The sequence below is a fragment of the Arvicola amphibius genome, chromosome 3 (genome assembly GCF_903992535.2).
Source record: "Arvicola amphibius chromosome 3, mArvAmp1.2, whole genome shotgun sequence".
Classification (NCBI taxonomy): Eukaryota; Metazoa; Chordata; class Mammalia; order Rodentia; family Cricetidae; genus Arvicola; species Arvicola amphibius.
Genome location: NC_052049.1, coordinates 35,948,815 through 36,092,993, shown reverse-complemented (window position 1 = coordinate 36,092,993; position 144,179 = coordinate 35,948,815). Strand labels below are relative to the sequence as shown.

At 40.2% G+C, this 144,179-nt stretch overlaps 2 protein-coding genes across 2 annotated transcripts; both read right to left on the bottom strand.

Annotated features, from left to right (window-relative positions):
• Positions 1–1,013: 1,013 nt before the first annotated feature.
• Positions 1,014–38,636, bottom strand: Il31ra (interleukin 31 receptor A). Its single transcript, XM_038323864.1, has 14 exons — positions 38,573–38,636; positions 31,191–31,308; positions 30,310–30,473; positions 24,447–24,589; positions 22,870–23,023; positions 20,473–20,552; positions 17,879–18,095; positions 11,607–11,792; positions 10,006–10,107; positions 8,484–8,630; positions 6,987–7,127; positions 4,226–4,319; positions 2,682–2,763; positions 1,014–1,481 (listed from the first exon to the last, which is right to left on the bottom strand). Exons 1-14 carry the CDS (start codon positions 38,625–38,627, stop codon positions 1,014–1,016), a joined length of 2,151 nt encoding a protein of 716 aa, XP_038179792.1. The 5' UTR covers positions 38,628–38,636.
• Positions 38,637–70,698: 32,062 nt separating this feature from the next.
• On the bottom strand, positions 70,699–124,350 carry Ddx4 (DEAD-box helicase 4). The gene is made up of 22 exons (XM_038323119.1): positions 124,286–124,350; positions 123,418–123,504; positions 117,753–117,810; positions 114,358–114,429; positions 112,869–112,946; positions 106,256–106,306; positions 103,616–103,675; positions 98,093–98,194; positions 96,887–96,967; positions 96,349–96,393; positions 93,519–93,566; positions 93,379–93,426; positions 93,066–93,208; positions 92,136–92,288; positions 88,506–88,660; positions 83,192–83,321; positions 81,339–81,505; positions 76,917–77,062; positions 72,898–72,997; positions 71,756–72,026; positions 71,537–71,650; positions 70,699–70,942 (listed from the first exon to the last, which is right to left on the bottom strand). Exons 2-22 carry the CDS (start codon positions 123,487–123,489, stop codon positions 70,856–70,858), a joined length of 2,181 nt encoding a protein of 726 aa, XP_038179047.1. The 5' UTR covers positions 123,490–123,504; positions 124,286–124,350; the 3' UTR covers positions 70,699–70,855.
• Between the last annotated feature and the right edge of the window lie 19,829 nt (positions 124,351–144,179).

Here is a 144,179-nt window from a genome sequence, read left to right as displayed (position 1 = left end):
CAGGTTCCCAGGGACCCGGCCCTCCACTGTGCACAGCTGCTAAGCAAATAAATCCCCCCCCCCCACTCCCTCTGGTCAGGAGCTCTGTGCTTGGCTATAGCAAAGGGGCAGAGGTCTCAGGACACAGCAGTAAAGTTGCTGAGCACTGTGTGCTCCCAGGACCGATTGTATGTGGCTGGGAGAGACCTTTTCCGGTCTGCTCAGTAAGCATTCCTGGGCTCCAAGCCAGCGTGAGGGGCAGCGTGAGGTAGTAGAAGTACTACCAGATATAGCTCAAGCCAGAAGAGCAGTGCGAACTGAGAAATGGCCAACAGCGCAGGCATACCCACTACCTAGCCCACGGTCCAGGCCAGTGTCTTTCTGGAGTGTCTCCCATTTCCTGATTTACCAGCAGTCAGTGTGTAATAAACTTGAGGTGAATGGGATGTGGAGAGCACTTGCCTAACATAAACAAGCCCCTGCTGGGTTCAACCCCGAGTGTTGCAAAAATAAAAAACTAAATATAAATTGGTGATGAAGAGTCCCAAGAAGGGCATTGAGGAAGACCCTTGACATGGAGCAAGGGCTGAGGAGCCTGACAAACCATTAGGAGGCCACTCCACTTCCTGGGCTCTGCACCAAAAAGAGAAATCTTGTTCAGGGACAGGGTGAGGAAGGGTAGAGATCAGGTTCCCACAGGAATCAAGTACCAACCAAACAACTGTCCTGGAGTCCTAAGGGCAGCCTCAGTAATGGCCCGGGTAACTTGGTTCTTTAGGTTCCGAAACTGGGTCCTTCTCTCGAAGTCATCCTCTCAAAGGGGCTGGGCGAGAGTACTCGAAAGAAAGTGACTTGCTTTTCCTTGTAAAGCACTTCCTTCTTCCTAGAACAAGTTGACATCTGTGTCACCATGTTCCAAGAAACTTAGCAGCAAAATGAACGGGGTGGGGCCAAAGAAGGCTTCTGGACGTCTCGGTGTCTTTGCTAGGGAAGGGACCCACTGCAGTCTGCGAGGGCTCACTCCACAGCGGCGCTTAGATTTTTCTCTTGCTGTGCTCTGGGATATTTTCATGCACAAGAAACTCCCTGGTGGTCACTGAATTTTTCAGATATGGATTTGGAGGTCGCTCCTCACGGAGAGGCTCTGGTTCTGGACTCTGACCGGAAGACAGAAGTTGCTCATTGAATTCTGTGTATGTCACTTCTGTCATTCCCAAACACTGGTTATGCGTGTCTCCAGGAATAACCTCAGTTGCAGGGGGCTCCTTAAAGCTTTCCCCCGGGGGACAGTCAGGCCTAAATGGAGAGGTCACATACTCATTCGCCTCTCCTCCCAGAATGCTCTCCTGACCTTTTCTAGTTTCCTCTGCGGAAAGGACTTCCAGAAAGTTTTCAAAGTTTACCACCAACTTGTCAATGAGGTCAGCGGGGACAGAGCATGGTTTTAGGATCCTGTCTTCTGTGTTCCCAGGGTTGTCAGACTCCTTAGGACTGGATTTCCTCTACAAAAAGAAAGGGGGACAGACACCCCGGGAGTCATGTGAGGAGTACAAATGGCAGAGCTGAATCATTGGATTTGGGACAGATTCCCTGCCCCAAGTACAGCCCCCCCCCCCACATCTCTCACTGGTCCAGATGGTGACCAGCCGCTTCCTCAGGAGCTTGTCAGCAGTCCGTTCCTGAGGAGCAGCACCCCAGGGCCCACACTCCCTCTAGAGAGTTCAAGTCTATCTTCCACAACATATTTGCAAAGCTCCAGGAGAGATGGGAACCCTTAGGGGAAAACCATAAAGACAGGCACCACAAGGAAATCTAAGGTCACCTCACAACAGGGCAGTGCTCTGCCATCTTTGTCTCCTGCTGGCCCGTGCCTGGCAGGCAGTTGAGAATTAACCAGTGCATGCTGCAGAGGCCTGACCTGCACACTCTGCAAAGTACATTTCATTAACTTAATAAACAGGAGAACAAAGAGGTCAACATGTAACACAAGAAAAGGAGGGAACAGAAATAGTTCATTACAAAAAATGCCCCTTTAAAAAAATAAATTCTAAGTTGAAAAAAAAGACTAACATTTTAAATTCTTGCATCAAGGAAAACCTATGAAAGGACATTCAATAATAAGGATTTAAGAGCTATAATTCACTGGGCTGATTTACTCTTAAGGGAGAAATCATAACTTAGACATTTTTCAAGTTTCCTATTTAAAAACATACTTAAAAGGAGGATTTCTACTTGGAAAAATATATCAGGAAACTCTACTGCCAATTAAATAATATTTGACTCTAACTCCATTGGAAAGATGCTCTTGGGTTACCACTTTCCCCTGCATCCTGTGTCTCTGAATGGCCTCCAGATTAATTTGCTCTTGGATTGCTTTTAAAATGACCACAGAGTTGACAGTCAGGCCCTCTTGCTCCCCATCACAGGGCCAAGTCTGTTAAACAGCACCTTCTCCGTGACATCCTTTAGGATGTTGGGAACACCTCAGGCCCTGGCGATGCTCTTTCCTCTAGCCCCGATGGCAGGGTGAAAGTCATGGTGGGAAGGCTGATTCCAGCTGCCCTTTCAGCTGTTTCCTGGGTCTTTCAAACTTCAGTTCTTTCTCTATGAACCTTGAGGAAAGCCTCTCCTATGCCCATCCACCCCCTCCATCTCCCCCAGCCAGCCTATGTAGTTTCTAGACAAAACCCAGCAATATGTACCTTGAAATCATCTCCGATCCATGTGGCTAAACTACTTTCAGCAGGGTTGGGAACATCAGGACAACACAGACGAGTCAACCAACTATTAAAAGATGAGATTTGAGAAGAGGAGGTAAGCTCAAGGCATGGTCCATGTGTAGTGTGTGGTTGAGCTAAGGGCAAGGCTTTCTAAAGGCAACTGTGTGTCTCCCTGTTCAAGAAGAGTATTGGTATTTGAATTAGAATGTCCCCCACAGGCTCATATGTTTGAAAACCTGGACCCCAGTTGGCAGAACTGTTTGACTTTGTAAGAGGAAGTGTGTCACTGGGGGCAGGCTTTGAGGTTTCAGAAGCCCACCCATCTCTGTCTCATATGGCTGTGTCTCGAGATGTGAGCACTCAGATCCTGCTCCAGAGCCCATTCAGCCTCCTGCCACGCTCCCTACTATAACCATCATGGACTCTAACCCTCTGAAACTGGAAGTCTCAAATAAAAAGTTTATAAGCTGCCTTGATACAGTGTCTTATCTTAGCAATAGGAAATGGAAGACAGAAAGTAACTGCATAGCTCCCTATTCAATAAGTGTAAGCTTCCACGCTCTAGCCTGACAGGAAATATGAAGTTGTCTATGGGATACCACAAAAGGAGACGTAAGCTTCCTCCATGTAATTATGTCCTTACCTTCCTTTCTCCATCACCCCTGCATCCCTACCCCTGTCCTGATGATGAAAACTGAATTACAGCCACTCTTGGGAAATATATTCTTGGGAGCAGTTAATATACTAACCACCCACGCTTCTACATAGTGGTCCCTAAAGGATGTTCCCAACTTCAACACCAGCATCACCAACTAATCAAAATCCAGATTCCTACTCTTATCCCAGAACTCTGAGTCAGACGCCCTTGGGGCAAGGACCTGATTTTGACATGTGCCAAGATTAGAGATGGTTACTCAAGAGTGTGGTGTGCAAAAACCTGTGCTGTGACTTGGCTGCACCATACTGTTGGCAATTGACGTTGACGTGTGCTTAATCACAAATGAATCACAGCTGCTGGGCAGAGAAAGCTCAAGGGCCAAGGTAGAGTGCTCTACCAAGGAGAAACTGGGGCAGCATAAGGCTCACTGCAGGGAGTAAGACAAGATGCTAAAGACAAGCATTTCCCCCACACTGGCAAGAGCAGGTAGAACAAACGTGCCTCTGCACCACACAGATCTGTGTTCCCACCCAGCTGGCTAACGCCCTGATCCCAGGGGTCAGTCTCCTCTCCACGCTAGCCTCAGGTGATAGACACTGACGGAAAGTGCCTATGGGGCAGCTGGTAATCCTTGGCCTCAGAGAAATCTAGACTTGGTGTACAGACCTGTACAAATACGTCTTCTTGTTTGTTGGAGTTCTGATGAGTCCAAGGGTGTGGCCTTTAATCATTTCCACAAAGATGAACCAAAGGAATGAATGAATGCCACCCCCTCAAGAGGGAACGCCCTCTGATACCAGGGCCACGGCGCCTTCCACTGCTTTCTGCTGCTCATTTTAAAGATAATCACTTTCAATTAGAAACTCACTTTGGCTTTTTGAGACCAGACGTCACCGTGAAGATGCTAAGGAAAACAAGGCCTCCTCCAATCAGAGATGTCAGGAGGATAATTTCAAAGACACCTTTGCAACAAAGAGAACAAAATACCATTGTCAATATAGTTCCCCGATTCATTGACAAAAATCAAATAACTTTTTCTTTTAGCCTCAGCAACATCTCTCATTAATTTTCTTCTACTTGAATTCAATTTCTTTCTATTAAAATCATTGGAATTTTGGTTTCCCATCTAGCTGTCTTTCCTCCATGTGGATATGATAGATATTGATATTTTTCTTTCGTATTAGTATATATCACTTATACAGAATAATGGGCTTTGTTATGACATCTTCAAACATTACACATTATATACTGATAGATGTGTTCACCAGGGTCATCTTCCAACTTCATTCATTCTGTCAGTACTTGCTGAGCATAACTATTGACCAGACATTATTCTGAGAAATAAAACAAATAAGAAAGCAAGAAATACCAGATCCTTACTCACTGGTTCTTAGATGCTGGGGTAGAAACACACACAGTAAAACACTGACACTTAATCTACCTATTGATTTGCCTGGACTGAGGGATGCCTACAGAACAGTAAAAGCGTGCTTCCGTGTCTCTGAGGGTGTGTTCAGAGGACTGACCCTGGAGAGCAGCTTAGGAGAAGACCCACCATGAGAGCAGCTTAGGAGAAGACCCACCATGAATGTCAACAGTACCAACATTCAGGGGCCCAGATAGGATAAAAGTGGAGAAAGAGAAAGCCAGTCAGCAAGCGCAAGTTCCCTTCTTCCTGAGCGTGAATGTTGATTGCTAGGGGCATTACCCATGGATCTCAGACTTCAGCGTAGCCAGTGTTTGGACATGGACTCATACTAGCAACTCTCCAGAGAGCTCCCAAGCCTCCAGCTTTAGACAGGGACTGTATCGTTAACTCAACTCTCATTCTAAAGATTCTAACTTCTAAGACTGAGCGGCTACCAGGGTCTCTGTTTTGGTAGCATGCAGATGGCCACTGTTGGAAAGCCTAGACTCTGGTTATATAAGCCATATCAGTTTTGTTCTGGAGAATCTAAAACAGAATAACCATGTAGAGTAACTAGGGTAAGGTGGAGGGAGGTTAACAACTTAATTTTGCATTTATGTATGTATCATTTATTTAATTTTTTACCTAGGGTCTCTCTCATTGTGTAGCCCAAACTGGCCTGAACTCACCATGTAGACTGATCTGGCCTTATACTTCCCGTCTTCCTGCCTCTACCTCTTGCGTGCCGAGGCTGGCTTACAGCACCATGGTTAGGTACATTGATGAGAAAGAGCTGCCCTGCACTACTACAGAGAAAAGCACTCCAGAAGATGCACAAGCCTTGGAGAAGGAGCAAGTGATAGAAACAGAGGCAGGGAGTGAAGTGAGGCGGGGGGGTGGGCAGTGACCGGTGGGCTTTCCACAGGGAATCTAGAACTTGAAACCGTGACTGCTGTGTCCGAGTGGCTGAGAGATAGTTAAGAACACTAGCTGCTCTTGCAGAACACCCAGGTCCAGCTCTCAACTCCCACATGGCTGCCCACAACTGCCTGTAACTCCACTTCCGGGTGATGCGAACCCTCTTCTGTATGTGGTCCACATAAGTTCACTCAGCCACACACATTTTCAAAAGAAAAATAAAAAAGGTGGGGTGAACGGAAGTTGAGTGGTCTGTAATCTAATCTACAAACCAAAGAGGGAAATCCTAGGCTCCGACGCAGGATCTTGTTTTCAGTTTGATCCTGAGAGAAAAATACCACGAGCTGCCCCAACTTGTATCCAGTGCTCTGAAAAAACAGCATGATTTTTTTAAAAGAATTTTTCAAAGGCAGCATCAAAGAGAATTCCAAGATGACATTGCTAGTCCACGGAGGAGAGCATGCTTTCTGTGTAAAGGCAGATGCTCTGCTCCTAGTTCCCAGAGGCACAGTCTGTTTTATTCTTTTGGAGTATGAATCACAAAAGGATTTTGAGATGCACAAGAAGACTTTTTTTTTTTTTTGGCTTATACTAGTTATTGCAAAACCTAACAGTGTCACGTGTGTTTTGTTTGTCCAGTTTTCTGAAACAGGGTCCTCCTGTGTAGCCCTGGCCATCCTGGAACACGCTCTGTAGACCAGGCTTTTCCCTTCTTTTCCCTTCATCTAGTCCACACCCACTGCCTTCCTACTACATATCTCCCTTAGCCACCATATGAAACGCTACATTTTACATTATTTGCTAATCTATCAAGCTCTTCTTGCTCTCCGTGTTTTCAATGTAAAAGCTGGTAAGCTGAACACACGCACACATCTTTTTGCTCAAAAACCCCACAGATGGTGACACTGAGTCTCTTCCTGTTCACGGGTGACCTCTGATTGCCCAGTTTTTTCTTTTGAGGTTCTGCTGCACAACCCCTGACATTTAGAAACTAGCGAGCATGAGGTGGGATGACAGCCTGCCGTGGAACTACGCATGGCTGAGGCTGAAGTTGATTGCTCCCCCAAAGACTATTGGGGGCTGCCTATCCGGAAGGAGGAGCAAAGTGAGCAGTCTGTCTTACTCAGCCCTCAGTGCGCCTGCTCCTCTGCAGCTCCTTGGTGTTCATCTTTCAGGAGGTAGCTGACCCGGAGAGAGCACAAGGCTTCACACTCTGCTACATTCTGCTGGCTTCCCAGCTCTTGACAAACGGCATCTCCCACCCAATGGAAACTCCACAAGGAGGCCTGAAGCTGGTACTCACTGATTGACGAGGTCCTGAAGTTTATTGTTTTCCCGTTGGTCCCCCCAGCTCCAGTGTTGGCCACAACCCATACGGTATAAGAGGTCCTTCGTGTCAAAGACTCCAGGTCATACTGCAGGACTTGTGAGTTAACTGTTTTGGCTGAAGGGAGAAACAGAAGCTGAACAGTTCAGCAAGCCAAACTGAAAGTATGCATTAGTGCTCACCCTCAGAGCCCTGGCCTGCAATTCTAGCCAGCCCTCTCTCAACTTTTGCTTAATTCAAGTCCATCGAGATGGATCAAAGACCTAAATATAAGAGCTAAAAGTATAAAACTCTTCAAAAGCCAAAATAAATAAGTCACAACTTTGAATTGTGAATGGTTTTTAAAACTATGCTACCCAAAGCATGAGCAACTATATAAAACAATAGTAATCTGAACTTCATTAAAATTAAAATGCCTTTGTCCATCAAAAGACAAATAACTATCTACAAAATTAAAAAAAAATATTTGTAAGTTATATATTTGATAAGGAGCTTGTACCCACAATATAAAGAACTCACAACTCAAAACCACAATGACAACCCAGTGCTAAAATGGGTGAAGAAGTTAAGAGGATTATTATTATTTCTCTGAAGAAGATGGACAAGTGGCCAGTGACTACACAGAGGGCTGCTCCATATCCTTAGAGGCTAGAGAAAAATAGTTTCTAAATGAGATACACGCTGTAAGATTTATTTATCTTATTTTGCAGTGAACTCAGAGCCTTGTGCATGCTAGGTAAGTGCTTGGACTCTGAGCTGCCCCCTCAGCCCCGATTACGTCTTTGAAATAATCTGAGCAGGCAATCAATAGACAGTCTGGGAGTTTCCAGAGGCTGTGGGGGGAGAGGAATGGGGAGCCACTGATTAAAGAATTCAGAGCTCTCATATAGAGAGGAAACAGGGAAAGGCGATGGCTACACAATACGATAAATGTTCTTAAGATCTAAAAATGTTTAGTGTTAATTTTTACATTATGTATACCCTACCATAACAAAATCAAATTTATCCTAAATGAGAATCCAAACATAGCCCAGAGCTTACGGTGCCAGGAGATACCGTGGACTTAAAATGAAGCATGCAGGGTAGTGATCAGTAGAGCTCTTCAGCCAGGCAGTGCCACCAGACAAAGTCTATCCCCACACATGAACCCACTCCTTAGGCTGGGCAGATCCCGCTAGGAATAATGGTCATCAAAGTCTGAGGGAGTGGGTCAAACCATTCCATGACTGAGCAGGAGAAATCACTTCAGCGCCCCGTATTCTTCTTTAGGACGCTTGCTTACATTCTCCTTTAAACTCTTTCAACTATTTCATGAGGTGGTGCTCTTGACTCTACATTCAGAGAGGTACAAAGAGGCTAGGTATTTGTGTAAGGCTACAGATCATAGCCCTGGAAGTCACCCCTGTGTCAGGTCTAGTCACATCATCTGGGGAGGGGGGGCTGATTGAGTTTGCTCAACTTGAGCACACTTACAGAATTCTTTTTCACCTTCAGCTTGGCAAACTATGGTGTAGTTATTGATGAATCCCATTCTTCTACTCTTGGGAATCTCTTCCCACAGGACTGTGGCTGTCTTCAGACCAATGTTCTCCACCCTGGTCCTAGGACCTTCTGATGGAGCTTTAGAGGATAGGGAGATAAAAAAAAAAAAAAAAAAAAAAAAAAAAAAAAAAAAAAAAAAAAAAAAAAAAAAAAAAAACGAAGGTTGAATCCCACCCAGGAAGATCCGCCCCTACCCTAGAGTTGCTACCATCGTTCAAGTAAGACCTATAATGCTTGGGGAGGAATAAGGCAGCTGAAAGGGGGGGACCAATGCATCAACTTGTTTATACAGGTTGTTTTGTTTTCAGTCAGGCCTATTATGTAAGACAACAAGGAATTTCAAAGCCCCAAGAAAATGTGCTTTCTTATGGGTCCCCCATTCCAATGATCCAATGATCACCCAGCTTTCATTTCTTCTTTCTTTTTTTAAAAAGGATTTATTTATTTATTATGTATACAACATTCTGCCTCTATGTATGCCCTCATGCCAGAGGAGGGCACCAGATCTCATTACAGATGGTTGTAAGCCACCATGTAGTTGCTGGGAATTGAACTCAGGACCTCTGGAAGAGCAGCCAGTGTTCTTAACCACTGAGCCATCTCTCCAGAACCCCAGCTTTCATTTCTATATGTAAAGCATAGCTATGATCAGCTGAAGGCTAACCTCCCTGGCCAAACTGTATACACCAGGAGACAGTTTCCAGCGTTGAAGCTAGAAGATGCTAACTTTCAAAAAGATGAAATACAGTCCGAGTAATGTGCAGGAAAGCCCATGCTCATTGCTTCTTAAAAGTCATCCAGGAGGCTGCAAGACAGAAGCCCAGCTGCTAAAGCGTTTGCCATGCAAACCTGAGGTCCATGTAAAAAGCTGTTCATGGTGACCTAGCTTGTAATATCGGAGCTGAAGAGATAGAGACAGTCAGATCTCTGGGCGCTGCTGGCAAGCCAGCCTAGACTAATGGGGAAGCCCCGGGTCCCAGGGAGACAGTTTCAAAAAATCAAGAAGGTGGATGGCTCCTGAGGAATGACAAACGAGATTTGACATCTGGCCTCCACACATGTGCACCAAAACACACACGGCCAGCATGCACACACTCACAGAGAATCACTTTCAACGAGTCTCTGATGAACTTGATGGGCTTCCTGGATTGATCTTAATTAACGTTAACTTTGGTTCCAGTGCTAGTTACTGCTGTGTTTTGCCGTCAGGCAAGGAGTTTAGCCTCTGTGAACCTCGATTTCCCCTTTGCAAAGTGGGAAGTGACCGGGTCTGTTGAACTCTTCATTTATATCTGCCCTCCTTTGAAATCTAGTGACTCTGTAACTGGGGCTCAGGTGTGTCAAATACACACATTTGAAAGGGAAGATTAAGCTGCGGTAGAATTGGACCTGATGACAACCCAGCATCTGAATTCACAAAAGTGGACCCCTGCCAAGGACGAGCTACACATACCTCCTTCTTTGGCGTAAGCTTGGATGGTATACGGCTGGCCCACTGCTTGTCCCAGCACTGGATACACTGATATATTATAGCACAAGAAAGGCTTTAATTTATCTTGAGGTAAGAGGGGGAGGGAGAGAGAGAGAAAAAAACCTGCATAAGTACAGAATACTGCATATGGCAGAATAGAGGAAAGGAAGGACCTACATTCTACAGAAGACATTCTGTTTCTAGGTAAGAAGGTCTCTACCATCTCTTCTTGTTCTAAAATGGTCTAACTCCCAAAAGTAAACTGAAGACAGTTATAATTAAAATTTACAGCCCCATCATGAACAAGGAGAGAAGCCAGTCCTTCCTCCTCCATTGCTGATTGTAGCATATGATTCGGGCACATGCTAAATAAAATTTAACCCTTCTGACAACAGTATATACAAAAATACCCTAAATTCTAGCTCCTCTACCTGCCTTTATATGTTCCTTTATATGGCTTTTTGCTTGTTTTTGGAGACAAAGTCTCGTGATATAGCCCAGGATAGTCTTAAACTCAAGATCCTCCATTCTACCCAGCCTCCTCCAGAGGGCTGGGGCTATAAATACATGCCACCATGCCTGGCTAGCACATCCTTAATATAGATGCCATGAAGTACCTGGAAACAGCCAGAGTCCTGAGACATCCCAGGCAAAGCAAACTTAAGTCTCACATGGGGAATGGACTTTCTTAAAATAAAGTCTGTTTACTCTGTCTGTTGCTGAGGAAGGGGCCTAACTCTTAAATGGGCCACTGAGACAGAAAGGAGCTTCTGAGGTGGGACAAATGGTGCCCAAAGTCTGGTGTCACCCCAGGATAACTGGGACTCTCCTCAGGTAAAGGTGAAGATTGTGGGTTTTTGGGGGCATGGCAGGTGCACTACATTGTTGAGCTCACAGCGGCTGTGGGCACTGTGCACGTGTACAAACCAGTCAACATTCCAGCATGAAGTGGGCAGGAGCGCATGGGCCCCACCCCAGCTGAGGCACGATTATGGACAGTTGATGACGGATAGTGGGGGGAGAGTCGGGTCTCTTTAAGCGTGTGTACCCCACTCTGCAGTAGGTCAACCACTATCCAGTGGATAGCCACACACCTATGCCTATATGGGCAACACTAATTAGATTCAGTGGGTCATTAAAATATAAAAGGAAAAAAGGGAGGAACAGAAAGTTGGGAGGGGTAGGGGGAAGATGGGGAGTGGCTCTGGGAGAAGTCAGAGGGAGGAGTTAGCATAGATATGGGCAAAATGCATTGCGTGTTCACATGAAATTATCACACTCAAAATATTATTTTAAAAAGCCTTCCTTTTCTCTGTTAGATTATGAGTAGCACTGACAGGGTGTCTAGTAAACACCATTATTCCCCGTGTCTCCATTGACATGTATGGAGAAGGCTGTGTTTACCTCCCACCTGGGGACAGGCTTCCTGTGCCAGCTTCACCCGGGACATGCTGAGAACCATGACAATTACTAAACTTCTCCAGTGCTGTCCCTCACGTTACAGCTTTAAAGAGAATTCGAAAATTGATTTCAATGAAACCGAATCCCACATCAAGGGAGCCTGCAGGTTCTGTGCCAGCTACCTTGTTCGATGGTCCAGTTTGTGACGTGAGACACTGACTCCCAGGAAAGGTCAGAGAACTCCGACTGCGCAGTCTCTGGGAGCCACTCCACCATCCAAGAGTCCACCTTGGGCATGGAGCTCTCCCACTCCACCACCAGCAGAGGCTCAGCAAGGCGGGCCTGCATGTCTCTGATGCACTGGATGGCTGAAGAGAGAGGAAAGGACAAATTCCCAGCTGCCACACTCGGCCCAAATGTACCAGCCCCGCCGGCAACCCTCACTGCCAGACGGTAAGATCTCCACTGTATCATCTCTTGCCACTTTATTCTCATCCGTTTCCCCTTTCTTTACCCAATATCTCCGATGGTGAAATGACTTCTTAATCTGCTCTTACCACCCCTCAAACTAACTGCTTTCCAGAAACAGACCTCACTAGTGAGCTAGAACCCGAAAGGACGTATGTCCCATGCCTTCTCTGCCAGTCAAAACCTCTCCCAGCAGGAGTGCGAACCTAGTCTCATCTCTAAAAGCTCTGGACTTGAGATTCCAATTGCTACTCCTGGACATAAGCGAGGCATTTTGTCTACTTGAAACGGTGGCTCTGAGAAAAGTAAAGCTTGAAGATGTGAAGATGAGGCAGGGGCAGAGCCTGGGAGAGAAGCGCAGAGCCCGGACATCATTGCCCCTCTTCCGCAGGACTCCTGACTCTTCTCCCCTGCCTCCTCTTGCCTCCCCCTGCCTCTCCCTACTTCCCCTGCCTACCCCTTCCTCCCACTGCGCACATCTCTTATGAGTCGATGAATATCCTCTGAAACGATATCCCTAGTGCTACAGAAAACAACCTATGTGAAGATGGGACCACCGTAGATGTGGTGTGGATGGGGAGCCCTGCGTTCAACATAACTGATGTCCTTATGAGAAAGGGATAATTAGGGAGGGCAAGGCCAGGAAGATGGCTCAGTCAGTAAAGTGCTTAAGACACAAGCACAAGGAACTGAATTTGATCTCCAACACCCACATAAAACACTGAGTTCAGTAGACTGGGGAGACAGAGACAGGAGAATACCTGAAACTACTGGGTTAGCTGGTCTACCTAAGCTGGTGACCTCCGGGATCAGAGATTGAACCGTGTCTCTTTACTGCTCGGATGACCTAGCAGTAAAGAGAACTTGTTCTTGCAGAAGGCTAGAACTGGCTTCCCAGCACTCATATTGGATGTTCACAAGTGCTGTCAGCTCAGGGGGATCCAATGCCTATGACCTCCCGGGGCACCTACACTCACATGCACACACCCACATACAGACACACACATATACACATGATTAAAAATAATACATCTAGGAGGAGGTGGTAGTGCATGACTTTAACCCCAGCACTTCGGAGCTAGAGGCATGAAGATCTTCTTCGAGGCCAGTTTGCCTACATAACAAGTTTCAATATAGCTAGGGTGACACAGAGAGACCCTGTCTCCAAACACACACACACACACACAGGGGATCTTAAAAAATAAAGTGGAGAGATTGGGACTGGAGAGATGGCTCAGTGGTTAAGAACAGTGGCTATTCTTCCAGAGGACCTGGGTTCAGTTCCCGGAAGCTCACAACTGTACTCAGGTTCCAATGGATCTGATTCCCTCACAATGACATGCAAGTCAAACACCAATGCATATAAATTTTTTTTTTAAAAAATTAGAAAACAAAAAATAAGGTAGAGAGCAATTAAAAAGGCAACTGATGTCTGCCTCTGGCCTCCACACATGTATACAAATTAACATGCACAGAAAAACATTCAAGAGAAAAGGAAAGGAAAAGAAAGGAAAGGAAAGGAAGGAAGGAAGGAAGGAAGGAAAGAAAGAAGGAAGGAAGAAAAGAAGGGAGGGAGGGAGGGAGGGAGGGAGGGAGGAAGGAAGGGAGGAAGGAAGGAAAAGAAAGAGGAGGAAGAGAGATAGGAGCTATTGGAGCTGCCCCGAGCCAGAGCCTAGGGCCACAAGAAGCATGGAAGGATTAAGGAGGGTCCTCATCTAGGGACTCTGTGGGGGAGCCTCGTCCAGTCCACAACTTGCTTTTTATACCTCTAGCCTCTGGAACTAATGTGTTCCTGTTGTTTTAAGCTGCCCAGTTGGCAGTAGGACAAGGTGGTACCTTGGCTTAATTAGCCTCCTCCCTGCCTGCCTATGTCTTCCACTTCCTCCTCTGGTCTCCTGGAGGCACTTTCAGAACAAATGCCTTGGCAAGAAATCCTGCCCTGAAGATGAGTGAGCTCGGCTTCCAAACCTCACACTCTTCCTGCGCACCAATCCTGGAGCTCAGAAAGAGCAGGAGAGCTAGGTCTACCGTGCCAGGTATGAGGCTAGGAGAAGATCATGAGGAAGTTGGAAAGGAGCCCAGAAACTATGAGTCAGTTATGCAAGAGGGGAGGCCTGGCCTCATTAAGGAGCACTAAGAGACAAGTTTCTAAATCATCCTACAGAATAAAGACTAATGGCTGGCTCCTTCCGTTCCTCATCAAGAGGAACCCGCTCCCTATATAAAACATTCTCAAGAGGAAGAAGAAAACAAGATTAGCCCTGAAAGCAGGGAAGAGGTTGGACTGCGAGCATCATTGGTATCTTATGACAGATCATCCCGGATCTACTAAATACCATTCTCAGGACCACTTCCCCTTTGCCAGCTGAGACTCATCACCAACTCTCCATGATGCTGTCCCCACAGTCCTGCAGGCTAACTCACCACAAGTGGCTTTTCTTTTCCACATCCTGTACCAGACCACTGCTGCCCATGACCAAAGACACATACAATTCAAGAAGTTCAAGTAGAGGGACCCTGAAGGGTTATCCCTGCCAAACCTTTATTCTAAAGATGAGAATATGGGGCCCACATAACCATCTTGGCTTGTACAGCATCTGTGACCAGAATCCCAAAGTCACCTTATGAACACGAATTTCAGCAGTTTAGTTCATGGAGACAGGCTGGAATCACCCTGGGGAAATCGTGCACTAACTGCAAAGCTGTCCCAGATCTTTTCATCATGTGGAAGACAGATCTAAGAGCATCTGCATCATGGGTCAGTTCATGGCTGAGATAGCCCTGTACCATCTTATCACAACACCTGACACCGCTTAATACACAACATGCACTGATCATATTAATGCAATGATAGCTAAGCATCGAAAATATTATTACCTAACTCTTCCCAGATGATTCATTTTATTAAACAAAATTTTGTAGCGTCTTAGTTTTCTGTGATAAATTATGATAAACATTGAAAGAGCAGCCAGAGGTATAATGGAAGTTATCTATTCCTGTGTCTCCATTAACATGCACGAATGCCTTTGACACACATGGGTACTGCACCAAATATCCGCTGTTGTCAGTGGTCACTGATACTGAAAAGGGATGACTTATGCTTTCCTAGTTGTCTATGACAACATTCTGCAAACTTCCTCTGTAAGAGCCAGGCAGTAAGTAGTTCATTGTTCACAGCTACATAACACAGCCACCTATTACACAACGGTTGTACAAAGAGGCCACAGAGCACATGCAAAGATGCATATGGCAATATTTCAAAAACTTCATTTGCGGAAAATAAAAATGTGCCAAGCCAGATTACCAATACTTTGTCTAGGATCATTATAGGTAATAGTTTCAATGCAAAAATTAAAAAAAAAAAGCCCGCAGTGAATTTAGCATAACTTTAGCTAAAGTGCATTTTATAGTATTTTTAAGTTGACAACCCATATCTAACAGAAATGTAATTAACCAGAACTTTATTAAGAACGACGGTAGTGGGTAGGGATATCACCCAGTAGCTCAGTGCTAGACAGCTTCGCTGTATTTTGCCCACAGAGATGGGTTTAATCCCCAGCACTGGAGAGGGAGGAAATGGCACAGAGACACAGAGACAAGAGAGAACGACGACAATGAGACCAGAGATGAACTCAACTGGTAGAGTGCTTGAGACCCTGGTTCAATCCTCGGCACAGCAGGTACCTGGCTTGGTAGTACACTTGGGAAGAAGGAACATGGGAGTGTCACAAACTCAAGATCATCCGCTGCTTCGTGAGTCTGAGGAAAACCCAGTTACATGAGACCCTGTCTCAAAACGAAGATGGTAGTGATCAGCACAGGACACCATTTCCAGAGAGGATCTCACTCCCTCCTCACAACAGTTTGTGACATGGTTGTATTATGAAAATGTTCCAGGTCACACCCAACAGATAGCTTTCCCAATGGTAATGGTGCCTTGTGGAATAGCAAAGAGTTGAAGCCAGGGCTGCTGGACTCCAAGGACCATGCGTCCATTCCCTGTTCTCTATTGCTTCCCGTGACAGAGCCACGGTGGGAACCACCAGTACCTCCATTTAACAAAGAATACACATTCCAATTACATATCATTTGTTGAAAATACCACTAGACTCCCAGACACTGGAACAAAGATGTTAAGGACCAGCTGGGCATGGTGGTGCAGATCTTTAATCCCAGAACTCAGCAGGCAGAGGCTGAGGGATCTCTGAGTTCGAGGCCAGCCTGGTCTACAGAGGAAGTTCCCGGACAGCCAGTGCTGTTACACAGAGAAACCCTGTCTCCATACTATTAAACATTGACTCAAAACACAAAATTATGAGTTTCCCAGAATTATGAAATGAAGGCAGAAGAGGGTAAGGTTTAAGAAGAGAAGGGGGAGGGCAGGCAGAGAAGTCTAGAGCTAGTTGTACAAATGTCTGAGCCAGGCTGGGCTAAGCAAACAGAGGTAAAAATTAGAAAGAACAGTTCTTAGATGTCTATGCCAGCTGCTATGTTATTTGGTGTGTCAGAAATGATATTTTTTAAAAAAACAAACAAACAAACAAAACCTGGCAAATGAACAGACAAAACCCTGCCCTCCGGGTCCACTCTCAAGAGTAGTGGGGCAACACAAATTGGACTCATGGAGGGAGGGAGAAACAGAAGAAGAAAACTCTAATTTGGGAGGGGGAGGTGAGGAGGCTGGGGGAAGAGGGTGGATCTAGGAGGAGGTAGGAGAAGGAGATGAATGTGGTCAAAATACATATAGGACATTCTCAGGAATTAATAAAAATATTATTTTAAAAAATTACTGCCCTCATGGGGTATGTATTCTCTTGAAAGAGAAAATGTTGGGAGGGAGGGAGAAGGGGAGGGAAGAAGAGAGGGAGGGACAGAGAGAGAGAGAGAGAGAGAGAGAGAGAGAGAGAGAGAGATTGTACTTAGAAACCTGAAGAGGAGGGAAAGTTTGAAGTACAAATGCCAAAGTAAGGAGGTTGAGGAGAAAGCTCAGTAGGTGTTTTCTGTACAAGCATGAGGGGCTGGGTTTGGGTCCCAAGTACCCACTTAAAACCAAGCATGGCAGAACTGTCTGCAGTCGCAGCATGGGAAGAAGTCAGGAGGGAGTTTACTGTTAGGTCGTTAGTCACTAGGTGAGTTCTGTGTTCAGTGCTCCAAACAGTAGCGGGGAAAGTGGAGGAAGGTATCGACCTCTGGCCTCCACAGTGGTGTGCGCTCGTTCACTCACGCTTGCTCGTACACATGTACACACACCCATGCAAACGTCCAATACAGGGCTCACTCCTTCACACGCAATCCACCAAGGCTTTTTATTCCAAGGCATAGAAAATAAGGCTTTGCTGCTTTGCCTAGGTTTGGTAAAATGCTCAGAACTACTTCAGCAACAGTGTAACTGCCAGACGTGGTGGCTAGTGTCAGCAATACCGTCCTTCATGAGGCTGAAGCAGAATGGTCTGTAAGTTAGAGGCCAACTACGGAGTGAGATCTTGTCTCAAAAGAATTTAATGAACAACTTACTGGCAAGTTTATATATGCATATAAGCAGTTTTCCTAGCTGGGCCATAAAATAGAAGGGGAAAGAGAAAAAAACGGGACAGAGCCATCTGGGAAGAAGAGGGTTCAGGAGAGCACACAGCCATTGAGGACATAGGTCTCAAATACGACTGTTTTTTTTTTTTTTTTTTTCCTGTGGCTCAACCCATCACCCAGCCACTTGGACCAGAACCAACAAAAGTAGCGTGCAGAGCTTCTAGGCGCTGACTGTGCTGTGTGGTTCAGTCTCTAAATATGTAGCCCAGGCTTTGCTCTGAAGGAACTGTATTTTGGGGTGGAAGGTCTTATTGGTTATCAGCAGGTTCTATTCCCCCGCAACAGCCTAAAGAGCCTTTGTCCCCCCAACCCTTCATTTTGATTCAGGAGGAACAACTATCCCGAGGACACGGACTGCTCTTTCTTCAACCAGGTGGACACTCGAGGGAGGGGTACTTACTCTCCTCATGAGCAGCTGGGATCCTCAGGACAGCCTCTTGAGACTTCCCAAGAAAATTAAAAGAAGTCACAGACACATAGTGTGTCTGGCCCGTCAGAAGCAGTTCATACTGCTGGCTAGTAACATTATTTATCTCTGTGAGGTTAGTGCTGTTTTCTGCAAAGTACTGTATGTTGTAGCCAAGTGTTCTCTCCAGGATGGGTGCTCCTTTTGCCTTCTGTATCCAAAGAAAAGAAAGGAGATTGTCGAAATCAGAAAGAGAAAGGCATGGGGACAGTGATAAATGGAGCAATGTCATGTTAGCCATCAGATGCTAAGTTGTAACATTTGCCCTGTGGTGATGTTAACCTTTCAAGTGCCAGAAGAAATGATTTACCAAATGGAAGGTGCATATCAACTCTCAACATGAGTCTAGTTTCATGGGTCCAAACTGGGACTAGCAAGCCACGTTTACTTCCTTCTATGTCCTTCATCCTGTCATGCGCAGGCAGAGGTATAAAAGCTAAAAAGTCAAGGCTTTCTCTTCTGGGCCAAAATCAAGTTCAGAAGTCATAAAAGTGGGTGAGTATCTGTGCCTTTATCTTTTACTCCCACAACTCCCCGCTCTAAAGAGGGAAGACAGCTGTCCTGGACCAGACATCCAGCAAGGTAATCCAGCCAAAATACTCAGAGCTTCCCTGCCAGTCCCCTTAGCAGGAAGCCCAAAGTGCAAGCCCATACACGGTGACTCAGATTCCTTATCTGTAGTCTTAAACTTGGAGCCACTGACCAGAATTTTTGACTGCGAGTAAACATATGGAATATTTCCCAGGAATTATAGGGATTCCAAGTTTTCCGGTATTCGTTACTGACTGCAAGCATCATGGAGCAGAATGAGAGGACCTGCGGTCAGACAGAGTTTTAATTCACTTTGACCCAGCATCATCATAGTCCAGGAATTCCCTTTCATTGACCACAGCAATGAAAGACCAGCTAATCTTTAATGACAAGGGTTCCTATCTCCCAAGACAATGCCTTGTCTTTCTTTCCCCTTTAGCCTTTGCCGATATGGTGCTCATATCTTATAAAATTTGCTGGGTTTTATTTTCTGTTTATTTTCAGTGCTAGAAATCCCACTCGCAGCTTTACCCACGCTAGCCAAACACCCCACCACTGAGCCCATCTTAGTCACTACTTAAATGTGTCCAGGTCAGCGATTTCCAGAACAATCCTAGACTCTCACCACCTTTACCACTATCAGACTTTCGAGTCTTTTAGTGAATGCTTTGCTAAGTAAGTTGAATTCTTAGTAAACCCTCTCCTACTGAGGCATAGAGAAGACAGTCCTCTAGGAAGGAGGAGGAGGCGGGTGGGAAAGCCTGGTCACTTACTTCCCAGGCTGGCCTCTTGCCTCCTACCTAACACAGTATAGGTAAGACCTCGCAAGGTTCATCCTTCACTTTCCTGCCCAAAGACAGAGGGTGAACAGAGCCATCTCTTTCCACACCTGGCCTCATCGGAGGTTCATATCAATGACTTTCCAACTTTGGCTGTGCTCTCCTATGCCCCTGCCTCTGCCACCTACGGGTGCCCCAAGGACATAGACAAAAGCAGGGTCAAGCCTGCAGCAACTGGTTTTGGATGTCACTCAGCCAGCTAGGGTGATGTCTCTATTTAAAAAGCTCTAAACTGCCAAAGCTTCAGCAAATGGGTCATTTCCTAGTGGCCCTGGAGACACATTGGATCGAGCTCTAACGGATTTTCCCACTTCACCATCTCTTGTTCCCTTCAACCTCTCCTTTCTTTCCTTTCTGCTTCCTGCAGCTTGTCTTCTACGTGCCCCTTTCTCTCCTGTTTATCTCTGTTCTCCTTTCTGTCCCTTCCCTCCTCTTTTCTTCTTAGTTCCTCCCTCCCCGTCTTCCCTGTATCATCACCACCTTCTTCTTCCCCTCAGGTCCAGGTTTGCATCCTAGAAAGGATCTTGTGACCGCTCTTCTGCCTTTGCACACCACACCACTTTAGTACTTAAAGAAACACACGTATCAAATATGTTGGCAATACTAGATGACCTGACGCCCCAGTGACCTGACCCCTGTTGATGCCCTTTTTGGGTGTAAGGATGAGGTTGCAAAATCTTGCACTATATTCTAGCGGATGGCAGCCCCGGGGTAGCTTCCTCAGGAAGACCACCGTGCATCCTGTAGTTGCACTTTGTAATCGCCCCAATTATAATGATTTAGATCGAAGAAAATATTCCATGTCTGTGATGTGTACTTGGGTTCTCTACCGGGTAGCTGATGGGGAGCTTCTGACCTGCACAGCTGTGAGCTCTGAGGCAGCACAAGGACCTACAGGACAGGATGTTAGGGTAAATACATCGAGAATCACAGGGTTTTAAGGGGAGGGGACCAAAGGTTTTTTGTTTGGTTTTCAGGTTTTTTGAGATAGTGTTTCTCTTTGTAGCCCCGACTACCCTGGAACTCGTTTTGTGCACCAGGCTGGCCTTGAACTCGCAGAGATCCACCTGCGTCCGCCTCCTGAGTGCTGGGGTTTAAGGTGTGCGCCACCACCAAAGGCTTTTAACCAGGGAGTTAAGCACAGCGAAGGAAGATCACCTTCCACAGCAGCACCACCTTCCTCACTCCATCCACGCCGGCCGGGCCCACAACTCTCCACAGGTCCAGGATGTGCGGAACTGGAAAGAACAAGAGGGACTGAGTAACTGACAGCGCGGGGTTGTAGCAGCGGATATCCCCCGGACCATCGGGCACCCTGCCCTTGGCAAGGAGGGGACAAACAAGGCAGAGAGGAGGGAGTCAGCCTTGTAACGCCCAACAAGGTCTTCATTCTGGGCTGAGGGGCTGGAATCAACCACATCTCCAAATAAATCTGCTCTTGGTCTGATAACTTAATAATAATATGAAGGAGGAGAAGTAAAATATGCTCCACTGGGATTCACCTGGTCCCCTAAAGCTGGGTGGAAACGCACTTTGTCCTCTGAAATTTGACACCCGTGTACATTAATACACTAGCCCTTCCATCTGCCATCAAACACATACTAGTAGACCTACCAATGACCATCAGTGACAGTGGCTAACTTCTAGCAAGTACCACTGAGTAAGTGTCTTATCTGGATGAGCACATGTAATCCCTACAGCCCATCACTGTGGGGATTTGACATTACCATCCTCATAGAGAAATGACAGAATTGCCAAATTATACAAGCTTTTAAGTAACACAGCCAGGATTTAAATCCTGGATATGCACCATATGAATAGATATTTAACTAGAACTTTTCAGATCAACACATAGGTAGTCCTAATAATCAATAGGTTGAAAGACAAAGGTAGCACCTCAGAACTTTTGGCTTAGAACTTTTCAAATAATTATAAGGTTTGAGGAGACACGAATTAGACAACTAGAATTCCATTATGAAATAGGGAATAGATGATTTATGAATTGGAAAACAAGAACTTAGGAACTTCTGGAGTTTAGGTCACACAAGCATCTAGCCCTCTCAGATCCTGAAAAAGAATGAAGAAAAACAAAAGCTGAAAAAATGCTCCACTCGGAGCCAAAGTTCCCTGGGGGTGGTTTGTAAGTGTTGATCTGGTTTAGTCAGCAAATGACACCCAGCTGAACTAATAAGCAGGAGAAATAATAACTTGTCATGCTGACCGCAGAGCAAGTTGCGGACACGACATGAGGACATACCGGACCGAGAAGCAGGCTAGGCTTTTTAAAATAGAATTGTTAGAATGAGCCATGGTAGCACCAAAATGATGGTGACAGCAAGGAGATTTGGACAAGCCACAACCACACTCCAGGTGCTATTTCATCACTGAACTGCCTGGTGAAGGCTGTAGCTGGGGAGGAGGACAGTTTGGGCAATGAATGTGAGGTTCATTCTGATGTTTTCACAGGAAGAGCGCAGCTCAGCCCTGACTACTCAGCACACCTGGCTGTTTCTTAGCATGCATTTTATGTGATGTTTTATAACCATAGTTATGACAAATGCATACAATTTTAATCAAAAAATTGACCTCTTTAATATAGCCATCAATATGTGCTAAACCTGGTCCTAACACTCAAGTATGTGGTTTTGAATTTTCTATGCTCTCTTTCCCACATTTCCAGAGCATGGCATGTAAGAACTGAATCTCAGATGAGACGGGCACAGTTCCCCATGCCTGAAGCTACATCCATGAAGAGGTTACAGACTAAGCCTGAACCCCTCCCATGAGGAATGCAAACTCAGAAGGTATCATGTGGGTTCCAGAATCCAACCAAAACGCTGACTATGGAAAATATGTGATAGTTCCAAGCTGGTCTCACGGAAATTTAAGCAGGCTCAGGAAGAAAAACAAACCCTGGGTCACGAGTACAGAAGTTGTTCCAGAGGCCAGTGTGTGAAATGACTCTTTCTCTTGCTGTCATTAAAAATATGACCCATTTTCTTGTATTATCACTACAGTCATATACTTAGTGACTATTTTAAAGGTTTAAGATGTATAGCTTCAACTTATCATAAGATGTCTTCAGAGGAAATCATATCACTTCTACTGTGTAAGACTCTCCTAAGAGGGGTTGGAGAGATGACTCAGTGGTTAAGAACACTGGCTGCTTCCAGAGGTCTTGAGTTCAATTCCCAGCAACTACATGGTGGTTCACAATCATCTAGAGTGGGATCTGATGTCCTCTTCTGGCATAAAGGTAAGCATGCATATACATAAAACGAGCAAATAAATATTTTTTTAAAAAAATCTCCTAAAGAGTATGACAGATAAGATCCTATTTCTCTGGGAACATAGGTTGCTATAGTAACTAAGTCATCTGAGGAGCACAGCTCACTCCCAGGGGCTCAGCGGATACTATTAGTGCTTATGAAGAGGGGGCCCGCAGATACGCTAGGACTTGCTTTTCTCAAGATGAATCCCAAGCATGGCATGTGTCAAAACCCAGCAAGACTAGAGCCAGGATAAGCAGACGAAGAATAGTAGAGAGTGGCTTGCCTTCCTCCATAGTCACTCCAGTTTTTTCTTGGCTCCAGTTGCTCCAAAATCTTGATTCATTGGTCCTGAATCGTAGAGCTATGACATATTCCGTGAAAACCTGAAGCCCCGTGAGGTTGTAGACCTTGTTATGATCCTCGAAACTGACCTCTTTCTGAAAGACAGAATGGATGCTAAGCAGAAGCAGAGACAGCGTGGACTATTTTACTGTGTCTCGCCTCAGCCTCTGTGCTCTCTTACCGGGATAATGTGTACCTATGTAAGTGTGGCTCATGCCCGAATCACTGTCATGCTCTCGATTTCCCTTTTGGAAGTTCATGGGACAGAGAGTTAGTGTCCGCTGCCCTTGGAGATATAATACTGAGCTTCACGACCTGGGGCCACCCAGTCTTTAGCTTCAACTCTGAGGTGACTCTGACACCAGAAATTCAGCCTCACAGAACTTGGGGAGGGGAAGGAAGACTTAAGTGACATCAGGATTAACCTATATATTATAGTCAAGTGACCTTGGACAGCCTTAATGTGTATAATCAGCAAAGGGCAGGCTCCTTAACTTTCAGATGCTTTCTCTTTAGCCAAGTCTTCTATTTCTGACCATCGCTCTCTGGCTGGCCATTCAAGCTGCTAACAATTATGGCAGCCTGGATGTATAAGCTCCACTCTCTTGGGAATCCTATCCCAGAAGCTGTATTGACTTCAGGCTCCATAGAAGAAATTACATGTGCTTTTACTAAGACACATAAATTTGCTATGATGTGAACTGTCTAGTTCATACAGTCCCCTAAACAACACACTGCCAGGCCTATCTATATAGGCTCTAGGGAAGGGTTGTAGGCCTGGCTTAGAGAGGCAGATGGAAGCAGTAGCCAATATTATCTCTTTGAACACAGGGCAGATAACATTTAACCAATTTACTTCTCTAAAAGAATTCCGGGTCCTAGGATATAATAGACACAGTACATATGAGAAAAGGCCCATGACAGCTGCCTAGACATGTTAAAAACATGGGCTGAATGCCATGTGACTAGATATAATCACAGAGGTCTGGAAAATAAATGACAAGCAAAGAGAGAAGAGTCACTGTCCCTGAAGGTCTGCTGGCTTGCCACTGGGCTCTGAATCAGTCACCACTTTCATGAATGATAAAGTTATAGAAGTTATCAGATCTGAAGGTCTTAAACATCAGAAAGCAAAATGTTAATGGTAAGTTTGGGGAGCAGAATAAAGATTCTAAATAGGCTAAAAGGATGGATGAGACTTCCATGATTTTTTCCATGAAGAAATCCAATGGTAATTTAAAAACACTTGAATTCTGGTATATTATAAAAGCAAATTTCTAATTATTTAGGGTGTTACTGTGCTCAGAATACAAAGTGCATATGGTAGAATATACTTTCAAGCTAAAATTACAAATGGAAGATGGAGAAGTAGAATAGTACAATAGTCACTATGATTTTTTTCCTGCTTTCCATGTAAAAAGTGAAAAAAAAAAAAAAACCACAATTCCAGGTGAGCAAAGCTGCCAGTGAAGTCATTCCTTGGGTCTCTAGCAGAAATACCGTAATGGCGGAACTTACCCAGTGGGTGCTGTTCACAACCCTGAACCGAATGGTGCACCTTAGAGGATAGATAGGAATCTTCTCACGGGGTTTCCACTGTATCTGGAACATCTGACGCGAAATTGGATTCACACTTAAAATTATAGGTGGTTCAGTTTTCACTAAAAATAAATAAATAAATAAAACCCTCATAATTACAGACAGACAGAAGATACTAACAACATCCACCCAGAGTTGAGTGCACAGACACCCCAGAGAGCCAATGACAGTCCATAATCTGTGGCTTGCTATATGCAGATCCACCAGCAGGGCAGTGGAAAGAGAATGCCACTCTCCCAAAGCCCTGTACTGAAGGAAAGAGCATGCCCAGCCAGAAGAGGATTGCTCCCATGAGTCCTTCGCAAATAAGTCCTTTACTCAACACCAGGCAAAATGATGGCAAAACAAAAGAATATATTCAGTGATGACAATGATGCAGTCATAGGCAAACTACGGCTCATGGAATAACCTTCAACCGAATTATTTATGAAAAGTTGGCAGAAGCATCTAGCAGGCCTGTGTCCTTGGCCCCATGATGGAGAATGGCCACCAGAAAATGCCACTCATTTTCCTTGCACACTGCCAACATCATGGGCCCAAATTTCCATTCTTGATATCATGTATTTCAGTCAAGCATGGTGGCTCACATTTATAGTCCCAGAACGTGAAAGGTTGATACAGACCAAAGCCCTGACTTAAAGAAATAAGAACAATTTTCTTGAAACATCTGGAAGTAGGGGGACATAACAACAGACATGGAGGAAACCCAGAGAATCATCAGGTTATACTTTGAAAATCTGTGCTCCACAAAATTGGAAAACTTAAAGGAAATGGATAATTTTCTGGATAAATATCACCAAAATTAAATAAAGACCAAATAAGCAAATTAAATAAACTTATATAACTGCTAAAGAAATAGAAACAGCCATCGAAAGTCTCCCAACCAAAAGAAGCCTAGGACCAGAGGGCTTCAGCACAGAATTCTACAAGATTTTCAAAGAAGAACTAATATCAATACCCCTCAAATTGTTCCACACAATAGAAACAGAAGGAACAATGCCAAACTCTTTTTATGAGGCTACAATTACTCTGATACCCAAACCATAGAAAGATATTACTAAGACAGAGAATTACAGACCAATCTCACTCATGAGCATTGATGCAAAAATACTCAATAAAATACTGCCAAACTAAATCCAAGAACATATTAGAAAAAGCATCCACCATGACCAAGTTGGCTTCATCCCAGAGATACAGGGATGGTTCAACATATGAAAATCTGTCAATGTAATCCACCATATAAACAAACTGAAAAATAAAAAAACCCACATAATCGTCTCATTAGATGCTGAAAAAGCTTTCAACAAAATGCAACATCCCTTCATGATAAAGGTGTTGGAGAGAGCAGAAATGCAAGGAACATATCTAAACATAATAATGGCAACATGTAGCAAGCCAACAGCCAACATCAAACTAAATGGAGAGAAACTCAAAGCAATCTCACTGAAATCAGGAACAAGACAAAGTTGTTCACTCTCTCCATATCTATTCAATATAGTTCTTGAAGTCCTGGCTAAAGCAATAAAGACAACAAAAAGAGGCCAAGGGGATATGACTCACAAAAGAAGTCAAACTCTCACTATTTGCTGATGATATAATAGTTTACATAAGTGACCACAAAAATTCTACCAAGGAACTACTACAACTCATAAACACCTTCAGTAATGTAGCAGGATACAAGATTAACTCAAAAAATCAGTAGCTCTCCTGTACACAGATGATAAATGGTCTGAGAATGAAATCAGAGAGACATCACCCTTCACAATAGCCACAAATAGCATAAAAATGACTCAGAGTAACTCTAACCAAACAAGTGTATGATAAGAACTTTAAATCTTTGAAGAAAGAAATTGAAGAAGACACCAAAAAGTGGAAAGAGCTCCCATGTTCTTGGATAGGTAGAGTTAACATAATAAAAATGGCAATCTTACCAAAAGCAATCTACAGATTCAATGCAATGCCCAGCAAAATCCCAGCAAAATTCTTCAGACCTCAAAAGAAAAATACTCAACTTCATATGGAAAAGCAAAAAACCCAGGATAGCCAAGACAATCCTGTACAATAAAGGATCTTTAAATACTTCCCTGACTTCAAACTCTACTACAGAGTTACAGTACTGAAAACAGCCTGGTATTGGCATAAAAGAAGATAGGAGGACCAACAGAACCAAATCGAAGACTCAGATATCATTCCACACACCTACGAACATCTGATTTTTGAGAAAGAAGCAAAGCATATAAAATAGAAAAAAGAAAGCATATTGAACAAATGGTACTGACATAACTGGATATCAACATGTAGAAGAATGAAAATAGATCCATATCTATTGTCATACACAAAACTCAAGTCCAAATATATCAATGACCTCAACATAAAGCCACACTGAACCTATTGAAGAGAAAGTGGGAAGTATACTTGAATGCATTAACACAAGAGACCACTTCCTAAATATAACCATAGTAGCACAGACACTGAGAGAAACTATTAATAAACAGGACCTCCTGAAACTGAAAAGCTTCTGTAAAGCAAAGGACATGGTCAACAAGACAAAATGGCAGCCTACAGAATGGGAAAAGATCTTCACCAACCCCATATCAAACAAAGGGCTGATCTCCAAAATACACAAAGAACTTAAGAAATTGGTCATCAAAAGAATAATCCAATAAAAAAGGGGTACAGACCTAAACAGAGAACTCTCAATGGATGAATCTAAAATGGCTGAAAGACAGTTAAGAAAATGCTCAACATTCTTAGCCATCAGAGAAATGCAAATCAAAACAACTCTGAGATTCCATATTACACCTGTAAGAATGGCCAAGATCAAAAACACTGATGACAGCTTATGCTGGAGAGGATGTGGGGTAAAGGGAACACTCCTGCATTGCTGGTGGGAGTGCAAACTGGTACAACCTTTTTGGAAATCAGTATGGTGATTTTTTGATTTCTCAGAAAATTAGGAAACAACCTTCCTCAGGACCCAATAATTCCACTTTTGGGCATATACCCAAAGTATGCTCAATCATACCACAAGGACATGTGCTCAACTATGTTCATAGCAGCATTGTTTGTCATAGCCAGAACCTGGAAACATCCTAAATGCCCCTCAACTGAAAAATAGATAAGGAAAATGTGTTACATTTACACAATGGAATACTACACAGCAGAAAAAAAATGCCATCTTAAACTTTGTAGGCAAATGGATGGATCTAGAAAACATCATATTGAGTGAGGTAACCTAGACCCAGAAAGACAAATATAATATGTACTCACTCATAAGTGGCTTTTAGATATGAAGAAAAAAAAGCAACCTACAATTCACAATTCCAGAGAACCTAGACAACAATGAGAACCCTAAGAGAGATATACATAGATCTAATCTACATGGGAAGTAGAAAAAGACAAGATCTCCTGAGTAAATTGGGAGAGTGGGGATCATGGAAAAAGGTAGAAGGGGAGTGGGGAGGAAGGGAGAGGAGTGGAGAAAAATATATAGCTCAACAGAAACAATTTTAAAAAAAAACCCTAAAGTTAAAAAAATGTTTAGTTTCTAAAAAGAATGTCACACTGTTAATCTTTAGGTTCCTGTATTAGAAGTCTGGTTCTCACCTGTGGCTACTGGAAGGTCATGGCACTTTTAAGGGGTGGAGCCTAGTAGGCATTGGCGGGGGCATTTTACTTTTACTAGGCATTTACTTTTGAAGAGGACAATGGAGCCATGATGACTTTCTCTCTCTTCTGTTTTGTTCTCCAGCCAGGAAGTAAAGGGCTTTGCAGCAATGGGGCTGACTGGCCTAGACTGAACCCTCTAAAATAAGTCTTTTCTCTTTAATAAACAGTCTAGATATGTGTTATAGCAACAAAAAGCTGACCAACACTGTTAGCACTATGTTTAAAAACTACCCCAGGAGGCTAGAGACATGGCTCAGAGTGTGCACTGCTACCACAGAGGACCCAAGTTCAGTTCCCAGCACCCATGTCAGGTAGCTCACAATCACCTTCAGCCTCAGCTCCAGGAGGTTCGACTCCTTTGGCCCATGTGTGTGCATACACCCACACCCACATGCAAAATTAAAATTAAATAAAAAGATACCTTTTAAAAAGAGAGCTCAATGGGCCAGGCATGGTAGTACATGCTTATAACCCTAGCACCTGAGAGGCCAAGGATATGAGAATCAAATTTCATCGTAGCTTTATAATGTGAGGCCAACCTGTCCCAAAACACTAAAATCAAATAAACAAAATTACTTGGAATGGAACAACTGGGCAAAATGTAGTCATTTAAAAACCTTAGAAGAAAACACAGCAAAAAATTAATTAAAGTTGGTGATGATTTCTTTCTTAGAGGCAATATCTGAAGCACAAGCAATAAAAGAGAAACCGGGGCACTGAGTTCATCCAACTTATTTTGCTATCTAAAAAGACACTATCAAAAAATTTAAAAGATCAAAAAAATGTTAAAGATCATCCAAACAAATGGAGACAATATTTGTTAATCACCTGTTCCAAATAGAAAGAAACCTTAAAACACAAAGAGCTGGGAAGGGATCAGTGCGGTAGGAGTGGGACAAGAAAACTCATGGGAGGAATATTATCAAAATATGTTTTATATGTGTGTGGAAAGGCCATGATGAAGCCATTGCTGGTAATTAGTATAGCCAATGAAATACTTTTCAAAGAAAGTAAAAATGAGCAAAAATTTTTAAATGAGACAGTCACTGAAGATGCCACAGTGTGAATCAGGACCACAGTGGGGTACAAATCACACTGACCAACCAGGATGACTGTAAAGAAACAGGAACCTTCATACACAGTCAATGAGAATGGCAAACCCTCAAGAAGTTGAACTGAGTTGCCATGGGACACAGCAATTGCAGGAGGTATAGAGCTAAGATCATTTAAGACATTTTCAAGCAAACATTTATACTGATGTTCACAGAAGCCCTATTCATACTAACCAAAAAATAGGAACAACCTAAATGTACACCAGCTGACAGTGGATCAACATAAGACGACACACCCATTTCATGGAATGCAAGTCAGCCATTAAAATGGAGCAGAGTCCTAACAAATGGCAGACCTTGAAGTCATTATAGAAGCCAGATAAAAAGGTTACATATTACACAATTCTATTTATATGAAATGGTTCTAGTAGGTAAATCTATAGGGATAAAAAAAAACATGCTTGAAGTTGCTAGAGGTTGGAGGAAAAGGCAAATAAATGATTAGGAACTTGCTACTCTTAAGTATGAAGTTTTTTGATTACATTGAACTCAATCCTATTATTGAATTAGTGCTAATATTTAAAGAATTTTATGCACATAATAAATCCACTGAATTGTATACTTTAACACCTTGAATCTATAGTATATTAATTATATTTAAATAAAGCAGTTGCTTTAAATTTATGGTAAAAAAATTTTTTAAAGTTCAAAAGACAACAATTGGAGACAGTTTTTTAAAAACAAGAGCTCCTCTTTTCCTTCGTGAGCAACGATGACATGCTGGGTGGGGGGACTGTTTATTTCTCTGAGAGCCATTCATGTCTCATACTGCAAAAGAGATCAATGGTCAGCCAGAACCCTCCTGTTTATCACTCTTTTTCCTCATTTAATTAATTCCTTCCATCTTCTCCTTCCCTCTCCTCCCCTTCTTTCTTTCAATAGGCATCTTTTCTAGGCCCACAGAACATACCTATTACTCCCTCAAACTCTGAGTCTATTTTGAGGAGGAAGTGGGGGAGTAATTATTCGGTGTAACGACACTGATGTCATCAGCCACTCACCTATGTGGTCGAGGTTCCAGCTCGTGATGTCAGATTTCGCGTTCCCATCTCTGTTTTGAGCTTCTACTTCAACAGTGCAGATATCTGGGGATATTATATACGTAGTGGAAAAAGAACACGAAGCATTTGTGACCTGCTTGGTGAAACTCTTTTTCCCAAAGGAGCTTTGAAAGAAAAGGAAATTCACCATGAGTTCAGTACAGACTGCTGAAAACAAAATCACACTTACAAGCTCTAAGTAGTATTTGTTAGTTCTGCACTGCGTTTCTCAGAAGTGTCTGGACCAGGGTTTGCATCTCTCTGCCAAGGGTCCCTGCATCCTGCCTGCCTGAGACGCCGTGAGTTACACAGACCTGGAGACAAGCAGACTCTCTATATGACTGTGTATTCTTACCATCAGAAACAACAAACAGATTGTTGGAAGTCCAGATTACAATCAACTCCATAGACTATGTGATAATGCATTCCTACTTTAAGAAATAAAAAACAGATTGTTCAAATTCCAGACTAGAATCAGAATTTTAAAGCTATAGCGATAGCTGCCACACACAGGTTGTCACTGAGAACATCTTCCTTCTAAGTGACTTGACTCCTGGGTGAACCTCTGCCTCCTGCCGAGAGCGCGCACGCACACACACACATACACACACACACACACACACACACACACACACACACGCACGCAGTCTCTACCTCCTGCTGAGAGCAAACACACACACACACAGTCTCTGCCTTCTGCTGAGAGCAAACACACACACACAGTCTCTGCCTTCTGCTGAGAGCACACACACACACAGTCTCTGCCTCCTGCTGAGAGCACACACACACACATACACAGTCTCTGCCTTTTGCTGAGAGCACACACAGTCCCCCACACTTACTAAGTCAGCCTCACGGTATAATTGGTGTCACCAATTTCTTCCTCTGGACTCCAAGTGCAATTCATATTTTTGTCAAAGTAGAAAATGCAGGAAATGTTCTCGGGCTTAGCTGGCAGAACTAGGGAAAAGTGAGAAAAACATAGTGTCAGTGCACAGAAACCATTGCTGGCACATCATAGTTTAATCAACACTGTTCAAGTGGCATTTGCTAGGTGCAGTCTCCTAATCAGACTCAGGAAATGTTTGTCATTTCAGTTATTCCCTTTGAAGAACTGATTTCTACTAAAAAAAAAAAAAAACAAACTTTTACATTCATTCCTAATAAAAAATACTTAGAAGCAAAACCTACTGTAAGTGAATATTACCTGTAGGTGAACTACTAAGCCAGGCATCAAATTAACTCCTCTGAATAAGTGATTATGATATGGACTTAAGAAAAACTCAAAAATGCTGATTTATGCTATACCTTTATGCACCAACCATTTTTCCCTAAAGAAAACACATCTTAGAGCTGATGTTCCTATTGTACAGAAAAAGCATGCAATGTTTAATTCAGAACGGGGGTCTAGAGCCATAAGGCACCCTAAGTAGTAGAATTTACATATTCATAAACAGTATTGAAAATAAATTACAGTGTCAGAACATAGTCCAAGAATGGAGTTGTGTGAGAAGAATTCTGAGTGCTTATGAGAAAACACCAAGAAAACAAGACAAGAGTCTTATGACCTCAGTTTCTTCAAGACATGGAATTGTTCTCTCATGGAAGTGTGTTTTCATGCTCCTCCCAAGTGTAGCAGACAGGAGTGGGTTTATTTCAAATTATTCATGACAACTGGCTATTGCTATTTGTTTATATGCTGCTATGGAAAAACATGTTTTGCCATGTGTGGCTGGTCCTTGTGATTGTACACTTTACTCTGGTGACTCTTCTCAGCCCTCAGAGTATAAACCGTGAAGCTCTGAATAAAGTTGGCTATTGCACAAGACTTTAGTCCACCTTATTATGGGTTCCATTCTCCCAGGTCACACCACCTCCAGATCGATGACATTGCATCTTAATTTTTCACTAACCTATGTGACATTTGAAATTTATTTTCATCATGAATGTAGTCAATAAACTGAAATAGAATCATTACCTTAGACTTATTATTTTTAAAATCATGAACTTTTATATTTTATTTCAGTTGTAGATAGCATTAAATATAAAATACCAGTGTCACAATTTCTCAGTTAAGGTAGTGATTAGACTTGATTATTGTTGGGCATAAATTAATTAGATCTTATTAATAACATTTAAAATAAGTGTCATAAATTCACTTTTTTGAAAATTTGAGTTTTTTTCTTTTCTTTGGTTTTTGTTTGTTTTGTTTTGGTTTTGGTTTCTCAAGACAGGTTTTCTCTGTAGCTTTGGGACCTGTACTGGAACTAGCTCTTATAGACCAGGCTGGCCTCGAACTCACAGAGATCCGTCTGCTTGACTCCTGAGTGCTGGGAGTGTGCCACGACCGCCTGATAAAAATTTGATTTCTAACATGTGAATTCTTTTGTAACCTTATATCGTGTTGGTTTTTGTTTTTGCATCTATACATATTATTTTGAGAAGGTGGTTCATCAGCTATTCCAGGTGACCATGGATTTCTTACACATACACAAATGCAAGAGCTGAGGGCAATTTTATACTAAGGGCAATGTTCAGCTGATAAGTTCCGACTAACATCTCTTGAGTGTTTGACAAGATAATAATCTTTAAAGAGAAGGTATATTGAGAGAGGAAACCAGCTTAAGGTACGATCACATATTAAATCAAAGCTTTAATGCTTCCTAGAACGGAAGCCCCATCTGACAAGAATGAGGAAAAGCTGGGTTGGGAAGATGGCTCAGTGGGTAAGCGTGTCTTTTACGGAAGCATGAGAACCTAGCACAGTTCCCTAGCAGCTACATAAGAAGCTGGGCACGGCTGCTCATGAGCCTTGAACCAACACTGTGGAGGAAGGAGACGGGAGGATTGCTGGACCTTGCTGGCTGCCAGCCTAGCTTTAGGGTCTCACCATAAGAGACCTGAAGGGAATAAAGCAGAGAATGGAAAAAGCAGGACACCCAGTATCCTCTTCTGGCCTTGATATGGGCACAAGCACCTGCATGAGGATGCATGTGCATGCGCGCGCACACACACACACACACACACACACACACAAATGCACACATGCACGCACACTCATAGAGAGAAGGAAGGAGAGAGGAGGAAGAGGCATTGGTGGTAGCAGTAACTTCTCCCTCCAGCAAGGATCAAATAAAGAGGAGGAGAATAGAACAAATGGAGGGCACTGCAAGACAGATATGCAAATGAGCCCGATTAGCCATCATGGACTGGTACCCTGTTTTACAGGGCTCAGCATGAAAAGGTGAGGAAGTCTAGAAGAAGCTAGATTTCACCAAATCCAGCAGGGAATCTACGTAATAAGTGGCAGTGGGGAGGCCTAGAGCAACTCTAGGTGAGCCTATAGGTGAGCATTCTTGAGCTTTAGGTTTGGGATGGGCTGAGGGTAGACCTGTAAGACTAAAGAAGGCCTAGGATTAGCATGAAGAGTTTCTATACCCAGAAGGACTTCCAGACCAAACAACTTGGTCATGAACTTTAAGGGTAGATACAAACTTGATGCCCCAGTACTCAGGTAAAGCCAGCTGCCCCATAATGAATAACAGAAAAGAGATTGAGCCATACCTGATGGTCCAGAAAAGATCAGTGGAGAAAAAGGACCCATCCCTACCAACACTGGTGTGATTTGGGATTTCAGTCTGTATACTATGAATGTTTTATTACCATTGGATAATAAAGAGGGTGCTTTGACCTATGGCAGGGCAGAATAGAGCTAGGCAGGAAATCCAAGCAGAGATAGAGGAGGAAAGACGGAGGAGTCAGGGAGATACCATGTAGCTGCCAAAGGAGAAAGATGCCAGAACATTACTGGTAAGCAACAACCTTGTGGCGACACAGATTAACAGAAATGGGTTAATTTAAGATGTAAGAGCTATCTAGAAATATACCTGAGCCATTGGCCAAACAGTGTTGTAATTAATATAGTTTTTGTGTGATTATTCACATCTGGGTGGCTGGAAAACAAAGTGCAGTCTTTGCACGTGCTGGTATTACACAAATCCTGCACTAATGCCCAGACACCATCAGAAGGGAGAACAAGAGAACTGCAGGAATTTTAGAAGTGGAAGTGTTTACCCCAGAAAGACTGAAAGAGTTAACCAAAAGACACCTGAAACCAAAAGAAAGTGACCTGAGTTAAGAAGTTTAAGGGTGTTTTCCTCTCTCTCTCTCTCTCTCTCTCTCTCTCTCTCTCTCTCTCTCTCCTTTTTCTTTCTTTCTTCTTAAGATTTATTTATTTATTATGTAAATGGTGTTCTGCCTGCACAACAGAAGAGGGCGCCAGATCTCATTATAAATGGTTGGGAATTACCATGTGGTTGCTGGGAATTGAACTCAGGACCTCTAGAAGAGCAACCAGTGCTCTTAACCTCTGAGCCATCCCTCCAGCCTGATTTAAGGGGTTTCTAACCCCTCCTCTATTTTTGCATTCTTGCCTGACTTCTCTTTCAGTGCACAGGGGACTTTTTTGTTTGATTTAGCTTAATCATAGAAAATAAGGTGTGCCTACCCCTCTGCAATACCTGAACAATGCAAGCTGTATTTTAACTCTGCCAGTGGCATCGCCTTTTCCTAGGAAGGCAACGGTAAAGGGCTCTGTGATGAGTGACATTCATCATTTTTGTTTATATTTTAGAATTTATGATTTTTTAAAGGGATCTAGGTACAAATGTTTATATAAAATTTATACATTTGTTCTATAATACGTGCATTGTCCACATGCACAAAGGAGCCCCTGAAGAGTAACAAGTAAGAATGAGGGAGACCTGGATTCCTCCATATTGGGCTTCATCCAAATCCTTCCCATAATCTCTATCTATGCACCACCCCCCACTCATCAGTTCAGTAAGAATTTCTATCTTCACAGCTCAGATAAAAAAAGGATGACAGAGATGGTGACCTGCAAGTTTAGATGCATAACATGACTAAAATGAACTGGACTAGAACCGAGTAATAGTGCATGTTACATGGAGATTAGAAGGTGCGCACAACCAACACACTCCACAAAGGACCCACACCAACTTCAAATAGTCCCTGGCACGTCTCTGGGACAGCAAGCCGGATATTAACACCCTGGATACTCCACAAATGTCACAGGAAACATAGAGAATCTCACAGAAGATGAACAAAGAGTCAGCCAAAAGACTCCCAAGAGAAGTCTGACTGACTCACTCCCTGTCTCCATGATGCAAAGAGAACAGCAGTACACGTATATATGTGCATGTGTGTTTGCATGTGGTATGTCCAGTGTGTAATGTGTGTGGTTTATGGGTGTGTGGTAAAGTACAGTATTTACATAGGCTGTATGTGTGGCATTTGTGTATTGTGGCGTGTTTTATGCTATGCTCAGGTGTCTAATAACGGGTATATCTTGTCTCTAATCTACAGAGATGTCTTGGGAGATGGCTCAGTCAATAACATATCTGCCATGGCTCATAAGCATGAGGACCTAAGTGTGGGTCCCCAGAACCCACAGAAGAGGGCTAGGAATGGTGGAGTGCCTGTAACTCCAGCTGCAGTGTGGTTGGATAGATAGAAACAGGCAGACCCTGAAGCTCACCGGCCAGCCAATCACGGTAATCAATGAGCTCCGGTCGATGAAAGAACTTGCCTCAAAAACTAGAAAAGAAACCTGACATCAACCTTGGGCCTCCACACACAGGTACATGTACACACATGCTTATTAACAAGTCCATACACCACACACACAAGTATGTGATAAAATCACAGCTAGTAAGTTACTAACATACAGACTGACGTATGAGACCAATGAGACATCTGTGGACTGGGAGAGAGCTCAGTCAGGAAAATGTGCCCTTCAAGTATGAAGATCTGAGTTTTTTTTGTTGTTGTTTCTTTCTTTTTACACACAAAGAGTATTTAATGTTTCTTATATTTTTCTTCTATTAAGCATTCCAACATTAACATTGTTGAAATGTATTTACAAAACAGCACACACCAGCAGTACATCCTCTACCCTCAGCCTTGTACTCAGGAGGCTATACACATAAGGATCGTGAGTCTCAAATGTATCCCTGGCTAATTAGTGACATCCACACCAGGCTGAATAAAAAACAATATCTCAAGGAATTTGTGAAATTATAAAAACCAAAACCAGGAACAATATCTCACAGACATAGCAAGTTTTTGTGTGTGTGTGTGTGTGGTGTTTTTGTTTTGTTTTGGCTATTATGAATAAAGTTGCTATGACTATAGCCAGCCTAAAACTGAGTTTTTTACATCTGCTTTTGAAAAGCCTGGTGACACATACTTGTCGCCCCGGTACTGGGACAGTGTAGGCAGGGTGATCTCAGGTTTCACAGGCAGGTCAAGCCTGGCCTATGTGGTGACCTCCAAGCCAATAAGAGAACTGGTCTTAAAAAAAATTCAAAAGTGTTCAGTGCTTGGTAATAAAGATATCTCTGGCCTCCAGACTCACAGGCACACCACATAAACATACACACACACACACACACACACACACACACACACACACACACACGAAATAATAAAGGCAAAGAAAGCCAAATACTACACATTCTCACCATGTGTACTCAAAGTTGACCTCGTAGAAGAAGACACTAGATGTGTGGGTGGTTCTTCCTTCCTTCCTTTCTTTTTCAAGACAGGGTTTTTTTTTTGTAACAGCTCTGGCTGTCCTGAACTCCATAGACCAGGTTGACCTCAAACTCACAGAGGTCTGCCTGCCTCTGCCTCCCAAGTGTTGAGATTAAAGGTGTGCATCACCACCGTCCACTGCAGCAAGCATTCTTAACTGCTGAGCATACTCTTAGCAAACCAAGAGCCTCTGGATCTAATGTTTTCGATCTTGTTGTTGGATATGTGAATTTTATCTCATTAAAGCCAGTTTTCAAAGACAAAGAAGCAGTTTTGTCTAACTTGTATTAAAATCCATAAGCAGAAGGAATCACATATTTAGTTTCCAGAATAAAAATGTCACCAGATGTTAGGAGAAAAGAAAATGGCTCCAAATAGGCTTTCCATTCAACCAGGCCTGATTGCATGGGGCTGTGTAGTACAAGGCCACTTGTTTGTTTCTGGCTGCTCAGCCCTGAAATAGTCACACAGAAACTATATTATTTGCAGTACTGTTTGGCCAATACTTTAAGCATATTTCTGGCTAACTCCTACATCTTAAACTAGCACATCTCCATTAATCTGTGTATCGCCACGTTACTGTGGCTTACCCAGTAAAGATCTACCCCCAGCATCTGTCTCCAGTGGGGCTACATGGCTTCTCCTCAACTCTGCTTTCTTTCTCCCAGCATTCAGTTTGGTTTTCCCTGCTTAGCTCTCCTCTACCCTATTACAGGCCCCAAACAGCTTCTTTATTAACCAGTGGTATTCACAGCATACAGAGGGGAATCCCACATCAGGGCTGCCTTTGTTCAGAGCTTGCCATAAAAGAGAAACAAAGACATTTGATATGGATATCACAGAAGAAACCTAAGGAAGAGTAAAAGTATCATTCTCTCTTCTTGAACACACAGGAGGACTTTACCTCCTTGGCCCTTTAAGATTAGGAGTGGTCATGGGGCAATACCTTGACCATTTGACATGCAAGAAACATACAATTGCTAGTAAATGGCACTTCCCTTGCCTTTTAATATCCAGACCTGAGTGATTCTTTCTATCTTAATTTTATAAAAGTAAGTTGTGATAAAATGAATCGCCTCTTAGGTTAGCATGGTCTAGGTGTGATCAAACTTTGGACATCGGCACGAGAAACTCATCTATAAGTTTCACTCTTGAGCACCATGAAACTGAGTTACAAACAAAAATTGCAAAAGCTATCTCATAAAGTAAGCTTGCAATTTTATGCCGGACTATATTTATAGCTATCCCTTAGGTTGCCCAGCCCTCTGATATTGCGGCAAGATGTTGTGATCAATAAATGTGTTGGGTCTCATTCATAGCTAACCTGGAATGTATGTAACATGTGGATTACATGTCTAAATGATCTTGATCTTAAGGGCATCTCTTCATTTAAGAACATGACAAATCATCTGTCCAAATTTAATGTAAGAATATGCACTTTCTGTTGTCAGCACACATATGCAAGCTTCCATGCGCACGCACACACACACTCAAAAATCTCGCAGATTCTATGTTATTCATCTGTGGATGTTCAGAATCTCTTTGTTCTGAAGTTAAAATTTCTCTTCCAAAAACATATGAACTGCATGGCCCATGAAAGCTGACCTACCTGCCAGGCTGAATTTGCAAAGTAGAAGGAACATCCACAGTACCAAGGTCCACATTTTTCCAGAATTCACACCCAGAGGCTGGCCAGAGCTCAAAAATCTCATCAGTCAAGTGAGAGGTTGCTTCTCTCTATTCCAGTGACAGATTCTAGGTGTTTGGGCAGGAAGGAGAGTTTTATTTCCATATCACCTTATCCCATCCATCCTCCATCCCATCCCCCATCCCATCCCATCGGCTGTCTGTCACAACACAGATCTTGTCATAATTATTACATCAACCCCAGTCCCCATTTTAAAGATGTGTACTGGTAACAGGTTTTCCTTTGGTCCACAATGCACACTACTCTGCAAGACCCAAAGCAAATGACTTCTGAGACCAGGACTCAGGCAGACAGAAGGCACCATGAATCTGTACAGATTAAGGCCACTTCTAGTCTTTGCCTCAGTTACTGAGCTCTGGACCAAATAAAATAACCGAGAGCTTCCCAGAAACTCTACTGTATTTCTTGTCTCCCAACTGTGTGTGCTGGCCTTTCCCCTTGTAAGATTATGAAGTGTACTTTGGTTTTGTACCTGGTTTTTGGCATAGAACTCCTTCCCCAAGGCAGACTATAGAAACTAAAATTTCTCTTTCCTGAGATGAATCATAGAAACAGAAATTCTAATTTCCCTTTTCTTCCCTTTCTCTTTCATAATAACCTGGTAAGCCTGCTCCTCTGGATTCAGTGAGTCGTTCAGACAGATTAGCTGAATTCAAGGAGGAAGTCATAGCAACAATGATTTATCGTCAGTTGGTCCAAAAGCACGAGTAAAACCGCCCAAGGCTTGGAAGTAGGAACTGCATTTCCGGGGAGTTGGTGTCTCCAACCTGGGGGGTCTGATGCTATCTATCTCCGGGAAGATGGTATCAGAACTGAATCAGATTAGAGGACATTTCTCTGGCATCGGGTGCCTCAGAATCAATTGTTTGCTATGTGAAAAGTCCCCACCCATCTGCTACTAGAACTTTCTGTGATGACTGTGGTGCAGAGCAGAAGAAATCAAGACATTCTGTTTTGCCTACCACATCCTTATTCCTGGCAATTTAACCACTTCCCTGGACTTACATAAAGGCCAATCTATGCTAGGACGCCGTCCCTAAACAGCCTGAACCTTCCTTTGAGCCTCTCCCACTGAGCTAGCTGCATGGATGGTTCTCAGCAACAGACTTTCTGACTTACCCACATTTGTGAGATCAAAGCCTGCTCAATGCAGCGCATGGTATATGGTAGACATTCAGTACTCCTTATGTAGTTGATAGTAAGGAATAAAATAAATCCCAGCTCAGGGCCAGGAAAATCTAAGGATGAAGCCAATATGAAAGTAGAGCTCATCCCAGGGAGAAATGAGAGATGCTACATTTTCCTGTGACAGATGATGGGACGTTGTCGTGGGGACGGTGCTAAACAAAACAAACAAGCAGACTTCCAGAGAAAGCTACAGGGATCAAAGTCTCTTATGCACACAACAACCTAAATGCCTACTAAGTGAAAATACTTAGCCAATCAGAGTGAGAGCTTAGACCTCAGGAGGCCGAGGCCCAGATTCAATTGTGAGTTCCACACCATGGCACTCGCCTTAGCAAGTTTGAGGACAGCTTAAGATACAAATAAGCTCCATTCATAAAACTGAGAAGACAGTAGGAAGAAAATAAAACTGTCATCAATGAAAGGGTGGACTGCTGGCTGGCTGTCGAGCAGCCGCAGCTAATGCCTAACGCTATTCCCGAGAATTTCCTCACTCAGGATGTAGCTGCTTGGATATAAATGAGTATAGGACACCAAGCAAACATTTTATTTCCCAATGAAGAACAGATACGTTTTGAAAAATTTTATCATGCGGACTAGCAAGATGGCTTGGTGGGTCAAGACATCTGGGCCCAGCATGGCTATCCAAGTTCAATCCCCAGACTTCGCATAGTAGAAGAGAATTAAACCCTGCAAGCTCTCTTCTCACCTCCAAAGGTACACGCTGATATGCACACACACAAATGTAATAAAAAATTTTATCAAGATAAAAATAAAAAAATTAAAAAGAAACAAAAATTTGTCATTGTACAATAACATCCTTCTGTTTCTCATTATTGAAATTTATGTTAATCTATTTCTAGTTTTAGGAGAAAACATGACTTTTAGTCTTCATTCCTAGTTTATTTACATGCTCAAAAATATTATTGGAAAGGGAGGGAGTTCCCAATGTGGAAATTCCATAAAAACAGATGTTATCAGCTTAATAATTGAATCAATGTGTAATTATCTATATAATAAAGCTAAACTGTTACCAATAAGTTATTTTTCATTTTTAAATCTTTGACTGTTTAATGCTAAATACAATGTAACATATGATGTTTTTTAATTAATGTCAACCATTACTTCATCCCTTTATCATGAGAACACTTACCTGTTATTTCTGAGAGTTTAGAAAGAAGCTTTAAACAGCTCACGGCGCTATGACAGCCAGGGGCAAAGCTGGAGAACTCGCATCTGAAGAAAGTGTGACTTTCTAGAAACTAAAGAAGCGCTGGCAGTTGAATTTCTTGGATTCCTTCAGCGTTGCACACAGGGAGAAGAGCCCAGCTCTTTCTTCCAACAGCTGGGTCGTGGCTTCTTCACAAGGGACAAAGACAGAGAGGACAGCCAGAGTAGTTACTTTTACAAGCTACCAATGCCAGAGTGAGCTGCTCTTACTGAGGGCTGTCATGCTATAATTCCTCTGGGGAATTTGAGCACAAAGCAGATAAAGGCTTGGGTTTCCTTCTAGAGTTGGAGAACGACTGTGATCTTAAATATTCCATGCCGATCATAATTATACAGGGGAGACACAGAGTAACTAAGCCAACCAGCATAGCCCTCATTCTAATGTGCGTTTGTCACAGGGACTTTTCTGCTTGTCTTTTTTTTACCGTAAAGCACCACAATAGAAAGAATTGCCTGTTGGCTCTAACCATTGATAGATGAGTGGACTCTCCCACTAGTTCAGAAACAGGCTTAGGGACTTCAGTCAGTAAAATCTGTGTAGTATGGGTGGTAGGTTCCTGTACAATTGAAGAACTTCAGTCAAGGACCTGTATATCATCTGTGAAAAGGAGAAATGGAGAATCTTCATAGTTGGATTGCAGGTGAGACAACCCACATAAGAAAGTTACAGATCACCATGCTTTTTTTAAAAAAATATTTATTTATTTATCATGTATACAATATTCAATATTCTGTCTGTGTGTATATCTGCAGGCCAGAAGAGGGCACATTACAGATGGTTGTGAGCCACCATGTGGTTGCTGGGAATTGAACTCAGGACCTTTGGAAGGGCAGGCAATGCTCTTAACCACTGAGCCATCTCTCCAGCCCCTCACCATGCTTTTTTAAGTCAACTAAGAGCATACTGAGTCCTCTAGGCAGCTGACCAAGTTCAGACTAAATGTCTAGGAAAAGCATGTGTTATTCTATTAGGAACCAGCCTCCATCTGAATCCCCCTACTGTCCTGAGCATCATTCGGGTCCTAGTCCTGCAGTGAATAGAACAAATCCCTACGAAAGCGGCCCCATGTCCTCTACCAATAGACTCTGTCCTTCTGCTTATCACAAACCCTTCTTCTAGGCCCTAGCCCTGGACCCTCTTTCTCAGCTGATAGAATTCTTATTGTAAAGGTCACCAGGTCACAAGTTTAAGTGTGGAAGAAAAGTAAAGCACGAGGCCAGTCTCTGCAAGACCCCAACCCATTGCTGGCAGAGATGGCACTGTCTCCTTTCAGCCTTCGCGCTCTCTGGATCATCCCTGCTGCCCACCCCGACTCCCAGGCAGTGAGGCTTCATTGATGATTTAAAAGACAGAAGGGACTCACTGCGTAAGAGTACTTGCTGCACAAGCACAAGCGCCTCATTCAAATCCCCAGAACCCATGGAAAAAATACACCTAGTCACACCCATGCCTGTAACCCCAGCTCTGTCCTAGACGGATGATTACTAAGGTTTGGGGCTGTCAGCCCAACTTCAGGTTAAATAAGAAACCATTTCTCAAGGGAATGAGGCAGCCAGCATTAGAAAGGGATGCCAAGGTCCCAAGGTCCTCCTCTGGACTTCACATGCACTTGTGGGCAGGAACATTTGTATGTGTACACACACACACATACCCACACACACACGCATTCTGCTGTGCTCCCACGGAGAACTGCAACCACTTCCTTCCCGATCCTGGGTCGATTCTGCTTCGTCAGCCTTCACTTTGAAATGGAGCACTATGCAATGGGTAACTGCTCTTCAAAGACAAACCCCTTCCTAGGAACTGGCCTGCTCAGAGGAAATGCATTTGAACAGAGAAGTTGGTAAAGCCCCAGAATTCCTGAACAGTACAACAAATATGCCACCCTGGACTCTTAGTGGCCTCGGTGACGCCACTTCTCCATCTTACACTTACCAATTACGACACCAATGGCAGCTGCCATCAGGGATGAGGAAACTACCCAAGCACTTACTGCTGGCCACAAGCAGTGGCCAGGATGGAGAGGGGAAGTGGGAGTCTCCCGCCTCTGAGAATGTTGTCTCTACCTCTTACATCTTACCACATGCTACAGGGCATTACAGCGTGAAAGAGCGAGAGAGGTGGCTGTCCCACTCCCTAGCAATCCTTCACACCACACGACACCCTTGCCATTTCAGTTCTCTCTCAAGGTGGGCTCTTAGATGTTCAACTTTGTCTGATTCAATTTTTTACTTCCTTTCATCCAGTCAGTCATTCATAATCCTTTCAACTATTTGTCAACAACCGTTCTGGGCCGGGCACAGTGGAGTAAAGTTGTCAACCAAGTCTTATTTGTCTGAGAAATTCTGAGGGGCTGAGTGAGGCAGGGCAGCTTGCTTGACAGTGTCGGCACCTCCAGTGTTAAGTCTAAGGTACTGGACCTTATGGCCACTCCCAGTAGTTTTCCCAGTCTTTACAAACACCAAGCTGCCCTGCCAGGAGGGTACTGAGGCACAGTACTGAGTACAGTACCTCGGAGTCCCCCACAGGATCTGCTGTATAGTTTTTCTCCTTTTGTTGAAATAGAAGGGTCCTCACTTCTCATTCTCTTGTTGCTGTGCTGTATGCGGGTTAATGTGTGAGCATGTATGTAGAGGTCAGAGCTCAACAGGCGTCTCCACCTTTTAAAGAATGTGTAAGTTTGAGTATTTTGCCTAAATGTGTGTCTATACATCACATACGTGCCTGCTGCTGGCAGAGGCCGCAAGTGGCATCAGGTGCCCTGGAGTTACATTCAGCTGTGAGTGGCCTTGTGGGTGCTGGGAACTGGAACCAAGCACATGCCCTCTGGAAGAGGAGCCGAGGCTCAGCCATCTCACTCTGATCTAGCACTCAGTGGTTCAACTATCCTGGCTGGGCACAGTCCCAGAGACCCTCCTGTCTGCGGGATTACAGGCTGTGTACGGTTGTGTGCAGCTCTTATGTAGGTTCCAGGGGATTGAACGCCACTCCTTATGCCTGTGGGGCAAGCAGTTTACCACCTGAGCCCTCTCTAGCCCCTCATTCTCTCAAATGCTGATTTGGATCCTAAAATAACAATGATCTCAGCTTTATACAGCACTTACACAAGTATTTTTACATTAAATTATGTAAAAATGTATTTTATTTATTATATTTTATAAGTTATGTAAGATTGCTATTTTTTCATAGGTCAAACTCAGCCAAATATTAGCAATTTAAACGTAAGAAGTAATGGTCCCCTTACTTTTATATGAGGGCATTAAATGCTTTCCCAGGATGAAATTAAGAGATGTCAGATATCTGCCTTCAGTCCTAAAGTCAGTAAGCCCATTTGGGAAGTGAGCTGTTCCAAGGGAGAATGCTCGAAATGGCCGGCAACCAGACTGCCAAGACCACAACCACATAAGCACCCACTAGGTGTTAATTACATTTTATCAATTGTACCCTCATCCACAAATTCCTGTAGACCTGGCGCTGTCTCCACTTCATAGACAAGCAAATTGGACATCAGAGAGTCTGTAAACATTTCATTAATGTTTACAGAAGAAAAAATACAGTTTGTGAAGGACAAACATAAATCCAAGCTCTTCAGTATAGCTCTCAACTAAACTATGATAGTGCTCAGTGTTTTATTCTCCCGTCTCTCCTGCTCCAAAACTCTACTAGCCACAAGGCTCTTACTATATATGAATTTGCTCGGTTAAAATGGTGATCCAATACACCTAGCTGTAATTTTCGTTAGTCTGCAGTTTAATTCTGTTTTTGATTTTTAATTTTTTTTACATTTTTAACTAATTTTTTAAAGTTTCATTTTACATTCTGACCACAGTTCTTCCTCCCACCCTGCCTCCCATCCTCCTTTTCGTTAAGGAAACTTTCCTAGCCTCTCATTCTCGACCCCCATGACTACTCACCACAGCTTTTGAGAACATGACTATAAAAGAGTCTACCAACTACTAACAGCTGTCTCAGGAGTGACCCCAACAGCTGTCTCAGGAGTGACCCATGAATGGGCTCTGACCCATCATTTTAACCGAGCAAATTCATATATAGTAGGAAGAAGGGAGTCCGATTATCAACAGCTGAGTCCTCACACTCACCTTCATGATTAGGTGGTACCCCATCTTGTCCGGCTGGTTCCAAGGATCCTTGTGGAAGTCAATGTAATGAACAACCCAGGACCTAGAGGGTGATGGGCACTTTATCCTCAGGGAGATGTGTGCTTCCTGTTTCTCTGAGGGCTCCCCTTTTGCTTTTAAATCCAGCCCAGCCCAGGGTGGCACTTACCCACTTGAGCTGGGAAATGGCTTGCATTACTGTAACTGCACAGTTAAATGAGTAATTGTAGGCTTCTGTTAGACCACTCAACTTAAAAGGAAGTATCCTCTAAGACACCATAAACAACTCAAGGAAATTACTCAAATTTCAAGTTTATATTCGGGAAGTCTCCACAAATGTGGCAGTGGATATGAAACGTTTTGCTTGTTCTCCACTTGAAGAAAGCAATATACAACCATGACATGTGTCAACCGGGAAGGAGCTAGAAGGAAGAGATGATGGTAGATAACTCGGAAGACAGGTTTATAATTCTTGCCTCTGTCCAAACTGAGCTGCGTATCTATATTTGAACCGAGCAGAAACCCGACTTAGTTACCAACATTAATGCTGAATACTAACAGTATATGAATCCCTTGCTATGTGCTGGGATCAGTACTAAGAGCTTTGGTCTTCTAAACTGATCGTCACAATAATCCTGTGAGATTAACAGAAATCCTACTGCACAGGGGAAGAAATTCAAATTAGTTGATAAACTGAACAAAATGTGGAGTCATGTTGCTTACTTCTCTGTCAAGTTGACACAAGCTGCAATGATCTAAGCAGAGGGAACCTCAGTTGAGAAAATGCCTCTGTAAGATCTGCCTGTAGGTAAGACTGCTGGGCATTTTCTTAATTAGCGATTGACAGGAGAAGGCCCAGCCTATTGTGAGTGGTGCCATCCCTGGGCTGGTGGTCCCAGATTCAGTAAGAAAGCAGGCTGACCGAGCCATGTGGAGGAGCAAGCCAGTAAGCAGCACAGTTTGATGGCCTCTGCATCAGCTCCTGCCTCCAGGTTCCTGACCTGCTTGAGTTCCTGCCCTGACCTCCTTCAATGGACTATGATTCAAGGTATGTAAAACAAATAAAACGTTTCTTCTACAGATTGCTTCTGGTCACGGTGTTCAACCACAGCAGTAGAAAAGTAACTAAGATAGGAGCCAAGAACTAAAAACCAAGGCCACCCAGTGTTGTTTCCTAGACACCAAGATCACGTTAGATGATTTGGGGGATCCCTTTGAGTGCCACAATTCTGCAGTCTTTTGTATATGGCTGATAAAGTCAACATGGAGAAATAAAAACCAGAGAAGAGGTTGTGCCGTAACAGGGAAGAAACACAGCCTATGTTTTAAGATAAGGTACACAGCAGAAAAAAAAATTAATGACATCTTGAAATTTGCAGGCAAATGGATGGAGCTAGAAAACATCATACTGAGTGAGGTAACCCAGACCCCAGAAAGACAATTATCACATGTACTCACTCATAAGTGGTTTTTAGACATAAAGCAAAAAAAAAAAAAAAAAAAAAAACAGCCTACAAATCACAATCCCAGAGAACCTAAACAACAATGAGGACCCTAAGAGAGACATGCATGGATCTAATCTACATGCGAAGTAGAAAAAGACAAGATCTCCTGAGTAAATTGGGAGCATGGGATAGGGCTGAAGGCAGAAAGATCATAAGAGCCGCAAGACCAGGAAGTTTGTACTGAGAATGTGTCTCCTCGAAACTACAGGGAAGCTACTCCCATGATACATTAACATTATGGTTGATGAAATAAGGCCTGAAAAAAATGATAATATCAATGGACATATTAACAGGGAAGGAGAAAATTCCACAGGACCTGCCCCCAGACCAAGAACTATAGGCAACTAATGACTGCTGAGAGAGAGAGAGAGAGAGAGAGAGAGAGAGAGAGAGAGGTCTCTCCCAGGGATGAGTACCCTCATTGGTTATCCAGTACAAAGTAGTCAGGCCTGCAGTTATATACATACACGCCACACTAAACAAACTCAGCAGGCTGTGTTTATGTATTTCTATTACATGTAACAATAGTAATCAAAATGAAGCCATCGATTTGCCAGAGAGTGGGGGGTGTAGGAGGAGTTGTAGAGAAGGGAGATGAGAGGGGTTGGCAGAAGGACAGGGGCGGAGAAACGATGCATTTTTATTTTAATTAAATTTTTAAATATTTTTTTCAAAAAAGTGGGAAGTGAATAATGATAAATGAGTTGTTAAATGAGAATGCTGAGGCCTAAAAGTATCTAAAGGATGTCGATAGGAAATAAGCATAATTATGCTATAGCATCCCACATGGTGGCTTGGTAGCGGTGGAGTACGCCTTTAATCCCTGCACTCAGAGAGGCAGTGAGTTTGAGGCCAGCCTGGTCTACAGAGACAGCTGACCTGAGCTAGAGGTAGGTCACAGACTCTGGACTGGCACCTGGGGAACCTGCATAGGACTGAACAAGGGCCTCTGAATGTGGCTTGATGTGTTTCGGGGAAAGGAGCCTGGCAGTGGGACCAGAACTTTTCCTGAGTGCATGAACTGGCTTTTGCTGTAGGAATTCCTACCACCAGTAGCCTTTAAGTTACCTGCCCACTTGGGCGTGTCCTCTTATACTATATATGCTGATTTATATATGCCGAATCCAGCTGCAGGATTCAGTTGCTGTTCCCCATTCTAGCAGAGGATTGTGATCTGTGAGTCTACCCCTAAATAAATAACCCTCTATTATACTCAATTCTGAGCTATTGAGGGATTTCTTTTAAGCGTCCTTCTTCAGGCTATATAGAGCTCATTCCCTGTGGCTGGATACTTTGCCCAGCCTGACTGTGGGGGGAAGCTTGATCCTGCCTCAACTTGATATTCCTCTGAGGAGGAATGTGGGGAGATGGGGAAGTAGGAGAAAGAAGGGGGGAGAGGTTGGAATGTAAAATAAATTTTTTTAAAAAAAATACAATTATAAAAAAAGAAATTACCACACCCCCCCCCAAAAAAAAACAAAAAGGGGGAGGAAGTCAAAGACTAACAGCTAAATGACAAATTGATGGATTGACAGACAGTTTCCTATGAAATGGTCTTTGAGTTGTAGCCCCTGAGGTTGCTCCACTCATAAACCACACCCTGAAGAGCAGGGCGATGAGCAGATCATAGTTTGTCAGTGGAAAGCATAGGCGCAAGCACTGGATGTACCAGGAATTCCACTTCTGTACACTTACTGAAGATGAACAGCGGGGGGGGGGGGGGGGGGGGGGGCGGGTTCTGGAGACACACCTCGAGGGTGGTTATCGCGGCAGTGTTTACAAAACCCAAACAGGTGCTGAAGACACAACTCAGAAATTCAGAATCCTGGCAGCTCTTCCCGAGGACCTGGATTTGGCTCCCAGCATCCTCTTCAGGGGGCTCACAACTGCCTGTAATTCTACTTCCAGGGCATCCAGTACCTGTGTGCACAGTGCAGCAGACACACAGGCGTATGCACTCATGTACACACACACACACACACACACACACACACACACACAAGATGATAAACCTATTTTAAAAACCACCTGTTGTTTTTTAAAAACTAACTCGTAAACTAATATGTAATTTTAAAATTTATAATTTTTTTTTAAAAAAATAGAGCTCCTTGAACTTCCCTGATTTGACCTGTAACCTGGAATTCTGAGATAAAACAGGTCTTTTCACCTCAAGGCTGTTGTTTGTATGTGTATTTTATCAGAGCAATGGAAATAAAACTAACACAGCAAGAAAACTGTCACCAGAGTAAAGAGACTGCCTTTAAAAGTGTGGTGGGGGGGGGCAGGAAGCATCAACAACTACATATAAGATAGGGGACTCATATCTAAGATATATAAAGAACTTCTTAATTAAACACCAAAAGACCCCAAACCATCTAAACAACAAACGGGCTAATGAGGAATTCTCCAAAGAAGAAATGCCAACGGTCAATAAATACTGGGAAAAGTTTGTAACATCTGTAGTCAGCAGGGAATGCAAAACTAGCGTCACAGTTTGTGTCGCTCCACTCAGAACATCAAGAAAACAAACGACAAATCTTGACAAGGATGTGGGGAAGAAGAACCCTCAGCTCACTGCTGCCTGAAATACAGATTTGTACAGCTACTGTAAAAATAAGTATGGCAGTTCTTCAAGAAACGAAAACTAGAGTCACCATAGGACGCGCGATACCCAAAGTCAGCCTATCACAAAGCTAAGTGCACGTTCAGGTTTCTGGTTACATTGTTCACAACAGCCAGGAAAAGGAACTAGACCAGATCTACATCAGCAAATATGAGTGGATAAAGACAGTATGGAACACAGTCATAAAGTAATTTTATGTGGTCTTAAAGAAAAATTAGATCATTCTAGCAACTGCCAGAATATGGATGGAAATCATTATGTTAAAATAAACCAGGCTCAGAAAGACAAATGCCGTGTAGTTTTGTTCATACTCAGATGTTAGTTGAAAGTGTGTATATGTGTTTCTTTGTGTGTGTGTGTGTGTGTGTGTGTGTGTGTGTGTGTGAGCACGCACGCCTGTGTGTACAGTTCACAAAACTAGAAAGGCGGTCAGGAGAGGAAATCTTAAGGGGGATGGCAAATAGAGGGGGTAATGTAATAGGAAAGCAGAAAGAGGGACCAACTAGAGGAAAAAGGGAACCACTGAGAGGGAAGAGGAGCCTGGAGAAGGGTGGTGGTGAGAGCAAGCAAATGAGAACAAGGTCTAAAGACACGTATGTATGAAGATACTATGACAAAACCCAAACTCTGTTAAATAATTAAAAAAAAACAATCAGCCAGATCCTGGACATTCTTCTCTAGGGTCTAATCTCTGGAGCTGCCCCCACACTGCAGGCTTGGAGCAGCATGTATATCCTGCATACCAACCCAGTCTCTTCTGTCTATCAGACTTCAAGCCACCTAAGCCATTCCCATCTTCTAGGCCCAACCTGCCCATACAACCTCTCTTCCGCCCCAACCTACTATGTCCACATCAGATACAGAACAAAAGAAGTCCATAGGCCCAGAGATCATTATAAAAATACAAACAATATGAAAAACTAAACCAATCTGTCCTCTCTATAATCTACCAGTCCTGTGGAAGTGTTTGCAAATGAGAATTACCAGGTGAACCCCAAGATACAGAATTTAATCATAAACTTCATCCAAGAATACAAATAATTTAAAGAAGACACAAGAAACAGCTTAATGAAACAAGGAGAAATAATTTAAGTAGAATAAGCACCCAAGTGATACACAAGAAAACACAAAAGATAGGCTGATGGGCATGATGAAGAGAATCCAGGACTTTCTAATAAAATTCAATAAGGAAATAGAACACTGAAAAGGACTTACACCAAAATGAAAATGGAATTGAAAAGCCCAATAACTCAACTAGAAAACTCAAAGAAAACCCTTACAAGTAGCATGTATCGAGCAAAAGACAGAATACCAGGACTCAAAGACAGAGTACAAAGACCAAATAAACTAGAAAATCATACATTTTAAAAACACAAGAAAGGAACATTCAGGAAATGTGGGACTCTATGAAAAGGCCAAACTTTCTAATTATAGGCATAGATGAGAGAGAAGAATTCCAAGATCTTAAACAAAATCATAGAAAACTTCCCCAAACTAAGGAAACACGTACAGAAGCGAGATGCGCACAAAGCACTAAATAGGCGAGACCAGAAAAGAAAATCTCCACAGCATATCAGAGTTAAAACACTGAGTATATAAAACAAAGAAAGCGCATTGAAAGCTGCAAGAGAAAAAACACAAGTCTCATATAAAAGAAAATCCATCAGAATAACAGCTGATCTTTCAGTGGAAACTTTGAAAGCCAGAAGAGCCTGGAGCAATGTGTTCTAAATCCTGAAAGACCATGAAGACCAGCCTAGACTAACACATCCAGCAAAACTATTTGTCATAATTGAAGGAGAAAGAAAAATATCCATTATATAAACAGCCTTAAATAAGAATTACATACAACAAATCAAACCTAAAGAGTATACAGGAAGCAAAATTTTGGACTGAAGAGAGGAAGGATCACAGCCAAAAGACTGAATGCATAAACAATACCACCCCAAATCAGCAATATGATTACCACAATTAACACACAAATATTTCAACAATAACTTTAATATCTACAGCCTCAATTTTAACTCTAAAGATAGGCATTGCATTATAGTAAAAGGAGAGACAAAAGTACTCCAATCAAATGGGGTCAGAAAGCAAGCAGGCATACCTATCTGAATACATGACAAAATAAACAAAAACTCATCAGAAGAAATAAGAGGGATACTTCATTCTAAACAAGGGAACAGTTAACTAAGAAGAGATTACTCTCTTAAATACACATGCACCAAACTCTGGTACAACCAATTTCATTTAAAATGTACTACTGGATTTAAAGAAACAGATTAATACCAACATATTATTAGTAGGAATTTTAATACCTCACCTTCACCAATATAAAGGCTATTGGGACAAAAAAATAAGCATCAGAATTCATTGATATCATATATAAAATGTACTTAACAGATATCTACAGATATTCTCCCCAAAGACTACTCAGCAACACACTGAAGCATCTCTAAACAACACCACATCCTGGGATACAAAACAAATCATTACAAATTCAAAAGGATTAAAATAACTGTGCATCCTTTCTGACTGCAATGCAACAAAACTTAAAAATCAATAGCAAAATAAATCTCTAGTAAATACACAAACTTATGGAAACTAAGCAGCTCATTACTGAATGGATCCAAAAATCAAGAAATAAAAATTTCCTAGAACAGCATGAAAATGAAAACACACTACAACAAAACTTCTAGGACACACCAAACACAGTTCTCTAAGAAAAACTGATAGTCCTAAGTGACTACATTAAAAAAAATCAGAAAGCACAAATTAATGACTTAATGATATGACCCAAAATTTTACAAAAGCAAGAACAAATCAAATCCAAAGAAATCAGGAAATAATAAAAATAAGAGCATGAATTAATGAAATAGAAATAATACAAAGAATCAGCAGATCAAAGAGCCTGGTTCTTTGACAAGATGAGTAGCACCAACAGATCCCAACAACCAAAAAGAAAAGGAGCCAAATCAACAGAATCAGAAATGGACAAGAAAACACTACACAGATACCAAAGAAAAGGGAATAATTTTAAAACCTGTACTCCATTAAGTTGAAAAACCTAAACTAAATAGGTAAATTTCGAGATTCAAACCATCAAAACCAAAAAGAAGTCAACAGCCTAAATAGTAATAAAAAGGCTTCTAGCTACAAATGGTCCAGGCTCTGATGGATCAGCAGAATTCTACTTTCTATTTCAAAGAAGACCTACAGTAAACACCTTTTAAACTATTAAAAAAAAAACTAACTTAACAAAATTTAAAAGAACAAAGGAACACTCCAAACCTCCTATGAGGACGGTATCGTTCTACTACCAACACCAGGTGAAGACAGGACAAAAAGAAAACCATAGGCCAATATCACCCATTAACATAGACTCAAATATGCTCAATTTAATACTTGCAAACAGAATACTGGCCTACATCAACAACATTATCCTCTATTACCAAGTTAGCCTTATCCTTAAATGTAGGGTTGGTTCAACATACACAGGTCAATAAATGTAATAAACCACATAAATGGACTTAAGAAAAAAGCAATCACATAATCATTTCAACAGAAGCAAAAATTAAAAAGCCAGTGACAAAATTCAACATGACTTCATGATAAAAAAAAATCCTAGAGAATCTAGGGCTAGAGAGAATATACTTCAACATAATAAAAGCTATTAGTGAGAAACTGACAGCTACCATCATCTTAATTGAGAACAGCCTGAAGCAGTTCTACTGAAATCAGCAACGAGACAAGAGTTTCCCCTATTCTCACTTCTTTTCAATATTGTGCATGAAATACTAGCCGGAATAATAAGGCAAGGGAAGGAAAAGAGATCATAGACACTCCCATTCGCAATACCCTCAAAGAAAATAAAATTCCCGGGAATAAATCCAGCCAAGGCAGGGAAGAACTGCCACAATAAAAACTCTAAACCTCCGAAGAGAGAAATGAAGATATCAGACAATAGAAAGACATCCCATGCTAATGAATTGGCAGAATATTGTGAAAATAACCATTTTACTAAAAGCCATTTACAGATTTAATGCAATTCCAATCAAAATCACCATCCCATCCCAGAAATTTTAAAAAAGTCCTAAAATTCACACAGAATCACAAAAGACCCCACATAGCAAAAACAATACTGATAAAAAAGAACAATGCTGGAGAAATTGCCACTCCAGATCTTAAGATATATTACGAAGTCAGAGTAATAAAAATATGGTATTAGCACAAAACAGATATGCAGACCAATGGAACAAAATCGAAGACCCAAACATGAGGACTCATAACTTCAGCCATTTAATATTCGACAAAGATGGTAAAATCCAACACACTGGTGAAAAGAAAGCATCCTCAGCCAATTGTGCTGGGAAAAGTGGATACCTACAGGAAGAGAAAACATCAGACTTGTAGTTCTCACTTTGCACAAAACCAAATGGACCAAAGCCCTAGGTGCGACACTGCTGGGACAAATGTAGGCAGTGTCCTGCCTGACGTAGGTGCAGGAGAGGACTTTCTGAACAGGCTTTGCTTTGCCCAAGAAGTAAGGCCAACGATTAACAAGTAGGACTTGATAAAACTGAAAAGGCTTCTGCCCAGCTAAAGAACAATTGGGTGAAAAGGAAGTCTACAGAATGGGAGATTGTCTTTCCCAGCGAGACATGTCAGGATTCATATACATAATGTATAAAGAATGCCTCACTGCTTAGGAGGCAGAGAAAGACAGATCTCTGAATTCAAGCCAGTCTGGTCTACAGTGAGAGGCTTCTAGGACAACAGAAAAATCTTGTCTCAAAATACAAAAATAAAACAAAACAAAACAATAAACTAAAATAATAAATAAATAATGCCCAAAGAGTCAAAAAATGACCCATTTAACTGGGTCCCTCAGTTAAGATATCTCCTTCCCTATTCCCATATCTGTCCTTCCTCCATCTCAATCATCCCACTCCCCCAAGCTCTCCCCTTCCCTCTACTCCCCTACACCCATGCTCCCAACTTTTGCCTGGCAATCTTGTCCGCTTCCAATTTCCAGGAGGATCTATATATGTTTTTCTTTGGGTTCACCTTATTACTTAGCTTCTCTAGGATCATGAACTATAGGCTCAATGTCCTTTGTTTATGGCTAGAATCCACTAATGAGTGAGTACATGCCATATTCATATTTTTGGGTCTGGGTTATTTTGGGTCTGAGGATAGTGTTTTCTACTTCTATCCATTTGCACGCAAAATTCAAGATGTCATTGTTTTTTACCACTGAGTAGTACTCTGATGTGTAGATATGCCACACTTTCTTTATCCATTCTTCTGTTGAGGGGCATCTAGGTTGTTTCTAGGTTCTGGCTATTACAAATAATGCTGCTATGAACATAACTGAACAAATGCTTTTGTAGTATGATCTTTTGGGTATATTCCCAAGAGTGGTGGTATTTTCTGAGATAGGTTGACTCCTAATTTCCCGAGAAATCACCACACTGATTTCCAAAGTGGTTGCACAAGTTTGCATTCCCACCAACAATAGATGAGTGTTCCCCTAACTCCACATCCTCTCCAGCATATGCTATCATTGGTGTTTTCAGGAGTCCACGGGGATGACCCCAGCCAGGACCCTAGGCAATGGAGAAGAGAGTGACTGAACTGGCCTTCTCCCGTAGTCAGATTGATGACTATCTTGAATATGACCATATAACCTTCGTCTGGTGACAGATGGAGACAGAGACAGAGACCCACATCGGGGCACTGGATTGAGCATCCAAGGTCCAGTTGAAGAGCAGAAGGAGGGAGAATATGAGCAAGGAAGTCAGGACCATGAGGCGTTGGTTCACCCACTGAGACAGTGTGTCTGAGCTAATGGGAGCTCACCAAGTCCAACTGGACTGGGAATGAATGAGCATGTGATCAAACTGGACTCTCTGAATGTGGCTGACAATTGGGGCAGACTGAGGGGCCAATGATAATGGCACTGGGATTTGTCTCTACTGCATGTACTGGCTTTTTGGGATCCTATTCTCTTTAGATGCATACCTTCCTAATTTTGTAGGGGTTAGGGCCCTAGACTTCCCACAGGGCAGGGTGCCTTGCCCTTTCTTAAAACTGGAGGGGGATGGGGGAGGGTGGGAGGAGCGGGAAGGAAGTGGGAGGAGGGGAGGAAGTGGGAATTTTGATTGGTATTATTTATAAAGTAATTTAAAAAAAGAGGAAAAAAAGAGCCTGGGAACTGAACCAATAGTTCTCAAAAGGCGGGTGGGGGGAAGGCTAAGAAATATCTCATTCCTAGCAATTAGGAAATGTAAACCAAAACAATTTTGAGATTTTGTTTTACCCCAGTCAGAATGGCAATGATCCACAAGATAACTGACAACCAATGCAGGAGGGGCTTGGGGGAAAGAGAATCCTCATTCACTGTGAGTAGGACTGCACCCCGGTGCAGCCACTATAGAAGTCGATGTGGAGAATTCTCAAAAAACTAATTTCTCGCTAATAACATTCTAGAAAAGTCAACTGAAGAATTATCCAAAAAGGGTTTTGGAATTAAATGTTGAACAGTTATAATACTCTGGGAATATATTTGCAATCTCATGACATTTGATGGTCAGTATTTCCTTAGGTCAATAAATATTGATCTGTTTCCAAACATAAATCTTTAACCTACCTAATCATGCCTCCTCTAGCTATGACTCCAGCTGTATACTCTCAAGAGGCAACTATCCCATTGCTGGCCTTAGGAGCTTGTCAGGCTGATTGCAATTGTGGCTCCACTACCTCAGAACAGGAAGGCTTCAGCAAGATGCAATTCCACTCAAAAACAATGGAAATCATGAACTTTGTAGGGTTTCTGAAACTTCCTTTTCTTAAGTAAAATAAATGACACAGACATACTCCCTTGCCAGGAAGTACAAATGGATCTCATTACCTTATCACGCCAACTATTATGTATTATCAGAATTTCCTGGAAACTCTTCAAGCTTTTTAAGCCTTTGACTCATTAATTATTCTAAAACATGTTTCCTTAAAAACAGTGAGTGGCAGGGTTATCGGCTCTTTTTCATAATTATGCATATCTCACTAATACAAAATGTTTTTTCCCACATTATTATGACTGGAGAGAAACTGTGGAGAAAAAGAGCAGATAACTCTGTGCCACTCCTGTCTTTCAGGTTTTATTCCTAGTATGAGTCACAGTCAGCACAGAGTCATTAAGAGCTCGCCTACCAATGATTCTTGGACTTTGCTGGACCTGCCTCTCAGTTCTGCTTCTCAGGTTGTTGACCTGTCAATTCTGCTCTCTACCCCTCCCTTTCAAGGCACTGATAAGCATGCTATGTCCTAAGGTAAAGCAAGCACAAGTAATTCCCACCTTGAAGAGGAGGTCTACCGCATCTTTCAGGCTCTCAGAAAATACATTGAATTGACTCAGTTGTATCCCTGCCAACCTCATGGCACTCTTTCATATTCAAATTTATGCATTTGTATAGCTGTGTTTCTCAACTTTTAAAAGCCATTTTTTTTCTTTTATGGCCTGATCATTTTTTATTCTCAAGGGCTCTTATTTTTGAATGGAATTTTCTATATAGCAGGAAATTTGAAAGGCTGTTCCGCCTATTTGGCAGTTTGTCAGTCACTTTCTTCTGTATTATTCTGTATTATTCTGTATTCTGCAGAATGTCTGGCAGCTTCTTCTATGAAGCAGAAACCCTGAAGGACCTCCTGTCTTTTGGAATGTTCAGCGGTCACTATTCTGTGGGTCCTGCATACCCAGTTCACTGCATGTACTGGCTTTCTGGGATCCTATTCTTTAGATGCCTAAGCCTTTAGATTCCTAAGCCTGTAGGGGTTAGGGACCTAGACTACCCACAGGGCAGGGTGCCTTGCCCTCTCTTAAAACTGGAGGGGGTGGGGGAGGGTGGGGAGAGCGGGAAGGAAGTGGGAGGAGGGGAGGAATGTGGGAATTTTGATTGGTATTATTTATAAAGTAATAAAAAAAAGAGAGGAAAAAAGAGCCTGGGAACTGAACCAATAGTTCTCAGAAGGCAGGTAGGGGAAAGGCTAAGAAATATCTCATTAAGCAGTCCAGGAAAGAGCAGTTTCTTGCCCAAATGGTTAGCCTTGTCACATTGAAGGTAAATTCCATAATGAGTTTCTTCAGTGCCCATCAACCTCTATGAAGTAATTGGTGCTGCCAGAAGCAGACATGTCTCACTGTTGAGAAAAGGCTAATTTCTTAAAACAATTTAAATACCATATTCCATAGATCTTTGAAGTGTTGAAGATTATCTAACTGAAATATTTCTTTGTATATCTAGAAAGCCTAACATGACTACATGTTTGACTATTATAAATGACTACCTATTAATCTGCAATTTTTAATGATACATTACATTTAAAAAGAGCTGTCTAAACATAATACCTTAATCAAGAACAGAAATACATATTACAGAAATTTGACCTTAAATTTGTATCAATAAACCAAGATTCACACCAATGCAAAATATTCATCTCTATATCTTATCTCCCTTATATTTTTTAAAAAGAGATTAACTATTAAAGATTTATATGCAACCCCTTTTAAATGAAAACAAACATAACAATCATTTGGGGAATTTGGGCATAGTTTTCTCCAAACTGCTTCTTGCTTTTAGTTAGGCAAAGTATTTTTAGGGTTCATGGAGAAATTTTGGGGAAACCTTGTTCCTTCAAACCACATTAGGCTGGAAGGAATCCACAGGTTCTCATCTTTTGTGGAAACAAAAGCAGAACCTCTTTTCCAAAGCAACATATCCTTAGACCAAAATTAAGGAGCCAAGATACCTTTATGTTGCTTTAACTTAGCAGCCTATACAATGAAATGGCTCTGTGTAGTTAGCTCATTGACAGTCAAAACATTCAAAGAAAACACAATAATATATATAATCCAGACTCTATGTATTTTCCATCTTTATGTGGCTTTTCCTTTACTCCTTTAATCTATGACTGTCTGTACTCTTTTATATTAACTGTCTATATTCTTCATCTTTTCTCTCCTAGGCCTATGTACATTTTTTGAATACACTATGACCCATTCAGAGGTTTCTGTCTGAATCTGTCTTTATTGAGTATCTGTAATCATTTTCTGATCAGGAGTGTTTTTAAAGTGGTAAGCAGCGTGGTGGCGGCAGCTCTGGACGCTGGCTCCACCTCTCTCGGCCTTTTAACATGGCGAGGTATGTTCACTGCCCGTTCTGGAACTATCGGAGGGAGCCATGCTTACTATCTCAATTCTGGGAAGCAGAATGCAGCATATAAACCCTTTTTGTCTGAGTAAAAGCTAAATCTGCCATTCAGCATGCTGTGTGGCCTGGAAATATATCCATGGCAGGACTCTGCCATGCTTTCCTGCCTGTACGCACCTAGCAGACCCGATCCAGTTGCTTTCCCAGGAAGGGGTACTGAGTGGCAGGCATGCTCTCAGCTACTTTCCTCTGAACTCTGAGCTGACATTAAAGCACCTGAATCTGAAGTGTGTGGCTGGTCATGCGGGTTAGCCCCAAATGTTAAGGCACCATTTTGTAGAAGGAGACTGTTCGTTTGTTTCCCAGCCACCCAGATCAAAATAATCACACAGAAACTATATTAATTACAACCCACAATACTGTTTGATTGATGTCTTGAGCATATTTCTAGCTAATACATCTTAAATTAACCCATTTCTATATTTTACCATGAGGCTCATGGTTTGTTACCTCTTGCTTCTTGGGCAGCTACATGGTGTCTCTTGGCCTCTACCTACTCTCTCTATATCTCTGTTTGGATTTCCCACCTGGCTTTCCTCTGCTAAGCCATTGGCCCAAACAGCTTTATTCATTATTCAATAAAAGCAACACATATACAGGACACCCATATCAGAGAGCTGAAGTCTCTTGGCAATCTGTTCCTGGCATTTTTCTTTGGCTTTCTTACTTTGAAATCAGATTCATTCCAAGAAAGTGACCCCATCTAGTTGATAGTCTCTGACACTAAAAATCATGTCAAGTTTCGATGTATCATATGGGATGAAGACTTGGTCTAAAGCTGTATGGAATATAATTGGTCTCTTGGGTTACTGATTCCATACAAATGCATCTTTCCTTTCAGTCATGGTTGCAGGATATCTGATCGTACTGTGACACTCTAAGACTGTTAACCTTGAATTGTGGGATATTTGACTATACTGTGATCCTCCAAGACTATTAATAAAGTTACCTTGAATTAGGTGGTGGAATTAACAACTTGTTGACCAGAATTAGCCATAGAGATTTTTGAAGACCCATGTTATGATACAACAGAGAGGCACAGGGAAGAGTAGGGAGGTGCTAAGAAAGATTCATGGGCCTTTTTGATCTGAGAAGCATGGGGAGGTGGGAGGTAAGCCAGTCGTTCCTCTGCTGCTTTCTTGACTAGGCTCTTAACCCAATATCTGCTCTCAAATTTTTATTAATGAAATATTATTTTTATTAATAATAAAATATTAAAATGCTTCAAGTCACTTTCCAACCTTCCATTCCTTCATATTAATTTTCTTACACACAGGCTGCATGATTTGACCCTTGGAATTGTCATCTAGCTTTTTTAGGTCTTTATTTTAAATTCTTGATATTATTGCCTTGAAAATCTGGTTTTGGTTTGGTATTTTGAGACAGAGTCTCAGTATTATGACCAGGTTAGCCTCGAATCCACAGAGATCCTGCCCTTGCCCCAGAAGTGCTGAGATTAAAGGCTAGCACCACTAAACCCAGCTGCCTTGAAATTCTTAATCTTTTTTTTTTTTTCTGGACAAAAGGCCCCATATTTTTATTTTGCATGAAGTTCCCATCCATAGTTCTGGTTCTTATTGAAGACAATTAGAAACATCTTAAATTCTTCCCCCAAATACACTTGCCATTTTTACTTAAAATTCCTTTTGCAATTTGGGCAGAATCAACGCACAACTATTTACTGTATGTGCATGCATTAAATTTGTGCAATAGCACTACCCAGCCCTTCTTATCAAAGGCTCACAGTCTCAGCAGATGTAATATGTATTCATGGTCTGATCTTGTTGGGTAGTGGGGGACCCTTCACAGAGTACTGGCTCTAAAACAAGTGCAAAGGTGCCTGAGATAAAGGCCTGGTTTTTAGGAGATGGGGCTAGAAAAGTATGGGATGATTTCAGGCATGTCCTTGAAGATGATTTTGGGATTCTGGCTCCTTCTTTCTCACCACCCATGAGGTGAATTGCTTTGTTTTGCCACATAACACCACAATGTACTGTCTCACCACAAGCCTAAAAGTAAAAATGCCAACTGATAATGAGCCAAAGCCTCCAAAAGCATGTGTGCTAATAAACTTTTCCTCTTTATAAGTGTCTCAAATACTGCAGTAATGGGAAGCTGACCCAGACAACTGCAGAAGTGGGAGGCTATGTGTATGCATACACATGTGTGCATGTGGAGACAAAGGTGGATCGTGTTATCTTTCTCCTCTGCACTCCACCTTATTAAGATGATAGGTCTCTTGTTGCAGCTCTCCAATTCAGCCACACTGGCTAGCCAGCAAGCCTCAGGAATCCTGCATTCACCACCTCAGGTCCTCATGCTAGTACAGCAAGCTCGTTACCAACCAAATCACCTCCCTAGACCCCTGGATTAGCATCAGTGCGGTAACATTTTGTGTTAACAGATCCCAAACTATGACTCTTCAAACGAGTTACATGTAGATATTTTGGGTGAAGGTAACTTTATTTTGATTTTGGGTTGGGAGGGAGGCATGGGACAGTATCTAATGTAGCCCAGACTGACCTTAAACTTGCTCTGGAGCTGAAAGTGATCATGAACTTTTGATCCTCCAGCCTCCACATTCAAAGTGCTTCATGCAAGACAGATGCTCTACCAACTGAGCCATAGCCCCAGCTTCAGTTTTTCAGTTTCTTTGAGAAAAAGTCTAATAGGTAGCTGAGGCTAGTCTAATAGGTAGCTGAGGCTAGTCTAATAGGTAGCTGAGGCTAGTCTAATAGGTAGCTGAGGCTAGTCTCAAATCCATCATCTTTCAGTTTAAGATCCCTAAGTACTGGGATTTCAGGTATAGACCATGGTGCATAGCCTGCATCTTTTTTTTTTTTTTTTTTTGTTTGTTTGTTTTTTGAGACAGGGTTTCTCTGTAGCTTTGAAGCCTATCCTGGAACTAGCTCTTGTAGACCAGGCTGGTCTCGAACTCACAGAGATCCGCCTGCCTCTGCCTCCCGAGTGCTGGGATTCAAGGCGTGCGCCACCTCCGCCCGGCCAGAAAACAGCATCGGAACCCATAGGAATGGAGTTAACAGACAGTTGTGAGACTCCACATGGGTGCTAGAAACCAAATGGAGCAGCAAATATTCCCAACCACTGGGCCATCTTTTCAACCCCTGGTCTCAAATTCTCGACCTACTGCCTCAATTTCCATAGCTAATTTATAGGCACACAACAGCAAATACACTCATGTTTTCTTTTTTAATTTTGAGATAATGTAATTATATCAATTCCCTCTTCCCCCTTTCCTTCCTCCAAACCCTCCCATATACCTACCTCTTCTTGCTCTTTCAAATGGCATCTTTTTATTGTTGCTATATGCATATGTATATATATTCCTACCTACTGCCTGCTCAGAGTCTATATGTATATGTATGCTGTCAGGGGTGTTCATTCAGTACTAGGTAACTTCTTGGTGTGCTCTTCCCTGGAGATTATTTGTACTGCTCTTAATTTCTTAGTTGCCTGTAGTTCTTTGTGGAGGGCTGAAGGCTCGACAGCCTTCTCTGTCCACTGTGGTGTGTCTATAGATGTTGCCCTTGTTCAGCTCATGTTTAGGCAGTCATGCTGGTGAGACTTTATAGGTGTAGCTTCTGACACTACTAGTGATATAATCTCACAGCAAACTCCTTGATCTCCTGGCTCTTACAATCTTTCTGCACCCGCCCCCAATGTTCCCTGAGCCTTAGGTGTAGGACTGTTTTGTATCCATTGGAACTGTGCTCCACAACTCTGTACCAAAACCAGTCAAATGCAAAAAGAAACTTCCTATCACCAGTTAACATATATGAAGGAAACCATTCCAGCTCGCAAAATAAAATCTGACAGAGACTAGTGTTTCAAAGGTAAAAAAAACTGAAATTCATGTCATCTCACTAGTTACAAAAATTGCTTCAATCACATAATAAATGCTTTAGATTGTTTATATTTTAAATTTGCAACTATTTCAACTTTCATATTTACCTATAATAAATACATTTCATAAAAACATGTTACTATAAACATCACCCATTAAAATTTGGATTTCTCAAAAAGAAAAAGTGGGAAATGGGTAACAAGTTTTTCTAGTTCTTGATGATAAACACTACCATGTCACTAAAGCAAGCTGTTAGTAATTGAATGTTTTTATAAACTACAGCCAAGAATTTGAAGCTCTGCAGGGCAGAGTATCCTTTGCTTGAAGAGCATTACCTCAGTAACATGGAGTGATAATTAAGAGCAATGCAAGCTGACAATAAAGACTACAAAAGCAATTAGCACTTCTACTGACAAGTTTGGGCAGAAGACAGAATATGCTGATAAATCAACCCTTCATAAAGTCTGAATGCCAAAGAACAGCTTGGCACAATAATCATATTTAAATGTTGTTTTAAGATGTTTTCCTCTTGATACCTTGTCCACTGAAGTAATTCTGAGTGTTTAATTAGTGTTTTATTTTTTCTACTCTTCCCTATTATAAGCAAGAAGCCAAGACAGACTTATCAATTATAATACAAGCAATAAGTTGTGATTAAACTTCTAGATATCTCAGTAAGACAACTGCTAGATGTTTAAAGTTATTATAGTGTTACCCTAAAGAGATAAGGAATAAAATAACCTGGGAAGCTTCTAAAATGTCTCCCAGTGACTTTGCCTTACTGCGTCCTCAGTTAATCTCTCTCTACTATAGTTGAACTATAGGCTCACATTTAACAAAGAGGACAGAGCAAGAGTGACGGGGCATGTCCGGGTCCAGGAATGTCGTTTACTTTGATGACAACTGCTATGTGACAAGATGCGCTTTGGTACACATGGCAAGGAACTCTGGGGAAGACTTTGGTCAGTCGTTCAGAAGGAACTGATAGAGTCACAACCACCTGAGAGGGCCTGTAAACAGATCCTTTCTCAGACAAGCCCTGACTTAATTACATTGTAGCTGATATCTTGCTACAACCTTGTAAGAATCTAAAGCCAGAGGCCTAGTTAAGCTTGTCCATATTTCTAACTTAGGTTAAGATGTCACTTAGGAGTAATTATACGTCAATAAGTAACTAAATCAAAATTCAAGAAAACAGAAAAACAGAACACAACACATATATGTAAACACATATATGGCCAGTATTTCTTAAGTATTAGTGGACAAAAACAGAATTACCTACAGAAATGCTAGAAGGGATAAAAATGTGAGAGGTAAGGTGGAATAATAAAAATAAGCCCCATCTCAGAGAGTCCTAACTCTGAGCCCCTAATTGAGACCAATGCAGATAAAATTTTCCTGAGTCAATATCTCGAGATTTGGTCTCTAATAAAAAGGGTGAGGACGTGGCTCAGTGACATGGTACTTGTATAGCATGTGTAAAGCCTGAGTTCAATCCCTAACACCACAAAAGAATAAATAGGTAAATAGATAAACACTGGCTTCCTCCTCTACCATTTGGTTATGGTATTCAAAACTGCATCAATGATGAATTTCTGTTACTTTTTTCATTGTGACCAAAACCTTGACAGATACAACTGAAGGGCAGAAATTCATTCTGCCAAGATATAAAGAGCTGAACCACTGTGTGGAGGACACCAGCTGCTATGCCTTCCCTAATCCGATGATGGGACTGATAACCACTGTATCATTCTGAGGCTTTATGATAGGGCTTGGAATTTTTATTTTCCATTTCTATTGGTTGAGGCTCTTTACTGGGTATAAATGAAGGCCTTCACACATACTAGGCAAATTCTCTACCACTATACTATAGCCGAGGACATAGAATGGATTTATTATTTACTGTATTTTTTTAAAAAAAAATATGTTGTGGCCGGGCGGTGGTGGCGCACGCCTTTAATCCCAGCACTCGGGAGGCAGAGGCAGGCGGATCTCTGAGTTCGAGGCCAGCCTGGTCTACAAGAGCTAGTTCCAGGACAGGCTCTAGAAACTACAGGGAAACCCTGTCTCGAAAAACCAAAAAAAAAAAAAAAAAAAATATGTTGTGTGCTTGTGTGTTCCATGTGTGGAAGTCCTAAGAAAAGTTCTCTGCTACTACCATATGGGGGTCAGGGATCAAACACAGACATGGCAGCAAGCCCGTACCCATGGAACCACATTACCAGTCTTCTTGTACTTTTATGGTCACTTTCCAGCTGTTAGAGTATATTCACTCAGGCTAAAGAGAGCAAGGAGGAGGAGGGGGAGGTCCTTGTTAAAGCAACTCTTAATTTACAGATTCCTTGGTAACTGAAGGAAATCAAGAAGTCCCTGTCCTGGAAGTAGGAAGATAGCTGAACTGGTAAAGAACCTGGCATTGAAGCAAGAGGATGCAAGTTTGGTGTGGTGGTCAATTTCTGCAACCCCAGCACCAGGAACAGGAGGGGGCAGACAGGTGAATCCCTCAAACTCACTGGCCATCCAGTCTAGTTATTCACTGAGCTCTCAATTCAGTGAGAGATTCAGTCTAAAGAAAAACTAAGATTAGTAATAAGACACTCAAGTTCTTTTAGCTGCCATACCACCCGCCAGCATGGGCATGGACACATGAACACTTACACAGACTCACATGCATGCACTCATGCATCTTAGTCCTGACTCAATTTAGCACAGAAATTTACTGACTGTCCTAGAACACATTCTATTTAATCATTATTGGCTGAGATTTCCAGTTAAATCCCAACTTCCTGGACATACATGTTGAGTTCTCAACATGGAATGTTATAAGATGTCTAAGTCATAACAATCTTATATTCACATCTATGAGCCCTATTCCTACTCCTTCACTTTTTCTGGCAAAAGCATAAAGACTTTAGAAGGCATGTACACACAAAGAATAAAATATAATAAAATTAACAATAAATTAATGGCACAGGATCATGTAATTAGAAATGGTCAATGGGAGTTATTTTCTCGGTATAGGGTTCTTTTCCTTCTGAATTTTACACACGGATGAGACAACTGAAGTCTGTAGCTACTCAAAAGTGATAGCATCACTCAACATGTTTTATTCATAGTATCCTATGATAAACTGTACTTATCAAAGCAGACACACTCTAAATTCCAAATAGTAACATTAACTTTAGGGCATTACATAGGTAATTCTGTTTATAAATTTAAAGCCAATTACCAGAACCAAATTTTCCTTTTCAGACGACTGCTAACCCAATCCAATAACTCAGCTGAAGAGTATGTTAGGTATCAGAGCTTACATAAAACATTTACTGGCAAGAACACAATAATGAATACCTGAGGAGCAGATTAGAAACAACTTGCCAATGATGGAGCACTGATGAAGAATTGATTAGGTATGTAGTAGGACACCAAGATACCCAACTGAACAAGTTGTGTGATAGCGCAAGGACAATTTACACTTATAATACAAACAATACAGTTGAAAATGTGGTCCCTAACTTCTCAAGAGCCAACTGATAGACAGTTAATACATTAGCAGAATAAGATCTGAACATTACACAAGTGTATCAGCACTCAGCTATGATGGTCTTCATTCTTACACGAGTCTGCCTCTCAAAACTTTTATGAGATTACACGGATTGTCTGATTTAATTTACTATCTTCCTTCTTCAAAAGTTAACTGCGGTCCAAAGGTAGTAACTGGATGTGCTCTCCTCTCTCCCTATTCCCCTGAAACACACACACACACATGATAAAGTCCATGTTAAGATTACTCCAACTAGCTACTTAGGAAGCCTCATGTTCACCTCATTGTTTGGCATCTTCTGTTAGTCTTAAAAGTTCTTAATGTTAAAAACTCTGTTCTGCTGGGCTGTGGTGGCGCACGCCTTTAATCCCAGCACAAGGGAGGCAGAGGCAGGCAGATCTCTGTGAGTTTGAGATGAGCCTGGTCTACAAAGAGAGTTTCAGTTTTCACGACAGGCTCCAAAGCTACACAGGGAAACCCGGTCTCAAAAAACCAAAACAAAAACTATGTTCTGTGCCATCTGTTGATTTTTTTCAGCCTCATACATGGAAATCAAGTTGTAATAGGTAAAAGCCCAAGATTTTAAGGTAAATGTGTATGTTCAGAAGGATAAAGGTTTCATTCCTCAACACTAAAAAGGAATTTCACGGAAATATAGAAAAACTGTGGAAACAAAAATTCTTCATGGAATCCCCCAATTAAAGATACCATAATTTACTGGTGCCCTGCTTGAATGATTTGATAGTCACTCTCTACATCATAGCAAAATAATCTCTTATGCAAAGGACTAAGAAATTTACCATAGTGAGGATCTCATTTGCTCACTTAAATTGCCAGCATTCATATTTGTTATTTCCACAGGCAAAGCCTGTTGTTGTTCCATGTCCTCTTACCAGGTTTACTTCTTGTGCATCATCATCTCAACGACAGATGTCTTAATTCGCAGCTCTCAACTCTTCCAACAGATTAGGTGTTTGTGAAGCTGATAAATTGCCTGACATTTTAGATAAGGCTTTCATCTATAATCCACATAACTGTAGGATTCACAGCAACTCTCACCTGGATATGGCTGCCCTTGGCTCCTGGCTACAGGACCCCTTCTGGCTTGCTACCGCGGTCCCACCTGGCCAACCTCTCTCATTCCAAGAAGGCTAGGGCCACCAGGTACAGAGTGGAAGGAGACCTGGAACAGGGCTGCCTTGGGACCAGCTGTGGCTCTGAGTGCTGTGTTCTCAGAATCAGAACAGCAGCTTGTCAGGACCAGCTATGGTTCCGCAATGACTCCAGCACAGGTAGCCAGCTGCCAGGCGCCAGGGCTAAACTTTCCTGGCTAGAGGCTCACAGCCAAAGCCCTAGGAAACATGGAATTCATTTTTACAAAATACATACCAAGAAAGTGATTCAGTGCAGGATGGGAGAAGCTAAAGGGCTCAAGAAAGAAAATTAACTCTTCCTAGTCATGTTGCAATTCTCAATGTATGTCTTGAGAGTACATTTAACATGATCAGATAAAAAGAACAATATCAGCCTTTAAGAAGTGAAGAGAAAGGTATTACTATGGGACAGACTACTTAAGTTTTAAATACAGTCCCTGGGCAATGCTTCTCTATACACTAAATGTGGAGCCCCAATTTTCAATGAATGCATGTAAAAATTTACCAAGGTAGCTCTGAGTGTGTAGTTTAGGGGTACAGTACTTACCTGGCATTTTTCAGGCTCTTATTAGATCCTCAGCAGAAAAATATACACCAACAAACAAAATAAGAAATATACTTTCAGTAAGAGGCACAGAACAATAGCTGCAGAAACCATTCAAATATGGACCTGAGAACGGAGGTTCTGTAAGCTCACCCCATACCGTCCCTCTCAACACAGGTCTTTTCAGTGCTTATCAGAAAAACCATTTCCGCTCCATGTATAGTTACCAATGCTAAGAGCACCCCTCACTTTTGTCCCCAATTATGTCTCCATTTCTCCCAAGCCCTGACATGTGCAGCTGCTTGCTATCCAACAGTTGAGCTGTCTTGGGACAGCTATTCAATCCTAGTTAAAATATGAAGGATCACAAGAAGAAAAACTAACCCATATTAGACAAACCATCACCTCTGCCTTCTCTTAGAGAAGACTTTGATCAGTAGGCATAAAGGAGCATGAGCTCTGGGCGGGGGGGGGGGGGGGAGAGACAATACATAAAAAATGGACTGAATTTTAGTTTTAATAAAATATACAATTTACAAAGTGACAGCAGCTTAAGATTTCTGATATCGAGCTACAGAACAACAGATAGTCAATGTAAAACTGATTTCTTAAATTTTAAGAAAGTACTATTAATGAAACAAACAAATTGATCAAGCAACAATTTGGGGAAGAAAATTAAGAAATCCCTGGATATGAAAACAACTGCTCTAGAGAAAACAAACTACCAAAACATAGGAACAAGCAGAGCACTAAAAGAAAATATGCAAAGAGCTGGACAGCTATGGGACCATAGAAGTTCAAAAAGAAACAGTTCAAGAGTAACTGGCTTGGAAGTAACATAAAGAGCACTCCTAGAGCACCCTCTCCACAGAAGAACATTCTTCAAAGCACACTAAGTAGTTCCTAGAATTCAAAGGCCTACTCATCACTATGAAACAGAAGAACTGCTATAAAAAACTTGAATCTCCTAAGCAAAACTATGAGTTTTAAAAGTATAATACATTACAAACAAATTGCTCACATTATGATCCACATTTAAGGCAAGTTTGTTTATGGAATAGTTTTGAAAATTGTCTACTTGGCCCCAACAACTATACTCTTCCTCTCTTCAGATACAAATAGAATTCATAAAACTAGGAAAACAGTGAAGATTATCAAGACTGTTAGTTGTCCCATCTTGTGGACATTTGCATAGGTACAATATAAATACTGGCTTCCGTTTTAATTTTAGAATCAACAGATTCCAGGGAGATCATGGTTATGGAACAGAAAGCATCTGGAGATGTAAATATCCAGTTTAGCCTGCTATGTCAAAAAGAAGACAGGCAAGAGAAAGGATGACTTTAATATCATCCCACAAAATATACTTTTATGGTAAATTAAAGAGAAATGAGTTGTATCCTAATATCAAAATGAGCAGATGTTTAAACACTGCAGGCCAAAGATATGTGTATATAAATATATATAAATGCAGCAGCTAGAAACTGTTAAAGGCAGTTGATTATGGACTAGGGGTGGGGATTTGAAAAAAAATGAATAAAGAATACTACTATAAACACTTCATACAGAATTTTATTTCCTAACTATAGATAATTTTAAGGAAATTATTCAAACCTATGCATAGAGATGAAAGAATTAACTGAACACAGGAAGATTTACAGTTGGTTTGTGGTGTTGGTAAGATTATGTATACTTTCCAGCTTTATTTTGACTCAAATATGCTATTTATAATATTTATAATTAAGCAAAAATCACAAACTTTGAAAGCTATGACTAAGACTCTGAGTAAATGAAAATAAATTGAGACAAGCATTTACTATGAATGTTCTTTGCAAATACTTATTAAAAGAGAAAAATTAAAAGATGTTAAAATAATAATGTAAACATCTTCATTCGTTCAGTCTTTCCCAGAAGTTTATAAATAAAGGAAATGTTTTCCAGGTTTTCATCAGCTGAAGTGCCCTATTTGAGCGTCCATGTATGGTGTTGTATTCCTGCATATACACACATCAAGAACATACACTGATATATTTCCCTGTATAGTTTTCATTCTTTTTCTACAGGCTCAATACATTTTAGACAATCTATTCCTTTTTTTTTGTTTTCTGTCCTTAAGAGTTTCAAGTCAACCTTAATTCCCAACTCAAAAGATTTTTAAAATTCTGTATTTTATAATCTGAACTACTTTAAATTAGCACACTGGATATCTTCATGACATTTTTGAAAATTTACGTGGAATTATTTTTTAACATGGCATGGGGTAGGTAAATTCAAGATACATAATGACAAAGTTCTTTCCATTACCAACTATAAAACATGAATAAAAGATATGATGAAACTAAAATACTGTGTTTGTTGATAAGTGTGCTAGATTCTTAGACTAATTTTCATTACCACATGTATTAATGAAAGTTACACATTAATATTTGATTTGTTTAAAACTACTTGCTTACTGCCTTGATTTCAGGAGAAACAAATTTTCCAAGTATGAGAACTAGAAACTGTAATATGCCACAAGAAAAATGAAAACGCTGTTGGAAAACTTAGGGGGAAATGTGTTTCATTTTTTATTTCCAAGGAAAATCTGTATATTATAAAAGCAAACATTTGTCATACCATCAAGTACAGAGTTCACATTGCAAACTGAACCATTTTCATGACATGTCTGATGATCTAGAAATCAAATAACTTTGAAAGGCTTCAGTCTCCACTGTTCCATGAAAATCATGTTATCACATTGTACCACACTATTCTTTCTTTTAAAGGATCAAGTAGAAATTAGACCCAATAATTAACAAAAGTACATCATATCCTATTGCTTGTTTTATAGGATCATAAACACTATACTAAGATTTAGCACTTGGACATAAAACATGTCTTAACTTTCTGAATATGCTAGAAATAACAAAAACATTTATAATGCTTTAATATTTCTAGTTAATACCATTTATATCAGTAACTGCAATGTTGTAACTTTCAGCATCTCACATAACTAGTCAATGAAGTTGGTTATTTTAAGGGTTGGGAGTAAGAACAGAAGAACGGGAGATATAAGAATATCAGGTTTCACACTTCTGTTAAATTTTTAAAATAAAAACTGCTTTCTTCGCTGCACCAGAACTATCAGACTTGAAGTATGTTTGTTTGCTTTAATCCCATGACTCGTCATCCACTGGATTGGGAGCTTGTGAAGAAGAAATCCCCACTGTATTCAAAGTGTTCTTGCCCTGGTAATTCTTTAAAAAAAAAAGTGAAAGAGACAAGTTATGGCAGTCCTAATATTACATTGTCTGGACTAATAGAGACTTACTTTCTACCCTGACTATCCCAAGCATGCAATGACTTTCTTATAAAATGATTCTCTTAAAAAAAAGGCCCATACAAATATGTAAAGTCTAAATTATACAAAATAACTCAAGAAAAAGATTTTTCAAGTCACTAAGTTTTAGAGAGCAGAAAAATTTAATATTAAACTTCAAGTAATAATAAATGTTTATTAAGAATACTCCTCTACACCAAAATTTACTGCAAAGAAAAAATAAGAAACTTGGCATGTCATTAAGACTTATAGCACCCTAGCCCTTGCATTTTGTCTTAATAATATGGTCAAAATCAAAGAATTCTTTAGAAAGTTTAGAAGATCCCAACAAATACCAGCAAAAAGGAACTGGGGTGTTCAACTATAAACCTCACATACATACATACTTATGTTATAAATGACATAGATAATTAAAATGATAGTTTTAATTACTGAATAGTATTGCCTCATAGAATCAAGCACATTTTCAAAGAGCAATTAGATATCCATTTCTTAATGTTTCTCAACTAACCTTCCTAGTGTCAACAGATGCAAACACAGTTCCTCTTGTGCTATTACTGAAGCCAGGAGGTACATATGTACTAAAGGCAATTTCTTCTAGCCAAGCAGGAACATCCTGTTGAGCCTTGAGAAAATAAAAACTTCTTATGCAACATGAAATCTCAAAAATTGTAAAACAACAAAGAACTACTCCATTTTAAATATTTAAAGTTAAACTGTTTAGACTTACGTCTGATAGTACTTTAACTAGAGGCTGTGCTAAATGATTATCAGATTCTGTATCGAAAAAAGAAATTGCTCTGCCAGTATTTCCACAACGCCCAGTACGTCCAATTCGATGAACATATTCATCAATGGTAGAAGGAAGATCAAAATTGATAACATGTTGAACATTTTCAATATCAAGCCCCCTGGCAGCTACTGAAGTAGCAACAAGAACTGGGCACTTTCCACATCGAAAATCTCCAAGAGCTTGCTCTCTCTCCCTCTGTTCCCGATCACTTTTTAAAAAAAAAAAAAAAAAAGAATTTTGCATTAGAGCCACTTTTGAGGAAGGTATTATGAGGAAGTTCATCAAGCAGCATTATTTCAAAAAGTAAAAATGACAGCACATACTATTAATGCCCACTATGCATGCACCAAGTACTATAATAATCCATCAAGCCACCAATTTATCCTCACAGTCTTTAGCTATAACAGCCACCCCATTAGCAGATGGAGTAGGAGATAGCTAAAAGGACCAGAATATAAATCCCAGTAACCGAAAAGTAATTTCTAGTCTTAGCAAAAGAGTGTGTGTATATATTTATATATATACACACACACATATATATGTATATATATATATATGTATGTATGTATGTATGTATGTATGTATGTATGTATATATATCTACTTGGTTAGAATTATTGCTCAAAAAATATTCTTTAAGTACAACTCCAGAATTCTACATATTCAAAAATTATTTTAGATCTTCTAATAAAGTATCAATAAAGTTGTGTTAATGTACTTTTTTAGGATTCCAACTTCAAAAAAGAAAAAAGGTCAGAGATTAGATTAGATTAGATTAGATTAGATTAGATTAGATTAGATTAGAGCCAGAGACCTATGGACCTATGGACCACTCTTGACAAGTTCCCATTCATGAAGAGTTTAAGGCAGACTTTTAGTTTGCCTGTACCTACTACTTAGTTCCTATAAAAACAAAGATTAAAGAGCCAGGGAATCAGCCAGTAAAGATGCTTTTCTCTAAGCCTAATAAATAAATTGAATTCTATCTCTGAAACTCATATTTAAGAAGAGAACCAATTCCAAAAAGTACTGACATATACACAAGAATAAATTTCAAAAAATGAAGAATAATGTACTCACCCATGAATACTTGTAGTTGATATTTTTTCTTGACAAAGAAAAGTTGCAATAAAATCTGCTTTTTTCTTGGTGTCAACAAAAACCATAGTTCTTTCATCACCTATAAAACCACAAAATTATTAATATCCAAACTACAAAATTTAAAAAGGCAGGTTAGAGTAAGAAACTTTGTCTCAGCCTCCTCTGTACCGCTAGAGTACAGAAAGAGTTAGTGTTTCCTCAATGAATGTTTGCCAAGGAAAGAGACAGCTGTTTTCCTATTAGAGGGATTTTAAAAAGGTAAGTGTGTCTTCTTCAGCAAATACAAATAACTGCCTGCCATCTCTTAATAATTTCAAGTTTGTCTTGGAATTTTTTGCTTTTCCATTTCATACTCTATAAATGCCTGTTACTTTCACAAATAATACACTCTTTAACTATGCTCAGAGGGGTGAAGGCATTTACACTACTGACATCTGACCCTGGGCAACTAAACTCTACCATCTATGTGCCAATGCTATCTCTTATTTCAAACCCTTCATTTCCAGAACACAATACAAAGTTAAAGGTTGGCCTTTTCCCGAGGCTTAACTCATTAAAAAATATTTACTTGCAAGGTTAAAGTATTTAACTGGCATAGATTATTCTATACAGGGGTAGCTCTACAAAATGCTGAAAAAGAAAGATGGTAAGAGGGAGTTATAGCCTTAATAGAAGAAAGAATCTTTGCTGCTCATGATCACTCTTCCCTACCCCCCTGTCAGCTCACTTTATGACAACTATTTAGTGGCTGGCTGTCACCATTTTAGATATTGGGAAAAAAATAAAGCTCCTGCTATCATTGTGGGCACATATGTAATACATATTAAATCCTAAAACCATCAGCCAAAAGAGTAAGGTCTAGAGTTTACTTCTGTTCCAGTTGCTGTTCTATTGTTGTGAAGAGACACCATGACCAAAGCAATACTTATAAAAGAAGATTTAATTCAGGGTTTGCTTACAATGTGTCTCTGAGGGATTAGTTCATTATAATGGCAGGGGCATGGCCACACTTAGCATTGGAGCAGTAGATCAGAGCTACATACTGATTGGCAGGCAAACAGAGGCTGGGCCTGGAACTGGCTTTTAAAACCTCAAATCCCAGCCCCCAGGGATACACTTCTTCCAACAAGGAATTACTTCCTACTTCTTCTCAAATAATGCCACTCCCTGGTTACTAATACTTCAAATGTATGAGCCTATGGGGGTCAATCTTGTTCAAACCACCACAGCTTTAAATAGAACAGATGGTATCTGAGCAAGGAAAGAACTACTGATAGTGAACTATGCAGATTCTCAGAGAAAGAAGATTATAAAACAGAGGAGAAAGTATAAAGGTTCTGAAACACTGACTTTCTCATGATACAAACAACAAAAATATAAAAAAGAGGGGCTGGAGGATGGTTCAGTGGGTAAAGGCACATGCTGGTCTGTTCCCAGCACACACATGGTAGATTACAATCACCCCTAATCCAGTTCCAGGAGATCAAAAGCCCTCTTCTGACCTCAACAAACATCAAGACATGTACATAGTACATATAAATATATGCAGGCAAAACACTCACATACATAATAATTAGACCTAAAAAAGAAAATGAGGTAACAGGTTCCATTGTGCCCTGGGTATTCTGAGTAGAGGTAACAGCAAGCACAAAAGCATTGAGGCGGAATTGTTTGAAGTAGAATAACGAGCAAAGCATGGTTGGAGGACAGCAAACAAGGGAAAGACAGGATATGTCAAAGAAGTAATGGAGAACATCACGTTTTGAACAGAGATGTGCTGCGACCTTTAACTTAGTAGTTAAAGGAATATATGCATGCATACAGACACATGCGTGTCTGGTTAAGACAAGACCTTACTATGTACCCCAGGCTAGCCTCAACCCCTCAATCCTCCTGTCTCAGCCACCCGAGTGCTGAGATTTTAAGCACGCACCACTATACCCAGACACGTATGATGGAAGAACCAAAAGGATTCTGCTATAGTATCAGAAGTATAATTATGGAAAGGAATAAGAAATTACTTTTGCATCTAAGCAACTGGAAGAATAAAATTACCATTAACTAATAAAACAAGGCTGCTATTTTAAAAATCTGTTTTGGGATTGGGAAGATGACTCGGTTGGTAAAGTGCCAGTCATGCAGGCATGATGTAAGCTGAGCTCAGATCCCCAGCATCCATGTAAAATACTAGGCACAACAGTATATACCTGTACCTCAGCATAGGGGAGATGAAGACAGTAGGATGATCACTTGGGATCCCTGGCCAGCCAGTCTAGCCAAAGAGGATAAGTAAGCTCCAGGTTCAGTGAGACCCTGCCTCAAAAAATACTATGGACTGGGCAAGGGCACTCTACCAAATGAGCCATGTGCCCAGATCACTAAAATCTGTACTTCTATGTTAACTCTTAGCCTGCAACTGAAGTAGCAAAACTGAAGATATAAGCTCTGTGTGCATTTATAATTCAGACAGGGCTTTATCATTGTGAAATCACTGAGTTAGTGCCCAATGGAAGTATTAATACAAGTCTCCAAAAAAAAAAAAAGCTCTATTCTGACTGGTTTATAAAGATGAATAAAGTAGAAAAATGTCATTAAAATATCCCTAAAATTCCAAGAAAGTAAAAAAGTTAACTTCCTAACACTTTCCAGGTAAGTTGTGAATATTTTGAGCTAAGTTTACATAATTAAGTGAAATCTTTCATGAGACTGATTTATTTTGGTTTTTAAAAGTACTGTATTTTTCCTCTTAACAAGGTTAAGTATTATATAAACATGTATCAAATAAGATAAAATTATTCCTTCATGATTAAGTTATGAACATTTAACTCTTCATTAAACTATACTGAGTCATTATTCAACAGTATTTATAAGTATACTATAGTGAAATCATTCTAAAAAACTTCAAGTAACCTAAAACAGTACACAGTGCTAGCGAGCATACCATCTCTCAGGGACTACAGGACAGCTCAGTCAAGGTGTTTGGCACTGAGTCTGAGAGCTCGAGTCTGATCTGGAATACTGTGGAAGAAGAGAACCAATTCCTGCAAGAAGTTTTCTGACCCTCATACATTCTCCATCGCATGTTGTGTACACACATGTGCACACGCGCGCGCGCAAACACACACACACACGTAAATTACTATTTAAAAAACATTGCTCATTATTACAACTGACTTCTCATTCCGCTGTCTCAAAACTGACATTCCAGCTGAACCAGAATCACTAAACTAGGAGAATAAGGGTGGAGGGAAAGTATAGCACATAAACAGACTACAAGATGATCATGACAGTTATTTTCAGTCTCATAACAAAGCTACTTCAAGCAAACACAGAACAAAATTTAAGAACAAAAATAATTTGGAGAAAGACAGAGAAATTTTTTTCTCATGGGTATTATGAAGGACAGAATTTAATTCTCAAGTCCTCTCCAGCCCTGAAACACTTTTAACTTCATGAATATGAGAAGACTCTTTAGTGGGCAAGAAATGAGGAACCAGAAACACAAAATCAGCAAGAGTTCACATTGTTTTTTCTTTGAAAACTGGGTCTTGCTATTAGGCCATGGTGGTCTTGAACTTACATACCACCTGCCTGAGCTTCATGAAAGCTGGGGTCCCAGGGCTGTTTACATGTACAGACTGAAGAATTAGCTTTCAGCATAGTAACAGTGCTAAAAACATGTGTTACCTTTAAACCTTTCTAGTTTTCTAAAATATATATATATATATATATATATATATATACACACATACATACATATATACATACACACTTCTGTTGAAATACTTTTTAGCCAAGAACTGGTAAACTAAGTCTCAAATACTTTCTATATTCAACTTATATGACATAAAGGAACACTTTTATATACTTTATAATACAAACTAAGTCATAGTCATCTATAAAATATTTATTAAAATTATACAAAACAGTGATTTTAAAAAATAGTAATATCTTAAAATTCAAAATCACAACAAAATAATTATATTAAAATAAGGTACCTATGTTTCGTAGGATCTCAACAAGTTTTTCTCTTTTTGAATACTGGCCAATTTGAAGAATGGTCTGCTGAACATCTCTGCAAGCTCCTCCCACTTGTCCAACAGCAACAAACAAATAATTTGACTTTAAAAACTCCCCAGCCAACCTTAAAAGAGAAAATATTATTCCTTAGCTTATCCTTGTCCATTTGTGCTCATGGTGTTTCAGTCCTGTGAATGTAATCCACAGCAACACAAACACTGGTAAGATGGTTACTTATGCTACCCAAGTATTATTCTCAAAGACCAGAATAAAATGTTAAGGCTTTTAAAATATAGAATTAGTAACAAAAACATTTGTGTCAAACTATGAACTCAGGCAGTTTCAGTGAACTGTAGGGGACATGGGATGGAGCTCAAATGGTAGAGGGCTCTTTAGCATGTCCAAAGCCCTGGGTTTGATTAGCAGCACCACATATACACCAGGTTGTGGTGGTGTATGCCTGCAATCTCAGCACTCAGGAGGTAGAGGCAAGATGACCTCTAGAAATTCAAGATTATCCCTAGCTTCACAGTGAGCTTGAGGCCAGTCTGGGCTATATGATATATGAGATCCTGTCTCATGAGAGGGAAGCAGAGAGGAAGGTGGAGGGATTGAAATATAAACCTAAAGCACAAATTCGATTCTAATGTCATTTTTTATAAATACTTGCTATTGCTCAGATTTGTTTTCTGAAATATTACTTGTTAAGTTACTCTTCTTTAAATAAATGGTTATAAGTAAACCAGATTACAGGTCAATGTTTTAAATGTCACAATACATAAAGAAAAATGAGACCTAAGGGCCATGCAAAACTAGGCTGTGTAAGGTAGCCCCAAAAGTTGACATACTGTAATTTACTACGTGAATGCAGTTCAAAGTCATGCTTTATATCACCCACAAACACAACCCTGTGGGGACACTGACAATTAAGGTAGCTGAGCTTTTAGGGTTAAAAAGGAAGAGTACAAGTCTTTGGTAAATGCTACCCTCTTGTGTAGGTAAGGTAGCAGTCCAGTGTTTTCTAGTTGTTTCTTTGAATGTAAGAAAATAGCTCAGACTCAGCATACCCAAAATCTAGGGAAGTTATTCTTTCTTCTTGCTCCTTATTTATTCTCTTTCCATAAAAACACAACATTTTTCTTAGTTTCCAGTTTCCTCCAATTATATTTTTTTGAAATTATAATCAAATCATTTCCCCTTTCCTTTTCCTCCCTCAAATCCTCCCATGTACTACCCCCACCTTGCTCCCTTTCAGATTTATGGCCTCTTTTTAATCATTTTTACATAATGCATATTCATTCTTAAATACAACCTAATCAGTCCATGTGATGGTACTTTTCAGAAGTTTTATTTGTCTGTTTGTTTGTTTTGAGACAGGGTTTCTCTGTTGTTTTGGAGCCTGTCCTGGAACTAGCTCTTGTAGACCAGGCTACCTCTGCCTCCCAAGTGCTGGGATTAAAGGCATGTGCCACCACTGCCCAGCAGAAGGTTATTTTTTTTTTTTTTTTTTTTTTTTGGTTTTTTCGAGACAGGGTTTCTCTGCAGCTTTTTTAGAGCCTGTCCTGGAACTAGCTCTTGTAGACCAGGCTGGCCTCGAACTCACAGAGATCCGCCTGCCTCTGCCTCCCGAGTGCTGGGATTAAAGGCGTGGGCCACCACTGCCCGGCTCAGAAGGTTATTTTTTAATATAGCTTCTTCAAGAGTTAATTCCCTCTTCTCCCAGGCAATTCAAATTTTTAGTATCTGTTACCCCTTCACTTGCTTAAGCATTCATGACACATGGTGTTGGGAACACAAAGATGAATACATTGGTATCAACCTCAAATAGGACAAAGTTATATTAAATTTTTTAAATTCAGTATTAGAATATTACCATTTACTACACAGAATATTAAACTCCAAGAAAAGTACAGTGCTTTCTATAGTTTCTTCTACAACAGAAAAGATATGAAATTAAATTCATGTATTAGAGTCTTTAAAACTTTTAGGCTTGATCCATAGGAACAGCAAGTAAGGAAACTTATATTTGAATAATTTTTAAACAACAAATTAGTTATCACCCTTTAGAAAGGTGAGTGGTTATGGAAAACATTCCAGCTCAACAGTGAACAGTCAGAAACCTAGGGACACTCAGACCCTGAATAGTAAGCATAAGAGTGTGAGTTCTACTGCAGAATACAAAGCAGCAAAGGACAGGACAGAGACGAAAGAAGGAGTGACAGACCCATCACCATGGGATATCATTTCCAATTTTACAGTATCAGAATAATAGGAGCTAGATTTATGGGAGTTCCTTCCTCCTCAATCTAGCATGCACAGTTTAAGCTGATTCTCTCTGACCCCCATGTGAACAACACAAAAGGCACCTGGGACATCCACCAGGCCTCTTCTGGATGTGTCAAATAACTCTGGAGCAAAGCATTAGAGAAGGAGTTATTTCTACATAGCTCATAGGGCAACTGGGAGGAATTTCAACAATCATTCTTCCTGATCACTTAAGCTTTTGCTCTTTCCAAGGGCCATACAGCCTAAGAAGACACAAAAGGAAACTTCTGACCACATGAGTTGCCATGTTTACTCTTGCCTACATGGTCAACCTTATGGCAAGAGAAGAAATTCTTATTTTTGCTAAGACTTTCTGTTACTGATGTTTTACTTTTAGATATGCATTTTGCTTTCCTGTTTGTCTTCCTCTTTCAATAATTCATTCCCCTCCCCCTTTTACATTATTTTTGCTTCTTTATTATTTTTGACATATTTTATTATTCTTCCTTTTTAAAAATTAATTTATATCTAACATTTCAGCTTGTTCTACTGTGTTTTGTGTTTTCATCTACTGATGTCATAGTGGTTATTTTATACTTAATTATCTCTGTTTTGCTTCAATCTGTGGTTTTTTGCTAGCCTCTATGTAGTGCTGAACCTTTGAGCATTGGTGTATGACATACTTTGTCACTGAAGTATACTACCAAGCCTAGTCAAAATAAATTGTACTTAACTCCACCTATATATAACCTAGTCCCACAGATACTTCAAAATAAATAGGGTACATGAAAATTCCAAGAAAGCACAGTGAAGAGGGTTCTAACAAGTCATTCCTGTATATTTGCCCCATAGCAATCTAAGAGATAACTGATACAGAAATTTGAGGACTTCATACCTGATTTCAAAAGTACACTACAAAGACATTGTAACAAAACTTCACGGTGGTAGCAATAAAACAGACACAGAGATTGATGAAATAAAAGACCCAAAAGTGAATACACGCATGCACAATCAACTGAATCCCAACAAAGGCATCAACACCACATTGAAAGTGCTAGGCTTGGTGGCACACACCTTTAATTCCAGCACTTGGGAGGCAAAAACCAGGCAAATATCTATGTCTTTAAGGCCAGGCTTGGTCTACATAATGAGTTCCAGGGAAGTCAAAGGAGTTCATAGTGATACCTTGCCTTAAAAATTAAACAAAATAAAACAAGAGTAACAACAACAAAAGAAAACACTGAGGGGAAAAAAGAGCCTCAACCAATAGTGCTGGGAAAACAGGATAGGCACATATACAACACTGAAGTTAGCCTGCATCTCTCACATCGTACAGAAATCAACACAATCAAAGACCTAAAACTGTGAAACTACAGGAAGAAAGGCAGATGACTCTCCAAGACGCTGCTGCAAGCAGCAAAAAACTTCCAAAGTATGATTCCCATAACCCAGACCTAAGACCCAAAGTCAGCAAATGACTGGAACTGTATTAAAGAGCTGCTGCATAGCAAAGGAGCAATCAACAGAACAAAGAGATAACATACAAATGGGAAAAAAACTGCAGTCATTCATTTGATAGAAGCAACACTCAGAATTAAGCCCAAAATCTTAATACCTAAAAAACAGCTAGTCCAATCAAAATATGGGCAAATGAACAGGCACTTCTAAGGCATAAAAACAGCTCATAAAATATGAAAATAGAAAGTATCTTTAGTCATCAGGAAATTAGGAAAACTAACAACAAATGCTGGCAAGAATGTGGGGGAAGAAAAGAGCCTCTACCACTGTTCATTAGGATGTAAACAGCAGTCACTGTGGAAAACAGTACACAGTTCTCATAAAGCATCACACCTGGGTGTTTGTCTGAATTAAATGAAGTCAGCATACAAAACTGATCCTGAATACTCATGCTTGGTGTTTAATTATTCACAGTGCCTAGTATCTAGACACATGTGCTGGAGATTGAACTCAGGTCTTCATACTCGCATGACAGGCATTTTGCTATCCCTAAATTAAGTCTCACTATGTAACTGTGGCTGGTATCAAACTCAGAGATTTATGTTTCTCTTCTGCTGTTAGGACTAAAGGCATATACCACCATATGCACCTTTGTTTTTAATAAGGAAAATAGTTACCTCTGGATTTCTTCTGGAAAAGTTGCACTGAATAAAAGGGTTTGGCGCTGTTCTTTTGATGGCATTCCCGGACAAGAAATTAACTTCTTCATTTCTGGTCCAAAACCCATATCCAACATTCGGTCAGCTTCATCCAATACTAAGTACTTGACTTGTTTGAGACCAATCTTTAAGGATATTTTCAAAGACAAGAACAGAAAATGCACACTAGTTTATATTGAGCTAAAATACACTCCACAATTTCAACTGTTAAAGTATTCTTAAGGGCTATGCTGCCTAGTTTTATATACTTGACACAAGAATCATTCGGGAAAGGAACCTCAGTTGACAAAATGCCTGAGGCACTTTCTGAATTAATAATGTAAGTGGGAGGGCCTAGCTCATAGTGTATGGGGCCATCTCTTGTCTGGTGGTCCTGGGTTGCTATAAGGAAGCAGGATGAGTCATGAGAAGCAAGCCAGTAAAGAGCATTCCTCTATGGCCTCTGCTTCAGCTTCCTGCCATGCCTTGAGTCGTTGCCCTGACTTCCTTCAATAATAACTATGATGTTGAACCCTTTCCTACCCAGTTTGGTGTGAACATGGTGTTATATCACAGAAACCTTACCTAGTACAGGGAAAATCAAGGCATACAATGATAACTGTTAGGCTCATCATAGATATTAGATAATACTAATATATCTGATCTAAACTTTTTTTTCAAGACAGGGTTTTCTGTGTAGCCCTGGCTACCCTGGAACTCACTCTGTAGTCAACGCTACACCCAAACTCAGAGAGAAAGATCTGCCTGCCTCTGCCTCCCAAGTGCTGGGATTAATGGCATACACAACCACTGCCCAGTCTGATATAAACTTTTACTGATATATAAAAATATTCCATAAATTAAGTTTAAAAGAATCTAAAGTGTCTACAGCTATATTTTACTCTACAACTTCTGCAATTAGTTGAATATTCTATTATCTCCAATTTCTAACCTATTAGGCCCTATCCATATGTAGTTTGAAGTATAAATAATTGTGAAATAATTTTATTATTTTAAAACATAAGTTGCAACATATAGCTAATAGTTACTTATATTGGACATCATGGATCCATACTGTATTATATGGAGAAATCAAAATATTTAATGTAAAAAAATAAAATCTAACACGATGAAATACTGAAAATATATTAACTTGAGACAGGGTCTCACTGTGTAGCTCTGGCTGTCCTTGAACTTCAAGAGACTTTGATACTACCACAAAAATGATTTAAGATATGGGTTTTTCTAGTTATCTTTTTTAAAGGTGCCTTTATCAAAAAGATGTGTTTTAAGTACCCCCTTTAGAGAACACAAAATAATTACAGTTCATTAACATGAACTTAAAGTATTAAGTGATGTAATAACTGGGTATGAGATTCCCAAATGAGTATCTAGCCCTAAAATCTCTTCTTAAAAGACCTGAAAATAAACAGCTCACACTATCACCATTCACCTGCTTTAACAGAGAAAAAATTACTGATGCCCCAAAGAATGTATCTTAGGAAAAAACTATTTCACAAAACATGTTTCATTGTATTTTCTTCCATATAACAAAATATTGCTGGAAACAGATACAGGATCTGACCCTAATACTATCATTTACTAGAGATAACTAAGGGATTTTAAATAATTACTTCTCACTGTTTTCCCAAGTATAAAATAGAAAATACTATGCCCTGTTGGAATTATCCTGACAATTATGAAAATGAATTCACAGGACCTGATATAAGCAGAAACATAAATAGTGCTCTGGGAAATACACCTTTCATATTCCTTTCCTTCCCTATAACACACCCATCACTGTAACATGTTGTTACCTTTCTGAGGCTTACCTTTTCTTTACCTATGATATCCATCAGCCTCCCTGGTGTAGCACATAGTATGTTACAGCCTTGTACTATCTGTCGGATTGAATGCCCAAACTGGGTTCCCCCATATATGACAACAGCTCTTACACAAGTCCTACAGATAAGAGAGATGTCATTTTCCAGTTATTTGGAAATTATACATTTGTTTCAAACACTTTATGAAATAAGACCGATAAAGGAAAAAAACATTCAACTATCTAAACTATATTAAATTTCATCGAGAAAGTTTATAATGTCAAAAGGCAAATAAAACAAATCAGGAAGGACTATTTTGCAATCTGTCTGATTAAATGGCTGTTAACAATGAGAAATACCAGCATTCCCCTTCCTCTTTAATCACCCACTCACAAAACAACACAAACACCCATGGCGAGCTGTTCCTTAGCACCTGTATAGCAGCACTCTTAAGTACTATGCAAGCTGCCAGCAGGGAGGAAGCTTCCTAGCCAGTACCTACTTGATTCCTCTATGGCCTAAGACCAAAGTCTGTGGTGTTTTCAGCAATTATCATACATTTTACTGCAATGTAACCAAACCTCTACTGCAGGACATTTAGGTATTTTTCAGTATTTTACTATAGCGATGTGATAATAAACATCCAAATACAAATATTCATCTTTGGGTACAGATATTACCTAAATTTATCAAGTTTACTTTTTGTTTTTGAAAAATGTTTCTCTTCTTTTATTCGATTTAAAATCAGATACCAATATAATACACTAAGGATTAGCAAGAAACAAACCCTAATCTAAGCAATTTACACCTAACTTTTACAAATAGGCTATAAAGTTTGACATTAAAGAGATTTTAAAAATCATTTTGAATTTATGAAAATGAAAGGCTAGTGGTTACATAAAAGAAGCACTAAAAAACACTAAATTTCAGTGGATAAACTATATCTAACAGATGGATAATTCATGAAAAAAGCAAGCATTCAAAAAGTAGTTCTATTTGATGATATGAACATGTGAAACAGAAGATACTTGTGTTAAACACTGGCAAACTCTTCAATGTTCTATTTTTTCCCCAACATAGTATTTTATTGATTATTTGGGAATTTAATACACCCCATCACACTTGCTTCCCATTCTTCCCAGGTCTACCCTTCCACCTTTGTATTCTACTTAACCCCTTAAAAAACACACCAAGTCCAACTTGTGTTGTCATACTCACTGGAGCACTGTCAAACTCCCAGTGACTCGCCCCTTAAAGATAATCAAGTCCTCCTCCTACCCCACCCACCAGAAGCAATCAACTGAAAAGAGCTACACTTCAGCATCTATCAGTTTTTAAGGATTCTCTTTATAGCTTCGAGTCTGGACTGTTTCCTTTGGGACGATGGTTATCAGAGAAACCTTCAGTGTCTGTCATTCTCAGTTATGACTCTGCAGTCATCGATACATCAGCATAAGAAGCTTCCTGGCCCACAGTAGCCAGCAGCATGGGTCATCGACTTCCATATGGTTTCAAGTGGCAGCATGGATGGTGGACTTCAATAAGGTCTCTGCAGCAGCAAGATCACAGATACAGGCCACAGAAATCTTTTGAGGAGGTTTAATTCAGAAAATGAACCATTCTTATCTCATATATCTTCTTGTTGTTTAGGGCAGTATAGTTGGGCAGTGTGTTCAAGGGCAGGACCTTCTCGAGCTCCAGACTGTTGTAGCCTAATTACATAACCAGTTCTGATAATGGACTAGTTAATGAGATACTTCCTACAATGTAATAGACTACAGTGTGTGATTTCTGAGACTGCTACTTTATAAAACCACTGCAGCCTCCTATGTGCTCTTTCACTGAGAACTTAATCTAGATTAAATCGCCTGCCATTTCCTAATGAAAGCTAAGCATCTCTACGGGGAGCACAACCAGCTCACTGAACCACTACAAACTCAGCTGGTATCCCCCTAAGAGACAACACGCTAGAAACACACAGTGAAACTGCATGACATCATTTTTTATTTGTTTTTATTGATTTTATTGAGCTTTTCTATGCTCCTCTCCCCTTCTCTCTCCTCCCCTTCTACCCTCTCCCATGGTCCCCATGCTCCCAATTTACTCAGGAGATCTTTTCTTTTTCTACTTCCCATGTAGATTAGATCCATCTATGTCTCTTTTAAGGTCCTTTATGTTATCTAGGTTCTCTGGGATTGTGAATGGTAGGCTAGTTTATTTTTTTGCTTTATGTCTAAAAGCCACTTATGAGTGAGTACATATGATACTTGTCTTTCTGGGTCTGGGTTACCTCACTCAATATGATGTTTTCTAGATCCAACTATTTGCCTGCAAATTTCATGATGTCATTATTTTTTCCTGCTGTGTAGTACTCCATTGTATAAATGTACCACATTTTCCTTATCCATTCTTCAGTCAAGGGGCACTTAGGCTGTTTCCAGGTTCTGGCTATGACAAGCAACGTTGCTATGAACATAGTTGAGCACATGTTCTTGTGGTACGATCAAGCATCCTTTGGGTATATAACCAAAGGTGGTATTGCTGGGTCTTGAGGTAGGTTGTTTCCTTTCTTGAGTAATCCAAAGGAGCTGTACTAGCTTGCACTCACACCAGCAATGGAGGAGTGTTCCCTTTACCCCACATCCTCTCCAGCATAAGCTGCTATCAGTGTTTTTGATTTTGGCCATTCTTACAGATGTAAGATGGAATCTCAGAGAGTTGTTTTGATTTGCTTTTATCTGATGGCTAAGGGTGTTGAGAATTTCCTTAAGTCTTTTGGCCATTTTAGATTCATCTATTGAGAGTTCTGTTTAGATCTGTACCCTATTTTTTTATTGGATTATTTGTTCTTTTGATGACCAATATCTTGAGTTCTTTGTATATTTTGGCGATCAGCCCTCTGTCTGATGCAGAGTTGGTGAAAATCTTTTCCTATTCTATAGGGTGCCGTTTTGTCTTGTTGACCATGTCCTTTGCTTTACATAAGCTTTTCAGTTTCAAGAGGTCTCATTTATTATTTGTTTCTCTCAATGTCTGTGCTACTGGTGTTATATTTAGGAAGTGGTCTCCTGTGCCAATGCATTCAAGTGTACTTCCCACTTTCTCTTTAATAGGTTCAGTGTGGCTGGCTTTATGTTGAGGTCTTTGATCCATCTAGACTTGAGTTTTGTGTATGACAACAGATATAGGTCTATTTTCATTCGTCTACATGTTGATATCCAGTTATGCCAGCACCATTTGTTGAATATGCTTTCTTTTTTCCATTTTATATTTTTTGCTTCTTTGTCAAAAATCAGGTGTTCGTAGGTGTGTGGATTGATATCTGGGTCTTTGATTCAGTTCCATTGGTCTTCCTGTCTGTTTTTATGCCAATACCAGGCTATTTTCAGTACTGTAGCTCTGTAGTAGGTGGCATGACACTTATTAACTATCTAGATCTTACAGTAATTTGTCAGAACACCAAATGTCTATAAGGGTAAAGTGAAACTGAACTCATATATGACTGATAAAAATGTACATTAGTGTGAGCTTTAAAATAAATTCTTGTTAAAATCAAAACTGATAACAAAATTCACTCCATAGATACTTAAAAGAGAATAAAATAACCTGAATAGAGAGGTACACATCCATAGTCCCAGTTACTCAGAAGCTTGAGGGCTGAGGCAGGATGATCACTTCAGCTAGGAGTTCAAAGCCAGCTTGAGCTAAAAGCAAACCTTCTTATCACTTAATAAAAATTAAAAACCATAAAAATTACCCCCTCTGCCCCTCCATGTGTATGTGTACGCACACATATGCACAAGCATGCATGTGTGTGTGTGTTCAGAAGCCAGAAGTCAAACTCAGGTATTTCCCTTAGTCAGAGACTTCTCATACATTATTTTTTGAGACTGGATCTCTCACTGACCCCAAAGTTCACCAGTTCAGCTAGACTGGCTGCCAAAAAGCCCCTGGGAATCAGCTGTCTCAAGCCCACCCTCCAGCACTGGCACTAACAGATGCACACTGCTGCACCCACCTTTTACAGGAGAGCTAGGAATCTGAACTAAAAGATCCTCATGCTCACATAAGAAGCACTTTCACCAACTACTTCATCTTTCTCCAGTCCCTAAAAAATCTTTACACAGCAAGACATTCATTATGCTTTTACTTACAACAATCCAAAGAGTGTATATATACACAAGCCAACCTAAAGTCATTAAAATCTAATTTGAATGTACAAAAGAAATCTTCTACATTGTAAATCTTTTGGGTTTTTTTTTTTTTTTGGTTTTTTTGAGACAGGGTTTCTCTGCAGCTTTAGAGCCTGTCCTGGAGCTAGCTCTTGTAGACCAGGCTGGTCTCGAACTCACAGAGATCCGCCTGCCTCTGCCTCCCGAGTGCTGGGATTAAAGGCATGTGCCACCACCGCCCGGCTTACATTGTAAATCTAAAAGTAGGTAATTACCAGGGACATTCAAAGTTCATTTTGTAAGCCTCTTTAAAGTTTTAAAAGAGTATATATTTCTATGCATGTGTATTTGCTTGAGTTATATATGGACTACATGTGTGCAGTGCCAGCAGAGGTCAGAAGAAAGATCCCCTAGAGCTGGAATTAGGTAGTTGTGAGCCACTCTGTGGGTGCTGAGAGCCAAATGTCTTCTGCAAGAGTAATAAGCGCTCTTACCCTCTGAGTCATCTCTCCAGCCCCATCCAACTTTATTTTTAAACATACACTATAAACTACCTGAAGGGCCAGTGAGATGGCTCAGTAGGAAAAGGCATTTGCTCTCAAGTTGAAAGATCTGAATTGATCCCTGGAATCCACATGATGAAAAGGAGAGAGAATAGACATTTCCAGGCTGTCCTCTAACCTCCACAACATACACAAAAAATATTCATAAATAAATGCAGAAATAACATATTAAAATATCTTAACTACCAAAAAAGCTAGGTGTGGTGGCAGATACCTATAATCTGGCTACCTGGGAAACAGGGAAAATTTCAATTTCAGACTAAGTTTGATAACTTAGTAAGCTCCCATTTCAAAATCTTAAAAGGGATGTAGCTTAGTAGAGTACTTGCCTAGCATGTGCTAGGTGCTTGATACAATCCTTAAGATAAGAAAAGACAAGCTAATGAATATCAGTATTTATAATATTTTCTTATTTTTGCATGTTATCTAATTTTACTTCTAAAAATAAAAAGGATTCTATAAATAAGATTGTAAGAAAATGTGCTTGACTTATACTAAAAATTACATGAGTATATTATTACTGAGTTCACAAGTAATTGAGAAACTCTCTAAGAACTAATTTAAGAGTAGCATTGCAGATGTACTTACCCAAAAGAAAATTTTCTTGCTTCCAAATAAATTTGGTTAATCAGTTCTCGAGTTGGGGCTACAATAATACACTCTGGTTCCTGCAGTTCTTTAAAGCGACTAGCAGTTATTCCATCCTGCATCATATGAGCCAAAATAGGCAAAAGAAAAGCTGCCTAGAAGTTAAATTGATTTAATTTACAATATATCATTTTTATCCTTGCCAAAGTTAGTTCTATTCTATAGCCTTTAGGATGCCCTTCCCTCTTGCTGGTAGAGTTATGATGAGAGCTTAGCATAACTTTTATTTCAAGGAGTTAACCAGATCTTCATAGTCATGTTACACAGCATAGCGTGCTTGATAAAATTCATCTAGCTCAACAAAATATTAGTCTTTTAAGAAAATAAACGTATTTGTGTATCCTAAATAGAGTGATGGCGTGGGAGAATGGTCTGTATTCTGTCAATTATATTTTAAATAAATGCTGATTAGCCAGTAGGCAGGCAGAAAGTATAGGCAGGATAACCAGACAGAAAGTAGAGGCAGGTCAATGAGAACAAGAGGATTCTGGGAAGGAGGAAGCCCATTCTTCTGGAGTCCCAGCCCAGACACAGAAGAAGCAAGATGTGACTGCCTCACAGAAAAAGGTACTGAGCCATGTGGCTAACATATACTAGAATAATGAGCTAATATAAGTTGTAAGAGTTAATAAGAAGCCTGAGCTAATGGGCCAATCAGTTTATATCTAATGTAGACCTCTGTGTGATGTATTTGGGACTTAACAATTGCGGGAACTGGGCAGGACAGGAAACCCCAACAGAGTGACATTAATTATACAGAGGAATGTAGGCATAATCTCATAAATTGCTACATTTAAAAGTTATTCTACACGAGTCTTTGAGAGGGTAGTAATAAATAGTAGTAATAGAGGGTAGGAAACAGTAATATCACAGATTATTCAAGCATTGGGTCACAGACCCATTTTCCTGAGGAGCATACAAACAAATCCTTAATGAGGTATTTTCAACTCTAGTTCAAGAATACCTTAAGAGGACACACCACAACCAAGTTCATTTCACTACAAAGGCTATAATGTTGGTTCAACATAGAAAATTTGTAATTATCTAAGAGCTCTACAATGAAAGCTTTAATATACAGACAACTGTCAAGAGAGTGGCAGAACATTTACAAAATAGCTGAATTACCTAAAGTACCTACAGAGGAAACACAATTCTCATCAAAATTTCAATGACATCTTCACCGAATTAGACAAATAACTTCCTAAAATTTATATTGAAATGAAGCAATATTAAGTAAACAGAACAATGCTTGTGGCAACATAACACATATTCTCAAACATAGAGCCACTGTAACAAGTAACAAAATCCATAAAGTACTGATACAAAAAGCAGACAAGTAGTCATAGTACCAAAATCCATATAGTACTGACACAAAAGCAGACATGTAAACCATGTAGTAGAACAGAAAACACAGAAATAAATCCACATGGCTATAGCTACCTAACTTCCTACAAAGTTATCAAAACATACATTAGAAGACAAGATTTTTGAACAAGCAATGTTAGAGAAACTGGATATCCATTATATCTCACACTGCACAAAAATGAGTTAAAAAATGAGTCAAGTCCCTAGTGTAAAACCTGAAACTTTGAAACTGCTTTAAGATCTAGTAATATAGAAAACCACTCCAAGAATTCACAACTACATTAAGTTACAAGGTAGTGTGGGAAGTCCTTCTGTATATGTGTTGCTTTTATTAGTTAATGAATAAAGAAACTGCTTTGGGCCCTATAGCAGGGCAGAACAGAGACAGGCAGGGAAAACTAAACTGAATGCTGGGAGAAAGAAGGCAGAATAAGGAGACATCATGTAATCACCGCTGGAAACAGACAAGCTGGAACCTTGCCGGTAAGCAACAGCCACATGGTGATACACAGATTAACAGAAATGGGTTAAATTAAGATGTAAGAGCTAGTCAATTAGAAGTTAAAGCTAATAGGCCAAGCAGTGATTTAATTAATACAGTTTCTGTATGGTTATTTCAGGAGTCTGGGCAGCCAGGAAACGAACAAGTGGCCTCCTACAACAACACTTCTGAATAGCCTACAGAATGAAGAAAAAAAAGAGTCTGACAGATATATACCAATTGAGGGATTATTATCTAGAAGATAAAAAAATTCAAATGTTAAGTAACCCCTACAAGCTTCAAATCAATAAATGGGTAATGAACTGAATAGATCATCCCCCAAAGAATAAAAAATGGCTAAGAAACTTAAAAAGTATTCAATATCCTTTGCCATCAGATAAATGCAAATTAAAATTACTTTCAAATTTTATCTCATCCAAGTGGAAATGGCTATCAAGAGAATAAACAACCCCTTTACATATTAACTGGTGACTGTGAGCTGGTGGCACCACTATGGAAATCGGTATAGATATTTCTCAAAAAAGAAACAAAGGAAAATAGCACAACCATTTAAGCTATATTACTACTGGGTACATCCTAAGGACTCTAACAAAAGTACTTAAAACATCTATGTTTAATGCTACACTATTCAGAACAGCTAAGAAACAGGACCAGCCTAGATATCCATCAACAGATAAATGGATGAAGAAAATGTGAGTTCGAGGCCAGCCTGGTCTACAAGAGCTAGTTCCAGGACAGGCTCTAAAAAAGCTGCAGAGAAACCCTGTCTCGAAAAACCAAAAAAAAGAAAAAAGAAAAAGAAGAAATGGTATTTCATTCAAACATAAATAAAATCATGACATTTGCCGAAAGAGGGATTCAATTAGAAATAATTGTTATTGAAATACTCCAGAGTCAGAAAGACAAATAGAACATTTAATCTCAAAACTTAATACAGATCTTGCATGTGAGTAGAACACGGAAACAGAAAGGAACCATAACCATTAGAAGGAAGAATGAGATCTTAATGACAACAAGCAGGTGGTATAGAAAGGGTAAATGAATATATGACATGAAGGCTTATTTGAGAGGACTGAGGGAAGAAGCAGACCAACAAGAGGGGGAAGAGGGAAGTATGGTGGGCAATCCAGGAAAGCAGTAACAGCAGAGTATAACACACATATATGTATACATACTATAATAAAATACATTACATGTTAATTTCAATTTTAAAAATCACTTCTTCAAGGCAGCTGTAATTACAAATACCTGTTCAAGTAGGAGTGGCCCTTACTGTCCCATGGCCTTGCCTTTCTGCTTTAACGGGATGACTTTTGCCTCTCTGGCTTGCTATGAAGCCTAATGTAAGCATGTACAACTGTAATTGAACATTTAGAACTAGATGCTCCTCAATGAGTTATATAGACCCAAGAGCATGATAAAAACAAACCTATATAGGCATAGACAATATTCAGGCTATATAAAAAGGAAGCCAGTAAACGGAAGTGCATAAACACTAAGAAAATTCCAAATCAGAAGACCATGAATAATTTTCTAGCCAACTGAAGAGATTCAAGCTACTTAGGAAACACAAAAGTTTTTTTTTGAGAGAGAGAGAGGAAGAGAGAGAGGGAGAAAGAGAGGAAGGGGGAAAGAAGAGGGGGGAGAGAGAGAGAACACAAAATTCAATAGAGGGCCGGTTGTTATTTGGAAAGATGACTTACAGTCTTCCCAGACCCTGTTTGAGCACAAGCCATCAGATCTCTTCCTGCTAACACAATAGGGATGCTGTATTTCTGCACAGGAGTGAGCTTGGTATAGCCAGCTTTAGCAATGTTGTTATTCAGTGTTTGACAGAGATTAGCTTCTTCAAAAGTCTAAACAGAAAAGACGGCAATGATTAAATGATGAATTGCACACATCATATGCTCACCATTTCATAAACATATTTCATATTTTATTTCAGTAAGCTTTAAACTTTGATTCCACTTTACATACAAACCAATATACCCTACTATAAATAACCTATTTTCATGACATAGTAGAAGTATTTCCCATAGACTTGACTTGCAAATACCATTTTCTGCCCCCTTAAACCCTGATAAGTAACAAAGGCTCATTGTAAAGGATAATTATTAACAGGGAATAGAAGACATTTGCTATTCTCCATACAAACCACTTCCCAGGGTTGAAGAGATGACTCAGCAGTTAAGAGCACCAGCTGCTCTTTGAAAGGACATGAGTTCAATTCCCAGAATTCACATACAGGCTTACAACCATCTGTAACTCCAGTTTCAGGAGCTCTGATGCCCTCTTCTGGTCATCAGAGCCACCAGGCAGGCATGTAATGTACAGACATATGCAGTCAAAGCGGTCATACACATAAAATCCACTTCCTCACATACTTAGGATATGAACATTTTTCACCTCTAGAAAAAGTAGCCTTTTTAGTAAATTTAAACAAAGTTCCTAATATGGTACACACAGTAGAGATGAATTTTAGCACTTTCTCTTTTGAGAAAGTAATTCTACTGAAAATGATAGTTAATAACTCTAACATTCAATCAAGGGTCCTAGACACTAAAATGTAACTTTTCTATTGACAGCAATGCAATTATACCATATATTTATATCAATATAAAAAATACACTGACCAAAATTGCTGGTGGTGCATCATGTCCAGATACTTCTACAAGTATGGTATCATACTTATCAAAGTTTATTCCTGTCTGATAATGTGCAAAAATGGAGTCCTCATCCTCTGGTGGAGGAGGGGGTATATATGTCACTTTTGGACCTTAAAATAGAAATGGAAAATAAAATTTACGTACTAGAAAAACAAACAAAAGAAAATGACAAAAACCAATTAGAAAATACTGCGGACATCACTAAAATTTTCTTGTTCAAATGTTTTAAATATAACCACACTTCTGACATATTCAACAGACAGTGCAAACACTGATGTACCCTGAATGTCACTGCTCTCTCCTCCTTCAGCTTCTGACTTCCAAGAATCTTAAAGGGATAAAACCAAAAAGATAAATGTTAATGGAAGAGTAAAATAAACAGTACCCCAAAAATAAAACCTTTTCCAAAATAAAACTTACTCTTTCCAGAGCCTGTTACTACTTCTTCATTCAAACCTTTGTAACCACCTAGTAAAGAAATTCAGATTGATCGTCAATTAAGACACAAAGCTATGTGTGTCTTTATTCTCACTATCCTCAAAGAGGGAACACCTTAAAATAGCAAACATCTTTAAAGTGTCTTACAAATGGTGTTTGAGATAGTTAGAGAGTGTAGGCACAGCTCAGTTCTAACAGTGTTCATTTAATGTGCTCAAGTCCTTGGGTTTGTCGATTCCTGATAGGAAAAGAAAGGAGGAAGAAGAGGAAAGAAATGGGGAGGGAGGTAGCAAGAAAGACTCTTACACATTTTAAGGTTGTCTGGTGTTCAACATGATGGTTATGTAGATTACAGACTGCACCACTTTTTCCATAAGCCATGAGATCTTTTCCCTGGTCAGCAAGGGAATAATTTTCTAAAAGGAACTAAAATGGATGGTTCGCTGAGAGAACTAAGATTCTAGCCATATTCATGGATATGATACACTGAAATAAGGAACTAATTCAGTCAAGAAAAAAGAAACATGGGTCAAGTTTTCCAGAGTTTTCCCCTACTGGTGCTAGGGTTCTAACAGCACAAATATTTACCAGAGTCGTTCAGAGACTTATATCCAGAATTTTCACTGGGGATGGGGGGCTGTTAACTTATGTACCTTCTACATAGCAAATACCATTAACAAAATCCAAGAGCCTTACATAAAAAGGCACGTACTCAGCATAAACCACGTTTGTATATTATACAAACAATTCAGACAAAATGAATTAATTTTTTTTTAAATTACAACACTTTGGCTGATGGTTCAGACATTTCTATCTAGCTCTTACATCTTAAATTAACCCATTTCTATTAATCTATGTATCATCACCAGGTTATGGCCTACCAGTAACGTTCTGGTGTCTTTCTCCTACAATGAATTATTCTTATCAACAAGATAAATAGATATCTTTCCCAATTCCAAGTTTTCAGAAGTTAGCTACACTAGCTTAGCAATCAGCCTGTCCAGACTGAGGGATGCCGTATCTTGGTTCCTTCTGTATTTATGTGACAAAGACAACTGAAGGCAGACAGGATTTACTTTGGCTCAGAATTCCTAAGTACCATCCATCATGGAAAGAAGCTAAGGCAGTGGGAGCTCGAGGAAGATGTTCACCCTGCATTAGCAGTAAAGAGGTAGACAGCAATGAACGCTAGTACTGTTTTATTGGTCTAGGATCCCAGTCTATGGAACAGTCCTGCACATATTTACCCCGAGTCTTGACACTTCAGTTAACCCACATACTACGTGTGTGACTCCAGGTAATTATAAATCTTGTCAAGATGATAATTAATACTAACAATAGTAAGTTCATCCTTTGTCAATTTAACATTTAAATGTATCACTTTGAACAACTACCTTTTATCCTATGTCCCCCAGAGAGTCATGGCCAATACATATTCCAAAATCCTTTTAGTTCCACTTCAAAAGTCTCCCTAGGTTTCGACAACTCCTAAATATTCCTGAAGCCCCTTTAGACAAGTTATAAACAAATATCTATGCACAATCTAATTAAACTGGATTTAAGTAAACTTTTTTTCTATATTAGAGAAAGTAAGAAGCCAGGGGTAGATTGCTACTTTGAATGCTTTCAGAGTATGTGGTGGTCCACAGAAGTGGGTCCACTTCACCTTGACTGAAGGTCAGAGAGCTTAAGCCTACTCTTGCTCTTTCAAAGTTATTGACAAGAAGTCTGACTTAAGGAGTGGCTGCAAACAAGATATCTTTACCTAGGGTGTGGTTACCTGGTGTTTTGTATATTAAGATGGCCCACAGAGGTGGGTACACTCCACCTTGACCAGAGGTCAGTGAATTCAAGCCTATTCCTGCTCCTTTAAGGACAAGACAGGAAGTTTGACCCAGGGAGTGGCTGCCTATAGGATACTTGGTCTAAGGTGTAGTTACTGCATCTCCTGCCTAAAACATCAGACTTCTTAACTCAGGAAATAGTAGCTTGATGTCTCAAGTATTGAAGCAAGTAATTGTTCTGCTTGTCCTTTGTGTCATGTTAAAGCAGTCTTTTGCCTTCTCTCCCCCTGATTGGGGCATATAAGCTTATGGAAAATAAATGCAGGCATATTCAGTATTCAGTAGATAGCCCTCCTGACTCTATCCTACGTCTCTGTGTTTCTTTCATATCTCTGTTCCTCCTACCTAATTTTTCTAATCCACATGCCCCTATCCTTGAATGTGCAAACCACATACAGGCTGGAACCCGCCAGATGTCACCTCAATGTGTGGCTACAACAAGACTAATGATTACAAAAAACTCAAGTAAACAATTGATCAATTGATCCGCAAAGTATTTTAAGTTTCATACAATACTTAGATATTTATGCACTAAAGATAAAACCTTTGAGAGCAAAAAGTCACATTAACTGAACTGTTACTTTCCTTTATTCTTAGATCATGAAAGGAAGAGTGTTTTTTAATAATTTTTACAAATATCTATCTCATTGAGTATCTGCATGATATCCCATTTTATGGTTATATTAAATACTGATGAATTTTAGGTGGCTTTCAGGTTTTAATTAATATAAGGAAAACTTGGTATTCTTATGCATGCATTTACAAATACTCTTATCATATAAAAATCTTACAATGAAACTGCTAGATCAGAAAGAAATAGCCTAAAAAATTAAGGAACTCCAATAGGCCCTTAAAAATTCGTAATTATCAGGTATACAGAAACAATGACAATTACCTTCATCTTAAAGAAAATAAACTTAGATTACAATAAATTTAAGCTGATGGAAGTCAGTCAATTAAGAACTTACCTCGTCCACCACTTCCACTTCTACTTTGATAAGTGTCACCGTTACCTGTAAGACATTACATTCCAATACCTTTAGAGAACATGCCTTCCTACTTCCCTTCTCCTCAGATACACAAGCAGATAATTTATTCAGTATAGAGACATTACCTAATTCATAAACCTGTCAATTTTTTAATTTCATAGAATTTATTTAAACTTTACCCTTTTCCAGGCATTTTGTGTTGTGTGTTGTATGTTTTCCCTATTTGATCTCAAACCATACACATCATTTTTCCCTACACCTCAGAAACTTATCTTTGAAACCAATGCAAGCCTTATTTTCCTTCTTCAAATTACAAACGATTACTAACATCTCATGCTGTCAGTCAGCAACAGTGTACCAATGTCCTAAGAGAGACAAAACTTGCCATGGTTTTGCCTTCATAACTAAGATCTGGGGGAAACTGTCAGTAAGCCTTAGTATAGTATACTTAGTACACATGCCTTCTTGCTCAAAGCATAGATGAATATTAGTCCTCGGTAACAATTTTATTTCTCACCTGAATCACTTGCTGCTGGTTTTCTAGAACTAAAAAGGCCACCACCACGCTGTGTCCCCTGATCTTGGTCATATTCACTATCTTTATTTGAAAGAAACAGAATTCGATTGTTACTTTTAATAAAGTTTTACAACCATTTAGCAAATGAGCCCAAGTCATGATATTGCTGGCTAAAAGATGTGTAAAATAGTATAGCAAGAATTACAATGTATATCCATAGAGGCCAGGCAAAAAAAATTACAATATATATTTTTTCTAAATGTCACAGAAAGGATTTCTTTACAGATTATATACTTCAGTTACAAATAACTTCCTCAAAAATTAATGCTATTTATAAATAAGTTAGTGTCAATGTTATACCCAAAAAAGCCTCCCTCCAAAAAATAGCAATTTAATTGTGCCTAGAAACCATATTGCACCATTTTACTACTTGTTCACCAAAATACCATCCCTGCTCCCACCATTGCCAAATCTAGTATCAGCCCTGACCTGTACAGACCCTTCAGAGGCCTTTACTTTTTTTAAAGGACAATTTACTCAATTTTATACATTTAATGAGTATTATAATTTTACCAATGTCATTAATTTCCCAAATCACTAATCTAACCTCTGTTAAGAGACATATGCATGTCAACAGTGACTTCTAAAAACAGTACCTTAGAAATGATGTCTATAAGAATTTTTAATTATTTATTTATTATGTATACAATATTCTGTCTGTGTGTGTGCCTGCAGGTCAGAAGAGGACACCAGACCCCATTACAGATGGTTGTGAACCACCATGTGGTTGCTGGGAATTGAACTCAGGACCTTTGGAAGAGCAGGCAATGCTCTTAACCTCTGAGTCATTTCTCCAGCCCCTGTCTATAAGAATTTAAAGTAGAAAGCCAGATTGGGAAAAGAATGTATGAAGGAGTGAGTCATATAGAAGACCACTTATTTAAAAAGTCTGTCATAGTTCCCAGGCTCCAAAACATAATGCTTAATCAAGACTTGGTAGCACAAACTTCTGAAACATGTATTCCAACTTACTATTTAGTAACCCAGGTTTCTAAAAATGATCCATGATATGGGTAATTAATTTGTGACAGTCATTCTGTGAAAATATTCATATAATCCTGTGGCAACTTTGTGCAATAGGGTTTTTAAAATAATTTCCTTCTTTACAAATAAAAACACATTTTATACAATCAATCCACTACTAACTTGGTTTTCCTAGACCAAATCCTCCTCGGCAACCTCGGAAACTACCTCTTCCACCTCTTCTGAAGGGCCCTGAAGCTTCTGAATCATTTCCATCTTGATAGCCTATATTAAAACACACACAAGAACAGCACAAAGTAACAAAGAAATCTTGGAGACATAGCAAATGAATTTAACCTTTGTGTAATTTAAATGGCTTTAGTGAACACTTAAGAATTAACTTTTCAAAAGTCACAACTGACTGCTTTACAAACATAGATATTTCTATGACCGGAGGGCGGGGGAAGCATTGTTTGAAGAATCAAAAATGAGTTAAAGAAGCATGTTGCTTGAATAGAGCGCCAAGTGGCAACAACTGCACCATTAGCTGCAATTTTACAATCTATTACAGGACTAAATAAATCAAAGTTTGTATTTGTCCCCCATAGAAAAATAATGAACTAGGTGCATGTAGTCTCATTTTCTGTTACAAATTACAACTGAACTGTGACTCCACCTATTGCAAAAGCAGATCACTTCCAAACCAAAGGTCAACTACACAGAAAATAAACTAATATTTAGTTTATGCATTTACAACTACTTATAACTAAACACAATTATTGCTTAAATCCAAAGTCCTATATATTTGATTATTGATGATAGATTATGTATATTTTTAAAATCCTGTTTATAAGAGAACTAATTCAAAGCACATTCATGAGCTGGAGATGTGGCTCAGTGGTAGGACACTTGCCTAGCACATGACAGAAGCTGTGTTTTATCCTCAGCACCACCAAAACCAAAAATTTAAAAAAAAATCTAAGAAAATTCAAATTTATATATCAGTCAACACATTTCTTAATCTATCTATCAATAATCTTCATGTTACTAGTTATGCCCACTTAATACTTCTAAATTACTTGTGCCTCTTTACATTTTAAAAAGCCTATCAATTTTCTTACTTTTCATTTAAAAAGTCCTCTGGACTTCTCTTTTTCTAAGTAGAAATTATTTTCATAAAGGTCATCAAATAAGACATAAAACATGTATCTAGACTTAAAACCTAATTTAAGACTATGGATGTGCCATCTATGTTAAGACTAAAATGCTAATACAGCTGTAGCCATGGGTGTCTTCTGCCTTGTCTCTCCCTCACTGACCCAACCAACATCTTGTACTGTTACACATCTCCCTGCACTCGTATTATCACCTATGGACATACAGCTAAGCAGCATGCTTAACTCTGCTCTGCACCTCTCATCCAGCTCTCTTCCTGTCTATTGAGAAACAGCACTCTATCATACATGCTCTACTGTATCTCTATTATCTTCTTTCCACTGAATTGTCTTCCTTAAGGAACTCAGCTTACTAGTTTCCCACAAAATAAACTAGCTATATCACACACATTATGCTCTATTTTATATTGTTATTAGGCAATAAATACTTCACATTTCCATTTAGACTATCCATAAACTGAGAAAATCAGTTTTCAAACCACAAAGGTTAGACATCCAGTGCTAATTTCTGTTTTTTGCAGCTGGGTCATGGTGGTGCACGCCTTTAATCGCAGCACTAGCGAGGCAGAGGTAGGTGGATCTCTGTGAGTTTAAGGCCAGCCTGGTCTACAAGAGCTAGTTCCAGGACAGGCTCCAAAGACAGAGAGAAACTCTGTCTCGAAAAATGAAACAAAATCATGGTCTCTTTTTAATTATAATATATACCTGTGTCTAAATATACAACTTGCATAGTCTGATTATGTTACTTCTATGTATATGAAATCCAATTAGTACTGGATTACCAACTGGGCATCATCCTCGGAGAAAACTATTTCTCCCTCTCTCTGTATTATCTCAGGAATATTTAAACTATTTTTAACACAGCCTTATCCCTACTGACTTCTGCCCTCCTACTGATTTTCTCTATTACTAAAGCAGACACTTTATTTTGTCCTTTCTCTGATTATCCTTCACTTTTACTTAAAAGCAACTGTCCGTTTCCTTTTAAGCTGGCAACGATCTTAAATCTTTCCCCTGCTAGTATTTCAGTTCTTTAGTGTTTAACAGCCCTAATCATTATTGCTACACAGTAATTACTTAAGCTCACCAATCTATTCACCAGTTTCATACTTGTAACTCATCACTGCTTTCTTATGCTTTATGTTGTGTTTATGTACATCACACATACATGTACATCACAGCACGTGTGCAGGCCTGAGAACAACTTTTCAGTTGATACTCTCTCTCCTCCACAGTGGGCCCCAGGGATTGCTCAGGTCCCCAGCCTCGGCAGCCACCTGCCTTTACACATGCGCTCATCACGAGTGCTCATCGTCAATGTCCGTCTCCTCCTCCTCCTTGTGTTCTTGTGCTTCTGTTTTTGATTTTGTAGTTATTTTTGTAGTATTATCTATAAGACCTTGGGAGTTTTAAATACTGTTTTTACTTGAATGGTGTAATTTCTCACTGGCATCTAAATACCTGAATATAGCAATTTGGATTCAAAACTATCCCTCCTCAACATTCTGAATACAGTATTCTATACTGAAGCTTATGTAAGAAAATTCTGTTGTCAAGATATTGCTCTTTTACAAATGAATCTCATCCCCTACCCCTTCTAGTGATTTCAACCTTTGAAACACTTTAATTTCAATATATATGAGGGTATGAATTTTTTATTTAATTTGCTCAGAACTCCGTGACTAACTGCAAGCCTTATCTATTCTCTTCTTTCCTGTGTGTCTTTCTCTTGTTTTCTCTTACAAGATATTTAGGAATTTCTTTAAGAATGTGGTGGGCAAGTAGATATTCTACTGTTTCCAATCAGTTAGCTACATTTTGTTTTACATTTCCATTATAATTTCTCAGATCTGTTTTTGATTCATTTTTGCTGAATTTATCTGTTATGCTACACACTCAGGTCAGGGCTGAAGCATGCTCTACCACTGTGCTACATGCTCAGACCTGGTATAGGAGCTCCTTCTGTCCATGTGTTGCTTTTATTGGTTAATGAATAAAAAACAGCCTTGGCCTAGTTGATAGGGCAGAACTTAGGTAGGTGGGGAAGACAGAACTGAATACTGGGAGAAAGAAAGGGGGAGGAGAAGAGACACCATGGATCAGCTGGAGACAGATGCTGGGAATTTTACGTGGTAAGTCACTGCCACATGGCGATACACAATTAATAAAAATGGGTTAAATTAAGATATAAGAATTAGCCAGTAAGAAACTAGAGCTAATGGGCCAAACAGTGATTTAATTAATACAGTTCTGTGTGGTTATTTCGGGACTAAGCTAGCTGGGTGACCAGGAAGAACAAGTGGCCCTCCCCTTACACAAGCCAGGGCTGTGGGTATGCTCTACCACTGTGCTAGACATTTAGCCCTGACAGTGACATTCTAGATATAATGAGTTCTGAAGTCAAAGGTAGGAAGAGATATGGACTGTATTTCATATGCAGCAATTTCTAATAATGTCTGGTAATAATCTTCAGAAAGGACTACTTGAAAATAGCCCTCCTATCAAAGGAGTATTTGAAAATTTCTCCTCCAAAAGAAATCCTGCAGTCATATTAACATCTTGTTCCATGTTCTATAACTGGCCAAAGTTGTCCAAGAGTGAATATACTGAAAGCAACTGGTTAATTTTATATGAAGTGTTAATGCAATGGAAAGTGATCTGCATCACCAAATACCAAGAACTCAATGTAGAAAATGTTAAGAAATCCATAATGAAATGAGAAAATGTGACCAGAAAAACCTAGAAGCTTGTGCAGCAAATGCTGTTATCTACTGAGCTCTCTTGTCTGCCTCTGACTCCTGCTTTATACACCAAAGTAAATGCAAGCTAAAAGCATAATGTGGTTCAATAACAAAAATTCAGTGAGTTGTTCAGATGAAAAAGGAAAGTGCAAAGCATACAGATGGGAGGGATATCTTAGTGCTGTAAACTCTGAGGTGTTTCCTATTTCTTAAGGCTAAAACTATAGCCCAATAACTAGCAATTCTACTTCTGAACACGCCAATGCTCAAAAATACTACACTATTCACAACACCACTTTCATAGCTGTCCCAGCTAAGAGCAGCCCCAATACCTGCATTAATGGGGAAAAAAGAAGACTATTAGCAGAGTTAATGATCTGTAAGAGTAATATCATAAATGGCTCTCTGAGTACATTAAACAGAAGCCAAAAAAAACAACAGCACCTGCTATATTAGTTCCTTTGTATCAAGCAGAAAAACAGACAAAAATTGTACATTTACAAGTCAGAACAAAAATCTTCAGGATGCCATTGTTTATGACTGAAGATGTTATGAAAAGAGGGCTTTTCTGAGGTGCTAGTGATTTCTATTTCTTAACCTAGATGTGGCAAATAAACTGAGGTGTTCAGGTTTTTTAAAGTACCGAGTTACCTAGCAATGGTTTATTAGGTCATATTACAAAATAAGCACACACACACACTGAGTGGCTATGTGCTAGCTTTCTAGTCTAAAATGTGTATGTCTACAAGAAACAGGAATCAAAACTGTTCTAAAAAATGGCTATGTCCCAGCTAATCATTCTACTGCTGCTTTAAGTCAGAAATAAGAACAGTCTGCTCCAAATGACTTCTCGTTTCTTCATTTAAACACGAATTAATCTGACTTAAAGGTAACACAGACGTCATCATTCTCCAGAAAACAAATGGGGAAGAGAAGCAGGGCTGAGGATGCAACTCAGTGGTGGAAAACTTAGGGAGCACAAGGGGCCCTGGGTTTGGTGACTAGCTCTGCTATTTTCTGTTTTGTTTTTTCAATGAGAAATGCTAAAAGATGTACTAAATTTTGCTTTTTCCTTCACTATCACATCTTTGAAAAATTATCATAAGGCTTAATTTAGGAGATAGCCTTTTTTCAATCGGAAACTTACTGATAGCTTCACTGGCAAGGGAGAGAGCGCCTGTTGCTCAGTCCACTAACTATCTTAAGGTAAAACGAAAGATGCTCCCAAGTCATACCATCATGGAGTTCTAAACATGGAGTTCTGTATTATCACAGACACGCATAGGTGAGTACTTGACTGAGTACTCTATTAGCTCACTGGAGTTTTCTGAAGGTACTGCGGCTGCTGTTTTAACGTCTCCCATATATTCAAAACACATAAAAGATAACTGTTATACCATCTCCCCTCCAATTCATTAGAGGCAGAATTAACAAAGAATGATGGACTATCTTGAGATTTGAACAAAAATTAATCTGCAATTTCTTCCCTCTCCCAAATTTCTTTAATGACATTTTTCAGAAACAAACACATTCTTGGTTCATCTAAATTATGATTAATCAAGACACTAAAAATTCCTCTTTTGTAAACTATAGCATACTCTTGAGGGCCTAAGGAAAAAACCAAGTATGTAATGGCAGAGAGGAAGAGGTGGCCTTACAAAGAGCTGCTCAAATACTAGGGGCAGGGAGCGTACACCAGCGTATTTGTCTTAAAGGCTTTCATTTCTTTCAGCCTTTCTAAAGTCAGTTCTGTCAGTTTACAGACAAGTTGTTCAAAGTGTTGTCCTTACCACCTCTCTTGGAAAACCCCCTGCTCCGAGTCTGATTGTCTTCACAGTCATTACTGGACTCTTGAATAGAAACACAACATGTGAATAGCATCTAGGTAACTTTAAAGGCATAACCGCTAAAGAACAGAATAGAACTTAATAGGAATATTTTTCAAGTTGAAATTGAACATTATGATACTTAAAATATTTCACTAGAAACAAAGACATTGCTTAAATTCCCTATACAGAACATCTATGTATGCCAGTATTTAATGTTAAGTATATGATTTGAGCACCAAGTATTTGTTTGCTCCCTGTTATGCTAGACAAAAAGAAAAACTTACGCAAGTAATCAAATGATTCTGAAAAGCAATTCATAGGCTATAGAGACATATGACTGTTCCATTTAAAATATTATCATTTCTTTCTCTATAATTATCATTCTTAACAATGCTAGATAGTGGTGCTTTCTTAAATCCATGCAAACGTTTCCACATTTTTCCTAATTAAGTACTCAATTACTCAATGGATTTTCTGTTTTAATGACAGTACAAGTACACTTCCAGAATTTTTCTGAACAGTGCTATAAGAATCAGTCACAACACTGAAGAACACCCAAGTGAGCAGGGTGAAAACAGATCCACTCTGTTTATTCTCCAAGTGCAGAGTGACAAGGAATGAACAATTTTTCAAATTTTAAAAGTTTTATGTTTATATAATATGACTCTAAGATCTTCAAATTCTAGCAAAAGCATATTTGGAATACACAGAGAATTTCAAGATATCTTTCCCATGTCACTGATGCCCAGTATTCAAGAACTTTAAACAAATAGCAATGATGTCAAGCAACCAAACAGTTTACAGGCTATCATCTAAACTCATCTAGTTACTGCTTTGTTTTATACTTTTTTTTGTTTTTGTTTTTCGAGACAGGGTTTCCCTGTAGTTTCTAGAGCCTGTCCTGGAGCTAGCTCTTGTAGACCAGGCTGGCCTCGAACTCAGAGATCCGCCTGCCTCTGCCTCCCGAGTGCTGGGATTAAAGGCGTGCGCCACCACCGCCCGGCCTTGTTTTATACTTTTTAAACATGATCCTGACATCTAGCTGAAGGCCTTTTCTTGACTATCTGGAGCATATGTGTGTGTTTCAAGACAGGATTTTTCTGTGTTACAACCCTGGCTGTCCTGGAACTCACTTTTTAGACCAGTTTGGCCTTCAACTCACTGAGATCCACCTGCCTCTGCCTCCCAAGTGCTAGGATTAAAGGCGTGCACCACTACACCCAGCAAGCTTATATTCTTTTAAAGAGTCATTTGGGACAACTTTCTTGAAAAGAAGATTTAAGAAAAATAAGTGGAAAAGAAAGGGCTTTTAAGAACAAAACTGACTGAGATAATAAGGTGAGAGCTAACATATCTGCCTTTGACAAAAAAAAAAAAATTCTATAGATCACTTTAGGACCTGGCAAAGAGAAAGGGGTCTTATATTATCTTTCATCAATTATTCCCCTAAAATCAACCTGTATTTACTTTGGTCATTTTAAGAAGTAAAATAGAAGCTTGGTGGTGGTGGTGCATGCCTTTAATCCAAGCACTCAGGAGGCAGAGGCAGACAGATCTCTATTAGCTCAAGGCCAGCCTGGTCTACATGAGCTGCTTCCAGGACAGGCTCCTAAGCTAAATATAAAAACCCTGTCTCGCCACCAAGTCCACTTGGAATGGGACTGATGGAACATGCGACCAAATCGGACTCTCTGAGGGTGGCTGATGGTGGAGGCTGACCGAGGAGCCAAGGACAATGGCGATGGGCTTGGTCTCTACGACATGGACGGGCTCTGTGTGAGCCTTGTCAGTTTGGTTGCTCACCTTCCTGGACCTGGGGGGAGTTGGGAGGACCTTGGACTCAACATAGTGTAGAGAACCCTGATGGCTGTTTGGCCTCAAGAGGGAGGGAGTGGGGGTGTGGGTGGAGGGGAGGGGAGGGAAGGGGGAGGAGGAGGGGAGGAGATGGCAATTTTTAATAAAAAATAAATAAACTGGAAAAAAAATAAAATTAAATTCATTTGTTCTTTCTCCGATATTCTGCAAAACTTGTATTTAGTTTTAACCAACAATAAAATAAAAGCTTATTGCCTCTACATCCAACATTCCCTCATACAAACAAATGACTTTCAATTTAGATTTTCATGTGTTCATGCTTTAATTAATGAAAAAAGCTATAAATTTGAAAGAATGCAAATGAAGGCATATGGTTGATTTTAGATGGAGAAAAAGAGAAAGTAATGATGGAATTACATTATAACCTCAAAAACTAAAATAAACAATAAAAAATTTTAAAGCTTTAAAAAAAAAAAAACCCTGTCTCGGGGAAAAAAAGAAGTAAATTAAAATAATGGCATTAGAAGAACTTGGATAAAAATGAATTCTATACTATTTTTCTAATTTCTTGTAAATCTAGCCATTTAGAAATAAGTTTAAAATAAGAAGTGATCTTTGTATATATAGGAGATAAAGCAAAGCACAAATAAAAATTGAATAAAATTAAAGTTACAACTTATTAATTGCATGGTATAAAAATGTCATAACTTATGCACCTGGCATTGAATCTCTCTAGCCTGTTTCTGACATTATAGTTTTTAAAGTTTCCACAAAAACACAACTTACCTTTCCAGAAACCAGAGCTATCTCCTTCTTCAAACTTGTTATTTAAAAAGCCTATAAAATATATAAAAGAAAACTTCAAACTTTTGAAAGAATTTCTTTTACCTTTACAGCTTAAAAATGTTTTTTAGGACTGGAGAGATGGCTCAGCAGCTAAGAGTGCCTACAGTTCTATTGTAAGGGCAGGGATTCGGACCAAGCATTCACATCAGGTGACTCACAGATGCCTATAATTTCAGCTCCAAGAGATCTAACATCCACTCCATGGCATGTGTACAGAAACACACACATAAAATCTGTTTTAAAAGTCTTTCAGGGACAAGTAATTATGATGACCCCTCCAAATGAGATAAACTATGTACAGCTACATATATAGCTGCAGTGTAGTGAAATTTCATTTGTATTTTAATAAATAAAGCTTGTCTGAAGACCAGAACACAAAACAGCCACACTAGTCAGCCATACAGGCCCTGCAGTGATGGCACACACCGTTACTCCCAGCAGTCACACTAGATAGCCATAGTGGTTGGGTGGTGGTAGTGCATGCCTACAATCCCAGCACTAGAGAGGAATATAAAACAGGATGACACTGAAATTCACTCTCTTTCAGCCGAAGATTTCAAAGTGGTAAGAGCTCTCTCTAGTGGCTTGGCTGCTTTGCTTTTCTGATCTTCAGGTTGAACCCCAGTATCTGTCACTGGGATTTTATTATTTATGCTACAATTGGTGCCCAATGTTCAGGGTATGAATTCACAAAAAAAGAAGTGGCTCTTTAGCCACTGGGACAGGCTGGAGCTGCATGTAGGGTTCGAGCCCCACCTGGCTAGGCTTTCTTTTTTCCCCAAACCTTTGAGTCAGTTTGGGATTTTTCCTGTTTAACCTCTGAAACAGTCCCCAGCTGCCAGCCAAACTCCAGAAGCACCTGGGCTCCAAATGCCACAGGACTTACCCACTCTAGTCTGGCTGGTTCTGCCTTCAGGCAGCAACCTTCACACATGCTTTTTCCCAACAATAAAACCCTGGCGTGGTTTTTTTCAGATAGCCCGAGCTCCTCCCTCCTTCCATCAGTCCATCCATCCATCCATCTCTCTCTTCCTTCCTTCCTCTTCCCTCCCTCGTTTTCTCCCTCCCTCTTTCCCTCTTCCCCCCTCTCTACTATGGGTTGCAGGCTCTCTCTCCCTGAACCCCCTTCTCAGACTGCTGCCAAATTAGTCAGCTGCCTTGAAATCCAGGCAGGCCTTTACTGTTCTATGCAGCAGGAATCAGCCTCACATCTACATCAACATCGTCAGCAGATTTCTTAAGAAAATTGGGAATTCTTAAAGGGAGAAATTAGTTAAAAGAGTGTTTTCCCACATTAAAAAATGGGGAAAACCATTACCATAGAGGTATTTGTATCTCTGTATGATAATATGCTAGACAGTCTGAAAATGGAACAATTAAAAGAGAGGATAACTAATTTAGATGAGATTTATGTAATGTCAATTGTAAACATTAGCTTTTTCATTTTTGTTGTATCAGTAAAAAAAGTTGGTTAATCTGAGTGTATCGAAGATACAGGCCTTATAAAAACCTAATAAAACAGATCACAGAGATATTCAAATACAGACAAAGGAATTTAATGGAGAACCAATTTCAGCGTTGCAGTGTAAAAATAGAGAGGAACAGCCTAAGGTTTTCAAACGACCAACATTAATATATCCAGTAACCATACAAAAAATTTCCAGATGATAGAGTAAGAGCTGAATGGACCCCTGTGCCAAAGTTAGAGTTAAGGAGAGGAAAGAAAGCAATAGACTCATATGGCATTCATTCATCTTTTGTGAAACAAATGTTAGACACAATCTTACAGGCCAGGCAGTTACAGAAAGATCAAATTGAACTCTAAAGAGTAATTAAATAAACAGAAAGGGATAACAATATACCCCAAGAAATAGAATGCATAATGTTTTATTAACTTTGAATTTTCTAAATGCTAATGAGAAGGAACAACAGCAGAGGAGAGACATTGGATAGTAGAAAAAAACTATGAAATTAAATCAGCTGATATAAAGATGTACTGACCTCAGTATGGAAACCAGGACATGTGTTACATTGGGGAAGGGGTTTTGCTTTTGTTTACACAGGAGAAGAAAAGCTATGGATACCACCAAAATTGATAAAAGATTCGATCTGAACAATACACATCTTAATTAGAAGAGATGACAGTTCATCAAACAGCATAGCTATTTAAACTAAACTAACCTATAAAACTAACAAATGCTTTTCATTTGATCAGATATAACTTGCCAAAGGAGAATCTCTCCAAAATTAGGGTTGAGGAAGGGTTTTGGCTGTATCTTTTCAAGAGAATAAAGGTATCCAGCTAAGGAATCTGAAGACCACTGACAAATGAGACATCTGAGAAGAAAGGACAAATCATTCAGGAAAAAAAAAAAAGTCTCAAAAAAGAGTAAATTGGTATATCACATTTCCAACAGAATAAAATTTTATATATCTTCCCAAATGTTTCTGCTGTTCTCTAAAGACATATAATGCAAATAGTCTCTTTGCAGTCCCAGTCTAATTAAAAAAAATCAAAGCTGGCTTTAGAGTTGGAGTGTGGCTCTTTCTTTAAATGCAAGCATGTTTATTAAAGTGAAATCTAAAATCTGTTTCATGTAAAAAGAGCCACCTAATATGGCACAGAAGAAAAACAAAAATTTAAGGACTATTATTGCCACTAATCTCATAATCCTTTGGTTTTAAATTGAATCCTTAACTAAGGTATAAATTATATATATATAGTATAAAACATATATATATATAGTCATGATATTAATGGTCATATAGAGCATTAACTAATTCTAGAAAAAGGTTTTATCTACTTTCTTGTACATGATTTCGGGTTTGAATATCAGTTTTCTGCAGTGAACCATGAGCACACCTAACAGTGACCTTTGAAGTTCACAAGGAGGATGGGGCCCTACAATAATGATTCCTCCAGCATTATGATAACACCACCAAGCTGAAAAACACCATCTGAAGATTGACTTTGGACTATAAACTGCTGAAATGATCCAGCCTAACATACTACTCTAGCCAGGACTTGAGGCAAGCCCTGCACTTTCCCGTTATGCAGAGACTGAACAATAAATGATATAGCTACCTCTCCCAGGACTTAACAATCAACCCAAATTTTTCTTTTCAGGATCCCCTAAAGATACCATTGTCCCCAGACATCAGGAAGTAAATTTATGAATATGACACCCACATTCCAAAGAGGTGGGGTGGGTGGTTTTTGGTTGTTCAATGGGTTATGGATATTTGGGGGTTGGCTATCAGTTGTTAATGGTTACAGCCAGGAGGAAAGTTGAACAGAGGAAATTAGAGTCAAGGTTCTTGTTTTGAAAAGAATAAAGGGGGATATGGATAATACAGGTTAAAAGGGTAGATTACTGAACCTACTCAGAAAAAAGGGGGGATATAGATAAAAAGATAAATCATTGAATCTATTTTTAAAAAGCAACTACTAGTTTTAAATGCTTTACATTGAATTGGACTTTTGTATATTGTATACAAATTCTGTATATTAATATAAATTTGAAGTTAATTTTGCTAGAACATACTGTATATATACTTCTACTCTTGTTCAATGTACTGTACCTATACAACTCAATTAACAATGCAATGTAAATTTCTAGTCCTTGAAAAGTATTATTACCAACTGTTTAGGATAATAAGGAAATGCAGGTTAGTAGTTAATCACCTATTACAATCAAACTTGTAGTCACATGTAGGAATGTTTTTAAGGTCAAACAAAGATGTATTTTATATAGACAGTTATCTTCAAACACTTCAGTGATCTACAGAATATGCCATCTAAGATATTTTAATAACGGAGGTTTTTTTTATGACAAAAAGACATGACTATTCCTGGCAACACCAATCTACTCCAGAAAAGAGAATGGGCATCAAGGAAATTTCACATGGAGTTTACTTTCTTTGTGGCAAAAGTAAGCCACTGGGTAAGAAAATGCCCTTGCCTTGATTGCTGGCAGTATGCTGTCCTAACTGGACAAGCAGGACACAAAAGAAAGTGACTTCCAAACACTGTCAAGACAAGGAGGGATGGCCCTTCAGAATATTCTGTTTCACAGAAAAGTCTGTTGGATATGCTAAGCCTGTGGGCCAAAGATGAATGCCCAATGTTGCACAGGAACTTGGGGTGACTGTCCAGGCAGCCAGCTGTTTCTGTCATTTCTCACATATTTTGGAAGTCATTTGCCTGCACTTCCTGCTTACTCAGTTAATATGTTTTCCTTCTTGAGTCTCTGAGGGAGATGAAGACTACTAGATAGTTATAGTTATTGTTTTCCTTGTTTACCAGATGCAGAAAGCAAATTATGATAGAAAGTAAAAGGTACAAGACTTTGGACTCATTAAGATATGATAGATATGGAGTATTTTCTCTGAATTTATCAAATGCAAATAAACTAGATATTGTTGATGTATCTATTGCCTGTATAAATTATATATAGTTATTGTACTTACTATATATAGTTTTTCTTTTATTGGTTATAGCCTTTTTGAATTTTAGACAAAAAAGGGGAAATGTAGTAATATTTCATTTGTATTTTAATAAATAAAGCTTGCCTATAGATCAGAACACAAAGCAGCCACACTAGTTAGCCATAGAAGTCAGTGTGCACCTTTAATCCTAGCACTAGAGAGGAATGTAAGGTAAGATGAAACAGGAACTGACTCTCTTTCAGTCTGAAGATTTCACAAAGGTAAGAGATCTCTATTGGTTGGCTGCTTTGCTTTTCTGATCTTCAGGTTGAACCTAAATATTTGTCTGGGCTTTTATTATTCATGCTACAATACAGGATGAGAATAATTGAAATTATACTAAAATTTCTGCCTCTATCAGATTAGATTATCAGCTCTATTCTTTTAAGTTTAAAGGACATTTTAGTAAATTTTATATTATCTCAAATATCCCATATTCCTCAATATAAACACAGGCAAGACAATATATATCATTAACCATTATTTACTTTCTATTCAAAATATCAAAAATATTTTAAATCTGGAGTTGAAGAGATGACTCAAGTGACAAAGTGCCTACCATGAAAGCACAGGGGCTTGAGTTCAATCTCCAGTACCACTAAAACAAAAAAAGAAAAAGCACATAAATTGGAAATAAAAAGAAAGTGTAAAACCACAATGATTTTCTTGTCCTGAGGAAGCAAGAACACAGGATCCCCCGGACTTGTTGGCCAGGCACTCTAGCCAAATCAGTGAGCTCTGGGTTCAGTGAGAGATCTGTCTCTTAAAAAATTGTTGACTTTTACTTAATAAAATGGTCTTTAGTGTAAAAATACTCAAGGAGTTAGGGATAGTGGTGCATGCCTGAAGCCCTAGCTACTTAGAAGCTGATTATAGCGTATCACTTGAGTTTATGAGTTAGATAACTAACTGGACAGCATACTGAGACACCCCAGCCTGTCTGCCACTCTCTCTCTCACACACAGAAAAGATATTTGGGGATACATATCTTAAAATTAAATGTCAATATGGATACATATCGATCACTGTCTTAACTACATTATAAAGTACTCAGTTATAATTAGGCTTCTTTAACATAAGAAATAAGCAATTATTTGGATAGTTGTTCAATTTATACACATGATATATATGTGTTATCTCAAATCACTTAACATTCTCAGATTTAACCAAATTTAAGGGCTCTTCCAGCAATAAAATTCCATGGAAATTTAATATGTAATTCTCCTATAAAAGCAAGTATCCAACAGCTTCACTGTATGACTGACCAAAAATTCTTCAGCAGGTATTTCCTTCCAAAATGTAGATGTAGTCCTTAAAAATTATTTCTACAAAAAACTAAGCTTTAAATTAATGTCACCTAAATATTTGTAATCATCAAAGTTTCTATATTCAAAGAATATAGTCAAAGAAATTGACTGTATTCTACCTCCCTCAGTTGCTGCTTGCTCTTGTCATTCCTGTCCCAAGGAAGAATCAATGCTGAGTTTCTGAAAAAAATTGGGACGCTCCCCCACCTAAACATTACTGGTCTTCCTGTGCTCAGCTACAGATAGCACACACGTGCCCCTGAGGTATAAGCAAGTCTCCACAGGGAACTGAGATCCCTGAGTAATAAAGAAGGGAAGAATCAGGGCTCATATATAGAGTGAATCAATGATATTAAAGCAAGAGGAAAAGGCAAAATGGAGTACCAAAAATATGATGTAACAGGGATAAGAGTGCTTGCTGTAAAGCCTGCTGGTCTGAGTTCAATCCCTGGAGTCCACATGGTGGATGGAGAAAAAGTTGTTCTTTGTCCTCCATACATATACATAGTACATGTGCATCCATACATACACATACAAATAATAATAAAATAACAAATGTTTTTAAAAAGACAGAACACTGTATATACCCAAAGCAGCATAAACTGTTGCTTTTACACTTTCCCTAAATGAAAATACTTTCTTGAGAGCCTCATAATTTCTAGCATGGCACATACTTTCTGGGTTTCTTTCCTAAAAAATAAACCTGGAAACCTTGGAGCCAACTACAGTTGTGGTTGTAAAGTATTACAAGTAATTACCTCTGTTTCCAAAACCCTTTCCTCTCCCGAATCCTCCAGCAGTAGGTGTGTTCTCTCTTTTACTAGACTCGCCAATATCTGAAAAATTTTATAGAAAGTTAAACTTCTTAACTTGCAAAATTGTGTTATTAAAAGATAGGGATGAAACGTGTCTTTAGGATTAGACAATTTTATAGATAGTAGGAAAATAGAAAAGGGACTTTAAAATAATATATTTGCAAGTATATTTAATTCTCAAGTTATATTTCCAAAATATAAATAAATAAATAAAATAATAAATAAATCCACTAGTGATAAACATGTAAGGTTTACTCATTCTTTTACCTTTAATCAGGAATTTATGTCATGATTTTCTATATACTGGATCCTCACCTCAATAGACTGGGGCATTATATTCAGCCCACATGATAATCTTCACCATTGAAAATAATAAAACATTTTGTACTATCAATTTAGTTATGAAAAAATGAAAGTATTTTGCTCTACTACTATCTACAAACCCAAGTGTTTCTATCTTTTTGTTTGTTCATTTGTTTTGAGACAGGATTTTAAGTGCAGTCCAGGGTGGCCTTAAACTCAAAATCCTACTGGAATTGTAGGACCCAACACACATGGCAAGTATTGATGGCTCTAAACATACAATTTTAAAATCCAACCAGGTCAGGCACAGTGACGCATGCCATCAATTGCATCATTTGGGAGATGGAGACAGGAGTTCTAGGCCAGTCTTAGCTACACAGAAAATTCAAGCCCAGTTTGGGCTACAAGAGACCCTATCTCAAAGGTCTGGAGAGATGGCTCAGCCATTAAAGGCTAGGCTCACAACCAAAAATACAGTAAGAGACCCTGTCTCAAAAATTAGGAAATAAATTCAACCTTGATAAAATAACTTCTTAAATTTAACACTGATAAGCTAACTAAAATATCTCCGATACTGTTTTTGTTAAGAAAACTTAACACTCAAGGAGGCCCCTTTACTCTACCCTCCAAATGTTTTACAACAATCTTCTCACATCAGTTCCTAGAAACAGAAATCTGAAATTAAGCAGCAACTGTGGACAATCTATCTGTGCAGTCAATTTAACTGTCTTATCATCCCAAGGAAGTTAAGACAGCATTGAAGTACATGGGCATCACCTGGTATGGTAGCACACGCATTTACTGCTAGCACTTAGGAGGCTGTGGAAGGAGGATCACAAGTTCAATAATGTCTGTAATATAGTACACAGGAAGAGTTTAGGGCCAGTGTGGGTTTAAGACCACATGGATTATATCATATAGTGTTTAAAGCCAGATGGGCATGCATGCCTGTCTTTGTTTCTCTTCTCCTCTCCCACCCCCAAAATACCACTCACATTAAATAAAATCAACTCATTATATCAACAAAACCTATCACGCGCTAAGTTATAGCAGACTTAACTTTTCTTTAAACAGCCAAAGTCTCTATGCCTTTAGTCAGCAGTTCAGATTATAGGAAGACCATACTTACCTCTGTTTCCCAAATTTCTTCCAGAGGGAAATCTCATGAAATGATCTCTTCCAGAAGGTCCATCTTCCATTTCTAAAGCAAATAACATTTCAAAGCAAATCGAATAAAAATACATATCTAAATATACAAATTTAAAGCCTTTTCAATGTGCCACATATAACAGAATGATTTTATCTACTAACAAAAAACAAAAACAAAAACAACAACCAAAAAAACCCCAAGAGCCAAGCTACCTGAGAGGCTAAGGCAGAAGGGTAACAAATTCACAGCAATCTTAACTACAACATAAGTTCTAGGCCAGTACTAGGAACTTATGAGATACTTTCTCAAAACAAAATTAAATTAAGAGTTAAAATAGGACTATGGATGCAATTCAGTGGTGGAATACTTGTTTAGGATGCATGAGGCCTTAGTAAAAGAAAAATGAGTTGTCTAAGCAGCTCTTCAGAAGAGTACCCTATGCTCCACTAGCTGGACAGGCCCACTCACCTACCTAGAGACAGTACCAGACACTATGAGCTGGGGCCTCCTATATTTATTAGCAGTCAAGAAAATGTTCCACAGACATGCCCACAGGCCAATATGATTGAGGCAATTCTTCAATTAAGGATCTCTTCCTAAGCAACTCCAGACTGTGTCAAGCCAACAACAATAAAAACTAACTGGGACACTATATTAAGTAAAAGCAAGAAAGAGTATAATATGATCCCATTTCTGAAAAAATGAAAACTAACCAGATCAAGTAGAATCATAACAAAATGAAAATAAAGTATAGAAAGCAAGGACAGATAAGCAAAGAAAAGCAAGTCTATGTCTCAATAAAAATAAAAATGTAATAAATATGCATCCATAAAATAAAAGTAGAATTTGATACAGTTATGTCAGAATATATATAGAGAGAGATCTAAAAAGTCACTATCAGCGAGTCACTATCAGTGGAGGCCAAAACTTGGGGCTAATATTTTGAATCATATAGTTTCTTCCTTTCTAACCATTTAAATTTTTGATAAGAATTATTTAGGTATCAGTTTAGTTTACATTCACTAGACTATAATATGCTGCAATGAGAAAATAAACTTCCTAGGTCCAAAAAGCTCTATTTTTAATCATAAAAATAGGACTAACACAATGATCAAAAAGGTACTTACACAAGACAACCTGAGCGCAAGTGCCAGCACCCACAGGGTGGAAGCAGAGACCCTGACTCTTGGAGCTGTCCTCTCATCTCTACTCCTGTGTTACAGCATGCATGCCCCCTCACACAATCAATGTAGTATTTTGAAGTACTTTTTTGAAAAATTGAAAACTACAAAAAGGTATTTGTTATCCAGAGAGAGACAATTATTTTTCATGTGAATTCTTTTATTTAGCCTAAGCATCCACAGATTAATGAGCTATGCCATTTAGTTGGTAGTCATTTCAATCTAACTTTTTAAAAATTCTATGACAACAGAGTACCATGTTCTCATATGATATAGGCCTGCCTATTTCATTCCTTTACTGAAACTATTTCTGAGAACCAGGTTTCCACTGGGTAAATATCAGGAAGTATACATTTACACATCTGTCTTTTATACTTTTAAAAGATCTCAGCATTCATACGGAGGAAGGAAAATGAGTCTTGTTTTGTTTGTTTCAGGCAGGTAATAATCCCATATGCTTTTGAAAATTGGATTATATATTAAACCAATACATTTAAATGTTTGTGAAAGAAGTGCTCTTTGACAACAGCAAAGGTTTTCATAAGCTCTAGTCAACAGATTTACTTTGAACTTAAAACAGCCATAGGAATTAAACTTGCTTTAACCTAATAGACCGAGTCTCGTCCTCCCTCCCTCACTTTTCTACAAACTACCTGGGCAGTTTTTTTCCTTCACTGTATGCCAGGTTCCAGTAAGCAAACAGTTCCCTTGACTATAAAATGCTTTGACCTAATCCTCTAATTTTTAACAGGAGAAATTATAAACTGAATATGCCCCTAGGCCTTGCATTTGTCTGCCTTAAAATGAGCAGTAACTCAAATGCATAGACAACGACTTGGACTCACTGAAAGTACAGTAGTGTGGTTGCCAGGGGCTGGAAACAGGAGGAGTGAGGAGCTATTATTTTAATGGGAGCAGAATTTCAGTTTGCAAAGAGGAAATTTATCAAGGTAGATGGTTGATGTAGCAATGCGAGTGTGTTTAATGCCCATCTACTGTACACTTAAAAATGGTCAGGACAAAAAAAATTCAAAACAAAACAAATCAAAACAAAAAACACTGAGTCTTGGGGCTGGCACAATGAGTCAACAGTTAAGAGCACTTACTGCTCTTTGCAGAGAAGCCATGCTTGGTTCCTGGCACACACAAGATGGCTCACAGCAATCTTAACTCCAGTTCCAGAGAAGCTATCACTTTCTTCTATCCTCTTCAGGCACCAAGTATGTCCATGGTGCACTTACACATATGCTGGCAAGACACCCATGTACATAAATAATAAATCTTTTTACTGGCAAATATTAGGGCTGGCAAGATGATTCAACAACTGAAGTTCTTGCTGTACAGGCCTGGTCATCTGTGTTCAATTCTCTCAAGGTTTGAACTCCTAAAAGTGGAGGGATAATAAACTCCACAAAGTTGTTTTTGGTCTTCACACACATGCCACAGCATATACATTATGCACACAATAATAAAAATATTAATGGTAAAGCTGGTCACTGTTATGTACATGTTACCATAATAAAAAAAAAATCTTTCACTGTATATCAGCAGTCACATTTTAGCCTGTTTCAATAAAGCAAAAGACTACTGCCATGATTTAATTTCTTACCCAAGTTGTACTCCTTCTACCATGCTATCATACACACTAATTCTAGAGCATATGGTAGTACACCCGCAGGGAAGGTGGGCAGTCCAAATACAAATTCATGCAGAGAAAGGGGTTAGGAGTCACAAAATAGGTTTCAATCCTTTATTTTGAAACTTATCTCTCATTCTCTTGGGAACTTTGGTAAATTAGTTTTCTGATGCCAAAGAAACTCATGCTTTTGATGGCATGACAACGTCTGGCTTAAACACTTGGGTTTTGGCTAATCATCAGAATTAGAACCTACTTTAATAATCTTACCATCTATGCTGCCCTCTTATATCAGGAGACCTGACAATGCTTTAGCAACCTGAAGCCAAACATGCAACCCTCAGGTTGAAAAAAGTTTTACAGCAATTCAATGAAGTAATATAGTCTCTGACACTGTATTTTCTTTAGATATAAGTTTTCCTATCTAAAATATTAAATAATTAATCCTCACTAAAAAATTTAAAAAATACTCTATACCTATCAATCTACTCCTTATCCTTAAGTATTATACAAAACCCTTAACTTAAAAATAAAAGTCATCTTGCCTTAACACATACCTGATGAAGCTGAAGTCCTGTTAAAAGTGTCTCCATTTGCACCAGAAGAATATTTGTCCTGTAAGAAAGAAAACCAAGTTTTCAATCAACTCTAAATAGTAAGAATGTGCCATTTATTTCACAAGTAGAAAATTAAGAGTCCCTTCTTTTTTCATGAGAAATACATCCTAAGACCCTCAGTGCCTGAAACCATGAGTAGCTTCTCAATTTCTTCATATACTGTATCTTTCTCTCTTCACCTCAATCCCTTACCCCCTCTCTCATACACACAAAATACATGAGATACTTTTTCTTGTACATATATACCTAAGATAAGGTTAATGAATTTGGCACAGTAAGAAAATAAATTATGGCAATAAACCTTTAAAAAAATATTGTTCCAAAGCTAGGGAACAAGGAGGCCCCTGAGAGGAATGCACGGTTCTCCCTAAAGAGGAAATAGGTAAGATGTCCTGGGTAAACTGGGTGAGGGGAGAGGACAGGGGATGTCGGCAATCAGGATTCTTGGGAGGGGGACAGAGGGACAGAGTAATGAAAGAGATATCTTGACAGAGTGGGCCATTGTGGGGTTAGGGAGAAACCTGGTGCCAGGAAACTCCCAGGAATCCACATTGATGACCCCAGCTAAGATTCCTAGCAATGGTGAAGAGGGTGCCTGAACTGGCCTTCCCCTGCAGTGGTAGATTGGTGACTACCCTAATTGTCATCATGGAGCCTTCATCCAGTACCTGATGGAAGCAGATGCAGAGATCCACAGCCAAGTACTGGGCTGAGCTTTGGGAGTCCAGTTGAAGAGAGGGAGGAGGGATTATATGAGCAAGGAGGGTTCAAGATCATGAAGGGACAGCTGACCTGAGCTTGTAAGAGCTATTGGACTCTGGTCTGACATCTAGGAAGCTGGCATTGGACCAACCTAGGTCCTCTGCACCTGGGTGACAGTTATGTATCTTGATCTTTCCTGGGGTCCTAGCAGTGGGACCAGGACCTGTTCCTGATGCATGAACTGGCTCTTTGAAACCTATTCCTTGTAGCAGGATGCCTTGTTCAGTCTTGATGCAGGGGGAGGTACTTGATCCTGCCTCATCTTGATGCTCTGTTGATTCCCAAGGGAGACCTTACCCTTTCTGAATGGGGGCGGAGGAAGAGTGGATGGAGGCAGTGAATGGGAAGAGAGGAGGAAGGGAAAGAAGAAAAAAATCTTATTGCTCTATATTCACCACTTGTGCTGTGACATGATTTAATGAGATAGAGTGAGGTGGACGAATTATAATGTAAGATTAAGCTACTAGTGACCTTATGACAATATGTCAGGAGAACAAGCTGCTCCAGGTGATCATGGGTCATAAATCCATAATGTCAGACAGGTAGTGTATACAGCATGGATACACCAGACAAAGGGAGGACTCACTTTCTGGGCAAGACAAAGGGGGATGATGGGAGGTTTTAACATGCTACTCAGGATGACATGCAATTTGAAACACCAATTATTTACTTCTGAAATTTCCCACTTAACATTATTACACCAGAGTTATCTACTGGTAACTGAAATCATGAAAAGCAAAACTGCAGAAAAAGACACTACTATCCAGTGGTGGTGGCGCACTCCTTTAATCCCAGCACTTGGGAGGCAGAGGGAGGTTGATCTCTGTAAGTTCAAGGCCAGCCTGGACTACAGAGCGAGTTCCCGAGTTCCCAGACAGGCTCCAAAGTTACACAGAGAAATCTGCCTCGAAAATTGAAAGGCAGGGAGGGAGGGAGGAAGGAAGGAAGAGAAGGGCAGGCAGACAGGAAGACACTATTATATAACTGCATGCAAAACACTAGCTAACATGAAATTATCACTTAAAATTATTAAATAATAAAGTACAGCCATGGGCTAAATCTGATGGACTACCTATTTCTATAAACAATTTTATTGGAGCACAGTGCTTCACTAATCTATGAATATATCAGTAGCTGCAATAGCCAAGCTGTGGCTGAGACTAATCTAAATCATTCACTGTCTAGTATTTTAAATGAAAGGTCTGCTGACCCACATACCTGCAAAGTATAAGCTGTTATTAAGTAAATAAACCAAAGAAAACACACAATACTGTTTGCAGAGTTCAGTATTTCACACTACACTCACCAATGCTACAGGCTAAAGTGGAACACAGGACACTATCAGAAGGCAGCTTCACAGTAAAGACACATAATTTAAAACTTTCACTGTTTTAAAAAAAAAAGGGGCTGGAGAGATGGCTCAGAGGTTAAGAGCATTGTCTGCTCTTCCAAAGGTCCTGAGTTCAATTCCCAGCAACCACATGGTGGCTCACAACCATCTGTAATGAGTTCTGGTGCCCTCTTCTGGCCGCAGACATACACACAGACAGAATATTGTATACATAATAAATAAATATTTAAAAAAAAAAACTTTCACTGTGACTAGGCATGACTAGCACTCAGGATGCTAAGACAGGAAGATGATGAGACTGAGGCCAGCTTGGGCTACATAATAAGATTCTGTCTCAAAAGGTTTTAAAAAGCACTCCATTGTAAATAATTAAAGTAAACTAAAATAATATGTCTACACTTAAAGAACTGATTTTAAACAATATATATGCACTGAAAACTGTATGCAGTCTGTGGCTACATTCCAACGAAGTTGTGAATCACCATCTAATTGGGTCAGAATATTCATGAGTAATTTCAGTTAAACTTGAGTAAGCAGTAATTCAAGATTATCAATGCTCTCACATATTCACTGCTCTGGTTTCTAGTCTAAAAATTCTGCTACAGATGCATGTACATTACTGTGGCAGTATTATACTAATCAATGGACTTAGGAGATTTAACTTTTGTTACAAAAATCAATAACTAAATACCAAGTTAATCTTTGAACCTTCCAGTATTTCTTGAGGTTTCTCTGTGTTGATGACAATTTGAGTAACATTTTCTCACCTCTAACACCTATAATGTCCTTTCATCATTAACCCACTCCTTTATTTCTTATGTAAGCTTCCTATAAGAAAAAAACTTTCAGACTATAGCTCTGAAATGCATGTATATGAGCATCCAACATGAATAACTTAAGAATGCAACGAACTACACTTACAGATCTTACTGTAGTCAAATGGCTCCGTTAAAGTCACAATCTTCCTTCAAGTGCCTGCCTGCCAGTGTTGGAAAGAGAGCAGCACCAAGGTGGCTACCCTCAGGTAACACTCTTCTAAAATTTCTCTCACAAAAGACACTAAAATGACTCAAAACTTTTATGTAGCTCAGCAATCATCCAGATATTTTCTAAAGTTGTCATTAAGAGCAAAAGCACAACAGTGTTACTGAAATATCCTAGTAAACTGCTATAATAAAAAGCCCAAATCTATAGTTACCAAATAACAAAGCAAGAATTATCCAACCAGTCTTATTAATGGACAGGGTGCTATTTGTCAAACAGAGCAAAAAAAAAATACTTACTGGTCTAATGTGTCTAACCAATAAGCACTAAAATAACTGAACAATATTATTACAACATGATGCCTCAAGCTAAGGAATTTAATATTTATATGTGTTTAACTTACAAATTCCAAGACAAATTATGAAATAGGTACATGTATACAGTAGGTAAAAATGACAAGACATCCTTTGTAATACTACATAAGTTTGATTTTTCAGTTTTTTAAAAGGAAAACTCTTTTAGCTCTCTAATTAGCTTAAATTACGATCCTCATCTTCTCCAGGTAATGCCCCACTTCTCTGCCTCACTTAGAACATTTTTTGCAGCTGCTGCCTCTGCCGTATCCTTTATTTCCTTCAAGTTACTTGCAACCCAACTTCCACATTGACCTCTGACCTGAAAATGCTTTTTAATAAGAGAATATGCAATAAAACTACTTTGGCCAGGTAGTGGTGGAAGATGCCTTTAATCCCAGCACTCAGGAGGCAGAGGCAGGCGGATCTCTGTGAGTTTGAGGCCAGCCTGGTCTACAGGAGCTAGTTCTAGGACAGATCCCAAAGCTACAGAGAAACCCTGTCTCAAAAAATCAGAACCAAACAACAAAAAAATAAAGTTACTACTTTGTATCTCTACCAAATGTGCAACAGAACTTCAGGGGGCTTTTACCTCTGAATAACTTTGGGGTTTTTTTTTTTTGAGACAGGTCTACATATTATAGCATGTATTGATTATGACCTGTTAGCCCTCCTAACTCAGCTTCCCAGGTGTGTGTAAGCAAGGGCACAGTTCCCGTGGGAAGAAGGTTTATTGTAAACATAAAACTGCTGAGTGGCTTCTCTCTCAGGTGCTAGAGAGAAAATTGCTAGAGGCATTGGGGTAGTCCAAAGCTGCCATGGCTCCCTCTTGGAAACAGAGAGAACAGCAAAAGGGGTGAAAGCCTGCCCGTTATGAGGAGAGAAGCTGTAAAGTGGAACAGTCTGGGAGTTTAAGGTAGTGGGAAGAGGGGTTGCGGGCTCTCAGAGTGGCTTTGCTATGCATTACAGGTATTGTTAATAGGTATCTAAAGAGCCAGAAGGTTAGCATGAGTGTTCTTCCAGAGGACCCAGGTTCAATTCCCAGCAATCTCATAACTGTCTGTAACTTCAGTTCTAGGTGACCCAACACCCTCACACAGACACACATGCAGGCAAAACACCAATGTACATAAAAGTAAATTATTTAAAATAAATAAGTAATAAATATATAACACACTAAGTCGGGCAGTAGTGGTGTTCACCTTTAATCCCATCACTTGGGAGGCAGAGGCAGGCAGATCTCTGTGAGTCTGAGGCCAGCATGGTCTACAGAGCGAGTTCTAGGATAGACAAGACCCACACATAGAAATCCTATCTCTCTCTCTCTCTCTCTCTCTCTCTCTCTCTCTCTCTCTCTCTCTCTCTCTCTGTGATCTATAGTGTATGTACATACATATATATGTAAGTATTTTCACAAAGATATCACTTAAAATCAGAACTGACATACATACAGAATGGAAATGCTGGATGTGAGGGAACTTCTGCAAAAGGTTTCTGTGTGGGTTTTTTTTTTCTGGTTTTTCAAGACAGGGTTTCTCTGTGTAGACCAGGCTGGCTTTGAACTCACAGAGACCCACCTGCCTCTGCCTCCTGAGTGCTGGGATTAAAGATGCGACACCAGAGCCTGGTGTTTATTTATAAGAATGTATCTTATAAAGTACATGCCAGTAATAATAATAAATTATAAATGTGAATACACACACACACAAAACTGACCCCAAAGCGTTTCTGAGTTACAGTTTTAACCCCCAATGCCATTCAGAAAAAACAATCTAATATTTTATAGTCCAATATATTCCCACTGAGTGCCATACTTTCCAATCAAATCATTACTTTCAATTTTTCTACACAAGTTATCTTTCAAGACTTTCCAACCCATTTGTACAAGTTTGTGTTCACCTGTAAGTTCTAAAGCACTAAGATTTGAATGACACTGGCAGTATTACCATACTTTTGTCATTATCAAATTACTATATAGATATTATCCAATTTGAAGACTGGCCTGGCTTTCTCTTTCTCCATTAAATAGTTAAGAAAGATTACATGTAGATAAATACTAAACAGGCTTGAATAATTTAGAACTTCCTCACCAATTTGATTTTTAACTAATAAAAACCCACAACATTTAATGACTCTACACTGTAAGTTTTATCACCTTTTCAAATACAGGAACATAGGAAGAGACATGAGGTTTGAGGATTTCTGCTTCCCAATCTTCATCTCCCATGGTAGCTACAGGTTCCTTTAAAAAAAAAAAAATGTACTTTTGGCTATGGTCACATCAGAATTGTTAATTTTCAATTATGAGGCTGTGGTTTAGGAATAAGACATAGTAAGTGAAGCACAAGACAGTGGGGTTGACCACCACTACTACAAAATAATACGTGTAAATTATTTTTTCCCCTATGCATCTCTTAGAACTACCTGACTAATGTGACCACCTTCCCCCAAAAGCTTCTGCTTCTTGCCTATAGGTGGTGTTTTATACGAAGCATTTTTATCTTTCAAAGCTAGGTGACTCATCACGCAATTCCCATGTCCCCAGCAACGCCTAGGTTTGGCCAAAATCTTTGTTCTCCCTCAAGGGATTCCCAAATTGAGGTGGACGGGTAGTGTCTGAGACATTCAAGATATTTCCCTTTGCGTCCCCTCTGAGATCACACGGGATGCTGAGGCCTTGGTCACCGAAAGGGGGTAATGATGTAAGGTGGCGGACCCCCTCTCTTCAACATAGGGCGTCGAGCTTCCCCCGGGGCGTTCAAACACCGTTTCTTCTGAAAAATGGCCGCCTCGGCACTGAGCAGAAGGTTCCTCAGGCCACCCTGCCCTGCAGGCCCCAGGTCTTCACAGCCGCTCCGAGCTCTCAGCAAGGAGCCGCTGGTACGAAGGGGAAGGCCCCGGAGGCCACGCAGGCCCTCGTGCCGAGCCCCTGGCTCCAGCCCGGACCCCCACAGCTCCCCCGGGCCCGGCTAGGGCGGCCATGGCCGAGGGCCGAACCAGACGAAGGCCACCAGCTCACTCACCTCTCCGCTCCAGGCTTCCTGGGCTCCTCGCGGCCGCCGACGCGGCTTAAACGGCTGCACGTGCGGACGCCTGGACGCCGACTGCGTCAAGTGCGTGGGCCGACAACAAATAGCACCAGGCGACGGGGCCGCCAGCCAATCAGCGCCCGCGCCGCGCGGCTTCCCGCCCCCACCGAGGGGTCCTGCACGTTCTCTGCCTTTGATGAGGCCGAGGCAGGGCTCTGCGGCCTGGTAGGCCTGGAGAAGCGGGCTGCCCTAGCGCCTGTACCCCGCTGCATAAAATCATAAAGAAAAAAAAAAAACCCTAAAAATTGTATCTCCTTGCCCTTTAGGTCTCCTCTTCCTGGCTTGGCCCTTCTGATTCTAAATGTCTGACGTGCTCTCTATATTTGACAAATACACGTCCCGCTCCTCTACTAAAAACCGAGTGGAAGCAATGCTTTTCTTTGTCCTCCCCATTTAAAAAAAAAAAAAAAAAAAAGGCGTGGATGAGATTGTGTCTAGAGTTGTAAAGAAAGCCGGTCTGTAGGAAGAAAACAGCCCCTCAAGCAGAAAAGAAGAAATGGTTTGTTTGCCAAAGTCTAGATTTTGTGGTTCACCTGTTCACATCCATGAGGGCACTTGCCAGGGACACTTAGTATTTAAAGCGCCCGTTAACTACATATTCTAATTCTGTCCATTCCTAGCCTCTTTAAAAGGAAAATCTTTCCATGTTTTCCCCCAATACTCCCAGAAAGCGTAACAATGAAATGTATGTAAAACACAGTTCTGGGGGGGGGGGGGGGGACGACGGCGGGTGTGTGTGTGTGTGTGTGTGTGAGAGAGAGAGAGAGAGAGAGTGTTTTATCATTTTTCTTTCTCTGAGAAGAAATTTCTAGATATCTGTCAGGTATGATACAAGATGATAGATGTAAAAGAGAGGCACTCCAGCTTGAACTGGCTTTAAAGTTTTCTAGAAACATGTTTGTGTCAGCACCAAACATGTTAGAACCATGCAGGATCCCAAAAGGGAAGTACAAGGGGTACAGCATCTTCTAGAAATCATGTCAGCAAAACATGATAAAGAGTTTGATGGGCAGGCTGTCCATACAAGCAAGACTTTAAAAGATAAAATTTCTAGCCATGTGTGGTAATATGTGGTTAGAATCCCACTGCATGGGAGAATAAGTTAGGGGTCCCTCTAGGCCAAGGGTTGTCTGGGCTATGTAGTGAGTTCTAGGACATCCTGGGAGTGTAATGTTTACCAGACTCTGGTATACACCACTAAGAAATCATTAGGCAATTCATGGATACTTTTCATTTTGACAGTCATTTTTATGCTTAAATTTACTATTTGTTATGTATTTAAAACGGCTAGCACACCAAGCGTGCTTTTAGGGATGTAAATGCCTAGAATGAGGTTAAATTAATGTATCCTTTTTAAAACTTCACTCAGCAGAGGAAAAACTTAGTATTATAATAATGTGGGGGGAAGAGTAAAGCAACATGAAGGTGATATTCAGGTAGCTGGAGTGTGGGAAACACTGGCACAGATGAAGACTCAGGATCTGAGGGCTGCTCTCTAGCAGAGTATTCTCCACTGTAAAGACATTTCATCAACATCAGATCCCATCCTGTGCTTACTTAGCAGCTTCCGGATTCCTGATTTCGCTCACCAGGTATTTCACATGAACGAGACTTATTGGCACTACCCATTCCCAGTAATGAATCAAAACAGTGGTAGTCTAGGTCAGAAACGAGTCTTGTTTGAGTTGTGTTCCTGAGGGGTCCTATTTGTAATGGCCCAGGCCCTCCCCTGTGATGTTAGTAACCCTAGTACTGTTACAAAGTGTGCAATGAAAGCGAAGGTTGAAGGGGAAAGAAAAGCCAAATTCTAGATCAGGACCTCTTGGACAACTTTCCTCACACTAACAGCCATTTTTGGGCCTTTACCATAAAATGGAGGTTCATCACTGAACTGTGGAATCTGGTGAATAGGTTCTAGGTAACACAGAACACCAGGGTGTGGGCCTTTCTGTTCCTATTGGATATCACTTGCCTCAAAGAACAAAGAAAACCGGCTTCCTCTGTGTCCAAAGTAGCAATGGAAAGGGGATTGTGAATATCACCACTATATATAATCCCGTACTTTTATGTTTTTAAGTATTTCACCTTAAGAGCAGTAATGTGTTAACAAACAGATCCTGTCTGTGAGCCTGCACCAGAAATAAATCTTTTTGTTGACCTTCTAAGATTGAAAGGTTGCCACTGCTGGGTTCAGTGGCACATTCCTGTAACCATTACTTGGAAGAATCAGGAACTCAGCTGTATGACTAGTTCAAGGCCAACCTATGCAACACAACAGCCAGCTTCAAAAGCCACAACTAAATATTAAAAAAGCAAAGGCCAGTGAGATGTAACCTGACAACCTGTGGACTTGAGGTTGATTCCTGGGACCCACATAGGGGAAGGAGAGAACTGACTTCCACAAGCTGTCCTCTGACCTCCCCACATGTGCCATGGCCTGAACACACACACACACACACACACACACACACACACACACACACACCAGGCCCCATCCTCACACACCCTCCCACAGAATAAACAAATGCAATAACAAAATTCTCAAATAAGATAAAGACTAAAAGATTGAAGCTTTTGATCAGAGAGGACATCACCAGCATTTGGCTGAGAATGTAGCATTAAAAGAAAATTGGAAGCCGGGCGGTGGTGGCGCACGCCTTTAATCCCAGCACTCGGGAGGCAGAGGCAGGCGGATCTCTGTGAGTTCGAGACCAGCCTGGTCTACAAGAGCTAGTTCCAGGACAGGCTCCAAAGCCGCAGAGAAACCCTGTCTCGAAAAACCAAAAAAAAAAAAAAAAAAAAAAAAGAAAGAAAAAGAAAATTGGAGGGAAATGTTAAGGTGTATACCATAACATTTTCCCAAATAAAGGAGAAAATAAAAATTAAGCAATGAAAAAATTGAGCAGTGAGGAACCCTGGCAAACATTATCTTAAGCACATGACCAGAGTCCACAACACTCTTCTTATTACCCTTTACTATATAACAAACTACTGCAGAACATGTTGGTTTACAAAAATGCTCTCACGGTTGTGCCAATTGAGAGGACTCAGCATACCATCTCATACGATTATGTTAAAATGCTGATCAGAACCTGGATCATTTTACACTTTAATATCAACTTCTTCCTTTTTGGCGTTGCCAGAGTTTGAACCTAGAAATTGAGCATGCCAGGCAAACTCTCTACCACTGAGCTATATCCCTAGCCCCCAATATCAATTTGTTTAAACACCCAAGGTGTTTTGTTTTGTTTTGTTTTAACTCTAGTATCTGAGAACTGGGATGGCCAGAACATATTTCACTACAAATGGCTGCCTGGAGCTTTCGAGGTTGTTGGGCAATCTGTGAGACTTTATAAGGCTATTGCTCACCGCCAAAGCCAGCATTTCAGCTGGACAGACATGTCATGGACATCACTCCAAGAGACCAGGACAATAGTTCTTAAGATGCAGCATAAGAAGTTATACAATCATATTCGTGATACTCAATTGATTGGTATGAGAAAGTCACAAGGCTGGTCCAGATTCATGGAGATGGGAACACACAATGTCATGAAAACTGGAGATACAGTCCTCTGGAAAACCTGGAACCTGACTGGGGTGTGGCTGCATCGATCTCAAGTTCTTTTCAGATCCCCAATAACCTGACTGTTTGCCCTTTAATGTTGTCTCAAAGTTATCATGTATTTCATCCTCTTCATTTTTACTCTTTTGTTATTTTCACACTTTCTGTTTCATGCTTTCCATTGAGGATGTGAGCTCTCAGGCTCCTACTCCAGCCATTACACCTGCTGCTTGCCACCATGCTTCCTTACCATGAAGGACTCTTATCACTCTGAAACCATAAGGTAAACTAAACTCCTTCTTCCATAAGTCAGCTTTGGGGTCATGGTGTTTTATCACAGCAACAGGAAAGTAATAATACATTACTCTGGTTATTATCTGGACAGCCTCTGATGTTTTATTTTACTGTTAGATGAGGCCACAGTTCCTTGAACATACTTGATACTGATTGATATATGACATAATCTGAGGAAAGGATTGGGTATTTATCCCAGTCTTCATAATTTGGCGTGTTTTACAGGTTTTGTTTGATTTCAGAAATTCAAGCCAGCATGCTTATTTTTTCAGCCTATAGTTCTATCACTAGATGGCACCAAAGTTCAAGTTGCCTTGTTGCAGTACTAGAAAGCAATTCAAGTTTGGGGTTCACCTAACTTCTCAGCTGGTGTGTTTTTCAGACTCAGGGAGCTCTTATAAAGGTAGCCCATCCACACAAACCTCTACTTGGGGCTTGCATAGCCCTACAGTGCGTCTTCCAAGGCCATCAGCCTGTGGTCATGAACTGTAGAATTCTGTGAAGCTCTAAAGAGAATCACCAGAGGGACAGTCCTGGGTTGGTACTCCACTACTGTGCTACCAGGCACAGTACTCCAGAACTGTGGCTATAAATGCTGAGCCCACAATACACCAGGACCAACAGAACACTGAGGAGAGAGAGAGCCCAAGTCCTGTACTCAATGGGCTGCTGAATGCTCTTGGGAACTCAGCCCTGACTGGAGCAGGAACTTGCTAGACTAGGACAGCAAGTCTTCCCTGGCGCGGGAACTCTTCAGAAACCCTGCCTCCATGCAGGACTCGAGATGGGGACCGTTGGGTTCTGCTTGCCCAGTGTTGAGTTTCAGAAGCCCAGCATTAAGTCCTAAGACAAAATCCTGCGTTATTACTCCATCCCACCCTGATGAAAAGAGTGAGTACATGTAATTATACCCAAGCTTTGGACGGTGTTGATGAGATCAGTCCTTTGGCCATCCAAGACGACATTAACCCATGTCATATCTAGATTTCACAGGTATGGTGAACCTACATAGACTCGGGGTATATCCAGGACCATGACAGACCTGACAGTAATGTAAGTCTGTGCCAGGAGTCAAGGTCTTGAGCTCCATCTGTGAATACTGGCCCAGGATAGTTGTGCAGCTGAAGGCTGGGAATCGGTGGTGGCAACAGTCCCTTAGGGCAGTGGTTCTCAACCTTCCTAATGCTGTGACCCTTTAATACAGTTCTTTGCGTTGTGGTGCTCCCAACCATGAAAATATTCTCATTGCTACTTCATAACTGTAATTTTGCCATGCATCATTATGAACCTGGAGTTTTTTAAAAATATGGTTTTAGGGGATTAAATTCAAGTCTCTGCACTTGAAACAGTATAAACCTATCAGTGATCTCAGTGCTAGTGGAATCCTGGGCATCCTTGATCCAGGACTGAACCTGAAGATGCTGCTGCTGGACCTGTGATAGTCAGATGGCCAAGACTGCGGTTAGGAGTCTTCCCTCGCAACCTCGGCTTGTAGAATAAAAAGCAGGACTCCACCTATTGGAGCTTAGTGCCAGCCTTAATAGTCCCTAAGGTAGGGGTTCTCAATCTGTGGGTTTCGACACCTATGGAGGTCAAATGACTGTTTCACAAGGGTCACCTAAGACCATTGGAAAACACGGATGCTTACATTCATAACAGTAGCAAAATTACAAAAACACTAAGATGTGGTTATAGAGGAGACGAGACTTGGTTCTGTACTGACTGTTTTTTGGGAGAGAAACAGAGGTTTACCATACTTCCTACTTCTGTATATAGCTAAAACTTTCCGCTAAAACAAATGAAAAACATTTAGAAGGCAGAACCGAGAGGACCATGCCATCCTGGGTCACAGAGCAAGTTCTGGGTCAATGTGGGATACAAAGTGAGACCTTTGCAGTTGTTCTGAATTGTGAAGGAGCATGGGAGGAAGAAAGACACTAAAGGATGTAAGAAGCTCAGCAGTAGGGTGGATCAGCCGCTGATGGACTGACTGCCTAGCAGCTTCGCAAGAGCACTTTTATTGTTACAGAACAAAAGGCCTTTTAGCAAGTCAATCCCTGCCTGCCAAAGTCTCTTCTTTGATCAAGAAGTTGTCCTTACCTAAGCAAACACAGTCATTCTAAGAATTCAGGTTTGCCAGGAATGTCTTATGACTGAGGTCATGCTAAGGTTCTGAAAGAAAGAGGTTGCTCTTTCTTGGGAAACTCTCAGGTGACAATCACTGATTATCTGCCAGAGATTACCTCAAGGTCTAAGTGGCTAGCACTCCAGAGTAAACCTTTTCTAAAAGATAAATAAATAAAAACCAAACAGTCCTGTAAAAATGTACTGCCCCCCCCCCTCGCTTTTCCTGGCTGTTCTTGTCTGCCTCTATGACCAAGTCATTATCAAACTTTTCTTTAGATGTCTCCTTCTTGTCCTAGTCATTAAATATTAGCGAGTGTGCTGGTATATGTGGTGTGTAGGGCCTCTTCTCTACCAGTGATTGATGGGGTAGGGCCAGTCCATTGTGGGTGGGGCCAGTCCTGGGCTGGTGGTCCTGGGTTTTATAAGAAAGTAGGCTGAGCAAACCCGTAAGCAGTGCCTCTGCATCAGCTTCAGCCTCCACATTCCTGTTCTCACTTCCGTAGATGATGAACACAGATACGGAAGTGAAAACCAAATAAACCCTTTTCTTCCCAACTTGATTTTTGGTCATAGTGTTTGTCACAGCACTAAGACTATCGCGGTTCACATAGGTTCATTGAAAGAAAGCTCACAGACACTTGAGAACGAATTCAGTCTTTTGAGGCTGCAGGAGTCCTCAGCCTCTATAAACTGAAGCACCTTCACTTTGCCCAGGGCATTTTTGTTTTTCCATATTTACAATTATGCTAGTTGATCTCCATATGCTCAAACCACCTGAATGAAGCTTCCAAAAATACAGTGCCAAGCACAAAGTCTCGATGGAGGGGTATACAGTGGTTTTCAGGGTTTCCCTCCCAGCTGAGTTTTGCATAGGCTTTGTATCCTTGTGAAACTCTCAGACAAGATTCACATAGGGCAATAAAAGGTATCTATCTGTACAATAAAGGATGGATTAGGGCTAGGTACTAACACCAGAGCTAGGCCAGCAGGGGTGTGGGGGAGTAGTGTTAGGGCTAGTTTCTAACTCTTTGGTGCCAGGCCAGGAGGAATTCTGCTACACTAAGACAGTGTGTCTTAGAATTTGTTCCCGCTGGGCAGTGGTGGCACACATGCCTGTCATCACAGTACTCAGGAGACAGAAGCAGGCGGATCTCTGTGGGTTCGAGCCATCCTGGTCTACAAGGAGAGTTCCAGGGCAGCCAGGGCTGCTACTCAGAGAAAGCCTGTCTCAAAAAAAAAAAAAAAAAATGTTTTCAGTTGCTGGCCTACCTTTATCCTTTTATCCTGAGTAATTTTTAAATCCTATTCTATAGTAAATGAATGTACTAATTAAGAGTTTCTCAGTGGGAAACATGGCAAAATTCTAGTCTATTTCTTGCTTGGACTTAGACCTTACTTCTGCAGTTATAGCTACGTGTTTAAACACTTTGGACAGGTCTTGCTCTGGAAGCCAAGATGAGGCCCGTGAAGCCAAGGGAAAACTTTGGGCTGAGCCCTTAAAAATCCACTAGGCAGAACACTCAGTTACAATTTCTTCAGAGTAAGGTCTCTATTGGTCCCTTTGGTGGGTGTTAGTGAGCTGTACCAAGAGGATGGACTGCTATTTTCAAGATCATCCCCACCTGAAAAGTGGGACATGACCAGATCTCTTTCTTCTTCTTTTTCTTTCTTTATTTCTTTCTTTTCTCTCTCTCTCTCTCTCTCTCTCTCTCTCTCTCTCTCTCTCTCTCTCTCTCTCTCTCTCTCTCTCTCTCTCTCTCTCTCTCTCTGGTTTTTGAAAATAAGGTTTCTCTGTGTAGCCCTGGCCATCCTGGAACTATCTCTGTAGACCAAGCTGGCCTCAAACTCAGAGGTCTGTCTATCTCTGCCTCTGGAGTACTGGGATTAAAGGTGTGTGCCAATACTGCCTGGTATGACCAGAGCTTTCTTACCAATTGCAGCAATTTTGTTGTTATAAATACTTTTTTTTTCTGGCCGTTGTAAGGTGTTTATTTACTTTTCAACCTTGCCAAAAAAATGTTTTCTCATATTGGAATTCAGAGAAAGGAGAAAATGTTCCTGTCAGAGAGGCTCACAAATCAATGCATTCCTCATTTGCAAGTACAGCCAAAGAGTACCTGGTAAGCCTTTTGGAACACGGACACTATAATGAAATAGCTTGTATCCCCCTTAAAGGCAACATTCACTAAGTCACCTACTTGTAATTGTCAAGCCCTCAGCATCAGAATGGGTATTTAGGGGCATTTGAGAGCGGAGTTTGAATTCCAGATTTTCGTCACTTCAAAGTGTGGTCTTGCCACGTCACTTAACTTTTCTAGGGCTGTTTCTCTGTAAAATAGAAAAACTGGGCAGTTGCAAAAGACATTAAAAAGTGACAAATAGGGCTGGAGAGATGGCTCAGCGTTTAAGAGGACTGGCTGTTCTTCCACAGGTCGTGAGTTCAATTCCCAGCAACGACATGGTGGGTCACAACCATCTGTAATGAGATCTGGCGCCCTCTTCTGGTGTGTCAGCATACATGGAGGCAGAATGTTGCATACATAATAAATAAATCTTTTTTTAAAAGTGACAAATATAAAATTCTTGGAATTCATTTCTATTTGATAAATTTAAGTCCTGGGGTCTTGTTCACATTGCAGTACATTGCTTTCTAATGCTAGCTTTCTTTACAGAGCCCTGGTTTGGGGCACGCCATGTGGGTTATAGGGACTCACCCTGAGTTTGACTTCCTTACCAAAATACTTTACGCAGACTGTAGTGTTTATTTGCGTCGGTTTGGGGAAAACTGGGAAGAGGGGAGTCAATATTCTCCGAAAGCTTCTTTTAGTCAACAATTTAGCCACGCTCTCCCCGCTATCCTTCGCCACCCCAGCTTCCCTCGGTATCCACAGCGCCCGAGCTCGTGACCACAGAACATTAACAGGAGGCAGGAAAGCCTGAGAAGAAAGTCACCAGGGACGTCAGTCACATCATCTTTTCCTCAGGTGGTCTGTGATGCTGTAAATCTCCGCAGGAGATCGCTTCTACTCTCTTCCTAGGTTCTTCAGGCGGAGAAGAGGACGCAACCTAACTAGAAGCGCACACCTGCTCAGCGACCCCGCCCTCCGGCTTCCCCGCCTCCGAAGCCGGAGGGCGGGGTTTTGAGGGAGGATCGCCGGCTGCTGCAGAGCCCTCTGGGAGTTGTAGTTCTGAATGGCGGCGCTTTGACAGAGGCGGCGGTCTGTGTGCGCCTAGGACTCCATCCCCCGCCAGCCCCCGCGGCTTAAGTCGTTGCCTCTTCCTGTTTAGGGGACAAGTCGCCCGGCCGCCAACTGCGAGGTCTGTGAAGGGATCTTCGCCTCCCGTCGGGTTTTCCGAGGAAGAAGGATTGGCCTGCAGAGGTACAGCACGTTCTCGCTCCTGGCAAACTCACCCTGGGACGGCCTGAGAGGGAACCCAGGCGAGGCGGGAAGGGTTGAGCTTGCGGTCAACCGGCTGTCCCTACGGAGGGGTCTTTGGGATGTGGGGAGAACCAAGCCCTGGGTCCGAGTGACTGTCCCAGAGAGTCTCGTGTCCCTCGAGTGGGTCGAGTGCGGGGAGTCCGTGGGGCTGAAAGTCTGGGTCAGCCCGAGTCTCTAGAAGAAGGCAGGGAGGGTGACAGCAGTTCAGCACCCGAAGCCGGGATGAGAGGACTCTTGGGATAAGAACAGAAGTGTCCTGTGAGAAAGAGCTAGAGAGAGAGGAATCGAGAGCGGAAGCCTCCTGGTGTCTCGGACTACAGCCACTGATGTTCCTACCACACTGGTGGTATGGGTATTGCTCACTTGTGTTTGTACAGGTCCTGGAGATCCGTCCCAGGGCTTGGTAGGTGCGATGAAATCACTGTTCTGCCAAGCCATTTCCCCAGCCCTTGAACGAGTGCCCTGATAGTGGATTGCGTGGTGTGTTTGCTGTCTAGCAATACTGGAGCTGTGGGGCAGCTAGTCAAATGCCTACTCCTCGCCTTACAAATCAGGAAACAGATCCACCGAGTTGGAAACTGTGCTTATCGCCGATCAGTTATTAACCAGCTTGTCCAAAACCTAATTGTGGTGATCCTTTGGCAGCGCCGTATGTATTGTTGAGATAAGTAGATCTGAGTGCCTTTTTCCTTTTCGGTGCCTTCAGATATGACAAAGAACTGGCATACAGAGTAGTAGGCAAAACGATTTTGTTTGTTCATTATTTACTTTGGGTTTTGTTTGTTTTCAACAAAACTTTTCAGTAAGTCAAATGACACTTGTGAATTAAAGAGAAATTTATATGCCTTAGAAACAATTACTGCCAGATAGACGTGGGGAACTCTTGTAATCCCCAGACTCAGGATAGTGAGGCAGGTGGAGGGATGGTCTCTGGTTAGATACGTAAATAGGCTTTCTCAACCCGGAAAACCAGAGGGGACTAGATGACTGGTCCTTAAAGTGCTGATCTTGTGAGCATGAAGACTATCCCCAGCACCTTTGTAAAACACCAAAACCAGGCACTCTGCCGCAGTAGAGTCCCCAACAATGGGGAGATAGGAACAGCAGGATCCCCAGGGGCCTTGCTGGCCAACTAGTCCAGTGGAATTGGTGTGCTCCCAGTCCAGTGAGAGACCCTGTCTCAAAAAGTAAGGTATAGGGAAGATACCGGACTTCAACTGCTGGCCTCTGCATGCATGTGTACACACACATGAACATGTACATACACATATGCTGCACAGATAAGAACAGTCAGCGACTTCCACGTTAACAAAGATGTCACATAATCAAATACTGAGGAAATAAATTTACCCAGTTTTGCCTGCCAAAAGCATTGAGAACAATCAGCTTTAGATTTCCTCTCAAAATCTTCAGTAGTGTGTACCTATTGTATACATAAAAGTATCCTATTGTGGTTTTATAATACCCTAAGTATTCAACAAGGGTAAACTCAGAAAGACAGTACTGCCAACTAATCCCTTGAACTTCAGTACATGGCTAGTAGTTTCTCTCTCTCTATCCAGAACTTACGAGGAGCTAGTATTGCTGGTGTGGAGGAGAGTTTCTTTGGTGCCATAATGTTGCTTTGGTGATTTCTAAACTGCACTGTGTCCAGCACTGCCAGATTTAAACATCCTTCGAAGAACCTACTTCACCAGAATAGAAAAATATTCTACCAGGGACATCAGAACGGTAGACTTATGGCTATTAGCTAAAATTATTCATAAGGAAGGAATTTAGGTAAGTGTGTTAGTAGACTCTATAGGAGATTTATAGAGAAAACAGGTAGGCATACAGTAACAGCTTCTACGAGGCCGCCTTTGTAAAATGATGTGATTCCCTTGCTTTATGCTATAGAGGTAGACGACCTCTTACCCAATTTTACTTGCTAATGACTGTATCCTCCTCTTATAAAATGTTATTAGAGTCTAGCCATGCACTCCGATTTCCATTTTCTCTATCACACTAAAAGGCAAGGTTGAGTAATTGCAGACATGCAATGGCTGAATAAGCTTAAGTAATTTCTTTCTGCCACTTTTCAGAAAAAAGTCACTCTATGGCTTAGTAAACTGAATATAGAGTATCTGAAATTTTAAAACATATATACATGTATTAGATAATAACTAATATCAACCTCGGAGAAAGAACATACACTCCTTGGATGCTTATGTCCATAGTAATATGTATCTCACCATAACCCAGTCTATTCCGCAAATTGATGTCAGCATCTTAGCATAGATACTACAGATTTGCTTATGGATATTTATAAGGAGGTGAATGTCTAGGTTTTTCAGATTGTAAGCAGAGAACACTGAAGGTAAGCAGTCCCAGCCTCTTGTCCTGCTGCCTGAGGTTGGAGTCAGCTTGAATTATAGTCACACATTAATCAGCCATAGTCTCCTTTCTAGTAACTCTGTGACGTTTACCATACCAAGTCACGTATGCAGGTCAGAGATTAACTTAAAGCCCCATCCCCTTAAGAGGCCGGTAGGAGCAGGAATTTAGTAGGCAGGGCTTTATTAAAAGCCATTCTTACAATTTAGTTTGTTGCAATTAAATGCAAGAAGAGGTAAAAGGGCAACAGTGCCTTGGGTATGTTCTCAGGGTGGTGGTGGGAGGGGGCTTTGTGGGAGCCAGGTGGAGCCTGCAAAGACCAACTCTTTTGTTTTTTCCAGACCCTGTCCTTCCTCTTATCTGGTCAGCTTGGCTATCTCATACCCAGCTGCAAGCCCTTTCATTCCTTATCTCTAGTGTTCCCAACCTCACCATTTTAATCCTGACATTCATTCTAACTCACATTTGTTTTTACCTCAATATCACAGAAATTAGGTAGGCTGTCGATTTCCTTTCAGGACTCATCTTGGTCTTTTCATGTTATTCTCAGAAAACACCTGGCATGAGTGATTCATAAGCAGCAGATTTAGAGCTGACTGTTCTGAAGACTCAGGAGTCCGAGGTCAGGGTGCAGTTAGTTTGAGTGTTTGGTAAGGGCCTGAGCTCTGCTTCCAGGGTGGCTCCTTCTCGCTATGTTCCCACATAGTAAAAGAGACAAAATGACAAAGTGGGACTTCCAGCTCAACCCCTTCAGCCCTTTTATAAGGTACTAATCACATCTCCTCAAGGCTCTCACTGCTGTAACCCTGAGTCATCTCTCCAGCCTTGGTAAATTACTTTCCACATAAACCTTGGAGGTAAAAATGGCAGCACCCTATACTAAAACTAGTTCTAAACAACCAGGAACTCTTATTGACTTAGCTTTGGGTTAAGAGTCTTGACTTTGACCAGGCATGGTGGTACACACCTTTGATCCCAACACTCGGGAGGCAGAAGCAGGGGGATCTCAGTGAGCTTGAGGCCAGACTGGTCTACAAATGTGAGTTCCAGGACATCTAGGGCTGTTACACGGAGATACCCTGTCTATAAACGCTCCCGCCCCGAAGAGAGAGTCTTGAATTTTGAGTTTAAAGCTTTGCTTTAAAGCCCAGAGATTAAGGTACTAGAACTAGATTCTGTCTACGTCGCTTTGCCAGTTTAACACCCACCAATTATATCATTGTTAAGACTGCAGCAAAGAATTACTATATGAGTTGTTAGCAATTTTGTCATGGATAAACTATTCTGTATCCTAACTTACAGTTAAGAACACTTACTCCTTTTCAACCTACTTCATCAAATAGAGTATTATAGCTTTACTCGTTTTTTTAATATTTATTTATTTATTATGTATACAACATTCTGTCTGTGTGTATGTCTGCAGGCCAGAAAAGGGCACCAGACCTCATTACAGATGGTTGTGAGCCATCATGTGGTTGCCAGGAATTGAACTCAGGACCTTTGGAAGAGCAGGCAATGCTCTTAACCACTGAGCCATCTCTCCAGCCCCTTTATTAGTTGTTAAAAAACCATTAAATTGCTTATGGAGTAGTGTTTCAGGGGAAGTTGAAGTTCAAACTAATTGATTAAGACAACTGGAAACCACCAAGTTCTATACTCATTTTTCTAAACATTATTAAATATTTGATAAAAAAGGCAATAAGAACGTTGGACTTCTTGTTTATGAATTTTTTTTTATTTAAATCAACTTTTGGGCTTCTTTGGGGTGAATCACCAGTTTTACTATGCCACAACATTGCGGCATTGCTTGAAATAAATCTTCATATGTGGGCCACCTAGAACCTCTCAGTTCCTGAGTGGCCGTCATGACTTCCTTAGCGTCAGCCACTTCTTGGTAAGGCTGACCGATAGAAAAGAATCTTCCTCAAGATTCTGTCTCTCCCACCTTAGTAGTGTTCAATCCCTAGTTAGAATATCTCCAGGAATGACAAGGACCCACTCTTTCTGAACTCAGGCACAGTCTTAGCTTAGTTTAAGAATCAGCGCTGAGGAGTTGGTTCACAGATAGGAAAGTATAGCCACCTACCTCTTCCACTTTTAAGCAGGTTTGGTGTTACTCTCATTTGGCTGTTATCCTTTCTCCTGCTGTAACGATCCTGGAAGGACTGGTGGTGACTAGGAATATCCTTGAGACCAAGCGGGAGGGGCGGGAGAGCTTGCATCAGGAAAGATTTGTCTAAACTAGTTACCTTAAAGAAAACAAACCCCTTGTGCTTCATTTCTAATAATGGACACATAGAAAGGTAATTTAGTCATCTTAGTCCTATCTATGGTTTAGAGGTGAAATCTGTTCTGGCTACTGTTGGTCTCTTATGCATAATCTAGATGATGAAGACCTGCTTGTTCAGATGGCTCTTGGGTCTTTCGGAGCGCTTAAGCTCCTCTTAAGTGTCACAGTGTAGAGGAAATGGCATCGGGCATCACACTGATCTGTCTCAGTCCCTGTTGGGGCTTTATTAGCTAAGTTCTAGGACAAGATTCTTCTCTGAACTTCACTTTCTTTTTCTATTTCCCCTTATTTCTTCCTTCTCTTCTTTCCCCTTCTTTCCTTCTAATGTGAAAGTAATTTGTTTTTCCCGAAATTCAGCAGTTTAAACAGCATCATACAAAACAGAAGACAGTGGGAAGCATTCAGTTAGGTATAGCAATAGCTCCATCTCCAATCCCATAGCTACTCCATCCCCACCCCCTCTCTACCCCATTTATTTCCCACCCCCCTCTACCCCATTTATTTCCCACCCCCCTCTACCCTATCTCCCACCCCCGTTCTACTGACAGATGCATCCTTTCCTTTTCTCTAAGGTTCCTCCAAAATGGCATGCAGCTGTCCTCTCTAGAAATGAATTCTTTTCCTTTAGTACTATTTTGTTTGTGATTGTTCAATAATTCTATGAAGATCAACCTTTTATTTCTTTTTCCACTTTAGAATTTATGCTCTTAATACCAAATGACAGCAAATTACATTGCACAGATCAATAGTGGTTAGCATGGTTCTAAATGCTTATACATACGAATTAGTATATTTCATAGAAACACTTTTATGGGTTTGAGGTTTTTTTTCAAATAAATTTTCCCAAAGTCACTCTTTTTTTCTCTTGACCCTTCACCTCATGCCATTTTTCTGATGAGAGGCTGCTGTTTTCCATGAAATCATCTTTCCAGTTTCTAAAACACATTTTTAACTGAAAGAATTTTATGATTGTGTAGGCTATAGCAGAATCCTAAAAGTAACTAGCCTACAATGTGATTACAGCTTTCACAAGCTTTTAATTCCATCCTGCATCACCACTTAATTACAAATGTTTCTCTCCTGGGTATTGTATATGGAATGTTTTTACTCATTACCTCAAGAAGCCATTTTTAAAATTGGTCATATTTGCACTTTGGAATATTAAGGAAACAATGAGATGTGAGTCCTCACCGTATAAGTAGATCAGTGTCAGTTGTGACATAAAGGAAATAGCGCTGGGTACCAGCGCGTCTGCTCTCATTCTCTGCGGCTTTGCTAGCTAACTGATAAAGACAATTTCTTTTCCGTCTTCAACTTCTTTCTGTTTCTTCCATCTTTCCAGAATCTCACTCTCATTTTAGCAAGGCCAACTGATATCCAGGAATCTCCCTGAATTTCTCCTCTTTCTAAGGAGAATTCAATTCTTAGTTAAACTAATCTCTGAGTGTTAAAAAGACTCATTTTCTCTGAATTCAGGCATGTCTTCAGTTTAGAAACTAAACAGAGTGGGAGCTGGGTTTCTCTACTGTGCTGCAGAAAAGAATTTCAGAAGAGTCAGTATGACGAAGGTTTCAATCTATCAGGAAGAGATTTTAAACCTAGATTTAAGCATGGGTGTTAATAGAAGATAGCATAGGGAACAGACAGTATGAACTTCCCTGGGAGGTGGAGGTTAAGCCGTGTGTGTGCGTGTGTGTGTGTGTGTGTGTGTGTGTGTGTGTGTGTGTGTGGTGGCTTCTGAAGTTACATCATTCAAAGGCTTTTATTTTTCTCTCCTCTTTTGGTACATAAGATCATAGAGTGATCCATGAGGTACACTGGATGGGAATTGCAGGCCGATAGGAAAAACTATAGGTCATCACAATTGTATAAGGTAAATTAAGGCATTCTGTAAATGAAGTTTATATGCTTGTTTGTGAAATTCCCTGAAAAGTACAGGTTTACACCTGGAAAGGAGTACGGCCATAATTCAAGTATACTTTGGCCTTAAGCATGGTTCATTGCTATTCTCATTTGAAATACCTCTATTAAAATAATATCTCTATGTAGGCAATCTCTATGGTAAATTTTGTTCATTTTGCTGCAAGCTTTAACTTTTAGCAGGTGAGTTTAACTGGACTCCAGGACTCCTTCACGTCTCACATCTCCTTAACCTTTTGTCTGTCTTGCCTTAGAATCTAAGGGTTTTTTGTTGGTGGTGGTGGTTGGTTGGTTTTAAACTCAAGGCCAACAAGTGAACTGACTTATTTTATTACATACAGGAAGTAGTTGAGCCCAGTTTGATCATGCTGGGTGCAGCTTTGCAAATTTGAGACCAACAGGGCTACAGAGTGAAACACTCCTCAAAATAAATAAATAAATGAAAGATCAAACTTTTATTTTTTGCATTTTGACTCTTTTAGTAAAATTAATGTTATCAGAGTTGCTACCATATTAATGGGATTCCAGTAACAATTACCTTTAAATAATGTGTACTTTACAGCAGTGGTTCTCCAGTGTTTACTTTATCTTAAAGCACCAGTTCTCCAAACAGTGTTTACTTTACATTAAAACACTAGTTCTCCAAACAGCGTATACTTTACATTAAAGCACTGGTTCTCCAAACAGCGTTTACTTTACATTAAAGCACTGTTTCTCCAAACACTGTATACTTTACATTAAAGGACTGGTTCTCCAGTGTATGCTTTACATTAAAGCACTGATTCTCCAAACACTGTGTGCTTTACATTAAAGGACTGGTTCTCCAAACAGTGTATACTTTACATTAAAGCACTGGTTCTCCAAACAGCATATACTTTACATTAAAGCTCTGGTTCTCAACCTGTGACTTGCGACCTCTCTAGTGATCACATATCAGAGATTTACGTTACAATCTGTAAAAGTAACAAAATGATCGTTATGAAGTAGCAATGAAATAATTTTATAGTTGAGGGTCAACACAACAGCAGGAACTCTATTACAGGGTCACAACATTAGGAAGGTGGAGAATGTTCTTTTGCTTCACATTTGAAAGTGTACAGTGTGATGTATGAATCTGTTCAAAAGACCAATCAATAAAACTTTTTAACCAGGGATAAGTCTTGTTTTGTTTTTGCACATTCATGGTTATTGAAGCACTGTTCTCAATAGCCAGGCGCTAATTTGGAATACATCTTTCACTGATCTCTTCCTCAGCTGGTTTGGAACTAGGGCCCCGGACTAGTATAGACTTGCGCTAAAACTGAAATAATGAACCAAGCATTGGCATTGGGTTTGCATGTTACTGGGTTAGCACTTAAGAGATTTAGGGGGTATTCTCTCAGATTTATAAATTGTATTTTTAAATTTATTGATGGTAGGAAATGGGGCTTAATTTTCTATTTTTCTTAGTGCCTCTTTACATTGTAGGTTCTCAGGAAGCACTTGTTGAATGACTATGTTTGGGGTTTATGTAAACATGGTTTAAGTAAAAGTAAAATGCTGCAGTTCCCCAAGTGCTGCAGCGGGCAGCAGGCAGGCAGTGGGCAGTGGGTAGTGGGTTCCAAGAACAGCCAGTCCCAGGCAGGGACTGCGCAGTTCCCCAAGTGCTGCAGCAGGTCATAAGACCACCCAGCAGGTCTCCGCACAGGGCAGGCAGTGGGCAGCGGGTCCCAAGAGCAGCCGGTCCCAGGCAAGGACGGTGCAGTTCCCCAAGTGGCTGCAGTGGGCCATGAGGGACAACGAGTCCCATGAGGAGAGACAGACGGGTGGGCACGCCTCAAGACCATACCACAGGTCTCCGAAGACGGCCGGTCCCGGGCAGGGAGGCACTCGGCAGGCGAGAGACAGAGACATGGATAGGCACACCACACAGAGTGAGGTTGAATATTTATTTAGTGAGTTATGGAGGAGAAAGGGGAGTAGCATGTGGAAGTGAAATATTTATTTTGGAATGGCATTAATTTTGCTCCTCTCTTTTTCCTCTTTTCGTGGGGATGGGGATCAAAACCAGGGCCTCTCACATCCTGTTCGAGCTCTCTGCCACTGAGCCACTCTTGGCTTTCCCTTCCAGGCTCTGAGATGTTTCTCTGGCAAGATACTGTTTAATGTTTTTCTCTAGCATGTGTTTGTCTTTAGTAGTATTAATGAGGACTTGGATGACTTATATATTGGGCAGAAAAGCAGAACCAAAGGGGGAAGTGAAAGAGGGAAAATAACAAGCAGAAAAATGCACATATATGGGGAGTAGAACAAGTTACTAGCATCTGTGTCACACAGTCAATGGCATGTTGGTGGCAGTTGCCTAAATGTTTATTATTAATGAAATTTTTATTTAAAAGGGGGAAGTTCAAAGGTGACTTTAAAAAAAAAAGAAAAGAAAAAAAGTATTTTTATTTGTTTATTGAGAGACATATCAATAAAATGAACATTTCTCGATACAGAGTTCAAATGTGTGCAGCACTATTTTTAGTCCTTATGCAGGTGGGTGTTACTGTTACGATGTTGTGGGAGGGAAATAGTGGCACGGAGGTTAAATGGATAGTGCTAAATCACACAGGGGAGCGGGAGATCCTGGGTTTCCTTTCAATCCTTCCATACATATTACAGTTAGAAAATCAGGATACGTTTGGCCAGGGTGTGGCTCAGGGGTAGAGCACTCATCCACCACCCGTGATATCCTGTACTCACCACTAGAGAGAAAGAGGGGGCAGGGGTGAAAGGCGAGGGAGGGAGCAGGAAAAGAATGAATGAGGAAAGCTGATGGAAGAGTCCATTAAACAAATCAGGAACGTACACAGTAACAGGAAACGGGAGAGGGCGAAAGATAAAGCAAGGGCAACATGACCTAGTCAGGAAAGACAGCCAGCTCCATGGCGAAGAGTGTCAGCTCTGACATTCCGTGATTGTTCTTGTGCCTTTTATCTTTCTGTGTAGAATAACAATACTAACAGTAACTTACAGGGTAAAGAAAAACATATGACAATTGTTTTTACAGCTCACAATTTTATTTTGTGTAGCTCTTTGCATTTTATAGTGAAATAATCATACAGAAAACTGCATTAAACACACACACACACACACACACACACGAAGAGAAAGAGAGAGTGTGTGTGTTGTAGAGCACATATCCCTGTAACTGGAATTATATTGAAGAAGTTGAACACTGCCATTACAGATGTCCTGTCTTTCCTGTATAATCTCTTCTTGCCCCTTTAGTGTGTTCTCTCGGCATCAGAAGTGATGCTCTTTTGTCTAGATAATTTCTTGGTAGGGAGTTGTCTCGTGCATTGTTAGATGCTTAGCGATCTCACTGATCTCTGCCCTTTATGTGCAGTACACACATCCTCCCCCAAGTCATACCAATTAATTAGATGATGTCAAATTCTTTTTTATATTGCTCTGTTCTACATCTCTTTCTGTGCTCTTTGTGATAGAACAGATGGCAGGACAGGTAGTAGCAGGGAGCTCCACTCAGCTTTTGTATTTCTTTTTCTATTTTCATTAAATTTTGTTTGGGGAACATGATTGAAGAAAGAAATGTAGCTGAAGTTCTGTAACATCTTTTCTGAACTGGAATTTATCTTAGGTTCTATATGCTACTCCTATTGAAATACAGACTTCGATTTTAGATCATCTTAATTGTACAGGTCATGATTTTTAAATGAAAATATAATAAGCAAAACAAAACATTTAAGCAAATGAGTTATTCTAGAGTATAACAGTATAGTAACATTTTGTTTATATTTTAAATGCCTGTGAGAGATTTCTGGAGTTCTAATATAA

Excerpts from the sequence above, each read along its gene's own strand:
- Il31ra (XM_038323864.1), bottom strand. The coding sequence starts at position 38,627 with ATGTGGACCTTGGTACTGTGGATGTTCCTTCTACTTTGCAAATTCAGC. Across the intron at positions 23,024-24,446 it reads TTGTGAACAGCACCCACTGG|AAAGAGGTCAGTTTCGAGGA; the intron begins GTAAGTTCCGCC and ends TCTGTCTTTCAG. Across the intron at positions 20,553-22,869 it reads TGGAGTGACTATGGAGGAAG|TTCCGCACATCCTGGACCTG; the intron begins GCAAGCCACTCT and ends TGTTCTTTCCAG.
- Ddx4 (XM_038323119.1), bottom strand. The coding sequence starts at position 123,489 with ATGGGAGATGAAGATTGGGAAGCAGAAATCCTCAAACCTCATGTCTCT. Across the intron at positions 98,195-103,615 it reads GGGGTTTTCCAAGAGAGGTG|GCTATCAAGATGGAAATGAT; the intron begins GTAAGGACAACA and ends GTTTTAATATAG. Across the intron at positions 71,651-71,755 it reads TAGTTAAAGTACTATCAGAC|GCTCAACAGGATGTTCCTGC; the intron begins GTAAGTCTAAAC and ends TATTTTCTCAAG.